The 129397-nt window shown below is 50.1% G+C and overlaps 5 protein-coding genes, 3 non-coding genes and 1 pseudogene across 10 annotated transcripts; 6 read left to right on the plus strand and 3 right to left on the minus strand.

Annotated features, from left to right (window-relative positions):
• Nucleotides 1-1166: 1166 nt before the first annotated feature.
• LPXN (leupaxin) lies at nt 1167-27170 on the plus strand. Of its 3 annotated transcripts, XM_029058934.2 has the most exons (9): nt 1167-1358; nt 5733-5890; nt 7871-7920; nt 14799-14898; nt 19678-19845; nt 21816-21989; nt 22145-22226; nt 24716-24864; nt 26276-27170. In XM_029058934.2, exons 1-9 carry the CDS (start codon nt 1346-1348, stop codon nt 26543-26545), a joined length of 1164 nt encoding a protein of 387 aa, XP_028914767.1. In that variant the 5' UTR covers nt 1167-1345; the 3' UTR covers nt 26546-27170. The 3 variants fall into 3 exon arrangements, with proteins under 3 accessions (XP_028914767.1, XP_028914770.1, XP_028914768.1); XM_029058935.1 differs by lacking the exons at nt 1167-1358; nt 5733-5890 and adding an exon at nt 9493-9590 and having other exon boundaries at nt 7555-7920; XM_029058937.1 differs by lacking the exons at nt 1167-1358; nt 7871-7920 and having other exon boundaries at nt 5790-5890.
• A 13408-nt stretch (nt 27171-40578) lies between these two features.
• LOC114809975 (olfactory receptor 10Q1) lies at nt 40579-41541 on the plus strand. Its single transcript, XM_029059004.1, has one exon. The coding sequence runs from the start codon at nt 40579-40581 to the stop codon at nt 41539-41541; it is 963 nt and encodes a 320-aa protein (XP_028914837.1).
• Nucleotides 41542-42343: 802 nt separating this feature from the next.
• LOC100081279 (olfactory receptor 9I1-like) lies at nt 42344-43318 on the minus strand. Its single transcript, XM_029059008.1, has one exon. It carries the CDS (start codon nt 43316-43318, stop codon nt 42344-42346), a length of 975 nt encoding a protein of 324 aa, XP_028914841.1.
• Nucleotides 43319-69513: 26195 nt separating this feature from the next.
• Nucleotides 69514-70455, minus strand: LOC100091794 (olfactory receptor 9I1). The gene has a single exon (XM_001520526.3). It carries the CDS (start codon nt 70453-70455, stop codon nt 69514-69516), a length of 942 nt encoding a protein of 313 aa, XP_001520576.2.
• A 3876-nt stretch (nt 70456-74331) lies between these two features.
• Nucleotides 74332-74469, plus strand: LOC114810952. Its single transcript, XR_003758641.1, has one exon. It is a non-coding gene; the product is annotated as a small nucleolar RNA SNORA7 (small nucleolar RNA).
• Nucleotides 74470-91747: 17278 nt separating this feature from the next.
• Nucleotides 91748-92686, plus strand: LOC100091786 (olfactory receptor 1020-like). The gene has a single exon (XM_039911295.1). The coding sequence runs from the start codon at nt 91748-91750 to the stop codon at nt 92684-92686; it is 939 nt and encodes a 312-aa protein (XP_039767229.1).
• Nucleotides 92687-99447: 6761 nt separating this feature from the next.
• Nucleotides 99448-99584, minus strand: LOC114810452. The gene has a single exon (XR_003758151.1). It is a non-coding gene; the product is annotated as a small nucleolar RNA SNORA7 (small nucleolar RNA).
• A 4792-nt stretch (nt 99585-104376) lies between these two features.
• On the plus strand, nt 104377-106011 carry LOC100075052 (annotated as a pseudogene).
• A 43-nt stretch (nt 106012-106054) lies between these two features.
• On the plus strand, nt 106055-106186 carry LOC114810479. The gene has a single exon (XR_003758178.1). It is a non-coding gene; the product is annotated as a small nucleolar RNA SNORA7 (small nucleolar RNA).
• The last annotated feature ends 23211 nt before the right edge of the window (nt 106187-129397 follow it).

Raw genomic sequence — 129397 nt, forward strand, 5'->3', positions numbered from 1 at the left:
GAGCACATACTGTATACCAAACACTGTGCTAAATGCTCGGGCAGATACAGTGCGAGTTCAGATAAAATTTCCAACCCACAGGGGTCTCGTAGCCAGAAGCAGCATGGTGTAGTAGAGAGGGCATAGGCCTGGGAGTCAGAAGGTCATGGGTTCTAATTCTGCCTCCACCACTTGTCTGCTGTGTGACCTGGGGCAAGTCACCTTCTCTGTGCTTCAGTTTCCTCATCTGTGAAATGGGGATCCAGACGGTGAGCCCCGTGTGGGACAGGGACTGCGTCCAAACCCGATTTGCTCGTATCCACCCCAGCGTGTAGAACGGTGCCCGATACATAGTAATCGCTTAACAGATACTATAATTGTTATTATTAGAGAAGCGGCGTGGCTCAGTGGAAAGAGCACGGGCTTTGGAGTCAGAGGTCGTGGGTTCGAATCCCGGCTCCACCACTTATTCATTCAATAGTATTTATTGAGCGCTTACTATGTGCAGAGCACTGTACTAAGAGCTTGGAATGAACAAGTCGGTGACAGAGAGAGACGGTCCCTGCCGTTTGACGGGCTTACTCAGCTGTGTGACTGTGGGCAAGTCACTTAACTTCTCTGTGCCTCAATTACCTCGTCTGTAAAATGGGGATTAAGACTGTGAGCCCCACGTGGGGCAACCTGACTCCCTTGTGTCTACCCCAGCGCTCAGAACAGTGCTCTGCACGGAGTAAGTGCTTAGCAAATACCAACATTATTATTATTAAGGGGAAGAGAGAACAGGTATTGAAGCCCCATTTTACCAGTGAGGAAACCGAGGCCCCCAAAAGCCAAGTGACCTGCCCAAGGTCGCACAGCTGGCGAGTGCCAGAGCCGGGATTAGAACCTTGGAGGCTCTGCGGCGAGCAACCGGCCTTCCCCAGACCGCCTGCTCAACTGAACAGTTCTCCTCCATCGGTCACTTTTCACGAATCCCAGCTCTGCCACTTGTCGGCTGTGTGACCGTGGGCAAGTCACTTAACTTCTCTGTGCCTCAGTTCCCTCATCTGTAAAATGGGGATTAAGACTGTGAGCCCCACGTGGGACAACCTGATTCCCCTATGTCTACCCCAGCGCTTAGAACAGTGCTCGGCACATAGTAAGCGCTTAACAAATACCAACATTATTATTTTGAAAAACAAGACCAACAAAGATTGAAAAAAAACAAACCCCTCCAAGATTCAAAAGAGAGGAAGTGCCGAGCAAACACAGGAACCGAAAGAGACTGGCTTTTTTATATTCAATCTCACTCTTCCTTGTGGTTCTCACGAAGACACAGCTCCACTCTACAGAGCCGACAGGAGGCCGGGCTTCTCCGACTGGGACGATGGAGGACTTGGGTGAGTGAGGGATTTTCCTTCTCCAAATGGGTTTCGGTGTCTAGCTGGTTGGTGAAGGCAGCGTTCGGCGGGTTTTCCTGAAGGAGAAGCTGTCGCTGCAAAAGTTCTGGGGACTTGAACATCACCGTGAGGTCACCTGGCGTGGAGACCGAGTCGGGGAACGCGGCGGGTGATCCCGAAGGAGGAGGGCGACGAGATGGCGGAGAAGCCAATGAGTTGCCGAGATTCTCCCGGGCAGGGACCAGGCGATGGGAGGTCTGCCGGGGAAATGGACGGATATGTGACGGGTGGCTTCGTCTGGACCTTTTGCCATCGGACCCTTTACCCTTTTCCTGCTCCTCGGGAGAGTTTGGAGAAGAACCAAACGTGGGGGTACCGGCTGAGAGAGGCAGTGTGGCCTAGGAGGCAGAGCGAGGATGGGGAATCAGGAGACCTAATCCCAGCTCTGCCACTCTCCCTCTGCGTGATTTGGGCAAGTCGTGGAAGGCGCTTCTCCTCCAAAAGGCCTTCCCCGACTAAGCCTTCCTTTCCTCTTCTCCCATTCCCTTCTGCGTCACCCTGACTTGTTCCCTTTATTCATCCCCGCCCCTCCGCAACCCCGCAGCACTTGCGCGCATATCTGTAATCTATTTATTTAATGTCTGACCCCCTCTAGACTGTAAGCTCATTGTGGGCAGGGAACGTGTCTGTTGATTGTTAAAGTGTACTCTCCCAAATACTTAGTACGGCGCTCTGCACACAGTAAGTACTCAATAGAGACCCCTGACATAATAATAACTGGTGGTATTTGTTACGCATTTACTATGTTCCAGGCGCTGTACTAAGCGCCGGGGTGGATACGAGCAAATAGGGTTGGACACAATCCCCGTCCCACTGGGGGCTCACAGTCTCAATCCCCATTTTACAGATGAGGTAACTTGAGACCCAGAGAAGCGAAATGGCTTGCCCGAGGTCATACAGCAAACGGTGAAGCCGGGATTAGAATCCATGACCTTCTGCCTCCCAGGCCCGAACTCTATCCCCTACACTATGACTTAACCTCTCGGCACTGTAGGTCCTTCATTTATAAAATAGGGGACAAGCTCTTCCGACCTCGTATCATCCCTAGCGCCGAGCACTGTGGTTTTGTACATAATAATAATTGTGGTATTTGTCGAGCGTTTACTACGAACCAAGCCCCGTACTAAAAGTGCGAGAGTAGATACAAGATAACTGTGGGGCTCTCAGTTGGAGTAGGAGGGAGAACAGGATAGAGTAAGCATCTAGTTCATAACATTTTTTTTTAAAAAAAGGTAAATGGTGAAGTTTGAAGGCAAGGCTTAATTGGGCACTGCTGTCATTTGGGGCTGTTTGAGCGGGATTCCTTATTGGATTCCGTGGCGTTGAAAGGGTTTATCAGCGATCGGCGGTGCCTACTCTTCACCACTGTGGGGAGGGAGAAAAGGGGAAAGATATTTGTCAAATTTGGAGAATGGAAAGTACCCTAGACTTTCATTTTTGATCAGCAGTTCCATCCCCCAGCCCCTTTCAGCCCGAGCCGGAGAGGTTCACGTTAGCCCTGGTGATCCACGTTCTTTTCCAGGAACATGGGAAAAGATCGGATTCCTAAACTGAGTTCACCAGGTTGCTCAATAAGAGGAATGGTACTTGTTTCTCTCTTCCCCTCTTCAAAGCCGTCTTGAGAGGTCACCTCCTCCAGGAGGCCTTCCCAGACTGAGCCCTCCCTTTCCCTCTGCCCCTCCTCCCTCCCTCTACCCTCTTCCCCTCCCCACAGCACTTGTGTATATTTGTATATATTATTTATTACTCTATTTTATTAATAGTGTGTCTATATCTGTGATCCTACGTATCTATTTTGATGGTATTGGTGCCCGACTACTTGTTTTGTTTTGCTGTCTGTCTCCCCCTTTTAGACTGTGAGCCTGCTGTTGGGCAGGGATTGTCTCTATCTGTTGCCGAATTGTATATTCCAAGCGCTTAATACAGTGCTCTGCACACAGTAAGCACTCAATAAATACGACTGAATGAATATTAAACACTTTCCACGTGCAGAACACTGTATGAAGCGCTGGGAGAGAATGCACAGGTGGGAATCGGACAAGGTCCCTGTCCCTCGGGGAGCTCAGCTGTGGTCGGGTGAGGCCGACTAGGGGATTTTGCTCACAAGTGGGAAATATTTTTCGACTCATTTTGCGCAGGTGGCCTGCACTTCCCTTTCGGGAGGGCCTCAGAGCTACCGTTCGAGGGCTGAAGAACGCCTCTCCTCCACCGCCATCACCCCTTCTCGCTCACCCTCCCTCCAAACTCAGTGTAACAGTATTTACTGAGTCACAGACGAGCCCCTCTCCCCAGTTAATTATTGTTATTGTGTTTGTTGAGCGCTTACTACGGGCAAGGCACTGTACAAAGCACTGGGGTGGATACAAGCAAATCGGGTTGTCCCACATGGGGCTCACAGTCTCAATCCCCATTTTATAGCTGAAGTAACTGAGGTCCAGAGAAGCGACCAGCCCAAGGCCAAGCAGCAGACAAGTGGCAGGGCCCGGTTTAGACTGTGAGCTCGTCACTGGGCAGGGATCGTCTCTATCTGTTGCCGAATTGTACGTTCCAAGCGCTTAGTCCAGTGCTCTGCACATAGTAAGCGCTCAATAAATACTATTGAATGAATGAATGATTAGAACCCACGACCCTCTGCCTCCCAGGCTCGGGCTCTATCCACTGCGCCATCTTTTCCCTCCTGCCGGGAAACAGTGACTGGGGCAGCTGGAAGGAGAAGTACCTGCCTCGGGAAAGCGAGATCCCTTTTCTGAAGAGCTTCCTCTCCGAGCAACTGCCTTCATGGAGAAAGCCCTCCCGGGGTGGGGAGGAGAGCGCTGCACGGGCCCAGGAAGATGGGGGAGTGAAAAGGAAGCCACGGCCAGATACGCGGCCTTCAGTGAAGCCTGGGCCGCTTCCACCTGAGGATCCCCGGGGCTTCCCGACGGCCCAGTCTGCCCTTCTCCTTTCTGCGTGTTTCTGCCCCGCGAGTGAAATCGAGCAGAAGAAAGGCTCCGGTGTAGACATAGACTTTCTCTCCCCCCTCCCCTTTTAGTCATACTGCAATTAGTCACCCTCAAATGACGGAATCTGATAGAGGGCAGAAGTGGGGGGTAGGGCGGGAGGGAAGCAGCGAGGCCTAGTGGAAAGACCAAAGGCCCCGGGGCCAGAGGATCTGCATTCTAATCCCAGCTCCTCCACTGGCCTGCTGTGTGACCCTGGGCAAGTCATTTCCCTCTTTTCCGCCTCAGTTTCTTCATCTGTAAAATAGGGATTCACTATCTGTTCTCGCTCCCCCGAGACTGTGAGCTCCAGGTGGGACGGGGGACTCTATCCAGCCTGAATATCGTGCATCTACCTCACTGCTTAGTTCAGTGCTTGGCACGTATTAAGAGCTTAACAAATTCCACAAGTAATCCCAGCTCTGCCACTCGTCTGCCGCGTAATCTTGGGTAAATCACTTTACTTCTCTGTGCCTCGGTTACCTCATCTGTAAAAGTGGGGATTGAGACGGAGCCGCATGCGAGACGGGGACTGTGTCCAACCCGATTTGCTTGGATCCACCTCAGAGCTTAGCACGGTACCTGACACATAGTAAGAGCTTAACAAATACCCCAATTACTATTATTAATTATTATCATTATTATGAACATCATCCCTATCCTCCCCCCTCCACCTCTAACTTTCCTCCTGACAAGTCATTAAGGGCCCACCATCAATTTAATTTATCCACATCCCTAGAACCTGTTGATATTAATAATAATAATAATAAGGTTGGTATTTGTTAAGCACTTACTACGTGCGGAGCACTGTTCTAAGCGTTGAGGTAGATACAGGGTAATCAGGTTGTCCCACATGAGGCTCACAGTCTTCATCCCCATTTTATAGATGAAGTCACTGAGGCACAGAGAAGTTAAGTGACTCGCCCAGAGAAGCAGCGTAGCTTAATAAAAAGAGCCCGGGGTTGGGAGTCAAAGGACGGGGGTTCTAACCCCAGCTCTGCCACTTGTCTGCTGTGTGACCTCGGGCAAGTCGCTTCACTTCTCTGGGCCTCAGTTACCTCATCTGTAAAATGGGGATTCAAAGTGTCAGCCCCACATGGGACAACCTGATTACCCTGTATTAGAACAGTGAACAGTTAATAAGCGCTTAACAAATACCATAATTATTATTATTATTATTACATTACAGTCTGCACAATATCTCATGGAGCTAATTCTCAATTTTCCCCTCCGGCTGCATGAAGTGGCCAATTCTCTGGAGCAATTTTGCCACATATGGCCCGGGGGATTTGCCAGGGCCAATTTTGAAGTGTTTTTCTTGGTTGTTCTGGGACAGATGCTTTACTGGAAGAGCTGGAACGATCCTCCCTAGGTGGAGCCTCTGAGGATTCCCAAACTGACTCCTTTGTCCCGGATCGGCATTCCAACAAGGACAACAAAGTTGCACGGGCAGCAGAGGCCGGTCTTGTTCAGGATGCTGAATTTCCTATTCCGGTAAATTCTCACTTCGCTGAAGGCGAGGGGCGGGGAGGGAGGGGAAGGGAAGGAGGAAAGAAGGGCGAAGGACAGATCTTGGACCGTCAACGTGGCCTAGCGGGAAGAGCACGAGCCTGGCAGTCAGAGGACCTGCTGCTTCTCTGCCGTGTGACCTTGGGCAAGTCACATCACTTCTCTGGGCCTCAGCTTCCCCGCTCGTAAAATAGGGAGTAAATCCTACTGCCTTCTACAGAGACTCCGAGTCTCCATGTGAGACGGGGCCCGTGTCCAACCTGATTATCTTGTATCTACCAAAGTGCTTGGCACATTGTGAGAGCTTAACAAGTACCATAATTATGATATCATTATCCTCCACCAGCAGTGTCCAGGAAAACAGGGTGGTCTAGTGGAAAGTCAAGAGTCGGGTGATCTAAATTCTGGCCAGCTGGCTGACTTTTCTGGACCTCAGTTCCTTATTTATAAAATGGGTCTAAGATAGAAGGTGGAGATCTGGGTTTGATCTGTCAACCAATCGTATTATTTCAATCAATCGATCGTGTTTATTGAGCACCTACTGTGTGCAGAGCACTGTAATAAGCACTCGGGAGAGCACAGTATTACCAAGTGGATAATCTTCCCTGCTCACAACAAGCTTACAGTCTAGATAACTCTGTATCTACCCTCCAGTACTTTGCACAAAGTGAGCACTTAATATATGCCCTAATTTCAGAAGAAAAGGTCCCGTCCGTTCAAAAGTCATTAGAGGGGGTTCCAGGGAGGTTTCTCTCTCAAGAGACAAATTGAGACTGTGTGAAACTCATTACAGGAAAATTTGCCTTGGCCCGTCAGTCGATCAGTGCCATTGATAGAGTGCTTCCTGTGTGCAGAGCACCCTACTGAGAATTTGGGAAAGTAAAATGTATTAGAATTGTTAGGTGCAATTCCTGGCCACGAGGACTCTTCAGTCTAAAGGGGGAGATGGACATTAAAAGAAATGACAGAGAAGGGAAGTAGTAAATTATAACGAGGTTTATTTTAGAGCTGTGGGGCTGGGGTGAGTATTAAATCAATCAATGGTTTTATTGAATGCTTACTGTGTGCAGAGCACCATACAAAGTCCTTGGAAGAATCCACTATAACAGAGTCGGTAAATGCGTTCCCTGCCCTCAAGGAGCTTACTGGGGGAGATGGACTTTAAAAGAAATGACAGAGAAGGAAAGTAGTAAATTATAACGAGGTTTATTTTAGTGCTGTGGGGCTGGGGTGAGTATCAAATCAATCAGTTGTATTTATTGAATGCTTACTGTGTGCAGAGCATCATACAAAGTCCTTGGAAGAATCCACTATAACAGAGTTGATAACTCTGCGCCTCAGTTCCCTCATCTGTAAAATGGGAATTAAGACTGTGAGCCCCACGTGGGACAACCTGATTCCCCTGTGTCTACCCCAGCGCTTAGAACAGTGCTCGGCACATAGAAAGCGCTTAACAAATACCAACATTATTATTATTATTATTCCCTGTCCTCAAGGAGCTCACAGGGGAGATGGACTTTAAAAGAAATGACAGAGAGAGGAAATAGGTATAAGGACTTGTAAGTTAGTATAAGGCTATTGACATAAGTGCTGTGGGGCTGGGGTGAGTATTGAATCAATCAGTCATATTTACTGAATGCTGTGTGCAGAGCACTGTGTTAAGTGCTTGGGAGAGTACGCTATAACAGAATTAGTAGATACGTTCCCTGCCCACAAGGAGCTTACGAAGGTGCTTAATGTTGGTGATAGGGAGGTGGACGATACATACTCCTTTCCTAGCCCCAGATGAAAGATCCCATGCCGTTCATGGATACGGTTCCCGGCATTTTGTGGCTTGGGACATGGAGGGACTGTCCAAGGGAAGACTTGCTTCTGCTCGCCGTTGAATGCTCTAGCCCTCTGTGACAAGTCGTTAAGGAATGGAAGTTCATTCTTTTCCCTCTTCCCCTTGTGTGAGTGATTTAGGCGGAGCTGGTGTACACCACCCAGGTCGGGAAGAATGACTCGGTCTACAGGTATTTCATTTTTATCCGAATTACCTAAACTACTATTAACCATGTCTACTTCCTATATGGGCCGCTTTTTTGTAACTACTTAATTGCATCTCCCTCTCGCTGCCAACCGAAACTGGAAAGTCAGGCGGGACCAAACCAATGAATCAGTGGAATTTATTGAGCGCTTACTTTGGACACCACACTGTACTAAGGGTTGGGGGGTGGGAGGGGGAACAATAGCGTGAGTGGAAGCGATCCCTCCCCTCAAGAAACTTACAATCCAGCGGAGTGTTGGCTCTACCCATTTCAGAGATAAACTCAGGCCCAAAGGAGGTAAGAAATTCGGAGTGGAGCTTAGCTGGAGCAAAAATAAAAACTCACGATGGGCAGATGTCACTATCGTCCTCTCACTGTCAGCTACTTTCTTTTGTATGTTTTTCACTTTGCCTCTAGGTAGGCCAAAGGGTATAATAAGTATCGACAAGGAAGTTCCTTCCCCCACTTCAAGAGGCCCAGAGGGAAGAACACAACTAAATTTAGGACCTGATCCCCTGTTAAGAGGAGAGTAAATTCCTCTATGTGGGGAGCAATACTTCTTTCAGAACAGAAGGACAGAACCCCTTGTGGGTTTGGAGGACTCACGGATCCTAGGCCAAAGACAGGCCAAAAAAAAAAATTCAGTGAGTCAATCAATTAATCGATCTGGGTTTCGATGGTATCCCAAATTCCCCAACTGAAAATTTCACAATCCCCAGGAATTGGACTGGGAAAGCTCAAATGGAATTTAAAGACTTCAAGGTGGCAGCTGCTCCACAATACATCATGGATGCTAGAAGCCCTTTCCGAGATAATAATAATAATATTGGTATTTGTTAAGCGCTCACTATGTGCAGAGCACTGTTCTAAGCGCTGGGGTAGATACAGGGTCATCAGGTTGCCCCACGTGAGGCTCACAGTTAATCCCCATTTTACAGATGAGGTAACTGAGGCACAGAGAAGTTAAGTGACTTGCCCACAGTCACACAGCTGACAAGTGGCAGAGTCGGGATGGCCAGGCCTCAGGAGCCAGTAGCGAGAAGGTGGAGGAGAGGTGCAGGTCCTTTAACTGGGTCGCCGCCAATGGTCATGGAAGTAAAAGGTTAAACATTTTTCCCCTTCCTTCCAACTTCTTCTACTGCTGAATTGAGCTGAGCTTGTAGTCCCATGTCTCGGTGTGTTTCCGAGGGAAGTGAAGAGATTCAGAAGAGTTTTAAAGTGGGCAAGGCCCCTTTAAATCTTTGAATTCTTGCGTCTGTTTTAATTGAGGAACAAAGAGCGCTTGGACTCAGGTTGAACCATACAGTTTCGGTCCTTGCAGAGTTCTACTCTAGTATTTTTTTAATTCCACTTGAGTTCCGGTACACTAAACGTGGTCTTAAAGAATGAATGCCCCCAATTAAAGGATGCTTTAATAACCTTTTTCTCTAGACATGAAGATAGGCACACAAGTCACCTACAATAGCGAGGAAATAAAACTGACACTGGAGAAGGGCAGAGAGATCTGAGAGAAAGGGAGGGCAGTTTTAACATTTTCAATCACTGTACTTGCGATAGATCATCGGGATTGAAAGTGAGCAAATGGCATCATCACTGCAGAACCGGGAGCGTGGTCAGATGATAGAAATGTTGCCACTGAAAACCTACACGGACCGGTAGGTTTTAGGAAAGTAGAGGCAAGACTTTCTTGCTGCCCACTAAGATCAAGACCTTAATCAAAATCGGGATGGAAACGTGCACACATAAATCAACTCAACAGGCAGCTACTTCCCTGCATCACTAACACCAGCAGCAACAGGCTATTTTGTTTGTTACCTGAGTAGTTCAGGAGAGAGAAACGGAGAGAAGAGAAGGATATGGGTGGGTTAATTTTAAGTAGGCCGGTACTAATTTTCAAGGTTAATAGATTGGGTCCAATTTAAATGGATTCAGGGGTTAATTTTATCTAATGAAACTATAATAATAATAATGTTGGTATTTGTTAAGCTCTTACTATGTGCAGAGCACTGTTCTAAGCGCTGGGGGGAGGTACAGGGGAATCAGGTTGTCCCACGTGGGGCTCACAGTCTTAATCCCCATTTTACAGATGAGGGAACTGAGGCCCAGAGAAGTGAAGTGACTCGCCCACAGTCACCCAGCTGACAAGTGGCAGAGCCGGGATTCAAACCCATGAACTCTGACTCTCAAGCCCGGGCTCTTTCCACTGAGCCACGCTGCTTCTCTAACTTCTCTGTGCCTCAGTTCCCTCATCTGTAAAATGGGGATTAAGCCCGTGAGCCCCGTGTGGGACAGCCCGCTTACTTTGTATCTACCTCAGCTCTTAGAACAGTGCTTGACACATAGTAAGCGCTTAGCAAATACCATAATTATGATTATTATTAGACTAAGTGCTTGGGAGAATACAGTACAACACATACCCTGCCCACAGGGAGCTTACGGTCTAAAGTGGGGTTGCTTGAGCTGGAGCGGAGAGTGTTTAGACTTCAACCTTGCTGCTCTAATAAGTTCTGAGTCAAGCTGTCCCTCTCCCGTCTAGCTCAGAGTCAATTAGAGGGGTGCGACGGAAGTAAAGGAACTTCCCGGAGCCACTTGTCCCTTCGGTCAGCCCGACGCGGCCGACGGGGACGTACTCGAGCCGGGGCCTGGGAAATCGTCAAGGGGGGCACTGTTACTTCATCATACCCACATTACCCGGCCCTGGCCATAATAACCGTGGTGTCCGTGAAGCACTTACCAGGGGCCGAGCATCATCCTAAGCGCTGGGGTAGATGTGAGAGATCAGGTGAGACTACACTGCTCCCTCTTCCCCACCCTGCCTTTTGTCTCTCCCCAGCACCACACAGTCCCTAACTTGGTCAGGACCAGGAAGTGATTCTCTGAGGTGGACATACCTCCCCACGCCATCACTTCCAGCCTACTACTCACCTCGTTCGCTTCCTCCCTCTCCAAACATCTGTTTCTGAGCTGACTTTCTGAGGCCAGACTTGTCAGCCAATCAGCCTGGAAGCAGTTTTTACCTCTCCTCGCCGCAAACCGCTGCTTCCTGCTTCCTCGGGACTGCAGCATCCCACAGACACTGCAGCTGAAGCTTTTAAAACACGGTAGAGCTGGGCTTTTTTTTTTTTCCGATCAGTATCTACCCCAGGGTTCAGGACGGTGCCTGGCACATACTAAGCACTCAAAGAATGCCGTTAAAAAATTGATAAAAATAAGTCTCACGGGCTGAAAACAAACCCGATGTGAATCTAGCCCATTGGCCTGGCTGATAATGGCCTTGCAAACTAATGGAAAATTGGCTGGGTAGTTGGATCTCCAGTTTTATCTGTCGATCTTGGGTGGATCGTTAATTTATATTAATGTCCGTCTCCCCCTCTACACTAAACTTCTGGTGGGCAGGGAGTCTACCAACTCTGTTGACTTATACTTTCCCAAGTACTTAGCACAGTGCCCCGCGCACAGCGGTCGAGAAACATCATTGATCGATTGACCGAATTACCCCTTTGTGCCTTAATTTCCAAGGATTTAACCAAGGCAGAGCAATCGTTCCACCTTAATAGGATGCGTAGTATTTGCGGAACATCGACTGTGTGTAAAGCGCTGTATGAAGCACTGGGGAAAAATACATGGGAGAGAGCTAGACCGGTCTTAGTACAGTGCTTAAGGGCTCAGTACGGTGCTTTGCACACGGTAAGCGCTCAGTAAAATTGATTGAATGAATGATTATTTCCTGGCCCCCAAGGAGACCGTGTCTAGTTCGGAGACAATCCCAATACATTGAGACATATAATCAATCAGTGGTATTGAGCATTTATGTGCAGAGAACAGTACTAAGCGCTTGGGAGAGTACAATACAATAGAATTCGCAGATGCGTTCCCTGCCCATAAGGAGTTCGCAGGCCAAAGGGATATATTGACGAGATTCTAGACTTCGTTAATGAAGAGAAGAATTGATATTTTAAAAGTCTATTTTTTTTTTAGGTGGGGAAAGAAAAAGTGAGCAGGAAAGACAACGAGGGTGGGAGTGGGAAAGCACAAGGCAGGAAATCCAACTCTGTGAAGAAGGGTAGAAGAGTCCACAGAGGTTCCACAGGCTGGAGACTGACCGAAGGAAGGCCGGTTCCCTGTGACTGTATCTCTAGAGATCTGTGTTCCTTAAATCTCGTCAGAGCAGTGTCACGGCCCAGAGGGATAGGTGGAATCCAAACCTGCAGGGATAGGTCAGGTTGGTGCAAGGCTGAACCCTTATGTCCATATCCGTAATTTATTTATTTAGATGAATGTCCGTTCCCCCCACCCCCTAGACCGTAAGCTCGTTGTGGGGAGGGAATGTGTCCGCTTATTGTTATATCGTACCCTCCCAGATGCTTAGTACAGTGCTCTGCACCCAGTAAGGGCTCGTTAAATACACTTGAATGAATGCATTTCCCCAGGGGCCTCCCTTTTGGATCTCTACTGGACAAGGATGAGGAGGAAAGGGGCTGTATCGGGTCAGCGGAGAAATTGCTGGACCCGGTGCGAATCCGGGCCCGAACCTGGGGAGCGGTGTGACCTCGTGGCTAGAGCACAGGCCTGGAAATCCGAAGGACCTGGGTTCTGATTCCGGCTCTGCCACTAGTCTGCTGTGATCTTGGGCAAGTCACTCCACTTCTCTGGGCTTCCGCGACCTCATCTGAGTAACGCAGATTAAGACGGTGAGCCCCATGTGGGACATGGGCTGTGTCCAATCCGATTAGCTTGGATCTAGCCCAGCGCTTAGTAGAGTGCTTGGCACATAGGAAGCGTTTAACAAATACCATTAAAAAAAGAGAAGAAACAGAGTCTTGGGCCTCACACGTGCTGAGCCTCTGAAGTGGTTGGCATTATATCCCGGGTCTTCTCAACTTCCCATCCGCCCAAGGCGGCAACTAAAAGACAGTGCCACCCAGAAGTTAAACTACGGTACTTGTTAAGCGCTTACTATGTGCCAAGCAATATGCTAAGTGCTGGGGTAGTTACAAGTTAATCAGGTTGGACTCAGTCCCTGTCCCACATGGGGCTCACACTCTTATCCCCACTTCACAGATGATAATAATAATGTTGGTATTTGTTAAGCGCTCACTATGTGCAGAGCACTGTTCTAAGCGCTGGGGTAGACACAGGGGAATCAGGTTGTCCCACGTGGGGCTCACGGTCTTAATCCCCATTTTACAGATGAGGTAACTGAGGTACAGACAAGTGAAGATCACAAGCGGACACGTGGCAGAGCCGGAATCAGAACCCAGGTCTTTCTGACTCCCAGGCCCGTGTTCTATCCACTGAGCCATGCTGTTTCTCACTGAGGCACGCTGCTGAATGAGAAGTGGGGTTGGGCTTCTCGTAGTTCGACCCAGGCTTACTTCTCGTCCAACTTGACTCCGAGCCAAATAGAGACGACGGGATCTGGGGTACTGCCTGGTCCAGCCAGGCGGGCTGGGGCCAGGGTGGGCCGGATCAGGTCGGGACCACCCTTTCCTGCCCAGGAAAGATGCTAACAAACCCCACTATCCTGCACAGATGGGGTAAGTGCAGCCCAAATTTTGAAGCAAAATGAAACTGATATAGAAGGTATAGCATTCATTCAGTCAGTCAGTCGGTCAGTCGTATTTATTGAGCACTTACTGGGTGCAGAGCACTGTCCTAAGCGCTTGGGAAGTACAATTCGACGACAGAGACAACCTCTACCCATCAACGGGCTCCCAGTCTAGAACTCCCTCATGAATCTGTCCTGTGTCATTTCCACTGAGGTTTGATCTGGCTCCTGGTTCTCCTTCTGCCTACAGGTTCGAATAAAATGATGATAACAATAATAATAACAGTAATGGTATTTGGTAAGCACTTACTATATATCGAGCACCGTTCTAAGCACTGGGGTAGATCCAAGGTAATCAGGTTGTCCCACATGGGACTCACAGTCTTAATCCCCATTTTCCAGATGAGGTAACTGAGGCGCAGAGAAGTTAGGTGATTTGCCCAAGGTCACACAGCTGACGGGGGGGGGAGCTGGGATGAGAACCCACGTCCTCTGACTCCCAAGCCCGGGTTCTTAAGCAGTAACTAGGCTGTCCTACAGTTAGAGTTGGGTGCCCCACTGTAATTTTGAATTAATGCTCCTGAGAGATGGGAAGACAGGCCGGAAAGAGGGCAGACCGTGTTTCCTTTGTTTCTCTCCTTTTCTATTGTTGAGATCCATCCACTCTGGCTCAACTAGACTGTAAGCTCATTGTGGGCAGGGACTGCATCTCTCAACTCTGTTATATTGGGCTCGCCAAGTGCTTAATGCAGTGTTCCACACACAGTAAGTGCTAAATTAATTAAACTATGGTACCTGTTAAGCACTTACTATGTGCCGAGCAATGTGCTAAGTAGTGGGGTAGTTACAAGTTAATCAGGTTAGACTCGGTCCCCGTCCCACACGGGGCTCACACTCTTATCCCCACTTCCCAGAGCGTGGCTCAGTGGAAAGAGCACGGGCTTTGGAGTCAGAGGTCATGGGTTCAAATCCCCGCTCGGCCACTTGTCAGCTGTGTGACTTCGGGCAAGTCACTTAACTTCTCGGTGCCTCAGTTACCCCATCTGTAAAATGGGGATGAAGACCGTGAGCCCCACGTGGGACAACCTGATTCCCCTGTGTCTCCCCCAGCGCTTAGAACAGTGCTCGGCCCATAGTAAGCGCTTAACAAATACCGACGTTATTACTATTATTATTACTAAATAAATACACGCGACTGAGGGAGTTCTAGACTGGGAGCCCGTTGATTTCCCTGACGGAAAATTCAAGGAAGGGAAGAGATGAAAATCCCTGCCTCCGGGGGTTGACGTGCATTTCTTCATTTCTTCCTTCACAGTGAGATCCATGACCCGAGCCCTTTGCTTTCCCCTCCTGCAACTTCAGCGTCTGCTCAGCTGGATGAACTCATGGCTAACCTGTGTCAGATGCAGTCAATGGTGAGTCCTGCCTCTGATACCCAGGTCTCTGGGAGAAGACTGTAAGCCCGGTGTGGGCAGGGATTGTTTCTCTTTATTGCTCAATCGTATTTTCTAAGAGCTCAGTACAGTGCTCGGCATGAACTCAGTAAGAGCTCGATAAATACAATCGAATGAATGAACGAAGCGATGACCTGGTTCTGCCAACCTTTCCCTACTGGCCCTAGGGCTTCCTCACCCTAGTCCATCCCTCCCCACCCCTCACTCTTAGACACTTCTCGTGGTAAACTTTTTGCCCCAAGCCCATAAAATTCTAATCCTGGCTCTACCGCTTGTCTGCTGTGTGACCTTGGGCAAATTACTTCACTTCTCTGTGCCTCAGTGACCTCATCTATAAAATGGGGATTGAGACTGTGAGCCCCCAAGTGGGACGTGGACTGTATCCAACCTGCTTAGCTTGTATCTACCCCAACACTTAGTAATAATAATAACTGTGGTATTTGTTAAGCTCTCACTCTGTGCCAAGCGCCGTTCTAAGCACTGAGGTAGATACAAGGTAATCGGGTTGGACGGAGTCCCTGTCCCAAATTGGGCTCCCAGTCATCCCCATTTTGCAGATGAGGAAACTGAGGCCCAGAGAAAGGAAGTGACTTGCCCGAGGTCGCACAGCGGACAAGTGGCAGAGCCGGGGTCAGAAGCCACGTCCTGTGACTCCCAGGCCCGTGGTCTTTAGCGAGAGCTAAGCAAATGCCATTTAAAGAAAAAAATTAGTTATTCTTGTTGCTTATAATGAGTTATGAATGTCAACTCTGCAGAAAAGCCTTTATCTCAGAAACAGTCACCCTCATCTTACGTGTGGTGGTGTCATGAGTGTTTTTGTTTGAGATCATCATGACGGCCCAGGATCCTGGGTTTCCTCTCTCGTCGAGGTGAACAAGTCTGTCCATCTCCCCCGATCAGACCGTAAGCCCGTCAAACGGCAGGGACCGTCTCTATCTGTTGCCGACTTGTTCATCCCAAGCGCTCAGTACAGTGCTCTGCACATAGCAACCGCTCAATAAATACTATTGAATGAATGAATGAATGAATGAACCTAGTGGTTCTAACCCCGGCACCGACTTCGAACGTTGCGGTCCGGGACAAAGTCGGGATGGGGGCTGGTGGGAGGGGACCGAGAAGAAAAGAGGGGGAAGGGGGCTGAAGAGGAGGAGAAGGAATAGAAGCAGGAGACAGAAGCTAGAAAGGAGAGGCTTGGGGAGAAAATTAGAAGAGAGGGGAAAGATGGATTGGGAGAAGGGAAAGGAGAGAAGGGGAAAGGAGAAAATAATAATAATAACAATGTTGGTATTTGTTAAGCGCTTACTATGTGCAGAGCACTGTTCTAAGCGCTGGGGTAGACACAGGGGAATCAGGTTGTCCCACGTGGGGCTCCCGGTCTTCATCCCCATTTTACAGATGAGGGAACTGAGGCCCAGAGAAGTGAAGTGACTCGCCCAAAGTCACACAGTTGACAAGTGGCCGAGGGGGGATTCGAACCTATGACCTCTGACTCCCAAGTCCGGGCGCTTTCCACCGAGCCACGTTGGGAGAGGGGGGAGATGAAGAAGGAGAGGGGGAAGATGGAGGAGGGGGGAAGAGGGAAAGGGAGAAGAGGGAGAGAAAAGTCAAGGTACACCCAGTTGGTTGTGTGGTATTTCCCAAACTCCTCGGGCTCTGCAGTCCGCTACCGGTTAGCCGCCTGCCCATCTCTCACCTGCCCGGCTGACGCGAACAGCCTGGGCACCTCCCGTGAGGGTGAGCTCTCTGCTCAACTGACCCCCTACCCAGTCCACCCAGTCACCTGGGTGGTTGGAGGACAGATGGAGGGGTCTTCTCTGGGACATGACTACGGACCTAGATCCAGAGCTTCGACGCCAGTTTAAAATCCGTGCGACTCCAGCTCTCCTCCCTCCCTGCTGGACGCCTGCCTCTGCCAGCTGGGGAAAAGCCGGCATCTTTTTTGTTTTAAAATGGTATTTGTTACGCGCTTACTATGTGCCGGGCACTTGGGGTGTATACAGGTTAATCAGGTTGGACACAGTCCCTGTCCCTCATAGGGTTCACAGTCTTAATCGCCATTTTAGATGCGGTAACTGAGGCCCAGAGAAGGGAAGTGACTTGCCCACAGCAAACAAGTGGGGGCGGCCGGGATTAGAATCCAGATCCTCTGACTCCCGGGCCCGTGCTCCGCCCAACAGGCCATGCATCTCGGCTCCGGCTCCAAGGGGCAACTCAAGCCATTCGTGGCTGCCCGCTCTGGCCCACGAGCTGGGTGGGATTCATTCATTCATTCATTCGATAGTATTTATTGAGCGCTTACTATGTGCAGAGCACTGGACTGAGCGCTTGGAATGAACAAGTCGGCAACAGATAGGGACGGTCCCTGCCGTCTGACGGGCTTACGGTCTGATCGGGGGAGACGGACGGACGGGGACGATGGCGATAAATAGAGTCAAGGGGTGGGGGGAGGAGGGACTAATGGCAACACCCTTTGACCCCCCTCCCCACCACATATGGATTCTGTTCGTCCTCATCTCCACACGAGGCCCCTCCAACTGGCCCCGAGCCCAAATCCGCCTCTTAGGTGTTGACTGCAGTCTGAGCTGACGACCTTAATCCAAGGACCAAATCCTGTTCAGTGGCAAAATGATAATAATCGTCATTATTAATATCATTATGGCATCGGTTAAGCGCTTCCTATGTGACAAGTACTGTTCTAAGCACTGAGGTAGATACCAAGTGAGCAGGTTGGACCCTGTCCCCGTCTCATCTGGAGTCAGGGGTCATGGGTTCCACTCCCGGCTCCGCCACTTGTCAGCTGTGTGACTGTGGGCAAGTCACTTCGCTTCTCTGGGCCTCAGTTACCTCATCTGTAAAATGGGGATGAAGACTGTGAGCCCCACGTGGGACAACCTGATTTCCCCTGTGTCTCCCCCAGCGCTTAGAACGGTGCTCTGCACATAGTAAGCGCTTAACAAATGCCAACATTATTATTATTATTATTAATCCTCATTTTACAGATGAGATAACTGAGGTACAGAGAAGCGAAGTAACTTGCCCAAGGTCACACAGCAGACAGGTGGCGGGGCCGGGATTAGAACCCGTGATCTTCTGATTCCCGGGCCCGTGCTCTACCCACTAGGCCATGCTGCTTGAGTAAACGCTTTCCGCCGTGTTCGGGGAAGTGGTCTGGGGAGAAACCGAGACACCCGCAGAGGTAAACGAGTTGGAGGAGAGGATGAAGGTGAAGCAGGCCGAGGGTTTTCACGAGCTCGCTGTGGGCAGGGAACACGTCTACCGGTTCGGCTGTACTGGACTCCCCCCGGGTGCAGCACTCCACCCACGGTAAGCGTCCGAGAGATACCACTGATGAAGAAGCAGCGTGGCCTAGTGGATAAGCACACGAGCCTGGGAGTCAGAAGGACCTGGATTCTAATCCTGGCTCTGCCACATATCTGCCGTGTGACCTCGGGCGAGTCACTTCATTCGTTCATTCAATAGTATTTACTGAGTGCTTACTATATGTCCAGCACTGTACTAAGCGCTTGAATAATAACAATAGTGATGGCATTTGTTAAGCGCTTACTCTGTGCAAAGCACTGTTCTAATAATAATGATGTTGGTATTTGTTCAGCGCTTACTATGTGCAGAGCACCGTTCTAAGCGCCGGGGGAGATACAGGGGAATCCGGTCGTCCCACGTGAGGCTCACAGTTAATCCCCATTGTACAGATGAGGTAACCGAGACACAGAGAAGTGAAGTGACCCGCCCACAGTCACGCAGCTGACAAGTGGCAGGGCCGGGATTCGAACCCTTGACCTCTGACTCCGAAGCCCGGGCTCTTTCCACTGAGCCGCGCTGCTTCTCTGAGCGCCGGGGAGGATACAAGGTGATCAGGTTGTCCCGCGTGGGGCTCCCGGTCTTAATCCCCATTTTCCAGATGGGGTAACTGAGGCATAGAGAAGTTCAGTGACGTGCCCGAAGTCACACAGCTGACAGGTGGCGGAGCCGGGATTTGAACCCATGACCTCTGACTCCCAAGCCGGGGCTCTTTCCTGTGCCTCAGTTATCCCATCTGGATAATGGGGATTAAGACTGTGAGACAGGGACTGCGTCCAACCAGCAGCGCGGCTCAGTGGAAAGAGCCCGGGCTTCGGAGTCAGAGGTCATGGGCTCGACTCCCGGCCCTGCCACTTGTCAGCCGTGTGACTGTGGGCGGGTCACTTCACTTCTCTGTGCCTCGGTTCCCTCGTCTGTAAAGTGGGGATTAACTGTGAGCCTCACGTGGGACGACCCGATTACCCTGTATCTCCCCCGGCGCTTAGAACGGTGCTCTGCGCAGAGTAAGCGCTTAACACATGCCAACGTCGTCATTATTATTAACCCGATTTGCTTGTACCCACCCCGGGGCTTAGTACAGTGCCTGGCACCTAGTGAGAACTTAATAAACGCCTCAGTTAGGCTGAAGCAGCGTGGCACAGTGGAAAGAGCACGGGCTTTGGAGTCAGGGCTCGTGAGTTCGAATCCCAGCTCTGCCACTTGTCGGCTGTGTGACTGTGGGCAAGTCACTTCACTTCTCCGGGCCTCAGTTCCCTCATCTGTAAAATGGGGATGAAGACTGTGAGCCCCACGTGGGACAACCTGATTCCCCTATGTCTACCCCAGCGCTTAGCACGGTGCTCGGCACATAGTAAGCGCTTAACAGATACCAACATCATCATTATTGTTATTATGTGGACTTCACCTTTCTCTCGGTGGCAGATCGCGATCAAGGTGGGCAACCCTGAAGAGCCACTGTCCGAGAAGCCGGAGCCGGAGAGCTCCCTGGACACCATGCTGGGAGGCCTGGAGCAGGGCTTGCGGGACCTCGGGATCACCACGGTGCCCAAGGGCCACTGCGCTTCCTGCCAGAAGCCCATCGCTGGAAAGGTGGGACGGGCCACCCTCTGAAACCTGCCGTCGGCTCCGTCTCTGTGTCCGTCTGGCTTCGGCCCGCTACGGACCGTCCCCCCGACCGAGAGGTCATCGTTTCCGCTTTCCTCCGCCTCCGTTTTCAGGTCACTCTTAGGGAACTCTGATAATCCGTCAGTCGCCTTTTTTTAACGACGTCTGTTGAGTGCCAGACGCTCTTCTAAGTGCTGGGGTAAGGGCAAGGCAATTAGGTTGGTGAGTCCCCCGGGGGGCTCACCGTCCTGGTCCCCATTGTACAGATGCGGGAACTGGGGCACAGAGAAGTCAAGTGACTCGCCCAAGATCAGACGGTAGAAAAGTGGGTATTTATGTGGCATTTATACAGCACTTCTGTAGCGCTCACTGCGTAAAATTCACTGAACTAAGCGCTCGGGAAAGGACGGTAGGGTAGGTTTACACGATCCCGGCCCTCAAGGAGAGTAGGGGACCGCTGCTCCTCTAATATAATAATGATGGAAATTGTTAAGCGCTTACTATGTGCCAAGCACTGTTACCCTCTCCCCATCTGATCAAGGAGCTTCCCATGGGAAGGGAGCCCTGACACCTCGCCCCGTACTTCAGAGAGCTGGGGCCTGAGCAACAACAGAGAATTCTTTCGTACGTTCAATCGTACTTACGGAGCACTTGCTGTATGAGAAGCACCGTATTCCCCTGTGCCTCAGTTGCCTCATCCGTAAAATGCGAATTAACTACCTGTGCTCCCTCCTCCTTCCACTCCGAGCCCGGAGTGGGACAGGGACTGTGTCCAACCTGCTTAACTTGCATCTACCCCAGAGTTCAGAACGATGTTCGACACACAGAAAGCGCTTGACAAACGCCATGATCATTAGAAAGCGTAGACAGTGCGTATTCATGGAAGCTCGACAGAATTTGGCTCTCGGCACCTCAACTGCCTTTTCCGAGCGCTTTCCGTGCGCCCCTCTAGGCTGTAAGCTCGTGGTGGGCGGGAAATGTGTTCTATTGTTCTATTGTGCTCTCCCAAGCTCTTAGTACAGTGCTCTGCACAGAGTAAGCGCTCAATAATCACGACTGACCGACCGACCACTGACTGCACTGTATTGGACGCTCCCAAGCACTTAGTACCAGGCTCTGTTACCTGGTAAGCGCTCAGTAAGTACCACCGAGTGATTGATTGGAAACTCGTTGTGGGCAGCGAACGTCTACCAACTTTACCGTACTGTGCTCTTCCAAGCGCTTAGTACAGTGCTCTTCCCACAGTAAGCGTTCAGTAAATCCCACGGAGTGACTGATGGCGCAGTCCCATCTGGGAATATGTGGCAGGACGCTCCCTGGAATTTCTGTAGGTTGGCATCCCGCCCTGCCATCAGCTTCCCGCCCCGTTGGATCCGGGGGAGGTTGGGCGGATTCCCCAAACGGTCTCCTTTCGGAGTGTCTGTTGAGCTTCGTCCTTAAGGCTGGGCAAAAACCTATCCTTCTCCAAATCCGGTATGGATTGTCACCGGTGAGGTCCTCCTCTGTGACAGTTTATAATATCACTGGTGGTTTCGGTGTTGCTGGCGGATGGCGTTGGCTCTCTCTAGACCGCGGGCCCGTCGTGGGCAGGGAATCTATTTTTATTTTGTACCTTCCCAAGTGCTGAGTGCCAGTGCTCTGCCCACCGTAGCGGATAGAGCACGAGCTTAAGAGTCAGAAGATCCTGGGTTCTGATCCCGGCCCCGCCACCCGTTCGCTGTACGACCTTGGGGAAGTCACTTCACTTCTCTGGGCCTCAGTTTCCTCATCTGTAAAATGGGGGTTGAGACCGCGAGCCTCACATGGAACAGGGACGGTGTCCAACCCGATTTGCTTGTACCCACCCCAGCGCTCCGTTTACTGGGACACATAACAAATACCACCGTTATTATTTTCATTATTAATAAACGACCCAACGATCGAAAGAACAAGTTCCACCTTGTTTCCATCCCCAGATGATCACTGCCCTGGGCCAGACCTGGCATCCCGAACACTTTGTCTGCACCCACTGCAAGAAGGAGATGGGCAGCTGTCCCTTCTTCGAACGGAACGGATCGGCCTACTGCTCGAAGGATTACCATCGGCTCTTCTCCCCACGCTGCGCTTACTGCGCCGCACCCATTCTGGATGTGAGTCGGACTGGCCGCCCGCCCCCTCCTAGCCTCCGAAAGGTCCAGGGGGCTTCCACGTTGCGTGGGACCGTCCTCCCCCGGCCCCCTTGTCCACCCGCAGGCCTCTTCTCCTGTCCAATTGTGACCTCTCCATATTTCACCCCCTTTTTCAGAAAGTGCTGACCGCCATGGATCAGAACTGGCACCCCGAACACTTTTTCTGCACTCACTGTGGGGAGTTATTCGGCAAGGAAGGTACGTCCCGGGCAGCGGGCGGGGGGCTTGAGGCTCTCGTCGGCTCAAGAGCCGCGATCCCCTCGGTGGGCTTTTGGGCACCGGGGGCCTCAAGAGCGGCAGGACCAGGCTGCGGGGACATCCGGGATGGTCACCCCTTGCCTGCCGGATTCCCCGAGACGGGGAACGGCCGCGTCTCCTGAAGCTCTCCCGCAACCCGATGGATCGATCGGTCCGTGGGATCGATCGAGAGCTTTCTGGGTGGACTGAGCCCTCGGGAGAGCGCAATAGAGTAAGTAGACGCGACCCCTGCTCTCAAGGAGTTTACAGTCCTTCGGGAAGAAGGATAGTTACATAAGCACCGTGAACCTCTAGAAGATGCTTCTTTTACCAATTCCTTAGTCAGAGGGCAGGGAAGAGGAACATAATCGTGCCTACCCCCCTCCGCCCACTCTCCCCACTCTCAGCCTTAGCAGATGGGGCACTCAGGGACTGGCTCCTCTTTCCGATCCTTCCTAGGAGCCCCCAGCAGCCCCGGGAGACGTCCCCCTCGGTCTCCACCCTCTCCTCTGCCCTCCGAACGGAACCTTTCTGCCAGTTTCGATCAAGCCCTGCGGACCCACTTCCTTCCGCCGCTGCCCCCCCCCCCCCGGCCCTTTCACCCGCTCTTCACATACCTCTTCCTGTTCTACTTTTAGGTCTTCTTTGCAGAGCTGACCACATTTTGCAAAGGGGATTTTGCTAGACCTGCAAGTGTGGGGCCTGGAGAGGAGCCGTTTCAGGCCCTAGGCCTGTGGAGACCAAAAGCCATTTCACTCCTTCGAAGTCTCTCTGGGGTTCGGCACGTTGGCATTCGGACCTGTCCGCTGTGACCTTTGTGACTGCTGCTTAGGATCTCTGGCATCCATTTGCTCACTAGATTGGGCTTTGGTTTGACCACAAGAAGGACAGCCAAACCCACATGTCTAATTCCTCAGTGACCTCAGTGAGAAAATCACCACAGTCGATGTCAACACAAGGAGTTCCCCTTGCACTTTCCTCTCACTTCACCCCCCCCCCCCCCCCCCCCCCCGGGGGACGAGGCCCCCGGGACTGTCGATCTTTCTTTTTAATTGTTCGTTATCCAAACTATGAATCGCAGGTGGCCGTTACTTTCCCCAGGTGTCTTCAAGCCCTCTGAGCGTAGGCCTCCTCCCACCCCCAACCACTCACCCGATGAAGCACTGGTTTCCTGGCTGCACTTTTAATTGTCAGTGTTTCTCATCAGCCCTCCGGAGGTAAATAACCCACGGAGAGAGAGAGAAAGAGCACTCGCGGGAAGTAAGGGCCATCGCGTCACTTCAATTGACTGAATTCCCAGACGTAAGGCCATCACAGAAAGTTTGGCTTGATTAGTTTTGAGGCAGACTCTCCTGAGATGCTTCCCAGTTGACGCGGCCGCGGTTATTATTTATCGGGCCTCTGTGCTCTGCTGAGGCTCCCAAGGCAGCGGCCAGGACGGAGCTGCTAACGTGCAGTTAGGCAGGCAGCGCGGCCTTATAGGCGGGACGTGGGACTGGGAGCCAGGAGACTCAGGTTCTAGTCTGCCACTTGTCTGCTTTGTGACCCTGGGCAAGTCGCTTATCTTCTCTGGGTCTCGGTTACCTCATCTGCAAAACGGGGATTAGGACTGTAAATCCCATCACGTGGGATACGGTCTGTGTCCAACTTGATAATAATAATCATAACGATGGTATTTGTTAAGCGCTTACTATGTTCTAAGCGCTGGAGTAGATACAAGGTAATCAGACGGTCCCATGTGGGGCTCACAGTCTTAATCCTCATTTTACAGATGAGGTAATTAAGGAACAGAGAAGTTAAGTGGTTTGCCCAAAGTCACACAGCTGACAAGTGGCGGAGCTGGGATTCGAACCTAAGACCTCTGTCTCCCAAGTCCGTGATCCTTCCATTAAGCCACAGCCTGCATCTACCCAAGCACTTAGTACAGTACCTGGCACATAGTAAGCGCTTAACAGATCCTCCCCCGGCCGGAAAAAAGAAAAAAAAAAAAAGAGGCAAGCTAGCGGAGAGCCCTGAAGAACCAATTTTAAGGGCAAAATTGACTTCTTAGGGTCCAAGATGCTTTCCTTGTTAATTAAAGACAGATTAATTGTATAAATATTTGAGAGTTCCACAATGAGCCACTCTGAGCTACACCTTGCAGCCCACGGCTTTTAGGGACGACCGAAGAGGAGTTCATTTAGGGAACGCGGGAGAGCAGAAACAAATGAATCCCCAGGTAGAGAACGGCACATCTCCAAGGCCTCCTTTCTGTCGGACTACGGTGATAACGTTACGTGCTGAGGTCGAAAGGTCAAGAGTCGCGAGACTAAGGGTCAAAATCCCAACCGTGAGGAAAAGTAGCATCCGGAAGATAGCAGAATATGGAACAGAGCTGATCTGGGTCCTCCGAAAGCCCGCTTTGAAGGAATTTCATTTCACGCAGTCTCTCCCTGACTCTGTCTCTCTAGGCTTTCTGGAGAAGGACGGGAAGCCCTACTGCCGCAAGGATTTCCTCGCTATGTTTTCTCCCAAGTGCACGGGCTGTAACCAGCCCGTGTTGGAAAACTACCTCTCCGCCATGGACTCCATCTGGCACACCGAGTGCTTCGTCTGTGGGGTCAGTGTGCCTGCCTCTCTCCCGGGTCGGGGAGGGAGAGGCGCGACGCCGCCGGGCCCCTTCGCGCGGACGAGGGCGCCGAGCCCCGTGGACGGGAGAGGGGCAAGTCAGAGAGATGATATGGGCGGGAGCCACATTCCCAGAGAAGCCCAGCGGCGAGCGGCAACCTGGGGATGGGGAGTGGGGGACGCAAGAGACCGCTGGGGTTGAGGGAGGGGCCCCGCATTTCTCCCCAGCCCTGGGGTGCCCCGGGGTTCCGCTGACACCAGGGAAGCCGGAGCCGCAGTGCGCCGCAGCCCGCCCCCTCGGTGAAAAGCCAGCCACAGAGCACCCCGGCCTAGTGGGAGGAGCAGGCCCCGGAAGGCAGGGCACCCGCATCCCGACTCGTCACTTGCCTGCTCTGGGATCTTGAGCGAGTCGTAGCGTGGCTGAGCGGAGAGAGCCCGGGCTTGGAAATCAGAGGTCGTGGCTTCTCACCCCCACTCTGCCACTCATCAGCTGTGTGACTCTGGGCAAGGCAATTAATTAATTATGGCATTCGTTAAGCGCTTACTGTGTGCAAAGCACTGTTCTAAGCACTGGGGGGGATACGAGGTGATCAGGTTGTCCCACGTGGGGCTCACAGTCTTCATCCCCATTTTACAGATGAGGTAACTGAGGTCCAGAGAAGGGAAGTGACTCGCCCAAAGTCACACAGCTGGCAAGCTGCTGAACCGGGATTCGAACCCATGACTTCTGACTCCCGAGCCCGGGCTCTTTCCGCTGAGCCACGCCGCTTCTCTGACTTCTCTAACTTAACTTCTCTGTGCCTCGGTTAACTCATCTGTAAAATGGGGATTCGGGCCGTGAGCCCCACAGGGGCAACCCGATTACTTTGTTTCTACCCCAGAGCTTAGAACGGTGCTTGGCACAAAGTAAGGGCTTAACAGATACCGTCATTATTCTTCTCTGTGCCTCAGTTTCCTCAGCTGTAAAATGGGGATGAAACACCTGTTCTCCCTTCCTTGCATACTGGGAGCCTCGTGGGGGACGGAAACTATGTCCAATCTGACTACCTTGGCACAGGCCGAGCGCTTCGTACCAGTTATTATGATTACTTTTCACCGTGAGCCGCTCAGTGAGTGAGAAGGAGCAGGATGAGACCCGTGAGCCGCAGTTTAGTCCACCCCCGCCCTCCGACCAGGGAAAGGACAGAGAGGGCCTCTTCCTTACAGCTCGGTGTCGTGTTGTCCACCCTCCTGCGGTCCCCCCTGGCTGGAGGGTTCACCTTTTACCAGCCCGTGGTGCCAAAATGACCGCCGGTGCAGCTCCGATCCCACCCCCGAGGGCTCGGTCAGCCGGGGGCGGCTGATGGCCCCCCCCCCGCCCCCAACTCCCCTCTAACACTCTCCTCCCCTCCTTCCTCCCCCAGGACTGCTTCAGCAGCTTCTCCACAGGCTCCTTCTTCGAGCTGGAAGGCCGGCCGTTCTGCGAGCTCCACTATCACCAGCGTCAGGGCACCCTGTGCCAGGGGTGCGGGCAACCCATCACCGGCCGTTGCATCAGCGCCATGGGGCACAAGTTTCACCCTGAGCATTTCGTGTGCGCCTTCTGCCTGACCCAGTTGTGCAAGGGGGTCTTTCGGGAGCAGAAAGATAAGGCCTACTGCCATCCCTGCTTTAACAAGCTCTTCCTCCGGTAACCTCGGGACGCCTCCGCGGGGCTCGGGAGCCTCCCCGGACCGCCCTCCGCGTACACGCACATCTTCGGCTGACGGGGACGAGGGAGCCGGGGGAGGAGAGAGCCGCCCGAAAAGCATCTCTAGAAACTGCAAGCTGGAACGATGCAGAAGAAACTTGCCCTGTCCCGCTTCTCACCGTCCTTACAGAAAATAATCAGGGGGTGTTTTTCCTTGGGATTCTGGACGTTTTCCCTTTTTCCCTGTCCGGAATCCGAATGTGGATTTCAATCGCCCTCCCCAGAGACACGTTTGGGAAGCGGATACGCGGACAGCCATCTCTCCCCTGCCCCCGACCCGCGCCCCACTGGTCTTTGCTCATAAAAAGCGCAATCTCTGCTGGCTCAGCAGGTGCCTTCCCTCTCCGATCCATCGCCCTCTCCCTGCAGCTCAGTTCCCTGGGACTCTTCCCCCAGCGATTCCCTTCTCCATCGCTTTTGCCCTCACTGACGACCCTCCTGACCCAGTCCCCGACTTCCCGCCTCTCTTCGGCTTACGCTCTTTTCTTCTCCGAGGAAGAATTATTAATCACGTTCGCTGGGGCACCGACATCCCAGAGCAATAAAATGGTTTACGGTGTTTATCGACATTGGACTGATTTGGTCTGTGGATGTCGGGCACTCATTCGGTCAGTCGATCATACTGATGGAGCTCCTACTGTGTGCGAAGCGTGCACTAAGCGCTTGGGAGAGTATACTATAACAATAAACACACACGTTCCCTGCCCACCACGAGCTCACCCACCCATCTCCCATTCCACCCTGTAAATATCACGGGAGATTATATCGGCAACGCACCGTCGACCCCGGCACGCCGAAAATACGCCACGGCACTTGGAGGATTAGAAGGAAGAAGAAAGAAGCCCCTTGAGAAGAAGGCTGGCCTAGTGGAAAGAGCACAGGCCCGGGAGTTAAAAGACAGGGCAGGGAGGGGGGTTCTGATCCCGGCTCCACCGCTTGCGGGCTGTGTGACCTCGGGCAAGCCACTTCACCTCTCTGGGCCTCAGTTCCCTCCTCTGTCAGAAGGAGGATTAATCAGTTAATCAACAGTGGTATTTACTGAGGGCTTACTAATGCTCTCTGGGCCTCAGTTCCCTCCTCCGTCGAAAGGAGGATTAATCAGTTAATCAATCAGTGGTATTTACCGAGGGCTTACTACGTGCAGAGCACTGTACTAAGCACTTGGGAGAGTACAATGCAACAGAGTCAGTAGACACATTCCCTGCCCACAATAAGCTCACGGTCTAGAGGGGGGATTGGGAGCCCCATGTGGAACATGGACTGTGTCCCATTTGTTTATCTTTTATCTACCTCAGCGCTCAGTACACTGCCTGGCACACAGTAAGCACTTAAATAGCATTAAAAAAATAAAGGAGAGACCGACCCACTTTAATCCCATTTTGAATTTGCCGCCTGCGTTTCAGGCCCGGTATTGAAATTTGGAGTTACTGCAAGGGTTTTCGGTGCCAGAATCCCTTATCTAACCATATCGACCCATCGGTGGTATTTATAATAATAATAATAATGGTATTGGTTAAGCGCTTACTATGTGCCAAGCTCTGTTCCAAGCTTGAGCTCTTACACAAGAGACTATTTCACTTCTGCAAACTCAACCTTATAATACTTTAGAACACATAAGCAGCGTGGCTCAGTGGAAAGGGCCCGGGCTTGAGAGTCAGAGGTCACGGGTTCTAATCCCCCCCCCCCGCCGCTTGACAGCTGTGTGACTTTGAGCAAGTCACTTAACTTCTCTGTGCCTCAGTTACCTCATCAGTAAAATGGGGATTAAGATTGTCAGCCCCATGTGAGACAACCTGATTACCTTCTATCTACCCCAGCACTTGGAACACATAGCAAGCGCTTGGCACATAGCGAGCGCTTAATAAATACCATTGTTATTATTATATAATCAATAAATCATATTTATTCAGTACTGACTGGGTGCAGAGCACTATACTAAGCGCTTGGAAGAGTACAATATAACAGAGTTGAAAGACATGTTTCCTGCCCACAACAAGCTTACGGTCTAGTAATAACCCTAAGAGCGAAGACAAGAGAATCAGAGCAAATAACATAAAGTCCTGGGAGTGGGACCCAGAAATTGGGGGAGAGTAATAATAATAATAATAATGTTGGTATGTGTTAAGCACTTACTATGTGCCAAGCACTGTTCTAAGCACTGGGGTAGATCCAAGGTAATCAGGTTGTCCCACATGGGGCTCACAGTCTTCATCCCCATTTTAATAATAATAATGTTGGTATTTGTTAAGCGCTTACTATGTGCAGAGCACTGTTCTAAGCGCTGGGGTAGATACAGAGTAATCGGGTTGTCCCACGTGAGGCTCACAGTCTTAATCCCCATTTTACAGATGAGGTAACCGAGACCCAGAGAAGTGAAGTGACTTGCCCAAGGTCACACAGCTGACAAGCGGCGGAGCCGGGATTAGAACCCATGACCTCTGACTCCCAAGCCTGGGCTCTTTCCACTAAGCCACGCTGCTTCTGAGTAGATAATAATAATGGTGGTATTTGTTAAGCGCTTGCTATGTGCAAAGCACTGTTCTAAGCTCTGGGGTAGACACAGGGGAATCAGATAGATTGTCCCATGTGGGGCTCCCAGTCTTCATCCCCATTTTACAGATAAGGGAACTGAGGCACAGAGAAGTTAAGCGACTTGCCCAACGTCACACAGATGACAAGCGGCAGAGCTGGGATGTGAGCCAGACCTGTAATAACAATAATAATGGCATTTATTAAGCACTTACTATATGTCAAGCATTATTCTAAGCACCGAATACTACTGGTACTAATAAGAAGAAGAATAACATTTGTCAAGTGCTTACTGTGTATCAAGCACTGGGGAAGATACAAGATAATCAGGTCAGACACAATCCCTGTCCCACCGTCTAATTAGGAAGGAGAACGGGCATTGAATCCCCATTTTACAGATGAGGTAACTGAGGCACAGAGGAGTGAAGCGGCTTGCCCAAGGTCACACAGCAGGTGTGTAGCAGAGCCCGCTTTAGAATCCAGGTTCTCTGGCTCCCAGAGCTCTTTCCAGTAGGCCAAGATGCTACGCCTCATGGGTTCGAATCCCGGCTCCGCCACTCGTCAGCTGTGTGACTGTGGGCAAGTCACTTCACTTCTCTGGGCCTCAGTTACCTCATCTGGAAAATGGGGATTAAGACTGTGAGCCTCACGTGGGACAACCTGATTACCCTGTATGCCCCAGCGTTTAGAACGGTGCTCTGCACATAGTAAGCGCTTAACAAATACCAGCATTATTATTATACTTTCTCCCATTCGGCGGCAGCTCTGCAGACCTAAAAGCGACCAACTTGTTAACTTTGCAACCATCCCACCTTACAGACAGGAAGCTCCTTGCACGCATTCAATAGCATTTATAGAGCGCTTACTATGTGCAGAGCACTGTACTAAGCACTTGGAATGGACAAATCGGCAACAGATAGAGACGGTCCCTGCCCTTTGACGGGCTTACGGTCTGATCGGGGGAGAAGGGCGGACGAGAACGATGGCAATCAATAGAGTCGAGGGGAAGAACAGCTCATTAAAACAATAGCGGATAAATAGAATCAGGGTGACGTACATCTCATGAAACAAAATAAATAGAGTGACGAAGATATATACAGTCGAGCGGACGAGTACGGTGCCGAGGGGGTGGGACGGGAGAGGGGGAGGAGCGGAGGGAAAGGGGGGAGAAGAGGGTTTAGCTGCGGAGAGGTGAAGGGGGGGTAGAGCACGGGCTTGGGAGTCAGGGGTCATGGGTTCGAATCCCTGCTCCGCCACTTGTCAGCTGTGTGACTGTGGGCAAGTCACTTCACTTCTCGGGGCCTCAGTTCCCTCATCTGTATAATGGGGTGAAGACTGTGAGCCTCACGTGGGACAACCTGATTACCCCGTATCCACCCCAGCGCTTAGATCAGTGCTCTGCACATCGTAAGCACTTAACAAAACATTTTAGAAGGAGCAGAGGGAAAATAGGGGAGCTCAGTCCGGGAAGGCAGACAAGAGGCTGGAATTAGAACCCACGTCCTCCAACTCCCAAGCTCACGCTCTTGCCACCAGGCCATGCTGCTTCCTTTTTGTCTGCTTAGTTTATCCTTATCGCTCACGGAGGTCACATGGACGACCTCACAAGATCATCAGGTCGTCCCACGTAGGGCTCAGGTCTCAATCCCCATTTTACAGATGAGGGAACTGCGGCCTTCCCACGGGGGCAAAGATTTCTCAGGGGAAAGGCCAGATCCTCGCTGCTTTTTGGCTTTCTTCTTGTTAGTGGAATCCCACCTCACATGGGGTCGTCCCAGAATCCTTCAGTTGCTCAGCCATCCTGATAAAGTTGAGTTTGCGAATGTGAAATATTCTCCAGGTTGTAAGTTCCTTTAATCAATCAATCAGTGAGCACTGACTGTGTGCAGAGCGCTGTACTAAACGCTTCTTTGTGAACAAGGAATGGGTCTAACAACTCTGTTGTATTGTACTCTCCCAAGTGCTCGGTACAGTGCTCTGCAGACAGTAAGAGCTCGGAACAGAGCTTGGCACATAATAAGCGCTTAACAAATACCATTATTATTATTATTATAAATACCACCGATGGGTTGATATGGTTAGATAAGGGATTCTGGAGGAATTCATCCAAAGACCGCTCTAAAGTCAAAGTCTGACTTTACGACTTGCATCCCAAGCACGTTCGGAGGGCGACGGGGCTGGGGGAGAGCTGGGAGTGGAGGTCAGGAGTCTCGTGACATCCGTACGGAAACGGCTTGGTCCTAGGCAGAGAGGCAGAAAGAAACCGTTGCTGGTTGGGCCACCCTGGCACCGGGCAGGGCCGATGCCAATGGGGAGTGAGTTTCCGAGCGATAAATTGGAAAGATTTCTGGGGCTCACCCTGCCCAATATACAGGCCAAATCCCAGTTTGCTCGGACTCAGGTGCTTGAGACAAAACCCACGCGAGGCAGCGTGGCCTAATGGAAAGAGCACAGACCCGGAAGTCAGAAAGACCTGGGCTCTAATCTAATAAATAAAAAAAAAGAGGTAACATAAACTTCCTTGGCAGAGGAATCCCATTCATTTGAAAGGCCAAACTCGGTTACTCCTTTCCCATTATTTCTACCTCTCCGCCCTGCCCCAGCCTCGACCCAGAGTTGGAGACTGAAGAAGATGGCAGGAAAGAGGGCTAAATAATGATAACTGTGATATCTGTTAAGTGTTTACTATGTGCCAGGCGGTGTTCTAAGTGCTGGGGTAGGTGCAAGATAATTGGGTTGGACACAGTCCCTGTCTCACAAAGAACTCACAGTCTTAATCTCCATTTTACAGATGAGGGCACTGAGGCTCAGAGAAGTGGAATGACTTACCCCAGGTCATACGGCAGAAAATGGTAGAGCTGGGATTAGAACCCAGGGCCTTCTGACTCCCAGGCCTGGACTCTGCCCACTAGGCCACGCGGAGCGGGTGAGCTCTGCGAGAGAGTGGATGTAGACTCAGAACACGGACACGCAGCACTTATGTAGACACGTGAATATCCTTGTCTCGTCTTATGCCTTCGAGTTGTTTCCACTGAGACGCCATGGACGCATCTCTCCCAGAACCCGCCCGCTCTCCATCTGCAACCCTTCTGGTAGTGTGTCCATAGATTTTTCTTGGTCAAAATACTGACGTGATTTACCATCGCCTCCTTCCGCGCAGTAAATGAGTCTCCTCCCTCGACTCTCTCCCGTGCCGCCGCTGCCCGGCACGGGTGAGTTTCGACTCCTAGCCGATGGTCTTCCACTCGCTAGCCACTGGCCAAGCTAGGAATGGAATGGACAGGCCTCTGCTTGACTCTCCCTCCCATAGTCGAGACTGGTAGAGAACTGGGAACTCTCCAGCTATGATCCTGAAAGGGGTGAATATCCTTATATACTAGTATTTCCCCCATCTGTAGATTATTTTAATATCTGTCTCCTCCTGTAGACTGTAAGCTCCTTGCGGTCAGGGATCATACCTACCCTGTCTGATGTAGTGGATAGAGCACAGGTCTGGGAGTCAGAAGGTCCTGGGTTCTAATCCCAGCTCCTCCCCTTGCCCGCTGCGTGACCTTGGGCAAGTCACTTCACCTCTCTGGGCTTCAGTTACCTCATCTGTAAAATGGGGATTAAGTCTGAGCACCATGTAGGAAAGGGACTGTGTCCAACCTGATCAGAACAAGTGCTTGACACATAGTAAACGCTTCACAAACACCATCGTCACTATCATTATTATTGTGTCGGCTTGAGCTTCAGTCTGCAGCATCTCCCCCTGGGATCCAAGGGGCCTGGGTCCCCGATGGGGAGAGGGCAGGAGAGAGCAGTCCCTCGGTGCCCAAGTGGCTGATTCCTAGAGCTTAAGGGCGGCCCGTTAACCTCTGGGCGTTCACCTGGACACCGACAGCCAGCTTTCCTCATTTGCACCATTCAGATCTAGTTTGGAACGATCCCGAGGAACTGATCTTTGCAGGGAACCTCCCCCTCCAGAAGAGACCTCAAAAAAGGCCCTTGATCATCTGTCTAAAGGAAGTACGATTTTTCAGTCAACGAAGGAGGTGCAATCTGCTTTTGCTCCGCTCCCTGATGCTGGATCTTGAGAAAGAGAGTTTCAGGATAACACCCGCTTTCTCGGGGGCTTCTCCGTTTCCGGCTCCTGGCCGAGGTGAGGGGGAGCTGTGAAGAAGAGCAGATCCTTTCCCGCCTTCATCTGGGTTCTCTCTCATTCTCTTCCCCTGCAGACCCTTCACCCTCTGAAGCTCCCTGAGCCCAGTTCCATTTTAAGCCTCCAAACCGCGACAGCTCTTCTGGTTGATCCCCTCTGGTAGCTCACAGAGAGACAGAGCCCTGAAAGCTCGTCGTGGACAGGGGATGTGCCTGTTTATTGTCATACTGTACTCTCCCAAGCCCTTAATACAGTGCTCTCCACCCAGACAGCGTTCAGTAAATATGACTGACTGACAAGAACAGGACCTTCGTGCAAGTGGAATCGCTCGTCGAGGAAGGCGAATCAGAAGAGGGTAAGAGAGCGTCTTCGAACCTTTCGGTTTATTTCGTTTCGGTCCAGCCGTCTGGCCTCTGGCCACCAGCTCCTCTTCAGCTTTCAGGGGGAAGTTGAAATGACCCTCCAGGCAGAGACTGGGAGATCTCCTTCAGCCATGAGCCCCAGGTCCTGGAGAAGAAGAGGAAGTTATAATGACTCCTTCCACTTTTGCTTGTGGGCTCACTGATCTCTCCGGCCTGAGAACCGGGGAATCCCCCTTGACCAGTGGCTGATCATCTGCTTCCGATCTCATAAACCTAACCGTCCACAGCCCTCGAAAACAGGATTGACTCCAGTCCCCGGGATTCAATAGGATGCTCTGGGGAAAGAAGAATGGATTGGGGGTTGTTTTAAACATGGAAAAGAGTAGGGTCAAGGCCAGCATAAATATACCAAAGAGCTCACCGTCCGTTTGTTGGCATAACTGAGAAGATCCGTGAATAAATGGTTGAAAGGACGATAAGGGAGGTCAGTTAGATCCAAGGAAGAACTTCTCGACCGTAAGGAGATCGATACTGGGTAAGTCAACCGACCCGCGTTACTGAATCTCTGTAAAAGAATAAGAAGTGGTCTCCCCTGGGTAAGGGATGATGGTAGCCAATGACCTCTTTTGGTTCCCTCCAGCAATATAGTTCTTTAATTAATTCAGAGAGCTGAACCCTAAATTAGATAATAACAGCAACTGTGGGTTTTGTTAAATGCTATGTGCCAAGCATTTTACTAAGCACTGACGAAGGTACAGGATATTCAAGTCCCACAGGGGGCTCAAAGTCTAAGTAGGAGGGAGAAAAAGGATTGAGTCCCCATTTTACAGATGAGGGAGGAACTGAGGCACAGAGAAGTTAAGCGACTTGCCCAAGGTCACACAGCAGGCAGGTGAAGGAGCCAAGATTAGAACCTGCGTCTTCTGACTCCCAAGCTCATGCTCTTTCCATCAGGCCACACTGCTTCACAGCAACCTTTACAGGGAGGAAAGTCTTCCTCTCCATAGCTGTTTCCAAATCCTTCATTTAAGGGGAAGAGTTGTATCCTCGCAGGAGGGATTCATTCATTCACTCAATACGTTTATTGAGCACTTATTGTGTGCAGAACACTGTCCAGCGCTTAGAACAGTGCTTCGCACAGAGTAAGCACTTAACAAATGCCATTATTATTATAAGTGCGTGGAAAGTACAATTCAGCAACAAAGAAAGACAATCCCTGCCCACAGTGGGCTCACAGTCTAGAAGGGGACTGACTCTTGATGCTCCAGTTCTTCCCCTGAAGCGTTAATCTTTCCCAGACTCGTAACTGTCTTTTTTGAAGAAGACCCAGTTGGCGGTGGCGGTAAAAACAATAATAGTAATAGCAATAACATCTGACATCTGTCTCGTGCTTTGACTTGACCTCCTCTAGATTGTAAGTTCCTTGTGGGCAGGGAACATGTCTATCAACTCCGTTCTACTGAACTCTATCAGGCACTTAGGTCAGTGCTCTACACACAGCAGACGCTCAATAAAAACTGATTAATCTAAGTTCTTCTACCTCAGTGATCTCATTTTCTCTTCAAAACCAACCCCATCGGAGTTGCTTGTTGCTTACTTATTGTATCTGTTTATTGGTGTATTGTACTCTTCCAAGCGCTTAGTACATGCTCTGCACACAGTAAGGGCTCAATAAATATGACTCATTCATTGAATTGTATTTATTGAGCACTTAATGTGTGCAAAGTACTGTACCAAGCACTGGGGAGAGTACAATGTAACAGCAAACGGACACATTCCTGTCTATGACGAGCTCAGGGTCTAGAAGGGGAGACAGACATTCGTATAAATAAATAGATAAATGAATAAATGAATCACAGATATAGCTCTGCCACTTGTCAGCTGTGTGACTGTGGGCAAGTCACTTCACTTCTCTGGGCCTCAGTGACCTCATCTGTAAAATGGGGATTAAGACTGTGAGCCTCCTGTGGGACAACCTGATTACCCTGTATACCCCAGCGTTTAGAACAGTGCCCTGCACATAGTAAGCGCTTAACAAATACCAACATTATTACATATGTATGTATATGGGAGGGAGGATGAATGAAGGAGCAAGTCAGGGCGGCACAGAAGGGAGTGGGAGAAAAGGAGAGGAGGGCTTAGTCAGGGAAGGCTTCTTGGAGGAGATGTGCCTTCAATAAGGTTTTGAAGAGGGGGAGAGCAATTACCTGTCTTTTGATCGAACGAATGAGAGGCAGGGATTGTTATCCTCATTTTCCAGAGGAGGCTATTGAGACCCAAAGAAAGCTAAGTGATTTTCCCAATGTCACCCGGTCAGACAGGGACGGAGCTGAGCCTCAGGCGCTAGCCTGGCTCCAAAGATGATGGACGGAGAGCCAATCCCGGATACCAGTCCGCCTATGGGTCCTCTGGATAACGAGCCCATGGGCCAATTTTGACTGGGCCAAGAGGTCAATCAATCATAATTATTAAGCACTTACTGTTTGCAGAGCACCGTACTGAGCACCTGGGAGAGTTTAATAGAACAATATGACAGAGTTGGTACCAATCAGATCCCCTCTCAGATGGCACATGAGTTTCCGATACTCCACCAGTCTCCACTACGGGAGGGAGGGTCAAACAGAGGCCTGTCCATTCCACTCCTAGCTTGGGCAGTGGCTGGCGAGTGGCAGGCCGTCGGCTACAAGTCAAAACTCACCTCTGCTGGGCAGCAGCGGCACGGGAGAGAGTCGAGGGTGGAGACTCGCGTTTACTGCACGGAAGGAGCGGTAAACCACTTCTGTATTTTTACCGTGAAAACTCTCTGGATCCACTACCGGAACGATTGCAGATGGAGGTGGGGTGTTCTAGGAGAGACGTGTTTATGGAGCCGCTATGTATCGGAGGCGACTCGCCCGCATAAGACAAGACCAATCAGAGTGATACTGACCTTGGACTCTGCATCAAGAATAATAATAATAATAATGTTGGTATTTGTTAAGCGCTTACTATGTGGCGAGCACTGTTCTAAGCGCTGGGCTAGACACAGGGGAATCAGGATGTCCCACGTGGGGCTCACAGTCTTAATCCCCATTTTACAGATGAGGTCACTGAGGCACAGAGAAGTTGAGTGACTTGCCCACAGTCACACAGCTGACAAGTGGCAGAGCCGGGATTCTAACTCATGACCTCTGACTCCAAAACCCGTGCTCTTTCCACTGAGCCACGCTGCTTCTCTAGAAGCAAGATGGCGTAGTGGTTAGAGCACAGGCCTGGGAGTCAGAAGGTCCTAATCCCGGCTCCGCCACTTGTCTGCTGGATGACCCTGGGCAAGTCGCTTCACTGATCCTCAGTTCCCTCACCTGTGAAATGGGGATTGAGACTTGGGACGGGGACTGTGTCCAACCCGATTTGCTTGGATCTACCTCGGCGCTTAGTACAGTGCCTGATACATAGTAAATGCTGAAAGAATACCATAATTAAAGCGGGACAACAGGGTAGTTGGTGCGGTAGAGTGGGCGAGGTACTAGTGGGTTGCGCCTATGAATTACCGAGACCCGTCCTGACATTCATTCTAGCCCAAAGAGGTGAGCGGCAGGTATTCACCTCTCCCTCTCCCCCTTCTGATTCACTCAGATTCAAAACCAAATCTGGTCATCCTTGTCACTGGGGCTCACCTAGGACGGGCCAAAGATCCCTGACAGTGCTCTCTCCTTTAAAGACCCCAACCACTAAGCAGAGAGGAGGAAGAAGCAGTGTGGCCCAGTGGAAAGAGTGTGGGCCTGGTCTGCTGTGTGACCTTGGGCAAGTCGCTTAATTTTTCTGCGCCTCGGTTACTTCATCTGCAAAACGGGGATTAAAACTGTGAGCTGCATGTGACACCTGGATTGGGTCCAACCTGATTAGCTTGCAGCTTGTATCTACCCCAGTGCTTAGTACAGTGCCTGACACGTAGTAAGCATTTAACACATGCCTTTTTTTTAAAAAAAAAAAGGAGAGTGGCTGAAGCCCGAAGAGGGAAAAATGATATTCAGGATTACTGTGAAATTTATGTTCTCCAGAGAGGATCCATTCTTGATTTGAAATGGAGTTATTAGATGCCTTTCATAACCTGAGGGATGATGATGAAGTTGATGGTATTAACAAATGCCAAGCAAAGCGCTTAGCAAAGCGTTTACAATGTGCACTCTACTGAGCGCTGGGTTGGATACAAGCAAATCAGGTTGGAAGCAGTCCCTGTCCCACATGGGGCTCAGAGTCTCAATCCCCATTTTACAGATGAGGTAACTGAGGCACAGAGAAGTGACCGGGGGCAAGTGAAGTGAGTCGGTCCCCTAGGGCCATCAGTCGAGAATCTGACTCAAGTGGGACCCTTAGGCTTGGTCCAGCGGGGGGCATTCCTGCACTAACAAACGCCCCCTCTCAAGTGGCTTAGCGGAAAGAGCTCTGGCTTGGGAGTCAGAGGTCGTGGAAACTGATCCTGGCTCCCCCACTTATCGGCGGTGTGACTTTGAGCAAGTCACTTAACTTCTCTGTGCCCCAGTTACCTCATCTGTAACTGGGACCCATGTTTACCTTATATCTATCCCAGTGCTTAGAACTGTGCTTGGCACATAGTAAGCACTTAACAAATACCATCATCATCATCATCTTCTCCCTGTCAGAAGAGATGCTGCCAACCCAAGCCCAAATCTCCGTCAGGAAGGCCAAATCCAGCAATCAATAGTACTTTTTGAATGTCTACTATGTGCAGAGCACAACGTTCAACAGAAATGGAATACGCAATCCCTGCTCTCAAGCACCTTCCAACGTAGTCGGGGAGCCAGGCTCCGAAATAATTACAGATGAGTCCGTCTTGGGTGCGGGGTGAGCACTGGCACGCTTAGGTAGAGCAAAAGGACTGAAATGATAGTTGGGAGAGAAGTATAAAGTGAGAAAACTGATCATGAAAGGTCTCCTGGAGACAGGATTTCATAAGGCCTTCATGGGGAAGAGAGAACTGGGCAGTCTGTTGGTTTCCAGGTGCTTAGTACAGTGCTCTGCACAAAGTAAATGCTCAGTAAATACTACTGATGATGATATGAAGAGGAAGGGAGTTCCAGGTTAGGGTTGGAGAGGGTAAGAGGTTGGTTGCCAGGGCGATGATCATAATAATAATGGAATTTGTTAAGGATTTACTATGTGCCAAGCACTATTCTAAGCACTGGGGTAGTTACAAGGTAATCAGGTTGTCACACGTGGGGCTTACAGTCTTAATCCCCATTTTACAGATGAGGTAACTGAGGCACAGAGAAGTGAAGTGGCTTGCCCAAGGTCCCACAGCAGACAAGTGGCGGAGCTGGGATGACAGGGAGACACAGGGATAGGTCAGCCTGAGAGGAATGAAGAGTCCAAGCTGGGGCATAATGGGAAAGAGTTTACTGGCCAGAAACCACTAGCCGCCCGGGTTCTCCGATCTCAGAGCGTACTGTGAAGATTCATGCGTGTCGTCAGATACCTTGAAACAATCGATAGTCCATGGTAACTAATGAGCACTTACTGTGTGCAAAGCCCTGTAATAAGCACTTGGGAGAATACAATACAACGGAGTTGGTAGACATGCTCTCTGCTGATAAGGAACTTACAGAATAGAGAAGACAGACATTAAAATAATTTACAGAGAGGTACCTAAATGCTGTGGGCTGCGGTGGGGGTGTCTATCGAGTGCTTCAACTGTACAGATCCAAGTGCCTAAGCGATGCAGAAGAGGGGGGAGTAGGGGAAATAATAATAATAATGCACAGTCTTGCCCTACTAGGTGCTTCCGGTCTAACGGAGGAAGACAGATAGACATAAATGAATAAATACAATAGGAACAAGATTGAAACAAACAAGTTAACCAGCGACAAAAACTAAAGGAAATTAAGAAGCCTGTAGGGACAGGCCTGCTAAGGGCAGCTGATTGGAGGACACAGTCAGGGAGGTGGTGATTCTTCAGAGAGCATCTCTTGGAGGAGGAGATGTGATTTTAGGAAGGTTTTGAAGGTGGGGAGGGTGGTGGTCTGCAGCTTTCAGCAGGCTGCATGAGGCCCTGACTCTGACCTATGATCATCAAGGCAGATGGGTGCATCTCCCTTTTGTAAGAATTCAAGCATGGAGACTACTCACCCTGTCCTGAGCCCCTGTTTTAGGGCTTAATCTTCCTCACGGTTGAGAAACCGGGTCTAGCTCTGTTCCTTTGGCGGCCCAGTCCCATCCTTAGTATTGACAAGAACTTCGCTTTCTCTAGCCTATTAAGCAGGTGTTCAGCACTGAGAAAACCCCGCCGTCGGGGAGAATGCCCCCTCTCATCCCCATCCCTCCCCCACCTCGATGAGCTGGGACCACACAGGGCTCTCTCATCCTCGAAGATCAAGGAAGGTAGCACAGACGGGGACGTCATTTCCCGAAGGTCTGGATTGGAATTCTAGGGACTTTCAGAGTTTAGCTTAGTCCACTCGTCGCCTCCTGGAAGACTGAGCCCCAACAGTTGGGCTAGATGTCCATCACCTGCAAGAGGATTCCACCAACTCTGTGAATAACTGTTCCACCATCTCTCACGACATTCCAGTCGGTTCTTCCCCCACCGGGAGTTAAATTACAACTACCTGGACGTAACCGGTAACTCCCACCGTTGGCCGGTGATGCATCTTGCTCTCCTCTTTTTGTTTTTTAATGGTATTTGTTAAGTGCTTACTGTGTGCAGGCACCGTACTAAGCACTGAGGTCCACTCAAGTTACTCGGGATGGACACGGTCCCCGTCCCGCCTGGGGCTCACTGTCTTGATTCCCCTATTACAGATGAGGCCCGGAGAAGTGAAGTGACTTGCCCAAGATTGCACAGCAGGCAAGTGGCGGAGGCAGAGTTAGCAGCCAGGTCCTTCGGTCTCCCGGGCCCGGGCTCTATCCGCTAGACCGCGCCGCCGCTCCTCTTCTCCGGAAGGTGAGATGTTGCCTAGGCCCTCGCTGTACCTCAACCAGTCCGGCCCGACTGAGTTGGTCTTCCGAGCGTTCGCCGCCTCCCCGGAGATGCAGGCCCTCCTCTTCTCCGTCTTCCTCCTCCTCTACCTGATGATCGTCTGTGTCAACGCTGCCATCATTTCCTTGGTTTGGACCCACGGAGCCCTCCACACTCCCATGTACTTCTTCCTGTCCAACCTGTCCTTCCTGGAAATCTGCTACAGCACCGTGGTGGTCCCCCTGACTCTGGCCAACGTCTTCGGGGCCCAGAAGCCCATCTCCCTGGCCGGCTGCGGGACCCAGATGTTCTTCTTCGTGGCCTTGGGCAGCACCGACTGCTTCCTGTTGGCCGTCATGTCGTACGACCGCTACGTGGCCATCTGCCGTCCGCTCCACTACTCGCTCCTCATGACCCGGCGGCTCTGCGCCCGCCTGGTGGTCGGCTCCCTGGCCCTGGCCCTCTCGCTGTCCCTGCAGCTGACGGCCTTGATCTTCTCCCTGCCCTTCTGCGGCGGCCGCCGGGAGGTCAACCACTTCCTGTGCGACGTGCCGCCCGTCCTGCGCCTGGTCTGCGCCGACATCCGGGCGCTCCAGGCCCTTCTCTACGTGGTGGGCCTCGCCGTGCTGACCGTCCCTCTCCTGCTCATCTGCGCCTCGTACGTCCGCATCGCCGCCGCCATCTTGCGCGTCCGCTCGGCCGCCGGCCGCCGGCGAGCCTTCTCCACCTGTTCCTCCCACCTCACGGTCGTCCTGCTGCAGTACGGCTGCTGCAGCCTGGTCTACTTGCGGCCCCGCTCCAGCGCCTCCGAGGAGGAGGACAGGAGGATCGCTCTGGTCTACACCTTTGCGACGCCCCTCCTCAACCCCCTCATCTACACCCTGAGGAACAACGATGTCAAGGGGGAGCTACGAGAAGCCCTGAGGCCAAAGCGGGGAGTCACGATGATGTGAAGGCCCGGGGAGGGAGTCACCGTTTACTACTACTGATAATAACACCGATGATGGTATCTGTGAAGCGCTTACTATGTATCAAGTACCGCTCCAAGTAGAAATAAAGAATGGAGTAAGGTCATCCGTCAGTCAATCGATCGGTGTATTTATAGAGTGCTTACTGTGTGCAGACCACTGTTCTAACCACTTGGGAGAGGATGATATAACAATAAAAGGACACATTCTCTGTCCACGGCCTAGAGGAGGAGACAGACACTAATATAAATAAATAAAATTAAAGCTCTAATTTATAATTACAATTATTATGATAATAATTATATAATATAATAATAAGTGCGATTGGGCTGGGGGGATGAACAAAGGGAGCAAGTCAAGACCGCGCAGAAGGGAGTGGAAGAAGAGGAAGGGAGGACTCAGTCAGGGAAGGACTCTTGGAGGAGACGTGCCTTCGATAAGGCTTTGAAGGCACAGTGTGGTCTAGTGGAAAGAGCACGGGCCTGGGAGTCAAAGGACCTGAGTTCTAATCTCCGCTCTGCCACTTGTCTGCTGTGTCACCTTGGACAAGCCACTTCACTTCTCTGTGCCTCAGTTAAAGGAGAATTAAGATTGTGCGCCCCGGGTGAGACACGGACTGAGTCTCCATGGTATTTATCCCAATGCTTAGGTCGGCGACTGGCACGTAGCAAGTATTTAACAAAGACCTTTTTAAAAAAATGGAGTTCAGGGCTTCGGAGGGATCGAGAGATGAACCGGAAGAAGAAGCGAGGAACGCGGAGTGCTGCTGAGAAAAGAGGGAGGGAGGTTAAGACGAGAAGCCACCCACCCTGGTGTAAAGCCCTAGAGCGAGTCTGAGCCTGAGGAAGGCCCTGCGGAGAGCGGCTTTGACCTGGTCATTCCTCAGGCTGTAGATAAATGGGTTCGGCGCGGGAATCACCACAGAGTACAGCACCGACACCACCTTGTCCCCCTCCAGCGATTTCCCCGAGCCCCCGCGGAGGTACGTGAGGGCGAGGGTGCCGAAGAAGAGGCCCACGGCCGTGAGGTGGGAGGCGCGGGTGGAGAAGGTCTTGGCCCTCCCGCCTGCGGTCCGCCTGCGCAGGATGGTCCTGGCGACGAAGAGGTAGGAGACCAGGATCACCAGGCCACTGGCCAGGATCACGAAGTTGCCCAAAAAGATGATCGCCGTCTCCCCGGTGGAGGGGTCACCGCACGTGAGCCTCAGCAGGGGAGGGAGGTCGCAGAAGAAGTCAATCCGGTTGGCATCGCAGAAGGAGAGGGTGAAGGTCAAGGCCGTCCGCAGGGTGGCTCCTGCTAAGCCTCCCGCGTAAGCCCCGGCCACCAGGGCCACGCGCGTCCCCCGGGTCATGGCGGAGACGTAGAGCAGGGGCTTGCCCACGGCCACGTAGCGGTCGTAGGCCATCGCCGCCAGGAGGTAGCACTCAGTCCCGGCACAGACGGTGAACAGGAAGAACTGGGCCGCGCAGCCCCCGTAGGACACGGCCAGCCCGTCGTCGCTCATTAGGGTGGCTAGGATCTGAGGCACGATGACCGAGGAGTAGCAGGTGTCCAGGAGGGAGAGGTGGCTCAGGAAGAAATACATGGGCGTGTGGAGCCGGGGATCCAGCTGGATCAGGCTCATCATCCCCACGTTCCCCAGCAGGGTGAGGAGGTCCAGACTCAGGAACACCAGGAACAGGCCGACGACGCCCGGGACCGGCCGGTGGGCGAAACCCGCCAGGACGAACTCCGTCACCCGAGTGAGATTCCTCTCAGCCATCCGGTCAGGGGTCCCTGTGGGGGTGCTGGGGAGAGGTGGGCGACTGGGAGAGAGAGGAGGAGGGAGAAAAGGCGAAGGGAAAAGGGAGAGGGGGAGGAAAATGAGAACGAGAGAGGATTAGAGCCGGGATTAGAACCCAAATCGATGAACACAATGATGAGACGTAGATAAGGTCCCCGGCTCTTTTTTTTTTCCTTTTTTATTGATATTTATTAAGTGCTTAGTGTAGTCCAGGCACTCTACTAAGCCCTGGGGTAAATACAAGCCAATCAGGTTGGACACAGTCCATCTCCACAGAGAAGCAACTTGGCCTAGCAGATAGAGCATGGGCCTAGGCGTCAGAAGGCCCTGGGTTCTAACCCTGGCTCCGCCACTTGCCGGCTGTGTGTTCTTGGGCAAGTCAGTTAACTCTTCTGTGCCTCAGTGACCTCATCTGTAAAATGGGGATTAATGCTGTGGCCCCCACGTGAGACATGGATGGGGTCCAACCTGATTAGCTTGTATCTCCCCCAGAGTTTAGAACGGTACTTGGCACATAGTATGCAGTTAGCAAATACCATCATAATTCTTCTTATTATGTCCCACATGGGGCCTCACGGCTTTAATCCCCATTTTCCAGATGAGGAGACTGAGGCACAGAGAAGTTATGTGACTTGCCCAAGGTCACGCAGCTGACAAATGGTGGAGCCAGAATTAGAACCCAGGTCTTCCGACTTCCAGGCCCATGCTTTATCCACTGGGCCATGCTTCTTCTCAAGGGCTTCATAATCTAAGGGAACTCCCAAGGGAGTTCATCATCTAAGTTTTCATAATCATAATTTATAATTTAGTTCATAATTTAGTTTTCATAATCTAAGAAAAATGGGAAAAGAGGGTTGAGACTCAGGATCGCCTAGTGGGTAGAGCACAGGAATGGGAATCAGGATACCTGGGTTCTAATCCTGCTTCCTCCACTTCCCTGCTGTGTGACTTCAGGCAAGTCACATAACTTCTCTGTGCCTCAGTTACCTCATCTATAAAATGGGGATTAAATATCTGTTTTCTCTCTCTCCCTCCTATGAGCCCCAGGTGGAAGGGCGCTGTGCGTAATCCGATGATCCTGTATCTCAATCATTCAATTCATTCGGTCCTATTTATTGAGCGCTTACTGTGTGCAGAGCACTGTATTAAGTGCTTGGAAAGTACAGTTCGACCATTTAGCAGACAATGTATCAATTGTTGACATTCTGATGGGAAAAATCTCAAGGTGTACATCTCTTCCCTGTTAATAAAGCCATTCGGAACGAATACATCAGCTACGTGCGATCTTAACCGGGGGCTGTCAGCCCGCCGCTGCACTTCACCCCACCAGATCGGGACTGACAAATGAGCTCTGCAACGAAGCCTCCTGCCTGAAACACGGACACGTCTGGGGGAAAAGGCTGCATTCGCCAGAGGAGGTGGAGACAGCGTGGCCTAGTGGAAATCATAATAATAATAATTATGGTATTTGTTAAGCACTTAACTACGTGCCAGGAACTGTACTAAGAGCCCGGGCGGATACAAGCAGTTAGAAGCGTAGGGCTCACGGTCTCGATCCCCATTTTACAGATGAGGTCACTGAGGCCCACAGAAGTGAAGTGATTTGCCCAGGGTGGCGGAGCCGGGATTAAAACCCATGACCTTCTGACTCCCAGGCCCGTGCTCTATCCACTACACCATGCTAGAGTCAGAAGACCGGGCCTCTAATCCCACTCCACAGTTGATCTGCTATGTGACCTTGGGCAAGTCACACAAGGCGTAGTAGAGAAGCAGCATAGCATAGCATAGAGCGCGGACCTGGGAATCACAAGGTCACGGGGTCTAATCCCGGCTCTGCTGCTTTTCTGCTGTATGACCTTGGGCAAGTCATTTCACTTCTCTGGGCCTCAGTTCCCTCTTCTGTAAAATGGAAAGACTGTGAGACCCATGTAGGACAGAGACCGTCCAACCCGATTTGCTTGTATCCATCCCGGCACTTACTATAGGGCCTGGCACATAGTAAGTACTTAACAAATACCATAATTATTCATTATTATTCTTAACTTCTCTGCGCCTCAGTTCCTTCTTCTGCGCAATGGGGATTCGATACCTGTTCTCCCTCTCGCTTAGACTGTGAGGCACCTCGTGGGACCTGATTATCTTGCATTCAGCCCACTGAGCACTTAACAAATACCACGATTAAGACAGCTACCAAGGACTTGTGACTCGAGGTAGATGGACAAACTTCTCCGTGGTTATTTCACCAAAATACCACACAAGAGAAGCCTGGGTGGGGAAGGGAGGACCCCACCTAACAGGTTCATCGACATGGCCGTAGGTAATAAAAGAAAATGTAAGGGACAGTCGTGCCTGGATATCTGAAAACGCACTTCTAGAAGCCACTCCTTCGACCCCTCCCATGAAAGGAGTCGAGTCCCCGGCCGTGACCCAGATAGTCGGAGGCACCCAGGTGTTTCTGGAGGGTCATCTTCCTTCACACACCCTCAGGCCTGGTTCTCTTCCTCAGGTCTCTGATGCTCATTCATCCATTCAATAGTATTTACTGACCGCTTACTATGTGCACAACACTGTACTAAGCGCTTGGAATGGACAAATCGGCAACAGATAGAGACAGTACCTGCCCTTTGACGGGCTTACGGTCTAATCGGGGGAGACGGGCAGACGAGAACAGTGGCAATAAATAGAGTCAAGGGGATGAACATCTCATAAAAACAATGGCAAATAAATAGAATCAAGGTGACGTACATCTCATTAAACAAAATAAATAGGGTGATGAAGATATATACAGTCGAACGGACGAGTACGGTGCCGAGGGGGTGGGACGGGAGAGGGGGAGGAGGAGAGGGAAGGGGGGAGAAGAGGGTTTAGCTGCGGAGAGGTGAAGGGGGCGTAGAGGGAGCAGAGGGAAAAAGGGGGGAGCTCAGTCTGGGAAGGCCTCTCGGAGGAGGTGAGCTTTAAGTAGGGATTTGAAGAGGGGAAGAGAATTAGATTGTCGGAGGTGAGGAGGGAGGGCGTTCTAGGACCGTGGGAGGACGTGGCCCGGGGGTCGACGGGATAGGCGAGACCGAGGGACGCTGAGGAGGTGGGCGGCGGAGGAGCGGAGCGTGCGGGGTGGCCGGTGGAAAGAGAGAAGGGAGGAGAGATGGTAAGGGGCAAGGTGATGGAGAGACTCGAAGCCTAGAGTGAGGAGTTTTTGTTCGGAGCGGAAGTCGATAGGCAACCACTGGAGGTGTTTAAGAAGGGGAGTGACATCATTGTCAGATCATTTCTGCAGGAAGATGAGCCGGGCAGCGGAGTGAAGAATAGACTGGAGCGGGGCGAGAGAGGAGGAAGGGAGGTCAGAGAGAAACCATGAGACTTCACTCCATTATATTTTAGTGGCCAGAAGCAGGATTACAGTCAGAAGCAGAATTCACCAAGGCAGAGATACCCGTTAGGCATAATCCAAAACGGACAGGACACGGAAACAATTTTAATATGTATTAAGCACTTACTAAGTACCAGGAGCTGTACTCAGTGCTGGGGTAGAGTCAAGGTAATCAGGTTGGATATAGTCCAAGGCCCACGTGAGGTATTCACTATGTTCAACCTGGGGTGGATACAAGCAGATTAAGTTGGACACCGTCTCAATACCCATTTTACAGATGAGGCAACTGAGGCTCAGAGAAGTGACTGAGTAATCTACCCCAGTGCCCAGTACAGTGCCTGACATAGTAAGAATAAGAGAAGCAGCTTGGCGTAGTGGATAGAGCACGGGCCTGGGAGTCAGAAGTCATGAGTTCTAATCCCTGCTGTGCCACTTAGCAGCTGTGTGACTTTGGGCAAGTCACTTCACTTCCCTGGGCCTCAGTTACCTCATCTGTAGAAAGGGGGATTAAGACTTTGAGCCCCACATGGGACAACCCGATTACCTTGTATCTAACTCAGCGCTTAGAACAGTGCTTGACACATAGTAAGCGCTTAACAGATACAATCATCATCATCGTCAGAAGGTCATGGATTCTAATTCCAGCTCCGACACTAGTCTGCCGTGTGACCTTGGCCAAGTAACTTCACTTCCCTGGTCCTCAATTACCTCATCTGTAAAATGGGGATTAAGACTGTGATCCCCAGGTGGGACAGAGACTGTGTCCAACCTGATCACCTTGTATCTACTCCAGTGCTTAGACCAGTGCCTGGCACATAGTAAGCACATAAGAAATACCATTATTATTATTATTATTGAAAAAATTGCATCAACAACAACTGCTTGGCCTACAGGGGTCTCACAGCCTTAATTCCCATTTTACAAATGAGGTGAGTGAAGCACAGTAAGTGTTTAAAAAATGCCATTGGATGGGGGGGGGGAGAAAATCTCCAGCTGAGGGTAATAACTTCACCAACTGCTGTTCAATGTTAATGAGCCCATGACCTGGGATAACAATTCCCTGGCAGCTTCACCTCCGTGTTACCTTATTCCATCTTCCCATTGGATAGGAAGCACCTCACTTTCCTTCTCCCCAGAGATGACAGGAAAACACTAGACATAATTCCTATTCCAAGGAGGGGCTACAATCCATCAATCATATTTATCGAGGGTTTACTAGGTGCCAAGCAAGCTTACAAGCTTACAAGTCTAGAGGGGGAGACAAACGGTAATATGAATATTGAGACAGAGAGCTGAGCCACAGCCAACAGAACTAATTACAACAGGAGTAATGGAATGATAACCATAGCCTTATTAAAAACCTATCTCTAAGAGGCCTTCCCCAACTAAGCCCTCATTTCTTCTTCTTTCACTCCCTTCTGCTTCACACTTGCACCTATGATTCACCCTTCCCTCAGCCCCACAGCACTTATGTACACATCCACAATTTATTTATAATGTTGGTATTTGTTAAGCGCTTACTATGTGCAGAGCACTGTTCCAAGCCCTGGGGGAGATACAGGGTCATCAGGTTGTCCCACGTGAGGCTCGCAGTTAATCCCCATTTTACAGATGAGGTAACTGAGGCACAGAGAAGTTAAGTGACTTGCCCACAGTCACACAGCTGACAAGTGGCAGAGCCGGGAGTCGAACCCATGACCTCTGACTCCGAAGCCCAAGCTCTTTCCACTGAGCCATGCTGCTTCCCCATCTAGACTGTAAGCTCCTTGTGGGCAGAGAATGTGCCCTCCAATTCTGTTATGTTGTACTCTCCCAAGTCCTTAATACATTGCTCTGCACAGGCGCTCAATATATACGATTGGCTGATTGATTGATTGATTGATTAAGAGTTCTTTCCCAGCTGGTGACTACGAGACCATTTAACAGAATTTCAGACTTAGTTTACTGCCTTCTTCTCTGCTGAACTTTATTTTCTACCCTCCCTTTCGGTACATTTTTTCGTTGCGCTTCTTTTCCAAGGAAATTCATTCTCAGATAATGATTTCTTCTACTGTTCCATTTTCAATCGATCGACGGTATTTCTTGAGAGGAGCACCGTAGTGTGGTGGATAAAGCCCGGGCCTGGGAGTCAGAAGGTTATGGGTTTTAATCCCGGCTCTGCCGCTTATCTGCTGGGTGACCTTGGGCAAGTTAGTACACTTCCCTGGGCCTCAGTTACCTTATCTGTAAAAAGGGGATTGAGAATGTGAGCCCTATGTGGGACAGTGATTGTGTCCAACCCAATTTACTTGTGTCCACCCCGGGGCTTAGTACAGTACCCGGCACGTAGTAAGCCTTAAAAAATACTACAATTATTATTATTATTGAAATCTTCCTGTGAGTGGAGTCCTAAGCACTTGGGAAAGTACAATATAACAGAGTTGGTAGACATGTTCCCTCCCCAGAGGGAGCTTCCAGTCTAGAGGGGGAGACAGACCCCTTGCCCTCTGCCCCTCTACCTTAAGGCTCTCTCCCTCGGGATGTTACCTAATGCTGTGTCCTCGTAGCGGATCCAGATTTTTTGCTGCATTTCAACTCATTGGTAGGATTGGCTCAGTGGCTCCGGAGGCCTTGTCTTGTCTTATGCTGTCGAATCAGCTCCGACCCATAGCGACTCCACGGACACATCTCTCCCATAACCCCCACTTCCATCTGCGATCATTCCGGTAGTGGATCCAGAGAGTTTTCTTGGTAAAAATACAGAAGTGGTTGACCATCGCCTCCTTCTGTGCAGTAAACTTGAGTCTCCGCCCTCAACTCTCTCCCATGCCGCTGCTGCCCGGTGTGGATGAGTTTTGACTTGTAGCAGGTTGCCTTCCACTCGCTAGCCCAAGCTAGGAATAGAAATGCCTCTGCTTAACTCTCCCTCCGGTAGTCGAGACTGGTAGAGTACCGGACGCTCTCCAGGTGTGATCCTGAGGGGGGTGGCTCTGGAAGTACAGCCCTGAAATGAGAGTCGTTCCTGCCTTTGCAATGGCTGTGGGGCACTGGATGGGTTCCTTCGTCTCTTTTTGCCTCAGTTTACCCATCAGTAAAATGGGGCTAATGGCTGCCTTCTTGGCAGGGCCCAGATTCATTTCTAATCTCCGCAATGATCCCTTTTGAATTATTTAAACACTGCAGTACTCACCACCTCCTGTAGTGCTTATGGTACACTCCAAGCATCTTGAGGGCACGGATTGCATCTGCCTACTCTACTGTATTCTCCCAAGTGCTTAGTACAGTGCTCTGCACACAGTAAGTACTCAATAAATACGAATGAATGAATGAATGCACACAGTGTGCTCAAAAAATACCGTTGATTGGTGGTTTATGCACATGTGTAAAATACTCAACTGCTTCCTCCTGCCTGTGATTTACTTCGATGTCTGTCTCCCCAGCTAGATTGTAAGCTTCTTGAAGGCAAGCTCATTGAGGACAGTGAATGTGTCTGTTTATTGTTGTATTTTACTCTCCAAGCACTTATAGTACTCTGCACTCGGTAAGCGTTCAGTAAATACGATCGAATAAGCATGACTGAATGAAGTCTACTGACTCTAGTGTACTCTCCCAAGTGCTAATATACTGCTCTGCACAAAGTAGGTACACAATAAATGCTATGGATTGAGAGATTTAACAGCCAAAATGCGTTGATGGATTAATGGATGGGGTTAAAGAGAGTTCTTGGTTTGAACAGGACCTGGGCCCATAACATCTCCTTCCTGTTCTCTCCCTGCATCCCTGCAAATGTGAAAATCAATCAGTAACATTTACTGAGCACCTACCGTATGGCAAACACTGTCCTAGGCACTTGTAAGAGTACAATAGAAATTGGTACACATTCTTCCTGCCCTCAGGGAGATTACAAAATGGGAAGACCATTTGGTAACCTCAACGGTTCTCGGAATACACGGGGAACTAAGGATGAGCTCCCAAGAAGAGAAAAATCATCGGGGCCGTTTGGGAGAGCTGTCTCCGACCTATCAGTCCATGGTATTACTTGAGCACCTACCGTGTGCAGAGCACCGTACTAAACGCTTGGGAGACTATGAAAAAACAGTTGGTAGACATGTCTCCAGCATTTCCTATATCTCAGTTATGCCACTTTCCCCTGCATCCTGTGGCATCCCATGCGCTTATCCCATTAGATGTCTCTGCCCTTTTCCTCCTTCCCCGATGCCCACCCCCATAGGTAGGCTAAAGAGTACCTGTGCAAGGAAACAGCCTGTAATTATGTTCCTAGCAGAGGCCTTCTATGAAGCGCTATTTATATTTGCTCTGCTGTTCTGGGTGACGCAATATTCTGAGCAGATCCCTGCTGTGGGCTTTGGGGCTCTGGAAATCCCAGCAGAGAAAATCGCTGGATCTGTGGATCAATTTCTCTAGGCTCCCATCTGGAGAACACAAATTCCTCGTTCTCCGATTCCTGGAACTGCTCGCGGTCCAGTTCTGAAAAGCCTAACGTCAGGGGCAGAGTGAGCTGGGAAACCAACATCCAGGAAGGCTGATGCTTGTTCCTAGACCTGCATTACTGGCTCACTTGAATTTGCTTCTCTATGACTCAGTTTCCCCACAAATCATTTATGGGAAAATTAGCCCCTTCACTCTGTAACACTGATTCATTTAATGAAATGTTTTAATTTCCACTGGAGAGCCTTAGGAGAGTGAAGGGATAAACACAGAGGTCGACTGTAAATCACCCAAACATCAGTGACAAACTATGAAAACAGTGGGGAAAACCACCTGCTTGGCCTCCCAGGGGGTCCATTTCTCTCTCCCTTTGTTGCGGAAACCAAAACTATTCCCGGAGGAAAATGTGGCTCAGGGGAGCTGGAGTGGATCCCTGAAAGCGGTTTCTGCCTCTCTCGGTTCTGAAGTCTCTGCATTTACTGAGCACCTACCGTATGGCAAACACTGTCCGAGACACTTGCAAGAGTACAATAGAAATTGGTACTCGTTCTTCCTGCCCTCAGGGAGATTACAAAATGGGAAGACCATTTTGTAACCTCAACGGTTCTAGGAATGCACAGGGAACTAAGGAAGAGCTCCCAAGAAGAGAGAAATAATGGCGGCCGTTTGGGAGAGCTATCTCCGACCTATCAGTCCATGGTATTACCTTTTTTATTCTTCCTGTGCTCCATTCTCCTTGACTAAATCAACCGATAGGCAGCGCAGGACTGAGAGGCAGGAGACCTGGGTTCTAATCCGAGTTCTGCCATCCACCGGCTGGGAGACTTGGACAAAGTCTCACTTCTCTGGGCCTCAGTTTCCTCACCTGTAAAATGGGGATTCAATACCTATTCATTTATTCATTCTATCAATCATATTTATGGAGCACCTACTATGTGTAGAGCATTGTATTAAGCACTTGGGAGAGTACAATATAACAATAAACAGACACATTCCCTGCCCACAATGAGCTGACAGTCTAGAGGGGAAGGCAGACATTAGTATTAGTAAATAAATGATGGATATGGACATAAGTGGTGTTGGGCTGGAAGGGGGTATGAATAAAGTCAATTATTCCTTCCTCTTAGTCTCTGAACCTCACATGGTCAGGGACACAGTGTCCGATGTGATTATCAAGTATCTGTCCCTGTGCTTAGTACCGTTCCTGGCATGCAGTAAGTGTTCAATAAATGTAAATGATAATAATAACAGCCAGGATCTATTGGTCTCCTTGCAAGGAGAAGAACTTTCCTGGGTTGATCAGGAGCCCACTGAGAGAGAAAATGTTGGTGATGGGATCAGGCCAAGCTGCCTTCTAGACTATAAGCTCATTTCAGACAGGGATCGGGTCAGCTAATTCTGTTGTATTGTACTCTCCCAAGCACTTAGTACAGTGCTCTGCACCTGGTAAGTGCTTGATCAATTCCACTGATTGATCTGGTCAACTCTGATTCTAGTTCTTGTCAAACCTCAGAATGGCTATTCTGGCTCTGTTCCTCGGCACTTGGTTTGTGGAGACCAGCAGAGAATGTTCTGGAAGAAAACAGAAGGATATGGGTTCTAATCCTGGCTCTGCCACTTGTCTGCTGGGTCACCTTGGGCGAGTCACTTGTGTTCTCTGTACCTCAGCTACCTCATCGGTAAAATAGGGATTGAGATTGTGAGCCTCATGTGGGACATGGACTGTGTCCAACCTGATTAGCTTGTCTCCATCCCAGTGCTTAGTACAGTGTCAGGCACATAGTAAGCACATAACAAATACCATTAAAAAACAACAACCCTGCAGCACGGCCTGAAGGTAGTGTTTCACCAGTGAGCAAGGTTACCTGTCAGAGGATCAGTTTCCCTGTCTCCCCCTCTAGCCTGGAAGCTCCTTGAGGGCAGGGATTGTGTCTACCAACTCAAATTATACTCTCCCAAGCGCTTAGCCCTGTGACCCGCACGCAGTATAAGTGCTCATTAAATACCACTGATTGGTTGATTAATCGAAGAGAGAAAGAATAGAAGCTGTGGGGACCCTGGGCTCCAATATTACAGGTCACTCATCAGTATTCATGTCAGACTTGGGAGCATGGTCAACAGCAACGACAAGAAATACAGGAAAAATCAAAGAAAGTGGAAATACGCTCTTCAAAGTGTTTCATTCCTTGCATCATTACCACTCACAGCAGCAGCAGCAGCAGCAGCAGCATTTACCAAACACCTACAGTGTGCTGAGCACTATTCTAGGCACATAGAGAGCATACAATAGAAGAGACCCAGCCCCTGCTCTCTGGAGGCTTACAATCTCTCCTCACCGAGGTCGGAAGCCTCGCTTCTATGGATTTTCACATCTATTTTGTTGTTATTTAAGTGTTTTACTTTGTGACAAGCACTGCATTAAGTGCAAAGGAAAGAAAGGCCCAAGGATCTTAAATCAGACACCATCCTTAATCAAAAAATCTCATTTATTGAGTGCTCACTATATGCGGAGCACTGTACTAAGTGCTTGGGAGAGCAGAATAGCCCGTGGGGGCACCTAATCTAAAAGGTGATCAAGGAGGCAGTCTGTGGAACCAAAGAAAGGAAAAAAAAAGAACTGGGCAACCTGTAGGAGAGGGAGACATTCATTCGTTTTCATTTATTGAGCACTTATTGTGTGCAAAGCACTGTATTAAATGCTTGGGAGAGTAAAATACAACAATAAACACATTCCCTGCCCACAGAGAGCTCACAGTCTAGAGCCGACAGGACCGGCCACCAGCATCTCATCATCTGTGGGACAGGGAGTAACCTACGTCTGTGACCCAGAGATGACCGGGAAGAAGTACTTGGGCGTCTGGAGTCAGAGTCCATCTGGATTAGAAGCATCATCCCGACATTCCCTATTAGTGTGAAGAAAGAGAGATTCAGAAACACCAGGAAGAGGGAAATCCCTAATCCTGGATGTTCTGCAAAAGCAGTGAGAACAAACTCTGACTCTGGGGTGAGATTCCTCCCTGCCATTCGCCCACTCTTTCGGGGTAGCGTCAGAAGGAGAAGCAAGTTAGAGGCATTAGAAGATGGCGGTGCTCACCATTTGGGAGGAGCTGGGGGAGACCAAGAGTCTGTGGAGCTCCAGTTCTCCAACCACTAAGCCTGCTTCGAAATGACGAGCCTCAAACATCACAGATTTCTATACCCTTTCGAAGAGTGGGTCCATCTTTATATTAGAAACTCAGGCAAAAGTAGCTCTTGTCATTATGACCCCAGCCTTCTAACTTTTCAGAATCTAAAATCCACTTCAAAGAGTGTCGTTCACATTCTTAACACCCCCAAAAAAATGTCAAACCTCAAACTTCCTTCTTTACATTGAGATTCCAAAAGCAGCATTTTGAGCAAAAACACATTCCAACTCCTAATCAATCAATTAAATTTAGTGAGTGCTTACTGTGAGCAGAGCACTGTATTAAGCACCTGGGAGCGTACTTTACAACCGAGTTGGTAGACACAATACCTGCCGACAACAAGCTTTCAGTCTAGAGGGAGTAACATGCCACGTTCTGGATATCCAAATGTTCTCAAGTCAAGACCGGCAAATGTCCTGCTGGTCCTTCTCTAGACCTTGACTGGTTTCCATGTATCTTTCCAAGCTCCTCATAGCTATCTCTGAGTGTGCACAATCAGTCAGCAATCAACAAAAATCAGTTTAGGGAGCTCACACCTTTAAAAGTTATCCCAATTTAGTTTCCAGTTCAAATTGGCAATATGCGAACACGTTTTGATTATGCCCGAAAGAAGGGCAATCATTTGCCATGATTTGCCATGGGCCTGATGTGTGTCCTTGGACAAATCACTTAACTGCTCTGTGCCTCAGTTTCCTCCTTTCTACAGTGAGGATAAAATAGCTAATCTATCTACTTCAGAAGGTGACGCCAAGTGGGACAGGGATATGTGTGGTATTATTATCTTGTATCTATACCGGCTCTTGGCACACAGTCAGCATGTAATAAATAGTACTATTATTGTTATTATTAGCACTAGATGTATCTAAGAATGTGTCGTCAATGTGATGCTACTAAAGGGTAAGTTTCTGTCTGTCTGAGAATTACAGAACGATAACCCTGGGGAAACATGAACCACCTTGTCAAATTCCTTTCCTGCTCTCTTAAATGCGGTCATAGCTGTTGACTGACTCCCGGAAAATGTTTCTGCTTATTCCACTTGTTAATATCTCTAAGGCCGGGTCTAACCAAGATGGGCTTAATGGTATTCAAGAAAGTCACCTAATTCTGCAATATCCATTTGCTATACTATAAAAAAGAACAAACTGGCTTGAGAAAAGGGAAGGCTGCCGTTGTCATTCAGAATATAATTCCTCGGTTGACCAGAAAATAACACTTAGCCTGAAGTTACTGGAGTTCTTCCTGCTATTTTCAGCTATAGTTTAGACCTCTGGGGAATGGATTATATGGCTAGTAAATCAATTTCCCCACAGTAACGGAAAATGCTTTCTAAGACCTGGGTTGGAGTAGCTATGCCCAGAGCTTGTTTCTGTGGAGGGGCAGAGGTGAATCATAAATTCATACTATTTAAATTGAAATATTTCCATAATCTATTGACTTGGAGTCTCTAAACCGAAGAACAGGACACTACTATTTGATCTCGAAATGAGATATTTGATTATGTGTGGGGCATACAGGCTGCAGGCAATCATGGCTTCTATTCTGATTCTGGTAAATAAAAGAAATGCGTCGGGGAGCTGATCTGGGGGTACCTAGAAAACTTCACTATGCTGGCTGCGTTAGGTCTGCCTCCTCACTTGAATTCTGCTTTGAGGTTCAATTCGTTTTGCTCTTGCCCTCTGTTCGACATTCTTTCCTCTGTTCACCTTAGTGTCTTGCAGTGTTCTCCTTCTATTCATTCATTCATTCAATCGTATTTTTTTGAGCGCTTACTGTGTGCAGAGCACCATAATAAGTGCTTGGAAAGTACAATTCAGCAACAAATAGAGACAATCCCTGTCTGAAATGGGCTCACAGTCTAGTGGGGGGAGAAAGGCATCAAAACAAGTAAAGAGGCCTTGATAGCATCAATATAAATAAATGAAATTATATATACATATATACACATCATTAATATAAATAAATAGAATTATAAATATGTACATGTATACACAGGTGATGTGGGTGAAAAGGGAGTAGAGCAAAGGGAATGAGTCGGGGCAATGGGGAGAGGAGGGGATCAGAGGAAAGGGGGGTTTAGTCTGGGAAATCTTCCTGGAGGAGGTGAGCCTTCGTAGGAATTTTGGAAGGGGGAAAGTGTGACGGCAGGACAGTTGAGAATGAGGCAAAGGGAGAAGGTTAGCACCAGAAGAGCAGAGTGTGTGGGCTGGGCTGTAGAAGGAGAGAAGGGAGGTGAGGTAGGAGGAGGCAAGGAGATGGAGAGCTTTGAAGCCAAGAGTGAGGAGTTTCTGCTTGATACGGAGGTTGATAGGCAACCACTGGAGGTTTTTGAGGAGGGGGTGACCTACCCAGAATGTTTCTGTAGAAAGATAATCCAGGCAGCAGAGTAAAGTATAGACTGAAATGGGGAGAGACAGGAGGATGGGAGATCAGAAAGGAGGCTGACGCAGTAATCCAGTCGGCATACGATGAGTGATTGTACCAACAAGCTAGCTATTTGGATGGAGAGGAAAGGGCGGATCTTGGCGATGTTGTGAAGGTGAGACCGGCAGATTTTGGTGACGGATTAGATAGGTGGGGTGAATAAGAGAGCGGAGTCAAGGATGACACTAAGTCTGTGGGCTTGCGAGACGGGAAGGATGATCGTGCCATCCACAGAGACTGAAAAGTCAGGGAGAGGACAGAGTTTGGGAGGGAAGTTAAGGAGCTCAGTCTATTTCAACTACTGTTCTCTCTTTCTTTCACTTTCTATAAAGTCCTTGGTAACATTATAAAAGAAGCCCTCAGAAGTAATTCGTTTATATTCACGTATATTTTCTCCAAACCCATAGTAGAAGTAACTACATTACCCGTGTTGGAATCCAGCTTCTCACTATGCCCTCTTGTCTTTTGTGACTGCGACCTCTTTGGCAATACAATTTAGTCACCCTGACTCCCTCCTGTGGGTCTCTGGAGCCTCTGGTAGAATCTGCTGTTCTCAAAGCAGATGCTTCTAAAGATAATCATAACTGGGTAACTGAAATACAGATATTGGAAAGTGGTATTATAATAATGATGGGATTTGTTAAGCTCTCACTGTGTGCCAAGCGCTGCTCTAAGCGCTAGAGTAGTTACAAAGTAATCAGGTTGTCCCACGTAGGGCTCACAGTCTTAATCCCGTTTTAGAGATGAGGTAACTGATGCTCAGAGAAGTTAAGTGGCTTGCCCAAACCCGGTCCTCTCCCAGACTTCCCTATAACCGTGGATGGCACGACCATCCTTCCCGTCTCTCGGGCCCGCAATCTCGGTGTCATCCTCGACTCGTCTCTCTCGTTCACCCCACACATCCTATCCGTCACCGAGACCTGCGGGTTTCACCTTTACGATATCGCCAAGATCCGCCCTTTCCTCTCCACCCGAACGGCTACCTTACCGCTACGGATTCTCGTTATATCCCGGCTAGACTACCTTGTCAGCCTGCTCTCCGATCTCCCTTTCTCCTCTCTCGCCCCGCTCCGGTCTATTCTTCCCTCCGCTGCCCGGATCATCTTCCCGCAGAAACGATCTGGGCACGTCACTCCCCTTCTTAAACACCTCCAGTGGTTGCCTATCAACCTCCGCTCCAAACAGAAACTCCTCACTCTAGGCTTCGAGGCTCTACATCACCTCGCCCCTTCCTATCTCTCCTCCCTTCTCTCTTTCTACCGGCCACCCCGCACGCTCCGCTCCTGTGCCGCCCACCTCCTCGCCGTCCCTCGATCTCGCCCGTCCCACCGTCGACCCCCAGGCCACGTCCTCCCGCGGTCCCGGAACGCCCTCCCTCCTCACCTCCGCCAAACTGATTCTCTTCCCCTCTTCAAAACCCTACTTAAAACTCACCTCCTCCGAGAGGCCTTCCCAGACTGAGCTCCCCTTCTCCCTCTACTCCCTCTACCACCCACCCTTCACCTCTCCGCAGCTTAACCCTCTTTTCCCCGCATCACCCTCTGCTCCTCCCCCTCTCCCTTCCCATCCCCTCAGCACTGTATTCGTCTGCTCAACTGTATATATTTTCATCACCCTATTTATTTTGTTAATGAAATGTACATCGCCTCGATTCTATTTAGGTGCCATCGTTTTTACGAGATGTTCTTCCCCTCGACTCTATTTATCGCCATCGTTCTCGTCTGTCCGTCTCCCCCGATCAGACCGTAAGCCCGTCAAAGGGCCGGGACCGTCTCTATCTGTTGCTGACTTGTTCATTCCAAGTGCTTAGTACAGTGCTCTGCACATAGTAAGCGCTCAATAAATACTATTGAACGAATGAATGAACAAGTGGCAGAGCCGGGATTAGAACCCACGTCCTCTGACTCCCAAGCCCATGCTCTTTCCACTAAGCCACGCTGCTTCTCATTATTATTTGTATCATCATAATAATTCACATCATTATGTGTATTATTGCACATACCATTAACAAATACCAGAATTTTTATTATTATAATTACCCATCCCTCTAGACCGTAAACTCGTTGTGGGCAGAGAAAGTGTCTACTATGTTGCATTGTCTTCTTCCAGGTGCTTAGTGCAGTGCTTTGCACCTAGCAAGCACTCAATAAATAGCATTTTTATGGTGTTTGTTAAGCACTTACTATGTGCCAGGCACTATTAGCTTGTATCTAATAAGATTGGACACAGTCCCTGTCCCGCTTGAGGCTAAGTCTTAATCCCCTTAATACAGATGAGATCACTGAGGCACAGAGAAGCTGCGTGACTCGCCCGAGATCCCACAGCAGACACATAGAGGAGCCGGGACTAGAACCCAGCTCCTCTGACTCCCGGGCCTGGGCTCTATCCACTAGGTCACGCTGCTTCTCGATCGATCGTGATTTGTATCTCATCTCCGGGCTCCCTAAAGATGTTCTGTGTCCAGGGACTGGGTAGCAATAACGAAGTGATTAGCTGGCTGAGATTCTAGTTCTCCCACCGAGTCATCTGTGCCATGGAGTTCCAGATTCTCTCTATCAATAGCAGCCTAATGATAATAATTATTATTATGGCAGTTAAGCACACTATTCTAAGAGCTGGAGTAGATACAAATCAATCAGGATGGACACAGTCCGTCCCACATGGGGCTCACAGTCTTAATCCCCATTTTACAGATGAGGTAACTGAAGCCCAGAGAAGTTAAGTGACTTGCCCAAGGTCACAGAGCAGGCAGGTGGGAGAGCTGGGATTAGAATTAGTTGCTTCTGACTCCAACACCTAGGCTCTATCCACTAAGCCACACTGCTTCTCTATCGTTTAGACTGTGAGCCCGTTCTTGGGCAGGGGGTGTCTCTGTTGCCGAACTGTACTTTCCAAGCGCTTAGTACAGTGCTCTACACACAGCAAGCGCTCAATAAATACGATCGAATGAATTCCTAGGATCGGAGATTGTGTCTGTTGTCTTCTTCCTAGCTTCAACCCAAAAGTTATCAAATCCCACAAGAAAGACTGCTGTAACCCAGAGATTCAAACTGGAAGAGCCCCGACGATCAGTGTGTATTTCATTCATTCATTCAATAGCATTTATTGAGCGCTTACTATGTGCAGAGCACTGTTCTAAGCGCTTGGAATGAACAAGTCGGCAATAGATTTCTGAATGGGGCCTGCTCTTTTTCTTGCTCTTTTCCCTTGTCCCAAGGAACATTTGAGCAAAAAATAGCAGGGTGGACTTTGGATGGTTCAGAAGAGTCACAGGCAGGGCCTGAATAATAATGATGGTATTTGTTAGTCGCTTACTATGTTCATTCATTCATTCATTCAATAGTATTTATTGAGCGCTTACTATGTGCACAGCACTGTACTAAGCGCTTGGGATGAACAAGTCGGCAACAGATAGAGACAGTCCTTGCCGTTTGACGGGCTTACAGTCTAATCGGGGGAGACGGACAGACGAGAACAATGGCACTAAACAGCGTCAAGGGGAAGAACATCTCATAAAAACCGATGGCAACTAAATAGAATCGAGGCGATGTACAATTCATTAACAAAATAAATAGGGTAACGAAAATATATACAGTTGAGCGAACAAGTACGGTGCTGTGGGGATGGGAAGGGAGAGGTGGAGGAGCAGAGGGAAAAGGGGAAAATGAGGCTTAAGCTGCGGAGAGGTAAAGGGGGGATGGCAGAGGGAGTAGAGGGGGAAGAGGAGCTCAGTCTGGGAAGGCCTCTTGGAGGAGGTGATTTTTAAGTAAGGTTTTGAAGAGGGAAAGAGAATCAGTTTGGCGGAGGTGAGGAGGGAGGGCGTTCCGGGACCGCGGGAGGACGTGACCCAGGGGTCGACGGCGGGATGGGCGAGACCGAGGGACGGTGAGGAGGTGGGCGGCAGAGGAGCGGAGCGTGCGGGGTGGGCGGTAGAAAGAGAGAAGGGAGGAGAGGTAGGAAGGGGCAAGGTGATGGAGAGCCTCGAAGCCTAGAGTGAGGAGTTTTTGTTTGGAGCGGAGGTCGATAGGCAACCACTGGAGTTGTTTAAGAAGGGGAGTGACGTGCCCAGATCGTTTCTGCGGGAAGATGAGCCGGGCGGCGGAGTGAAGAATAGACCAGAGCGGGGGGAGAGAGGAGGAAGGGAGGTCAGAGAGAAGGCTGACACAGTAGTCTAGCCGGGATATAACGAGAGCCCGTCATAGTAAGGTAGCCGTTGGGTGGAGAGGAAAGGGCGGATCTTGGCGATATCGTAGAGGTGAAACCGGCAGGTCTCGGTAACGGATAGGATGTGTGGGGCGAACGAGAGGGACGAGTCAAGGATGACACCGAGATCGCGGGCCTGCGGGACGGGAAGGATGGTCGTGCCATCCACGGTGATGGAGAAGTCTGGGAGCGGACCGGGTTTGGGAGGGAAGATGAGGAGCTCAGTCTTGCTCATGTTGAGTTTTAGGTGGCGGGCCGACATCCAGGTGGAGACGTCCCGGAGGCAGGAGGAGATGCGAGCCTGAAGGGAGGGGGAGAGGACAGGGGCGGAGATGTAGATCTGCGTGTCATCTGCGTAGAGATGGTAGTCAAAGCCGTGAGAGCGGATGAGTTCACCGAGGGAGTGAGTGTAAATGGAGAACAGAAGAGGGCCAAGAACTGACCCTTGAGGAACTCCAACGGTTAAAGGATGGGAGGGGGAGGAGGCTCCGGCGTAGGAGACCGAGAATGATCGGCCAGAGAGGTAAGAGGAGAACCGGGAGAGGACAGAGTCCGTGAAGCCAAGGTGAGATAAGGTATGGAGGAGGAGGGGATGGTCGACGGTGTCAAAGGCAGCAGAGAGGTCAAGGAGGATCAGAATGGAGTAGGAGCCATTGGATTTGGCAAGAAGGAGGTCACGGGTGACCTTAGAGAGAGCAGTCTCGGTAGAGTGGAGGGGACGGAAGCCAGATCGGAGGGGGTCTAGGAGACAATGGGAGTTAAGGAATTCTAGGCATCGATTGTAGACGACTCGTTCTAGGATTTTGGAAAGGAAGGGTAGTAGGGAGATAGGACGATAACTGGAGGGGGAAGTGGGGTCGAGAGCGGGTTTTTTTAGGATGGGGGAGACGTGGGCATGTTTGAAGGCAGAGGGGAAGGAGCCCTTGGAGATTGAGTGGTTAAAAATAGAAGTTAAGGAAGGGAGGAGGGCAGGGGCGATGGTTTTAAGAAGGTGAGAGGGAATGGGGTCCGAGGCGCAGGTGGAGGGGGTGGCACTTGCGAGGAGGGAGGAGATCTCCTCTGAGGATACTGCAGGGAAGGATGGGAAAGTAGGGGAGGGGGTCAGTGGGGGGGAGGGGAGAGGCGGAGGGGTGATTTTGGGGAGCTCAGACCTGATCGTGTTGATTTTCGTGAGAAAATAGGTGGCCAGATCATTGGGGGTGAGAGATGGGGGAGGGGGAGGAACAGGGGGCCTAAGGAGAGAGTTAAAGGTCCGGAACAGTCGGCGGGGGTGACGGGCATGAGTGTCGATGAGGGAGGAGAAGAAGCTTTGCCTGGCGGAGGAAAGGGCAGAGTTAAGGCAGGAAAGGATAAATTTGAAGTGTGTGAGGTCGGCTCGGTGTTTGGACTTTCGCCAGCAGCGCTCAGCAGCTCGAGCATAGGAGCGTAGGAGGCGGACGGAGGAGGCGATCCAGGGCCGTGGGTTAGTGGAGCGAGAGCGGCGGAGGGAAAGGGGGGCGAGAGAGTCGAGATGAGTAGAGAGGGTGGAGTTGAGAGCGGAGACCCGCTCGTCGAGAGTGGGAAGAGAGGACAGGGCGGCGAGGTGAGGAGAGATGCTATTGGAAAGACGGATGGGATCGAGAGAGTGGAGGTCTCTGTGGGGCAGTAGCGAAGATTTGCAGGGGGAGGGAGTGTGAGAGATGAGGCAGGTGAGAAGGTTATGGTCAGAGAGAGGGATTTCAGTGTCGGCGAGGGAGGAGATAGTGCAGCGGTAGGAGATGACGAGATCGAGGGTGCGACCGAGTCGGTGAGCGGGCGCGGTACGGCGGAGGAGGAGGTCGGCAGAGTCGAGGAGGGATAGCAGGCGGGCGGCGGAGGAGTCGTCGGGTACGTCCACATGGATGTCGAAGTCTCCGAGGATCAGAGTGGGCAGAGAGAAGGAGAGAAGGAAGGTGAGAAAGGGGTCAAGGTGGTCGAAGAAGTCGGAGGCGGGACCGGGAGGGCGGTAGATGACGGCGACAAGTAACTGGAGTGGGTGGTAGAGGCGAACGATATGGGCTTCGAAGGAGGGGAAGGAGAGGGAGGGGGGAGGAGGGATAGTGCGGAAGCGGCATCGGGGCGAGAGGAGGAAGCCGACGCCTCCTCCCTTACCGGTGAGTCTGGGGGAGTGGGAGAAGGAGAGGCCTCCGCCGGAGAGAGCGGCGGCGGAGACCGTGTCTTCGGGAGCAGAGCCACGTTTCCGAAAGGGCGAGGAGGAGGAGAGAGCGGGAGAGGAAAAGGTCATGGATGAAAGGTAGCTTGCCTGTAATAGAGCAGGGGTTCCAGAGGCCACACTTGAAAGTAGCTGTGGGTGCAAGGGGAGGAGGGGGGGAAGGGCGGGGGGAGGGGAGGGTTTGGATGGGAAGGAGGTGGCGGGGCCCTGGACGGGGAGAGGGGGATGAGGGGTGGCGGTGGGACAAGAGGACTGAGATGGGGCGTGGGTGGGGAAGAGAGAAGGGGGGAGGGGGTGAAGAGGGGGTTTGGTGGGGGGAAGAGTAGGGGGAGGGGGAAGAGGGGTAGCGCTGGTAAAGTGGGGTTCTAGGGCGGGAGAGGGGAGGGGGGGAGGAGACAGAGGAGAGAGCGGGAAAGAGCTGAGCGAGAGAGGGGAAGGGGAGGATAGGAAGGGGCGGGAGGGGGGAGGGGGGGAGGAGGGACATGGCGAGGCCAGAGAGGTGGGTGGCAGCACTGACAACAATAAACAGTAATAAACGAAATCAGTAATATAGCAACATGATACAATATGATACAATACGGTAGTGCTAATATAGCAACATGATACAGTATGATACAATATAGTCGTGTTAATAAAAGGGGCGATGATCAGGGTCGGGGGTAGGCTCGATTAAGGGGCGACCTGATCAGATTCGAAGTCTGACGACAATAAACAATAACAAGCAAGATCGCTAATATAGCAACATGCTACAGTAAGGCACACTACAATAGTGTTAATAAGCAGGCGATGACCAGGGTCGGGGGACGAGCCGACCCTACCCGATCAGACTCAAAGTCGAGCGGCCAGCGGCCGAGAGAGTCCCAGAGCTCATGACCAAATAACCCTGTGGCGGCGGGGGGGCCCTGAGGTTGTCCGGGGTGGGTGGCGGCCGTGGGCGGTGGCTAAGGTAAGGTAACATGGTGAGAACAAGGACGTCGTCGCCCGGGGCGGGGGCGGGAGAGATGAATCACCTCAAGAGGGAAGAGGGAGTGAGGCCTTGCTCTGTTCTTAGCACTGGGCAATCACTGCCTCGGTCAATCAACCAGCCAACCAGAGGTGTTTAATGAGCACTAGACAATGTGGGGAGACCGTGAGCCCCTTGTTGGGTAGGGATTGGCTCTATCTGTTACCGAATTGTACCTTCCAAGCGCTCAGTACAGTTTCTGCACACAGTAAGCGCTCAATAAATCAGAGAAGCAGCATGGCTCAGTGGAAAGAGCACGGGCTTTGGAGTCAGGGCTCATGAGTTCGAATCCCAGCTCTGCCACTTGTCGGCTGTGTGACTGCGGGCAAGTCACTTCACTTCTCTGTGCCTCAGTTCCCTCATCTGTAAAATGGGGGTTAAGACTGTGAGCCCCACGTGGGACAACCTGATTCCCCTATGTCTACCCCAGCGCTTAGAACAGTGCTCGGCACATAGTAAGCGCTTAACAAATACCAACATTATTATTAATAAATGCGATTGAATGAATGAATGAATGAATGAATGAACATCGTGCTGAGCACTTGGGAGAGTACAATAGAGTTAGTCGACTCGATCCTTGCCCTTAAAGACTTTACAGTCTAGCAGGGGAGATGGATGGAGAAGAAACTGAGTTTAAAGATATGAGGGATGGGAAGGAGAGAGTGGGAGGAGTATCTAAGTGCTTAGAGGATAGGGCCCCCCAAGTGCCTAGGTGATAGAGTAGGGAGGGAAATAGAATAGGGAGGTGAGGGATTAGCTACGGGAGGGAGTCAAGCAGAGGCCCGTCCAATCCATTCCCAGCTTGGCCAGTGTCTAGCTAGTGGCAGTGACCTGCGTTGGGCAGCAGAGTCCCGGGAGAGAGTCGAGGGCGGAGACTCGGGTATACTGCGCGGAAGGAGGCAGTGGTAAACCACGTCCGTATTTTTACCAAGAAAACGCTATGGATACACGACCGGAACGACCGCGGACGGAGAGCTGGGCGTACTGGGGGAGACGTTTCCGTGGTGTCGCCATGGGTCGGAAACGACTCGATGGCATAAGGCGAGGCGAGAGATTTTGAGGGAGGGGAGTGACGTGCTTTAGGTGAAGAGTTCATAGGGACACCAGAAAGAAGCTTGCTTCACTAAACCAATCAGATGATGAGGGTTTGAGCAGAGATGGTGGCAGGAAGGGCAGACCCTTGAAATAGAGAGAAAGAAACCAACTCTATTTGGGAAGTGAATGGCAGAAAGGGGTCAAAGATGACTAAGGCTAAAAACTTGGGCAGCAGGGAGGATGGTGGTGATGTCAACCTAGCTGGCGAGCTTCGCTCCTCCCAAGCCGGCCTACTCCTGAGATGCGGAATAGTCAGGGAAGGCTTCCTGGAGGAGATGCTATTTTAGAAGAGTTTGGAAAGTGGGAAGAGGAATAGTATGCCAGATGTGAAGGGGGAAGAAGTTCCAGACAGGAGGGAGGGCGGGAACAAAAGGTCGAGATCTATTAATTTTATATGTTCTAAATTATGTTATTATTTATTAATGTAAATGTAATGTGGGTATTTGTTAAGCGCCTACTATGTGCAGAGCACTGTTCTAAGCGCTGGGGTAGATACAGGGTAATCGGGTTGTCCCACGTGAGGCTCACAGTCTTCATCCCCATTCTACAGATGAGGGAACTGAGGCCCAGAGAAGCGAAGTGACATGCCCACAGCCGCACAGCTGACAAGCGGCAGAGCCGGCATTCGAACCCATGACCTCTGACTCCCGAGCCCCGGCTCTTTCCACTGAGCCACGCTGCTTCTCTACGTCTGTCTCCCCCTCTAGACTGTAAGCTCACTGTAGGCAGGGGATGTGCTCGCCAACTCTGTTGAAGTGAACTCTCCCAAGCACTTAGAACACTGAGCTGCCCACGGTAAGCGCTCAGTAAATACCTTTAATGATGATGATGATGGTGGTGAGAGGGGTGAGATTGAGGCGTAGCGAGTAAATTGGTGCTGGAGATGTGAAATATGCCGGCTGGGTTTTAGTGGCAAAGTCGCGATGTTGAGTAGTGTGGAGAGAGCTGAATGAGGGCCTTAAAGCCAATGATCAGGAGTTTCTATTTTATGTGGAGCGTTAGCAACCAAGGGCAGTGTTTGTGGAGTGGCCAACTGTGGATTCAAAGGTGTTTCAGAAAGATGATCCCGACGGCAGAGTGAAGTATCGACTGGAAAGGGGAGAGACAGGAGGCAGGGAGGTCAGCGAGGTCGGCGAGGAGGCCGATGCGGTAGCTAAGATGGGATACGATGAGTGCTCGGACCAGCCCGGCAGCGGTTTGGATGGAGAGGAAGGGGTGGATTCTGGAAATGTTGTGAAGTATCGGGGAGCGGCCTGGACTAGTGAAAAGACCACAGGCTTGGGAGTCGGAGGAACTGAGTTCTAATCCTGATCTGACACTTGCCTGCTGTGTGACTCTGGGCAAGTCACTTGGCTTCTTGATGCCTCCGAGTCCTCATCTGTAAAATGGGGATTCAAAGTCTGTTCTTCCTCCTACTTAGACTATGAGCCTCAGGTGGGACAGGCTCTGTCCAACCTGATTATCTTGTATCTACTCCAGCGCTTAGAACAATGCTTGGCCCAGGTGGTTAACAAATACCATAATGATTATTATTATCGTTGTTATTATTGAGGTAGAACTGACAGGAGTTGGTGACTGACTGAATACGAAGATTGAAGGAGCGAGATGAGTCAAGGCTGTGAGACAGGGAGGATGGTGGTGTCATCAGAGGAGCGGCATGAAGTAGTGGATAATGCGCAGGCCTGGGAGTCAGAAGGCCATGGGTTCTAATCCCGGCTCTGCCACTTGTCTGCTGTGTGACGCTGGGCAAGTCACTTCATTCATTCATTCATTCAATAGTATTTATTGAGCGCTTACTATGTGCAGAGCACTGTACTAAGCGCTTGGGATGAACAAGTCGGCAACAGATAGAGACAGTCCCTGCCGTTTGACGGGCTTACAGTCTAATCGGGGGAGACGGACAGACAAAAACAATGGCACTAAACAGCGTCAAGGGGAAGAACATCTCGTAAAAACCGATGGCAACTAAATAGAATCGAGGCGATGTACAATTCATTAACAAAATAAATAGGGTAACGAAAATATATACAGTTGAGCGGACGGGTACAGTGCTGTGGGGATGGGAAGGGAGAGGTGGAGGAGCAGAGGGAAAAGGGGAAAATGAGGCTTTAGCTGCGGAGAGGTAAAGGGGGGATGGCAGAGGGAGTAGAGGGGGAAGAGGAGCTCAGTCTGGGAACGCCTCTTGGAGGAGGTGATTTTTAAGTAAGGTTTTGAAGAGGGAAAGAGAATCAGTTTGGCGGAGGTGAGGAGGGAGGGCGTTCCAGGACCGCGGGAGGACGTGACCCGGGGGTCGACGGCGGGATAGGCGAGACCGAGGGACGGCGAGGAGGTGGGCGGCGGAGGAGCGGAGCGTGCGGGGTGGGCGGTAGAAAGAGAGAAGGGAGGAGAGGTAGGAAGGGGCAAGGTGATGGAGAGCCTTGAAGCCTAGAGTGAGGAGTTTTTGTTTGGAGCGGAGGTCGATAGGCAACCACTGGAGTTGTTTAAGAAGGGGAGTGACATGCCCAGATCGTTTCTGCAGAAAGATGAGCCGGGCAGCGGAGTGAAGAATAGACCGGAGCGGGGCGAGAGAGGAGGAAGGGAGGTCAGAGAGAAGGCTGACACAGTAGTCTAGCCGGGATATAACGAGAGCCCGTAATAGTAAGGTAGCCGTTTGGGTGGAGAGGAAAGGGCGGATCTTGGCGATATTGTAGAGGTGAAACCGGCAGGTCTTGGTAACGGATAGGATGTGTGGGGTGAACGAGAGGGACGAGTCAAGGATGACACCGAGATCGCGGGCCTGCGGGACGGGAAGGATGGTCGTGCCATCCACGGTGATGGAGAAGTCTGGGAGCGGACCGGGCTTGGGAGGGAAGATGAGGAGCTCAGTCTTGCTCATGTTGAGTTTTAGGTGGCGGGCAGACATCCAGGTGGAGACGTCCCGGAGGCAGGAGGAGATGCGAGCCTGAAGGGAGGGGGAGAGGACAGGGGCGGAGATGTAGATCTGCGTGTCATCTGCGTAGAGATGGTAGTCAAAGCCGTGAGAGCTTCTCTGTGCCTCAGTTCCCTCATATGTAAAATGGGGATTAAGACTGTGAGCCCCACGTGGGACAACTTGATTCCCCTGTGTCTACCCCAGCGCTTAGAACAGTGCTCTGCACATAGTAAGCGCTTAACAAATACCAACGTTATTATTCTCTGTGCCTCAGTTACCTCATCTGTAAAATGGGGATTGAGACTGCGAGCCCCACTTGGGACAGGGACCGTGTCCAACCAGATTTGCTTGGACCCACGTCAGCACCTACTACAGAGCCTAGCGCCTAGTAAGCTCTTAACCAATAACACAATTGTTATTATTATTAACAGTATCTGGTCTGTGAAGTTATCCCTTTTTAGGTCCCGAAGGTGACCTCTAGGCTGTAAACTCACTGTGGGTAGGGAATATGTCCATTATATTTGTTATTGTACTCTCCCAAGCGCTTAGTACGGTGCTCTGCACACAATAAGCGCTCAATAAATATGACTGGCTGACTGACAGGACAGTCAGGTTGGGAGAAGGGCTGACATCTTGTTCCCGGATGTCAAATCCGAGAGCTCTGTGGTGCTCATTCTTTCCTGTTCTTTGCCCTCGTGAGGTAACCAGAGCTTAGAAGCAAGGTGGCCTAGTGGAAAGGGCCCCGGGGCCTGGGAGTCAGAGGGCCTGGGTTCTAATCCTGGCTCCTCCAATTGCACACTGTGTGAACTTGGGTAAATCACCTCTCTTCTCAGTTTCCTCATCTGCAAAATGGGGATTCTATCCTACGCCCTCCTCTTTAGACCATCAGCCCAATGTGGAACAGGGGCTCTGTCCAATCTGATTGTCTGATATCTAACCCAGAGCTCAGTCCAGGGCTTGGCACAGAGTAAGCGTTTAACAAGGATCATAATTAGTCTTATTCAGTAATGCCTCCTGCCCTGGTAGGGTTTGGCAGAAAGTCCCTCTCTTCCAGGCCCATTTGACACCACAGAGCCCCGCCAATTTAGGCCCGCTTCCAGCCACGGGTCGAGCCCCGGATTCTTTTGTAATCATCACCCAGGGAAGAAAAATGAAATACATTTGAAAGATGAATACAGGTCGCTAGAGTCCGGGCAAGCCAACCGCAACGAGGTGAAGCGTGTGACCTGTGAAAGCGTGACTCGGACCCGGGACGGTCCGGCTCCGGGATCCGTTCGAGGAAGACCTTCCGTGAGCCCCGTGGAGGTGACGGACGGGACCCGTTAGCCGCCGGAGCCAGAGAAACGTTTTCAATCGACGCACTTGACCTTTTACGGCCCTTGCGCGATCTTGGTCCTTTGGAGAATTTTCCTCAGGGCCTCCTTCACCTCTTTGTTCCTCAGACTGTAGATCACGGGGTTGAGTACGGGGATGACCACGGTGTAGAACACGGATACCACCTTGTCCACCTCCAGGGCCTGGCCCATATTGCCTTTCAGGTACATGAAGGCGAGAGTCCCAAAGAACAGAGCCACGGCGGTCACGTGAGAGCCACAGGTAGAGAAGGTCTTGGCCCTCCCGCCGGCCGAACGGATGCACAGGATGGCCTTGACGATGAACAGGTAGGAGACCAGGATCACCGTCACGCTGGTCGTGATGACGGAGAAAGCTAGGAGGTAGATGACCAGCTCCCGGGCCCCGGTCTCGGTGCACGACAGTTTCAGCAAGGGAGGGAGGTCACAGAAGAAGAAGTCCACGCGGTGAGACTTACAGAAGGAGAGAGAGAAGGTGCAGCCCGTGCGGATGGCGGTGTTGACCATCGCCCCCCCGTAAGCCCCGGACACCAGCGCCCAGCGGGCCCGGGGGGTCACGATGGCGACGTAGAGGAGGGGGTGGCACACGGCCACGTAGCGGTCGTAGGCCATGACCGCGAGGAGGAAGCATTCGGTGCTGGCGCACAGCGTGAAGAGGAAGAACTGGGCCGCACATCGCCCGGACGTGACGGACACGCCGCCGGACCTCAGGGCCGCCAGCATCTGAGGGACGACGACCGAAGTGTAGCAGGCGTCCAGGAGGGAGAGGTGGCTGAGGAAGAAGTACATGGGTGTCTGGAGATGGGCGTCCGCCTGGATGAGCCCCACTATGCCCAGGTTGCCCCCCAGGGTGAGGAGGTAAAGGACCAGGAATACCCAGAAGAGGACCCTCTGCAGTTCCGGCCGCCCGGGGAAACCCGTTAGGAGAAACTCGGTCCCTTCGGTGCCGTTCTCGGCCATCGGGCCGGGGTTATCTACCGAGATGAAAAAGAAAGAGAAAAGCGTCGACCTAGTGGAAGAGGAGGATGGTTTCTCTGCAGAGGAGCGAGTCCCACCTACTTCACCTTTTTGAGAGTCAGAGGACATGACTTGTCTGTTGTATGACTGTGGGCAAGTCAGTTCACTTTTCGATTTCTCAGCTTCCTCATCTGTGTGGTGGGGATTTAATCCTCCTCCCTCTGACTTAAATGTGGGACAGGGACTATGTCCAACCTGATAAACTTCCCTCTTCCCCTGCACTTAGAACAGTGCTGCGCACATAGTAAGAGTTTAACAAATACAATTTTAAAAAATCTCATCTCTATCCCGATACTTAGAACAGTGCTTGGCATAGAATAAGCATTATACAAATATAATAATAACAGTGATTATTATCATTTTTTTAAAAAGAGCTATCATCTATATTCTTTTTAGGAAATGGTGCCACTCAGCGCAGAGTTCTGGCAGAAATCTAAAACCAGTTGGTGACTTCATGCCAACATTTTTTCTCACTTGCAAATGTGAAAATATCCCAAAATTTCTGAGATACAACTAAAATCATCAGCTGCCAGAAGGAAGATTAGAGCTGACTGAGAAAACTCCGGTTACATCTCACTCCTCTCCATTGCCAGGAAGATCCCAGCCAGGAGTCAAAGTAGTAGTGAAGCAGCACGGGAAGCAGTGTGGCCGAATGGATTGAGCACGAACTTGGGAGTCAGAAGGTCATGGGTTCTAATCCCGACTCTACCGCCTGTCTGCTGTGTGGCCTTGGGTAAGTCACTTCACTTTTCTGTGCCTCAGTTACCTCCTCTGTAAAATGGGGGTTGAGACAGTGACCCCCACATGGGACAGCAGTGCTCTGCACATAGTAAGCGCGCAATAAATACGACGAAATGAGTGAAATGACAGGGGCTGTGTCTAACTGGATTTGCTTGTATCTATCCAAGTGCTCAGTTCAGTGCCTGGCACAAAGTAAGCGCTTAGCAAATACCATTACTGTTATTATTATTAGTGGTGAATATTTATTAAACACCTGAATGCAACGCTCTGTACTAAGCACAAGTGATTTTTAAACACTTACTATGCGCCAGGCACTCTACTAAGCACTGGGGTAATAATAAATAATGTTGGTATTTGTTAAGCGCTTACTATGTGCAGAGCACTGTTCTAAGCGCTGGGGTAAACACAGGGGAATCAGGTTGTCCCACGTGGGGCTCACAGTCTTAATCCCCATTTTACAGATGAGGGAACTGAGGCACAGAGAAGTTAAGTGACTTGCCCAGAGTCACACAGCTGACAAGTGGCAGAGCTGGGATTTGAACTCATGAGCCCTGACTCCAAAGCCCGTGCTCTTTCCACTGCGCCACGCTGCTCCTCTATTAGCTTGTATCTAGGGTAGATACAAGCTAATCAGGTTGGACCCAATCCCTGCCCCATAGAGGACTCATAGTCTTAATCCCCATTTTACAGATAAGGTAAGTGAGGAACAGAGAACTTAAGTGACTCTCCCAAGGTCACACAGCAGACAAGTGACAGAGCTGGGATTAGAACCCAGGTCATTTAATTTCTCTGTGCTTCAGTTTCCCTCATCTGCAAAATGGGGATTCAACCCTGTTCCCCCTCCTACTTAGTCCATGTCGGGCAGGGACTGCATCCGACATGATCATCTTGTTTCTACCCCTGGACTTAGATCAGTGCTTGACACACAGTAAGCACTTAACAAATACCACAATTATTATTATTATCATTGTAGTCGATCCTTTACCATTAGAGACCGCTGTGCTTAAGGATAGACTAAGGGCTGGGGAAGCTGGTGACAGAATATCAATCACTCGTAGTTACTGAGTGCTTACTGTGTGCAGATCACTGTACTAAGCGCTCGGGAGAGTACAGTACAACAAAAAACGGACACATTCCCGCCCCACAATGAGCTTACAGTCTAGAAGAGGGGAGACAGACATTAATATAAATAAATAAATTACAGATGGGTACAATAAGTGCTGTGGGGCTGGGAGGGAGGATGAATAAAGGGAGTCAGGGTGATGCAGAAAGGAGTGGGACAAGAGGAAAGGGGGAGCTTAGATCAGATTTCTTACACACACAAGAGCACTTCCAAGGGGCAGAGTGGCACAAGGACTAAGAATATTCCCTAGAATCTAAATCGTCTATCAGGCTGCACCCGTGGATCCCTGCCCACAACACAGAAGAAGTACACATTTGTTGGAGTTGACAGAGATGAACTTTGCCAGGGGGAGTAGGGGCATGGGGGAATGCGACCCTTCTGAACCTGATCGGTCAAAATGCAGAGGGGCTTTCAGGGTAGCAGAATTCCCACCATGAGGAAGTCAGTGGCCGCTTTCTGCCATCAGTCAACTGGGAAGCGAAGAAAATGGAAATTCACAGCACTAAGACCCTGCGCCCCATGCGGGACAGGGACTGGGTCCAACCCCATTTGCTTGTATCCATCCCAGCGCTTAGGGCAGTGCCTGGAACATAGAAAGTGCTTAACAAATACCACAGTTCTGATTGGGGCTGATTCGGAAGATTACTAAATTCCAACAGACCAGAATTGGGGCAGTGGAAGTTGCAACTGATAAGTTGATTTCACTGTGTTTGCACTGTGCTCAGTACTAGATACTCTGCATTATTTTACAAAGCGAGTGTCTTTCTCTGAGCCAATTTCACCGCCTTCCACAGTTCCGTCCTTCTCTTTCAAACGCATAATCATCGGTGGCATTTAGCGAGCGCTTACTGTGTACAGAGCAATGCATTCAGCGCTTGAGAGAGCAATAATAATAATTGCGGTGGTATTCGTTAAGCATCTACTAGGTGCCAGGCACTGTACTAAGCACTGAGGTAGCTGCGAGATCCCGTCCCACGTGGGGCTCCCAGTCTTAAGCCCTATTTTATAGATGAGGACATTGAAACCCAGAGAAGTGACTAGACTTGCCCAAGGTCACACAGCAGCAGACGACTGGAGGAGCTGCTATTAGAACCCAGGTCCGCCTGGGAGTCAGGAGGACCTGGGTTCTAATAGCAGCTCCTCCAGTCGTCTGCTGCTGTGTGACCTTAGGCAAGTCTCTTCACTTCTCAGGTCCTCCTGACTCCCAGGCCCGTGGTCTATCCACTCTGCTTCTCAAGTACAAAAGAGTCAGAAGACACGGTCCCCGGCCTCGAGAAATTTACAGTGTAGATCCTCCCCATAGAACCGTGATTCCTTCTAAACTTGGTCTTCTTCAAGGAATCAATCATTGGTATTTACTGAGTGCTTACTCTGTGCAGAGCACTGAACTAAGCTCTTGGGCAAGTACAACATAGACTTGGTAGACACGTTCCGTGCCCACAGCAAGCTTAAATTCTAGAGGGGAAGACGAACATCAGCAGAGCCCATTGCTCCAGTCCCCGAGGGATGAACAGAGGTAAAGTTAAGAACTACGCTAAAAAAAAATCCATCAAACCCTAGTTCCCTTTTCTGTCAACTCAATATATGACCAGGGACTAATAATAATAATGTCGGTATTTGTTAAGAGCTTACTATGTGCAGAGCACTGTTCTAAGTGCTGGGGGAGATTCAGGGTCATCAGGTTGTCCCACGTGAGACTCACGGTTAATTCCCATTTTACAGATGAGGTAACTGAGGCCCAGATAAGTGAAGTGACTTGCCCCCAGTCACACAGCTGACAAGTGGCCTAGGCGGGATTCGAACCCATGACCTTCGGCTCCCAAGCCTGGGCTCTTTCCACGGAGCCACGCTGCTTCTCTAGACACTGTGCCTCAGTGTTCCCATTTATAAAATGGGCATTCCCCTCTGGATTCCTATTTTACCTAGAAGAATTATGTCACAGCTATTAAAAAGAATCCCTCTCAGGGTCGCACCTGGAGAGTTTCCAGTGCTCTACCAGTCTGAACTATGGGAGGGAGAGTCAAGCAGAGGCCTCCTCATTCCATTCTTAGCTTGGGCAGTGGCTAGCGAGTGGAAGGCCATCTGCTACAAGTCAAAACTCTCCTGTGCTGGGCAACAGCGGCACGGGAGAGAGTCTCACGTTTACTGCGTGGAAGAAGGCGATGGTAAACCACTTCTGGATTTTGACCAAGAAAACTCTCTGGATCCACCGCCAGAACGACTGCAGATGGAGGTGGGGCGTTCTGGGAGAGATGTGTCTATGGCGTCGCTATGGGTCAGACACGACTCGACAGCATAAGACAACAGTGAGTAAAAGGAAACAAAGAGGTGATCAACAGTAGTCCACCTGGATGTTACAGAGAAGCAGCGTGGCTCAGTGGAAAGAGCACGGGCTTTGGAGTCAGAGATCATGGATTCGAATCCCGGCTCTGCCACTTGTCAGCCGTGTGACTGTGGGCAAGTCACTTCACTTCTCTGTGCCTCAGTTACCTCATCTGTAAAATGGGGATTGAGACTGTGAGCCCCACGTGGGACAACCTGATTCCCTTGTGTCTACCCCAGCGCTTAGAACAGTGCTTGGCACATAGTAAGCGCTTAACAAATGCCAACATTATTACAGAGATTCATTCAATCGTATTTATTGAGCGCTTACTGTGTGCAGAGCATTGTACTAAGCGCTTGGAAAGTACAATTCGACAACCAATAGAGACAATCCCTGCCCAACAACGGGCTCACATATACTTGAAAAACAGACCAGCATTGAAACACAGGTGGAAAATAATAATAACTGTGGAATTTGTCAAGTGCTTACCTTGTGCCACGCACTGTTACTAAGCCCTTGCCTAGATATAAGATAACCAGATGAAATTCTGCAAATGATTTTATCTCACTATTGGAAGAGGCTTCCTTAGGCCACAAGCTGCTAGTCCAGCGGATAGAACGCGGACCTGGAAGTCAGAAGGACCTGGGCTCTAACCCCGGCTTGTCCACTTGTCTGCTGAGTGACCTTGGACAAGTCACTTCACTTACAGTTACCTCGCCTGTAAAATGGGGATCAAGACTGTGAGCCCCATGTGGGACGGGGACTCTGTCCAACGTGATTGGCTTGTATCCACTCCAGCGCTTAGTACAGTGCCTGGCGCATAGTAAGAGCTTAAAGCATATCATAAAAAATAGAGAGAGTAGAGAAGGGAGACCCCGTTCCATCAATCACCCGCCCCTTCCGCACCAGGGGCATTGGTTGCCGTTGTTCTCGTCTGCCCGTCTCCCCCGATCAGACCGTAAGCCCGTCAAAGGGCAGGGCCTGTCTCTATCTGTTGCCGACTTGTTCATTCCAAGCGCTTAGTACAGTGCTCTGCACATAGTAAGCGCTCAATAAATACTATTGAATGAATGAATGAACCAGGAAAATTGAACGCAGCAATAGAGAAGATCAACAGGAACTAATGTCACCGTGACTCTCCAGGAGGAGATGAGATAATTTGGGCACTCCGAATTTGGCTGATTATCTTCTCTGAACCTAAGAGGATGGGGCTAGTCCTGATTTCTCCCCAAATCAAACCTCCTTGATCAGCCCACACCTCCATGGATACGAGGGTCTCTGGCATCCTTCTTCTAGAACGTTCCACAGGGCAGCGAGCCGCCTCCGCCCCTCCCACCGAAGCAGAGGCCTGAGCCGCCTTGCGAGTCAGGAGGAGTGAAGGATAGTCCAGAGGTGCAATTCAGGAGCTGTTTCTGCAGGACTCCCCGGAGCGGCCGAGTTCCAAGACTGGAATCCTCAAAGCTGAGGAGTTAGCGGGGCCATCTAGGACAAGGGTTGGTGTTGGAAATAGGAGACAAGCCCACGAGGCAGCCAGTAAATGGAGAAAAAACACCTCCAGATCCCATTAGCAGTGTTGTGAAGAAAAAATCAGTCCATCAGTGGTACATACTGAGTGCTTACTGTGAGCAGAGCACTGTTTGAAGTGCTTGGGAGAGCACAATAAGATAAAAAATACCACTCACCTGTGTGAATGAAATCAAATTTAGGACCTTGAGTTTTCTTGAATGCTCTAATTTTTGGCTCTGTCTCTTCCTCCTCTTGCATTCAGTCAATGAAAGGATGGTATTTATTGAGCACTTACTATGTACAACACCACAGATTTAGTGGATACGTTCTCTGTTCACAACGAGGAAAAGGCACTTGGGGATAAACATAATAATAATAAATAATGGCATTTGTTAAGCGCTTGTCTACGCTTATGTTTACGGCTGTTTCCCATTTTGATCACTGACTTTTTTTATGGTATCTGTTAGGCACTTACTACGCATCGAGCACCGTTCTAAGCACTGGGGTATATACCCTCTCCAACCTTCAAATGAACAGAACTTACCTGGGTTGGGACCGAGTTTTTTATCTCCACGTAGGCTGACCGGGTCACCGTGGAAAGCACGTTTATGTTGATTTCATAATCCCAGGAAGAGAGATTCTAACTTGGGATCTCCCGTAGGACACCTAATTAATAGGTCTCTAGATTCCACACTCCTAACCAGATCTTAGAAAACTTCAGGAGAGAGCACTGGGAGAAGAGGATCTCCTGTTAGCGTAATTGTTCGGATTCGGGTTCTCTAATCGGGCCCAAAGCTGCCAATTAACAAGCTCTCAGACTTCCTAACTGGGGCAACTTGATCAATCGATCGTTCAATGGCATTTATTGAGTACTTACATAATGGTATCTGTTAAGTGCTTACTATGTGCCAAGCACTGTTCCAAACCCTGGGGTAGATACAAAGTAATCAGGTTGTCCCACGTGGAGCTCGCAGACTTAATCCTTATTTTCCAGATGAGGCAGCTGAGGCACAGAGAACTTAAGTGACTCCCCCAAGGTTGCCCAGCAGACGGGTGGCGGAGCTGGGATTAGAACCCACATCCCCTGACTCCCAAGCCCGTGCTCGTTCCACTAAGCCACGGTGCTTCTCGCGTACTGAGCACTTGGGAGAGTACAATATGACAGTTGGTAGGCACGTTCTCTGCACATAACGAGCTTTTAAAGGGGGTGACAGACATTAATATGAATTGGGAATGATGGAAACAGGGAAATGAAAAGATGGGAAAAAGATTTCTATCTTATAGATTTCTATCTTCCTCTTGAGCAAGCCACCAGGTCAAAATTCGCCCGCTCCTTCACTGCAAGTTCAGGGAGTCAGGGCTCTATTTCTTTAGACTGAATGTGTCTGATGATTCTGTTGCTTTGGACTCTCCCAAGTGCTTAGTAATAATAATAATGTTGGTATTTGTTAAGCGCTTACTATGTGCAGAGCACTGTTCTAAGTGTTGGGGTAGATGCAGGGTCAGGTTGTCCCACGTGAGGCTCACGGTTAATCCCCACTTTACAGATGAGGTAACTGAGGCCCAGAGAAATGAAGTGACCTGCCCACAGTCACACAGCTGACAAGTGGCAGAGCCGGAATTTGAACCCATGACCTCTGCCTCCCAAGCCCGGGCACTTTCCACCAAGCCAAGCTGCTTCTCATGGTACAGTGCTCTGCACATAGTAAGGCTCACTAACTACAACTTGATTGACCGATCGATTGAGTCGAGTCACTGCTGCCTGCATCGAGTGCCGGGAGGACTAGTGACCCACTGATCAGCGGGCCCGGTGCTGACGTGCTCGGCGAAGATGAGCCTTTGGGGCCGGCTTTGGCAACCGGCAGTTTGCCCTTCTCCCTCTTCACTCGGTCCTCCCTCGGGGTCTTCATCCGGCACCGGCAGGTTCCCGTAGTCAAAGCCCACCAGTCCAGGTTCGGCTCTCTCCTTCTCTCCTCCCTGGCGCTCTGTCTTCTCTGCCCACTGCCGTTCACTGGCTGCCCCACGCCCCAACCTGGGCCCTACCCCAGGCACTCTTTGGGGCGGACTGCACCATCCGTGTTTCCAATCAATCGATCAGTGGTATTTATCGAACGCTTACTCTGCGCAGAGCACTGTACCAATCGCTTGGGAGAGTTCGTTAGAACGGAATTAGCAGACGTGTCCTCTGCCCATAACGAGCTTATAGTCTAGAGGGAGGTTAATCAGCCAGTGAGCATCTGGCACCTCCATGATCGGGTAGAGGTAAAGAAGCTGATGCTTCTATGGGCGGGATTTCCATTTTCAGCGCTCGGCTTCCCCCATCACAGCTCCTGCCGCCAAGTTCCGCAGCCCAGACCCGGCGCCCGTGTTCTCACGGATCTGGGAATAAAATGCACGGGCTCCGGGGGAAGTGGGGTGAACGGGGAGGCGATCGGACGTCACTCCTCTGCCCCAAACCGTTAGAGCCGTGGCAGTCTTCAGGGCCGCCCGGGCGGGTGCCAGACTCGGTAAGTGGACCGGACCCCGCTTCCCAAACACCAGAGAAGCAGCGTGGCCTAGTGGATAGAGCACGGGCGTGGGATGCCTGGAAGGACCTGGGTTCTAATCCTGGCAAGTGGCGGAGCCTCATTCTAATCCTGGGTGACCTGTACAGTGTGCAGAGCATTGTGTGAAGCTCTTGGGAGAGTACAATACAACAGAAATAGCAGACACGTTCCCTGACCATAAAGTACAGTGCTCTGCACACGGTATGCACGAGGTAAATACCACGGATTGATCGATCAGTTGATTGAATCGAACCTTCGAGTCACTTGGTGAAAGGTCAGGAGGGCAACACCTTGGTCGACTCCAAAGGCTCACTGGTTCCAAACTGGTGCCAGGCCTTCAAGAAGCTGAAATAAGAAAACGGAGGGAATACTATCACAAGTTGGGTATGGATGTCCCAGGGGACATCGAAAGGGAGACTGTTTCTTCAAAACAGTTCTTAGATTCAAATCCAAATGATGAAATTAAAACAGATGACAATTTCCACAGAGGTACATTGCATTAGAAGAGAAACAAGAAGAAACAAAAACCACAGACGGAATGAGTAGCCCGGCCCGTACGCTCTGCTCCTCTGGTGTTAACTTTCTCACTGTGCCTCGTTCTTGCCCGTCCCACCGTAGACCTCTGGCCTGGAGCACCCTTCCTCCTCAAATCCTCCAAACAAACATATTTTCCCCCTTCAAAGCCCTACTGATGGCTCGCCTCCTCCAGGAGGTCTTCCCAGACTTAGCCCTCCTTGTCCTCAGCCCCCCTCCCCTCCCCATCGCCCCGACTCGCTCCCTTCGCTCTACCCACCTCCCCGCCCCACAGCACTTGTATGTATATGAACATATCTATAATTGTATTGATATTAATATCTGTTTACTTGTTTTGATGCCTGTGTCCTCCCTTCCATACTGTAAACCCGGCGTGGGCAGGAATTGTCTCTCTTTATTGTTGAATTGTACTTTCCAAGCATTTAGTACAGTGCTCTGCTCACAGTAAGCACTCAATAAATATCACTGAATGACTGAATGAATGTAGGTAGAATGTCAGCATAGAAAGAGTGGAAAGGTAATTTTTCCAGAAGTGACCTCTCTTTCTCCTGAATTTTTGCCCTCTTAAAAGCTGTCACCCAAACACTGTACATCACCCAGAGCAGATTCCCATGGTCTCTTCCCGCTGGCAAATCTCAACTTGCCTCTGCCACAGGCCTTGTCTCATATCTTAAAGGCAACAACGCCATTGGCGAGCAGTGCCAGGTTCACGCCAAAAAGACCCAAGATAGTTTATTCCGTGATCTTTCCCATTAGACTGGAGGCTCCTTGTGGTCAGGGAACACGTCTACCAACTCCGTTAGATTTTGCTCTCCCAAGCTCTCAGTACAGTGCTCTGCACTCGGTAAGCACTCAATAAATACGATTGATTGGCTGTCGATGGATCGTAACCCAAAATTCAAGGGCTAGCTAATGCTTAGAAGGATGTGTGCTGCACCCGATGCTCTGGGGGATTTAATTAAATCGCTTTCAATCAGTGGTATTTATTGAGCGCTTACTATGGGCAGAGTACTGTTCTAAGCAGTTGGGAGAGTACCATATAACAGACATACTCCCTCCCCACAGCAAGCGCAGTAAAACAGAGGTAGCAGGCAGGTTCCCTGTCCATAATGAATTTACAGTCTAGAGGAACCTTATTGAAACCTAACCTGAACCGAATAAATAAATGTTGGCATTTGTTAAGCGCTAACTATGTGCAGAGCACTGTTCTAAGCGATGGGGTAGATTCAGGGTAACCAGGTTGTCCCATGTGAGGCTCACAGTTAACCCCCAATTTACAGATGAGGTAACTGAGGCCCAGAGAAGGGAGGTGACTTGCCCACAGTCACCCAGCTGACAAGTGGCAGAGCAGGGATTCGAACCCATGACCTCTGACTCCCAAGCCCGGGCTCTTTCCACTGCTGCCCCCAACATCTGACAGACATTTCATGACTGATTTGGGACGTGCCTCTAGTTAGGAAGAGCGACCGGATGAAACATTATATGGTTGCTGTTCGATTCTAAATTGCTCTGTTAAGGTCCTAAGGGGAAAAAATGTATTTTACTCAGTAGAAGAGTGACCCCATGTGGTTACTTAGAAGAGTCCCGAGTGAACTTGTAAAATTATTCCTACTAGTAGCAGTAATAATAATGATAATAATAATATTTTAAGGGCTTACTATGTGCCAAACATTGTACTAAGTACCAGGGTGGATATAGCAGAAACAGTCTGGACACAATCCCTGACCCAGGCCCTGTTAGTCTAAGATGGAGAGAGATCAGGTATTTAATCCCCCTTTTGCAGAAGAGGAAACTGAGGCACAGAGAAATTAAACGACTTGCCCAAGGTCTTACCACAGGAAGAGGCGGAGCCGGGATTAGAACCCAGGGCCGCCTGTTTAAAATATTTAGAAACAAAATGGAGCCCGAGCCAGTCTGTACCTCTCGGGGTGATTAAACTGAAGGAAAGTGTAGCTATTTGTCAGTAGAGAAATCGCCATTCCCCGATAACTGGGAAAGCAGGGGAAAGACTTCAAAAACAACAGGCAATTCAGCTTCCTCCAAGTGGCCCCTGTTCTCCCCTCCCCACATCCCATCACCACCACCAGCACTGTGACCTTGCCCTATTTCTCGATTTTATGAGCCTTCAAGGCAGCAATTAAATAGAACAATTTACCATCCGATGCCCTTCACTGTAGCCTTACAGAGGAAATACATCCCAGCCCCCTAGGAGAGGTTCGTTTGGCTCTGTCTGGGAGCCGGGAGCGGAATCGGTCAAGAGGCCTCAGCGCCCCATTGCCCCAAGGTGGGATCCCCCAAAGGATCAAGGCAGCAGTGAGGAAATGTGTCCCAGCCCTCCAGGAGAGGGTCATTCAGCTCTGGCTGGGAGCGGGAATCAGTCGGCAGTCATCAGCTCCCCATTGTCCCAGGCAGGATCCCCCAGAGGATGTTGAAAGCAGTGAGGGGAGACGGTCCTGGAATGGCCAGCCCCTGATATCTGTCTGGCTCTCTCAGGGACAAGACCTTCTGAAACAATCGGTGGAAAGGGATCATCAGAAAGAGAATAAATAAGAGTTTTTCCCAGGGCACTTTGCAGCCTAAAATCCCATCTCCTCCAAGACACCTTCCCAGACTAAGCCCTCTATTTCCCCTTATCTTCTCTCCCCTGTGCGACAACTCTGCACTTGGCCGTGTACCCTTCAAGCACTCTGATACTCACCCCAGCTCCACAGCACTTCTGCCCATCTCCTTTTACTTTATTATTCCCCTTATCCCTAATGCATTTTCATAGAGAAGCAGCGTGGCTCAGTGGAAAGAGCCCGGGCTTGGGAGTCAGAGGACATGGGTTTGAATCCCGGCTCTGCCACTTGTCAGCTGTGTGACTGTGGGCAAGTCACTTAACTTCTCTGTGCCTCAGTTACCTCATCTGGAAAATGGGGATTAACTGTGAGCCTCATGTGGGACAACCTGATTACCCTGTAGCTACCCCAGCGCTTAGAACAGTGCTCGGCCCATAGTAAGCGCTTAACAAATACCAACATTATTATTATTGTGTCCCTCTCCCCTTTTAGACTGTAAGCGCCTCGTGGGCAGGGATCATGTCTACCAGCCTTGCTGTACTGTACTCTCCTAAGCATTTAGTAGAGTGTTCCGCACAAAATGCTCAATAAATACCATGGATCAATTGACCGTTGGACTGATCTACCCGTTAAAGTTGGTGGGCCAGCTTGGCCTCGTAGACTTGATCCTCTAGACTGTAAGCTCTCTACGGTCAGGGAACTTGAGGGACCAGGAGTTGAAGGCCACCTTCAGGAAGCGATTCCCCTGGATACGGAGGGGCAGCGTGGCCCAGTGGAAAGAGGACGGGGCTGGGAGTCAGACGATCTGGGTTCTAATTCTGGCTCTGCTAGGTGCCTGCTGTGTGATCTTGGGCAAGTCTCTTCATTTCTCTGTGCCTCAGCTACCTCAACTTTAAATCGGGGATTCAAGAACTGTTCTCCTTCCTATTTAGATTGGGAGCCCTATGTTGGACAGGAACAGTGCCTGACCTGATAATCTTGTATCTTCCCCAGTGCTTAGAAGAGTGCTTGACACATAGTAAGTGCTTAACAAATACTATGGGTATTATAATAGGAATGTGTCTATGAACTCTGTTATATTGTATTCTCCCGAATACTTAGTACAGTGCTCTGCACACAGTAAGCGCTCGATAAATATGACTCACGGATTGAAGATGATTCCTGCCTGATTCAATGCAGGGATAATGATTCATCCATCTGGAGCAGCAGCAGGTCTTACGTACAGAGAAGAGAACTTTCCTGTTTATTAGTTAGATGGTTCACACATTTTTAAAAAAAATATCCTGCCAACCTCATGGGCCATTTCACACGCTCCAAAAAGTCCCGAGCAGCTGACACAGTGTCACTCGGAGATGGGGGCAAGTCAGGTTGGAAGGAGAGAATTTAAGGTGCCCCATCCAAGCAGCAACAACAGCTGTGGTTGGAATAGTTTCCATGACTTTTGCAATTCCCGGGCTCTGAGTCCTGAGTCTAATTTCTAGAGCAACAATCCTCTCTTCCCCCAACCCCAGGAACCGTATGCAGCTTTGAAAGTGAATTTATATATTAATATGCATAGAATATTTGTATGCATATGTTGTTTTGGTCAGCATATATCAACACTGCATCTATTCTCAATTTTCCAATTATTTCTGCTATCCCAAAGTTGGTTATTTCTTAACTTCTATGTGATCTTCTTATCTGCCAATTCTCATCGATCAATCCATCTCTACCAGATAATTTGGTCGAAGTGGGAAGACTTGGCAATCAAGGGTAAGGTAATCAGCCAATCAATCGATAATATTTACTGATTGCTTACTGTGTGCAGAGAACTGTAATAAGCCTTGGGACAGTACAATAAAGCAGAGTTGGCAGACACATTTCCTGCCCAAAGTGAGCTTAGAGTCTAGAGGGGGAGATAGACATTAATATAAATAAATTACAGATCTGTACATGTGCTGTAGGGCATAAAGGAGCAAAATGGTAAGGGATCATAATGTTGCTTCATAAATGTGCTAATTAATCTTACCTTCCTTCTTTGTTTAGGAGGGACAGTGGGGATCCCAGAATCCTTTGCCGGATCCCAAAAAGCTGCTGGATTTTGGAGAACAGTCCAATGGAAAATTACCAGATTTCCCAGGTTTCTCTTGAATTTGTCCTCAAGCCCTCCTAGTCTTTCCTGCTCAACTGCTGTGACCTATTCAGCACCCACGCTTACGGATCGGAAGTGTGTTTAGGAGAGATCGAAGCAACATGTAATATAAAACGTGACAGAGGGCCAAGACCGAGCTGGCCAGTAAAGGGACAGGATTTATCGTTTATAGCACATCTACCCTCTTCAAACTAAAGTTTGTCATTTATGTCAACTTGTCTCCCTCATCAGACCGTAAGATCCTCAAGGGCAGAGTTCTTACCCTGAGAAATACGTTTGAAAGGTGCCTAGAACGGTGCTTTGCCAACAGTTGGTGTGAGGATATTGGATGATGGATGAAGATGGAGGAGAAAGGAAGAAAAAGAAGAGGGAGGTGAAGGAGAGGAGAGGAGAAAGATGGAGGAGGAGGAGAAGGAGGGAGGAGGAGAATGGAGGAAGAAGAATATGGCAGATGATGCTATGAGTCCTAGGACCTATCTAGGTGATGCAGAGAGGCTAAATTGCCAGTGGGTCATGTTTGACTCCATCCCAGTGCTTGGCACATAGTAAGTGCTTAATAAATGCTATAACTAACTTATGGGCTTGGAGAAAGGTACTTCTGTAAACTACAGTATTGCAGCTCATCAGAAAGGCTGAAAGAGAGGTAAGGGAAGTTTAGACAACTCCTAAAATCTCTTTAAGTTATCATTCAGCTTCTAAGCCCAAATGCAAGCCCTCCAACACTACACACTGTGCCTTCACGAAACGGGATGTGGCATCAATTGATACTTATTGAGTGCTCACTGTGTGCAGAATGCTCTACTAAGCCTTTGGGAAGGTATAGTACAAGAGAATCGATAGACACAATCCCTACCCACAGGGAGCTGACAGTCTACGGATGGAGGGGTCTTACACCTACATTGTCAATAAAACAGTGTGGGAGGTAGACACCTCTTCGGGGTTCATTCATTCGATCCTATTTATTGAGCACTTAGTTTGGGCAGAGCACTGTACTAAACTCCTGGGAGAGAACAGTACAATAATAAACAGACACATTCCCTGATTTTCCTACTGCCTCCTCTCTCTTGGTTTTTGTCTCCAAACTTTTCCATTCCCCATCCCCACACTGGGACCCTTGGGAGTTTGGCAGCTTCCCGTGTTCATATGCCCTTGGAATTAATGTTTCCACGTCCTAGGGAAGGCTCGGACCACTTCACGTGCCAGGAAAAATCACCACCCTGGAGCTGCTGTGAACAAGCCCCGGATTTTCTCATCATATTCACGAGGGCATCGGGGGCCCAAGAGTCGGTGGGTTGGGGGACCGGAGCAGATGAAGTCGTCACTATTTGGGCTGCCGTGCTCCCTGGAGGGTCCCGAGGGCCGGGGCTGGGGCATCGGGGAGCCGGGGAAAGTCGTCATCACTTGGGCTGCTGGATCCCCCGGAGGGTGGAAGGCGCTGAAGAAAACTCAGGGCGTCAACAGAGGAATTGAGCATCAAAGCTTTCCCAGCTGGACCTCAGGATCTCTGCGGGCACGGCTCCTTCCTGTGATCCCTCTAGGTTCCCCGGGGTCTCTCCGGACTGAGTTTCCGCCAGTTATCCAGAACTCCGACCCTGCTTAGATAGATCTGGAGAGTCCGTGCCAAAGCATCCCCGCAGCCTCACAAGGTCGGTATGATGACGGCGGAGAGGGGGCTTTACTTACATTTCCAGGGGAAGTAGCATGGCGTAGTGGAAAGAGCACGGGCCTGGGAGTCGGAAGGATCTGGAGTTCTAATTCCAGCTCCACCACTTGTCTGCTGCGTGGCCTTGGGCAAGTCACTTCACTCCTCTGGGCCTCAGTCACCTCATCTGTAAAGTGGGGATTGAGACCACGAACCCCACGTGGGACAGGGACTGTGTACAATCCAATTTGCTTGAATCCACCCCAGCGCTTAGCACAGTGCCCGGCACATAGTAGGTAGGCACTTAACAAATACCACAGGTATTATCACTCAGTGTGTTTTTGATTTAGCAGTTAGCGTTACCTATGTCTTCTCGTCAGCCTCTGCTCCAGAATGAGCCAAGTCAAGGGAGGATCATAAAAGTTCTCAGACACAGCATCTGTAGGTTAACAAAGTGCAAGGAGAAGGAAGTGGGAAAGGAAGAAGAGAGAGCCAAGGTCTTTAAACTTGTCTTTGTCTACACTGGTCCCTGTGAGAAGCAGCGTGGCTTAGAGGAGAGTCCTGGGAGTCAGAAGAACCTGGGTTCTAATTCTGGCTCTGCCATCTGTCTGTTGTGTGGCCTTGGGAAAGGCACTTCACTTCTCTGGGCTTCAGTTACCTCGTCTGTAAAATGAGACTGAGATTAAGACTTTGGGACAGTGATTGGGTCTAACCTGATTAACTTGTATCTACCCCAGAGCGTAGAATGGTGCCTGGCGCCTGGTAAGCGCTTAACAAATACCATTGTTATTATTATTTATGTCAGGGAGATTTGGACTGTTTGGCCTGAAAGGGTGAAGTGTCCCCAAATTCTCTCCCCTTCATCTGACCCTTTGGCTAATGTAGGAAAGCTCCAGGGCAACCATTTCCAGAGAAGGGAGCTCTGTGATCTGGGGAGCCAGGTTGGCAGTCAGAGGTGTGAATAATAATAGTGGCATAAAAGCTGGGTTATATACAAGGCAAATATGGTTGGACAAAGTCCCTGTCGCACACGGGGCTCACAGCCTAAGTAGGAGGGAGAACAGGTATTGAATCCCCATTTTGCAGATGAGGGAACTGAGGCTCAGAGAAGTTAAGTGACTTGAACAAGGTCACACAGCGGGCATGTGGTAGAGCCAGGATTAGAATTCAGGTTCTCTGATTCTCAGGCCCATCCTCTCCACTGGGCCACGCTGCTTCTCTGGGTATTGTTCCAGGCAAAGGGAACAGGTATGGAATTTGAAGTGACATACAGAGCGAAGTCAAGGTCGAGGGAAGATCACGTTCCGAGCGACTAGAGCAGGCAGGAAGGCCCGGCAGGCCAGAGAGATAGGACAGTGGAAAGGAGGACATTTGGAAGCCCTGAGACAGAAGAGAGCGGAAAAAGGCAATCAACCAATCGATCATATTTATTGAGACCTTACCCTGTGCAGAGCACTCTACTGAGAGTTTTGTTGCTGTCTTATGTTGTCAAGTCGTGTCCGACCCTCAGCGACGCCATGGACATATCTCTCCCAGCACGCCCCACCTCCATCTGCATTCGTTAAGGTAGCGGATCCAGAGAGTTTTCTTGGTAAAAAGAGAAGCAGCGTGGCTTAGTGGTAAGTGCATGGGCTTGGGAGTCAGAGGTCACGAGTTCTGATGGTGGCTCCCTCCATGTCAGCTGTGTGACTTTGGGCAAGTCACTTAACTTCTCTGGGCCTCAGTTTCCTCCTCTATAAAATGGTGATTAAGACCGTGAGCCCCACGTGGGACAACCTGACTACCTTGTATCTACCTCAGTGCTTAGAACGGTGCTTGGCACATAGTGAGCGCTTAACAAATATGGACATCATTATTATTATTATTATTAAAAAGTGCTTGGGAGAGTTCAATTCAAAAGAGTTGGTAGTCATGTTCCCCGCCTTCAAGGAGCTCACAGTCTAGAGTTCGGAGATAGACAACAAATAAATAAATCACAGACATGGGCATAAGTTTTGTGGGGCTGAGAGTACAATAGAGCAGAGTTGGTAGACACATTCCCTGCCACCAAAGATCCTTCATTCAATCGTTCATTCAATTGGATTTATTAAGCACTTACTGAGGGCAGAGCACTGTACTAAGCACTTGGAAAGTACAATTCAGCAACAAATAGAGAAAATCCCTGCCCACAACAGGCTCACAGTCTAGAAGAGGGGGAGAAGGGCATCAAAACAAGTAAACAGGCCTCGATAGCATCAGTATAAATAAATAAAATTATAAATAAATATATGCATTATTATTATAAATAATTAGAATTGTAAATATGTACATATATACACAAGTACTGTTGCGGGGAAGGGAGTAGAGCAAAAGGAGTGAGTCGGGGCGATGGGGAGAGGAGGGGGAGCAGAGGAAAAGGGGGGCTTAGTCTGGGAAGGCCTTCTGGAGGAGGTGAGCCTTCAGTAGGACTTTGAAGGGGGGAAGTGTGATTGTTTGGAGATCCTGCAGACTAGAGGGGGTCCCTGGTGTCATCGTTCCTTTTGGCTAAGAAGAGACTGTCCATTTGGAATCATTCTTTGTTTTGAGCCCCGCAGAAGACAGCCAGATCTGTGGGTCTGACTTTAGCCAGTGTCTGGCTAACAAACCCTCCTCTCTCTTCAATTGCACATTCATTCATTCATTCATTCAATAGTATTTATTGAGCGCTTACTCTGTGCAGAGCACTGTACTGAGCGCTTGGGATGAACAAGTCGGCAACAGATAGAGACAGTCCCTGCCGTTTGACGGGCTTACGGTCTAATCGGGGGAGACGGACGGACGAGAACGATGGCGATAAACAGAGTCAAGGGGAAGAACATCTCGTAAAAACAATGGCAACTAAATAGAATCGAGGCGATGTACAATTCATTAACAAAATAAATAGGGTAACGAAAATATATACAGTTGAGCGGACGAGTACAGTGCTGTGGGGATGGGAAGGGAGAGGTGGAGGAGCAGAGGGAAAAGGGGAAAATGAGGGTTTAGCTGCGGAGAGGTAAAGGGGGGATGGCAGAGGGAGTAGAGGGAGAAGAGGAGCTCAGTCTGGGAACGCCTCTTGGAGGAGGTGAGTTGGAGGAGATCAGCTCCGGCCCATCCTGGAGCTTCTGGAAAACAACTGGTGTGGAGAAAATCACCACAGGGAAAAGCAGCAGGGCCAAGTGGACAGAGCACAGACCTGGGAGTCAGGAGGACCTGGGTTCTAATTCCAGCACTGCTACTGGTCTGCTGTGTGACCTTGGGCAAGTCACTTCACTTCTCTGGGCCGCAGGTACCTCATCTATAAAATGGGGATGAAGACTGTGAGCCCCACGTGGGACAGGGATTGTGTTCAAGCCGATTCGCTTGTATCCATTTAGGGTTCAGTACAGTGCCAGTCACATAGTAAGCACTTAACAAATACCACAATTATTATTAATAGTAGGGGAGAAAGAGAGATTGCCACACAAGTGGACTGTGTGGAGATGGACCGTACATTTTTTAACATGGGATTGGAGAGCCAATGGGAGAGAAGGAATTTAATGGGCATCTCCAGTCAACTCCACTTGGAAGCATCAAACTGTAGAGGAAAGATTTCTTTCATTCTGAATGGCAGATGCTGCCCAGAGGTGCAAAGAGATGCCATAAAATGGGTTCTTTTGAATCGGAAATAATAATAATAATAATAATAATAATGATATTTGTTAAACACTTACTATGTGCCAGGCACCGAATGAAGCGCCGGGACGGATATAAGAAAATAAGATTGGACACAGTCCCTGTCCCACGTGGGGCTCATAGTCTCGATCCCCATTTTACAGCTGAGATCACTGAGGCCCAGCAATGTGAAATGAGCTGCCCAAGGTCACAGAGCAGACAAGTGGCACAGCCAGCACTAGAACCCATGACCGTCTGACTCCCAGGTCTGTGCTCAAATTACGCCATGCCGCTTCTCAAATGTGGGCTGAAGGGACTTTTGGTCTGTTAATCTCCTAAAGATTTTGTAATCTAAAGATAGCAAAGCCTAACGGTTAAGGAGTTCTTTCAAGGGAGGTAAAGCCAAGCTCATTGCGGGCGGGGAACCTGTCTACCAACTCTGTATGTTCCCAAGTGTTTAGTGCTGTGCTCCGCACAGAGTAAGTGCTCGATTAATTCCATTGATGAGGATGATAAATTTCATTGATGAGGCATAGAGGAAGAGAGGGCTAAGTGGGAAAGGAAGTGCTGGGAATGCTGACTTCACTCAAGCAGATGAACAGAAGCCAGGGTCCCCCGCGTAAGCTCTAGGAAGGCACGAATGGAATATGGCAACAGAACCGTTTCCTTTTTCGGCACAGAGATGTCCTCCCAAACATCGTGTTGGTCTTGAAGGTGAGATTTGTCCTGTTCAGATTAGGATCAAAAATAGATTTTCCTGAGGTAAAAATATGCTTCCAAAATTGCTTCCCTTGAACAGATTCTGCCTCCTCTCTGTGCTCCCCCTCCCAATCCCAGGTCTAAGTGGAAGAGAACATCCACTACGGGACCAATCAATCAATCAGTGGTACTTAGTAAGCCTTTACTGTGTGCAGAGCACTGTACTAAGCTCTTGGGAGAGTGCAATTGAGTTAGAATTAGAGAGTTGAGAAGCAACATGGCCTAGTGGATAGAGAACAGGCCTGGGAGGCAAAAAGACCTGGGTTCTAATCCCAGCTCCTACACGTATCTGCTGCGTGACCTTGGGCAAATCACTTGCCTTCTCTGGACCTCAGCTACTTCATCTGTAAAATGGGGGCTAGGAGAATATGAGCCCCATGTGGGACAGGGACTGTGTCCAACCTGATTAACTTGTATCTACCCCAGCACTTAGAATGGTGCTTGGCACATAGTAAGCACTTAACAATTATCATTATTATACTGTATTATCATTATATTTATTGATAATTATAACATTTATTTATAATTATCATTATTATTACTAGTAGACGTACTCTCTGCCCTCACTGCTCCAGGTGTGGATGACAAAGCAGCAAGTGAAGGCTCGGCCAGGCGTTGGGCTGGGGGGGGGGGGTGAATGGATTTGCAATGAGTGGGAGAGAGCACTGAGGATCCAGCATGGAAAGATCTGAGTTTTGACTGGATCAGATGAAAGAGGCCCTGGGAAAGTACCCTGGGAAAGAAACTGTCAGCCAGCAGGAAAGGCCCTGATTTTCATGGCACACCCTGAAAGAAATGTTCTTAAATCTCTCAGGGACTGTCAAACTCTCTTCCTTCCTTTGTCCTCATGGCTCTCTCCACCCGTTCTCTTCATAAACCGTCTAATGATGCTCGATGAAATGCTGCTTTCAGTTCAGTCTCAATATTCTGTCTCTTTTATTTCTACCGAACACCCCCCTACACACATAACCACCAAACCCATTAAAAATGAACTAGCAGAGTGGGAATAGTGAGCTTCACAAGCCCCTTCACCGCACCACAGTTACCGGCCTAGTGGAGTATTAGACCAGGCCTTTGGGGGGAAACTGGGGAGCCATAGCCCTAAAAAATCCCCACCAGCCACTTCCTACCTCTATCGAGGCCACCATGTGCTGAAGCGCATTACTCAGGAACTCTCATATGCCACATTTTGCTTAAAAGTCTTACTCCCCTGCGGTCCGATTTCTTTAAACCTGATCCGATTCTCCCTGGGCTCCAAATCTAGCTGATATCCTGGGGAAACTGACTATATTGACCTATGAGGTGGAGAATGTGAAGATGTTCCCTCCAGAGACTCTCTATCCTAGATCTTTCTCGCAAATCAGGGGACCCTACACTAGAGAACTCATAATAATAATACGATTCTGGACCAAGTACTGTGAACTGGGGGAGATTACAGATAACGAAGTCAGACACCATCTCTGTCTCACACAAGGCTCGCAGTCAAAGTCAGAGGGAGACCAGTTATCGAATCCCCATTTGACGGGTGAGGAAACTGAGGCACGGAGAAGTGAAGTGACTTGCCCGAGATCACCCAGTTGGCGAGTGATAGAGCTGGGCTGAGGACCCAGGTGCTCTGATTCCCAGGCCCAGGCTCTCTCCACTAGACCTCGCCGCTTCCCGATTAACTGAACTCATGTCACACATTTCCCCCTTCGTCTCCACAGGGGCGATTCTCTCCAATGTCCGCTGGAAAGAACCAAACCTCAGTGGCCTGGTTCATCCTGTTGGGCCTCACTGATCGGGAAGAACTGAAGGGGACTCTATTTGGGGTCTTCCTGCTGATCTACACCGTCACTTTGGTGGGCAATTTAGGCATAGCAGCCCTTGTCTACGCCGACCCGCGGCTCCACACCCCCATGTACTTCTTCCTCGGGGTCCTCTCCTTCCTCGACTTCTCCTACTCGACCGTGGACACCCCCAAGCTGCTCATCAGCTTCCTCACCACCGACGGGTCCATCTCCTTTGGGGCCTGCGTCACCCAGATGGCCCTGATGACCCTGCACGCGACGGGCGAGTGCCTCCTCCTGTCCGTCATGGGCTACGACCGATTCGTGGCCATCTGCCACCCTCTCCTCTACCACGCCGTCATGTCCAGACGCTGGTGCGGCCAGCTGGTGGCCGCCACCTTCGCCGCCAGCGTAGCCAATGCGGCCGTCCAGACTGGGAACGTCTTCAGGCTGCCTTACTGCGGCCCAAACGTGATCGACCACTACTTCTGCGACCTCCCCACCGTGCTCCACCTGGCCTGTGCCGACACCGCGGAGGCCGAGGCGCTCCTCTCTTTCTTCTCCTCGCTGGTCATCTTCATCACCGTCTCCGTCATCCTGGTCTCCTACTCCTGCGTCCTAGCGTCCGTCTACAAGACACGCTCCCCGGAGGCTCGGTGCAAGGCCCTTTCCACCTGCACCTCCCACCTCGCCGCCATCTCCCTCTTCTACGGCACCGTCATCTTCATGTACGTTCAGCCGAGCTCCGACGGTTCCGGGGACCGAAACAAGGTCATTTCGGTGTTCTACACCATCGCCATCCCCTTGCTGAACCCCTTGATCTACAGCCTGAGGAACAAAGAAGTGAAGGCAGCCCTGAGGAGAAGACTCTTCGGTAAACTCAATCTCTGACGGATTTGGGACGCTTCTACCAATCGATCAATCGATCAAGTGCTTACTGTATGCAGAGTGCTGTGTTAAGCACTTGGGAGAGCATAATACAACTGAGTTGGTGGACACGTTCCCTGCCCAGCTTGAAGGTTTGCTCATAGCCTCCCGAAGGCAAAGAGCTCCATTCACACTCATCCTCGACTCCCAAAACAGAAAAGCCACTTCTGAGACCGGTTTCACAGACTCCTTGTAAAATGACTCCTAGCCATCACTGTTTCCTGAGTTTCTCCCAGGCTGTTTTTTTTTTGTTTTATTACTACTAATAATAATAATAATAATTGAGGTATCCGTGAAGAGCTTACTATGTGCTGGGTACTGTTCTAAGCGCTGGAGCGGATACAAGCAAATAGGTTGGACCCAGCCCCTGTCTCATATGGGGCTCACAGTCTCAATCCCCATTTTACAGATGAAGTAACTGAGGCCCAGAGAAGTGAAGTGACTTGCCAAGGTCACACAGCGGACAAGCGGCAGAACCGGCATTAGAACCCACGGCCTCCGACTCCCAAGCCCGTGCTGCTAATAACATAGAATATTAATAATAGTATTAGTATCGGGATTACTAAACCTTTATACCCCTACGCAAAGACATCCAGGCGTAACCGTTATTCTGAAACGCATCCGGAGCGTACAAATCTAAGAAACACGAAGGCGACACAGTTTACCTGAACCCGAGGTGAAAATTTGTATCTGAGGAGAAAAACGGGAGTCACCTTGCAATGAGTAACTGGTCTGACCCATTCTCTGAAACAGGAAGCGCCAAACCTTCTCACTGAAGCGTCAGAGTAAGCAAACGCCTGTCAATATCGGTCCACAAGGACGTCTTCTGTTCGCAGTCCACTGCAGGGGAGTGGGCGGAGGCGGGAGGGTGTGGAGGAAAAGAGAAAGGATGGTATTTACAGAGCAGAATGGCTCATTATTATTACTGTTAACCACTTGCTAGGCACACAGCACTGTTCTACCTCTCGGGTAGATACAAGATAATCAGGTTGGGCGCAGTCCTCGTTCCCGGTAGGCCTCATAATTTGAGGGGGAGGGAGGCCAGGTATTGAATCCCCATTTTGCAGGCGAAGAAACTGAGGCCCAGAGAAGGTAAGTGGCTTGCCCAAGGTCACATAGCAATAATAATGTTGGTATTTGTTAAGCGCTTACTATGTGCCAAGCACTGTTCTAAGCGCTGGGTAGATACAAGGTCATTAGGTTGTCCCTCGTGGGGCTCACAGCCTTCATCCCCATTTTACAGATGGAGTAACTGAGGCACAGAGAAGTTAAGTGACTTGCCCACAGTCACACAGCTGCTCAGTGGCAGAGCCGGGATTAGAACCCACTACCTCTGACTCCCAAGCCCAGGCTCTTTCCACTGAGCCACGCTGCTTCTCCAAGCGAATAGCAGAATGAGAATTAGACTCCAGGTGGCCCGAGGCCCAAGCCGTGACTTGTAGCGGATAGAGCATGGACCTGGGTGTCAGAGGGACCTGCTTTCTAATCCCGGCTCCGCCACGTGTCTGCTGTGTGACCTTGGACAAGTCACTTGATTTCTTTGGGCCTTAGTTACCTCACCTGTAAAACGGGGATGAAGAGTGTGAGGCCCAGGTGGGACAAGGACTGTGTCCAACCTGATTAACTCTTATCTACCCCAACATTTAGAACAGTGCTTGGCCCGTAGTAAGCGCTTAACGAGTACCATTATTATTATTATTTCCACCAGATTATGCTGCAGTAGCTCCAAACGAAAAATTTCTTCACCCCTCACCACCCCCGAACAAGTTGTTACAGGGGCTGATTTGATGGCTTGTCGACGGCCTTTGCTAGTCACCAAGAGGAGCCGACCGTGACGAGTCTGGACGCCACTGCTCTAAACCAGCAGCGAGGTGAAGAAAGAGTTCCAAGGTCTGGCCTTCTGGACTCCCAGTCCCTTGCTCTATTCATTAGGCCACACTGCCTCCCACTGCTATTTCCCTCAAGTCCCTTCAGGTTTCAGTGGCTGCTGCTCGTTTCCGGTTGTCTGAGGCGTGGGGAATACAACTGATAATTAGAGAAGCAGCTTGGCCTAGTGGAAAAAACACAAGACTGGGAATCAGGAGATTCTGGGTTCCAATCTCAGGCCTGCCCCACGCCTGCTGTGTGACCTTGGCTTAGGTGCTCAACTTCTCTGTATCTCAGGTTCCTCATCTGTAAGATGGAGATTCAATATCTGTTCTCCCTCATTCTTAGATTCTGAGCTTTATGTGGGGACAGAGACTGGGTTGGATCTGATTAACTTGTATCTTCTCCGGTGCTTAGAATAGTGCTTGAAACATAGTAAGTAATAATAATAATAATGTTGGTATTTGCTAAGCGCTTACTATGTGCAGAGCACTGTTCTAAGCGCTGGGATAGATACAGGGTAATCAGGTTGTCCCACGTGAGGCTCACAGTTAATCCCCATTTTACAGATGAGGTAATTGAGGCACAGAGAAGCGAAGTGACTTGCCCACAGTCACACAGCTGACAAGTGGCAGAGCCAGGAATCGAACCCATTACCTCTGACTCCGAAGCCCGGGCTCTTTCCACTGAGCCACGCTGCTTCCCGTACTTAACATATACAATAATGATAGATTATCCTGCATCTCCCTCGGGGTTTAACCCAGTGCTTGGCACATAGTAAGCATTTAAAAAGAATTATTACTGTTGACTTGAACTTGTCCCCATCCTTTGTAAACTTCAATGGCATCCCTTCCAGCCTTTGTCTTTCCTTTTTCAGTCTCTCCTTGATCAGAGCTGCTTCATCCTCCTAAACTAGCTTCCCTTCTCTGTTACCTTTCTTAGCTGTGCTCCGTAAGCTCTTCTATAGCCTTGCGTAAAACAGGGCCACCAGAGTACTCAGATTTCCCGGTGGACAGGGAACGTCTACTCACTCTGTTTTACCGTGATCTCCCAAACGCTTAGTACAGTGCTCTGCACACAGTAGAAGCTAAGTAAATCTGATTAAAGAACTCGAACTTTGATGATGAGCATTCTTTGGAAGACTGACTCCTCTTATGATTATCACTGTTAACCCCCCTCAAGCTTAACGTGAATGACTTGGTTTCAGTTTTTTTGTTTTGGGGGAGTTTTTCCTCGCTAGTGTCAAAGAAAATTTCACGGACTCTGTATTGTGTTTATGCAGATAAATCAGAGACAAGCTTATTTCTATTAGAGAAGCAGCGTGGCTTAGTGGAAAGACCACGGGCTTGGGAGTCAGAAGACTTGGGTTCTAATCCTGGCTCCAGCACTCATCTGCTTGGGCAAGTCACTTAACTTCTCTGTGTCTCAGTTACCTCATCTGTAAAAAGGGGATTGAAAAAGTGAGCCCCACGTGGGACAACCTGATTAACTTGTATCTACCCCAGCGTTTAGAACGGTGCGTGTTACATAGTAAGCGCTTATCAAATACCATAATTATTATTTTTATTAGTAGTAGCATTAGTGATGCTAATAGAGAGGAGTGGTTGACAGAGTTTCCTCTGCTTGCCAAAACCAACTCAGCTCCATGCAATATAGAGTTTCTTTATATACAGTTGGTACAAGAATCAAGCTTCACTCGTGATTGAAGAGCACAGTTCATTCATTCATTCAAAAGTATTTATTGAGCGCTTACTATGTGCAGAGCATTATACTAAGCGCTTGGAATGTACAATTTGGCAACAGATAGAGACAATGCCTGCCCAATGATGGGCTTACAGTCTAATCGGGGGAGACAGAGGACAAAAACAAGATAACATAATCACAATAAATAGAATCAAGGGGTCGTACACCTCATTAACAAAATAAATAGCACAATACAAGGGAGTAATACAATACAAGCAGTAAATTTTTTCTCAATATAGCTAACCAGGGGTCCTGACCTTGCTGAGGGAGGAACAGCCCCATCCTATCTCAAGAACTTGACATGCCAGTCTCCCTGATAAGAGAGATTATCTAGTCATGAGGCACACTGCCTCCTAATATTGCTATTTCCATCAAGCTCCTTCAGGTTTCAGTGGCTGCCGTTTATTTCCAGAAAGGATGAAACAGAGGAGGAGAGGATACGTGATATCCCCACTTTGAGTAAATGGCTGCTTGGCTAGACAAAATGGAGTCCAGGCCTAAAGATCCATCCCATTCCATCCTTTGGTATTCTACTACTCCTAGGGACTCTAGTCAGCCGAGTTACTCTTCTTCACTTTAAATAGTTATGAGGCAGTCAAGCTGGCCTAGAGGCAAAACAGCTCAGAGGGGACGGTCCAGAGAGAGAAGGGGCAACTGCAAGGCCCAGACTTCTGTGGTTCCACACTAGATCCTCCCTGCTGTCCACTGTTCCCTCTTGAAAATTTACTATCTATCCGTTGGCGTCCAAGGGGAGAGAAGGAGAAGGATAAATTGGGCCAAGATGGAAAGTCATTCATTCATTCATTCATTCAATAGTATTTATTGAGCGCTTACTATGTGCAGAGCACTGTACTAAGCGCTCGGGATGAACAAGTCGGCAACAGATAGAGACAGTCCCTGCCGTTTGATGGGCTTACAGTCTAATCGGGGGAGACGGACGGACGAGAACGATGGCAATAAACAGAGTCAAGGGGAAGAACATCTCGTAAAAACAATGGCAACTAAATAGAATCGAGGCGATGTACAACTCATTAACAAAATAAATAGGGTAACGAAAATATATACAGTCGAGCGGACGAGTACGGTGCTGTGGGGATGGGAAGGGAGAGGTGGAGGAGCAGAGGGAAAAGGGGAAAATGAGGGTTTAGCTGCGGAGAGGTAAAGGGGGGATGGCAGGGGGAGTAGAGGGAGAAGAGAAGCTCAGTCTGGGAAGGCCTCTTGGAGGAGGTGAGTTTTAAGTAGGGTTTTGAAGAGGGAAAGAGAAACAGTTTGGCGGAGGTGAGGAGGGAGGGCGTTCCGGGACCGCGGGAGGACGTGACCCAGGGGTCGACGGCGGGATAGGCGAGACCGAGGGATGGTGAGGAGGTGGGCGGTGGAGGAGCGGAGCGTGCGGGGTGGGTGGTAGAAAGAGAGAAGGGAGGAGAGGTAGGAAGGGGCGAGGTGATGGAGAGCCTCGAAGCCTAGAGTGAGGAGTTTCTGTTTGGAGCGGAGGTCGATAGGCAACCACTGGAGTTGTTTAAGAAGGGGAGTGGCATGCCCAGATCGTTTCTGTGGGAAGATGAGCCGGGCGGCGGAGTGAAGAATAGACTGGAGCGGGGGGAGAGAGGAGGAAGGGAGGTCAGAGAGAAGGCTGACACAGTAGTCTAGCTGGGATATAACGAGAGCCCGTAACAGGAAAGTCGCCTTGGGCGGGGTTCTTTTGGGTTTGCAACCCATTCCTCATGGCACGTTAACAAATCCCCCGCTCCTCCGTATGCCCAGTGGCATTCCTGAAGCCTAGGGAAACTCGAATGTCACAGAGGAAAGCAGAGAAGGTACCCGTGCTCCAATAACGAAGAAACCTAAACCAGTCGAAGAAGGCCCCGAGTGTCTTCTAATCAGATTCCCTGGGATCCCTAGGGCCCTGAGTGTTTCCTGGAGAGGGATGTGCCCGCTTGGCTCTCCCCCACAAACAAGGTGAGATCAAGCTGAGGAGGGGGAGGAGCTAATGGGCTGAGCCACCTGAGCCCACCAGGGACCAGGTTTCTGAGAACACGCTTCAGCCTAGTCAACCCTCAACCCTGCCCCTGAGGAACCCAGAGGAGATGATTCTGAGCCCCTGCTCCATTTGAACCACGTGATAGAGGAACAACACTAAGGACTATGGGGAAATCAAGCTCTCTCTCTTCACCTCCACCTCCCCTCCTCTCTGAGGAGACCCAAAGTAATGATGCTGCCTCCCCCACATGCCCCGGGACTTTCTTGGCCCATGGGGAAGCCCACGCCCTGGGCCTCTGCCTCAGAAACTCATTAGATCCCTAGGGGATAATAAGGTTGGCATTTGTTAAGCGCTTACTATGTGCAGAGCACTGTTCTAAGCGCTGGGGTAGATACAGGCTAATCAGGTTGTCCCTCGTGAGGCTCACAGTCTTAATCCCCATTTTACAGATGAGTTACTGAGGCACAGAGAAGTTAAGTGACTCGCCCACAGTCACACAGCTGACAAGTGGCAGAGCAGGGATTCGAACCCATGACCTCTGACTCCCAAGCCCGTGCTCTTTCCACCGATGGAGCAAGTCTTATAGCGCCGGGGCCTGGGGTGAAGCACAGCGCTCTGGTGCCGCCCTCCCTGGGCCCCCAGCTCCCCTCCTCAATTGGAGAGGTTGCCTCAACACCCCCAGGCTGATTCCCCCCAGGCTGAAGGGTCTCCACCAAAGCCCATGGCCCCGCTCCAAGAAGCCCCCCTGCCGGACTCAGTCCAGAGCTGGGAGCAATGATGGGTTGATGGGAAGGGTCAAAGACATATTGTTCCTAAGCAACAGGCTGAGACGCTCCTGCTAACCAGGAGGCTTTCGTTCCACAGGTGTTGGGGGCGACTGAGACCGACTGAGGAAAGGGAGACGGAAAAGGAAATCTAATCTTATGCTCTCGAGTCGTCTACGACCCACAGCGACATCGTGGACACATCTCTCCCCAAATGCCTCGCCTCATCTGCAATCATCCTGGAAGTGTATCTGTAAAGTTTTCTTCATAAAAATATGGAAGTGATTGACCATCGCCTTCTTCCACGCACTAAACTTGAATCTCCGCCCTTGACTCTCTCCCATGCCGCTGCTGCCCAGCAAAGGTGAGTTTTGACTTGTAGCAGATTGCCTTCCACTCGCTAGTCACCACCCAGGCTAGGAACGGAATGGGATGCCTCTGCTTGACTCTCCCTCCTGTAGTCGAGACTGGTAGAGTACTGGAAATTCTGCAGGTGAGACCCTGAGAGGGGTCAGAAAAGGAAAACATACCAGAAAAAGAAATTCAAAGGGAAAAACTAAATTAACCACATGAATGAATCAGTCGACAGCTTGTATCGAGCACTTACTCTGTGCTGAGCCTGTACTGAGGGCTGTGAAATGCTTGCAGCTTCTCTCCCCAATTTGGGGGTCCACCATTATCACCGAAGAGTGTTTCCTGGACATCTCCAGGGCACGGCCCCAAACGAGTGCCGAAGTGGTCCTTTGACTGTGTCAGTTGGCTACCCCTAGCCTAGAGCAGCATCTTATGGGTTTCAGCTCCCCTTCCTCGGAGGGCTTTAAAAATATGGTGGGAAGCTCTCAGACTGTGCAGAAGAGTTTAGGAGCCGGGGTCTTGCCAGAGCCTGGATGCCAAGGGCGGTCAGTGAGGCAGAGACAGGCACTGTGACTCCTTCACGGCCAGGCTGGGGAGTTTCATCTCTTTCTCCAGACTGCCGCTGGGCTCTTGGATCACAGATGACGGGACCTTCCGACCCAAAAGAGGTCGAAGGAAACGGAGAAGGTGATTGGGGGGGACTGATGAGAGGCAAAGTCTAGAGCAGCTGTTCTAAAGGGACAATGACAGGGACAGGTCAAAATTCCTCCCCCTGGCCTGGAACTCCCTCCCCACTCACTGCCAACAGACTGCCAATCTCCTTATCTTCCAAGCCTTATGAAAATTCCATCTCCTCCAAGAGGCCTTCCCCGACTAAGCCCTCATTTCCTCTGATAATAATAACAGTAATGATAATATTTGTTAGTGCTTACTATGGGCCAAGCACTGTTCTAAACGCTCGGATAGATACAAGGATGTCCCACGAGGGGCTGGCAGTCTTAATCCCCATGTGACAGATGAGGGAACTGAGGCACAGAGAAGTTAAGTGACTTGTCCAAAGTCACACAGCTGACAAATGGCAGAGCAGAGATTAGAACCCATGACCTCTGACTCCCAAGCCCAGGCTCTTTCCACTAAACCACGCTACTTCCTCTACTCCCTCTCCTCTCCCTCCACTGTCACCCTTGCACTTAGATTTGTACCCTTAGTATTCATCCCACCTTCAGCCCCCCAGGACTTAGGAACACATCTGTATTTATTCACTTCTTTATATTAATGTCCGTCTCACCACTCTAGCCTGCAAGCTCCTAGTGTCTGCCAACTCTGATGTACTCTCCCAACCGCTGAGTACAGTGCTCTACACACAGTAAATGCCCAAAAAATACAATTGATTCATAGAGTGATCACCAGGGACCACTAGGGATCTTGTGAGGAAGGAGAAAGGAAATGAGCAGGGAGTTAAGACAGTAATAAAGGGTTGGCTGGAAAGCCCAAGAGCAAGGAAAACTTGGGAAAAATTAGCATTCAATCAGTACCAGGTGTAGAGCATACAATAGGTATGCAGAGCACTGGACTAGATGCTTAGGAGAGTAAAATAGAGTTAGTAGATATAATCCCTGCCCTAAAAGATCAGGGAAGAGGGCATCCAAGAACTACAGATATACTCCACTAGATGATAAAATCTTTGAGGACAGGGATCTCCCAGGTGCTTAGTATGGGGTACTGGATGTGGAAAACACTCAATAAATACCACTGACTGATTGATAGGAGGAGGTAATTGAGTACAAAGATGGGAGAAGGGGACCAGAAAACCAAAGGGGAGGAGTTGGGGTGTGGTGGATAGGAACTGTAACTCTGAGTGTTGTCTCCTGATATTTCAGAAAGGTTATTCCTATTGCTGCCCGCAGGCTAGATTGGAGAAGGAAGGCACTGGAGACAGGAAGACTAACCAAGAGGCTGAGTCAGTAATCCAGGTAGTAGGTGATTAGGAAGTGGCTCTAAACTCTAAACTCTGTGGGCAGGGAATGTGTCTACCTGCTCTGTTGTACTCTGTTCACTGTATTCTCCCGAGATCTTAGTACAGGGCTCTGCACACAGTCAGCCCTCAATAAATACCACTGATTGACTGATTGATTGTGAAAAAGGAGTGGAATGAGTAAGAGCTGAGGAATACTACCGAGGAAAGAACATCTGGTGAGAGATTGGAGTTGGAGAGGGAATCAGACAGAGTAGTCAAAGGTGACATCAAAGTTACTAGCATGTGGAATCGAAGAGCAGTGGAGAGTAGGGACTCTGATTATCTTTGGACACACACACACACACACAACCTCTATAGCAAGGTCACACAGTCCCTTGCACAAATTCTTGTCTCTCGTACTGGCTGAATCCGAGGACTGCACTGGAGCATATTCATTCATTCATTCAATCATAATTATTGAGCACTTACTGTGTGCAGAGCACTGTACTAAGCGCTTGGAAAGTACAATTCGGCAACAGAGACAATCCCTACCAACAACGGGCTCACAGTCCAGAAGGGAGGTGACAGACAACAAAACAAAGCAAACCAAGTAGACAGGCATCAATAGCATCAATATAAATAGAATTACAGATATTCGCACATCATTAATAAAATAAATAGAATAATAAATATGTACATATGTACACAAGGGCTGTGGGGCAGCGAGGGGGGTAGAGCAGAGGTAGGGAGTTGGGTCAATGGGGAGGGGAGGAGGAGCAGAGGAAAAGGGAGGCTCAGTCTTGGAAGGCTTCCTGGAGGCGATGAGCTTTCAGTAGGACTTTGAAGGGGGGAAGTGTGCTAGTTTGGCAGATGTGAGGAGGGAGGGCATTGCCAGGCCAGGATGTGGGCCAGCGGTCGACGGCGGGACGGGCGAGAACAAGGCCCATTGAGGGGGTTAGCAGCGGCAGAGGAGCGGAGTGTGCGGGCTGGGCTGGAGGAGGAGAGGAGGGAGGAGAGGTAGGAAGGGGCCGGGTGATGGACAGCCTTGAAGCCAAGAGTGAGAAGTTTTTGCTTCATGCAAAAGTTGATAGGCAACGACTGGAGAATTTTGAGATGGGGTGGGGTGACATGCCCAGAGCGTTTCTGTAGAAAGATAATCTCGACAGCAGAGTGAAGTACAGACTGAAGTGGGAGTCAGTCTAGACTGTAAACTCTTTGTGGGCAGGGAATGGATCAGTTATACTGTTATACTGTTCTTTCCCAAGCACTTAGTACAGTACTGACTGAATGAGGGATATAGTGGGGTGTGGTGAAGGGGCAGAACCAGAGATACCAAGGACACTGAAACAGATAAACTGGGCCCCCTAGACTGTAAACTCGTTGTGGGCAGGGAACATATCTACCAACTCTGTTATACTGAACTCTCCCAAACACTTAGTACAGTGCTCTGCACACAGTAAATCCTTAATAAGTACCATTGTTTGTTCGATTTGGGGCACAGAGGGAGGCAGGACTTGCCTCCGGTCATCCAACAAGTCAAAGAGAGGCACCGTGACCTAGAGGAAAGAGCACAGTTCCAGAGTCAGAGGAACAGGGTTCTAGTCCCAGCTCTGTGAGGTTGGACAAGCCACTTAATTTCTCTGAGCCTCAGTTTCCTCATCCGTAAAATGAGGGTTCATTATCCGGTCTCCTTCCCTGATTAGCCTAGGAGCCCCAGATGGGACTGGAGCTCTGTCTGACCTGATTATCATATCTATCTCAGGGCTAATACAATGCTTGGCACATGATACGTGTTTAATGATTATCATTATTATTTTCTCAATTTCCTCAGCTGTAAAATGGAGGTTACACCATTAATAATGATAATGGCAAGGCTGGGATTATCTTGGGGTGAGAACAAAGAAGCTCATTTTCCCAAATCCAGAGGCGTTTCCACCTCGGCGGCTTCCCGGGACAGCCACAGTCTCTCTCCTCTGACCACCGGCGGCAGGGCCGGATCAGGCCCCAGAGACCCGGGATGTCGGAGCTTCCCAGGCGGTGACTGGATCTCGGCTTCCCTTGGGCTGCGTGGGGTGGGGAGGTTACTTGCCCCCGGTCTTGGCCTTGGGGTGATCAAAATGCAACCCAAAGGAGCAGTTAGTGATGGAAGCAGACTAAAAGGCAAATGACAAACAAAAGAGAAACAAGAGCCAGTGAACCAAAAACTCATCGGCCCACCCAACCAAAAGATAGCCACACCCTTCCCTAACCCCCCTATATCCGTGCTTGGAACAACAAGGAATCGCTAATCTCTGGAACCGTACCCGGAAGCCGTGATGTGGTCTGAGCGGACCGGCTGAAACAGGATCGGTTGGTCGGGTCTTGCTACCTCCACACCTCTCCACCAGTCACTTGGCAGCCTGCTAGGGGAGAGGAGGAAACCGAGACGCCGGGGGAATGGGACTCGAGGCGAAAGATTCCTGTTTCTCCCAGGCAACCCAGAGAGACCCCGCAGGGGTTAAGGGGAGCAGAACGGAGGCAAGCCGAACCTTCTCCTCTGGATGACGGGTCAGTGTTGGTCAAGAGCACCACTGCTGACTTCCTCCTAGTCTTTCTCCTCCTCCTGCCTTAGTCGTGCCAAGATCCGAGTCAGCTCGTTTCCCTCCAGCTGCGGCCGAGGGAGTTCGCCCGAATCCACCGTACGCGGAGTGGGGGTGCCACCATCTTCAGCTCAGGACTTGCTCGAGAAGCAGCGTGGCGCAGTGGAAAGAGTACGGGCTTTGGAGTCAGGGCTCATGAGTTCGAATCCCAGCTCTGCCACTTGTCAGCTGTGTGACTGTGGGCGAGTCACTTCACTTCTCTGTGCCTCAGTTCCCTCATCTGTAAAATGGGGATTAAGCCTGTGAGCCCCACGTGGGACAACCTGATTCCCCTGTGTCTACCCCAGCGCTTAGAACAGTGCTCGCCACATAGTAAGCGCTTAACAAATACCAACATTATTATTAGGCCTCGATTTGACAGTTTGGGGCTGGAGGGAGAAGAGAGGGCAAGATTGAAACTGAATCTTCCCCACAGCAAATTTACCGGCCTTCTTCTCCCTGGCCATTCTGACCCTCACAGCCTAAAGGGATTCCCCGCAGCGTCCAGGACTAGCCAGGCCTCAGCCAAGGCACCTGACAAGCTTTCGTCTCCTCGGGGCTCTCGAGCCGTCTCTCCACTCTCCCCTCCCCAGGTGACCCTCGGACCTTCGGCCCCGGCCGTGGGCAACAACATCCCGGTGACTCGGTCCATCTCGGAGGGCTTCTCCCACCTGGAAGACCCGCAGGGGCCGTTCTCTGCCACCATCCTGCTGATCTACGTTCTGACGGTGATGGGCAATGCTGCCCTGATGGCGCCGGTCCCGGCCGACAGCCGCTTCCACAGCCCCTCTACTTCTTCTTGAGCGTCCTCTCCTTCCTGGACATCTGCTACTCCTCCGTAGTGACCCCCCAAGCTGCTGGCCGACATCCTGGCCTGGGATAAGTCCATCTCCCTGGGTGGCTGCGTGGCCCAGCTGGCCTTCTTCGTGACGCACGTGATGGCTGACAGCTTCCTGCTGGCGGCCATGGCTTACAACCGGACAAAAGCGAAGCAGCGTGGCTCAGTGGAAAGAGCAGGGGCTTGGGAGTCGGAGGTCATGGGTTCGAATCCCTGCTCTGCCGCTTGTCAGCTGTGTGACTGTGGGCAAGTCACTTAACTTCTCTGTGCCTCAGTGACCTCATCTGAAAATGGGGATTAAGACGGTGAGCCTCACGTGGGACAACCTGATGACCCTGTATCTACCCCAGTGCTTAGAACAGTGCTCTGCACATAGTAAGCGCTTAACAAATACCACCATTATTATCCATAAAATGGGGATTAAGATTGTGAGCCTCACGTGGGACAATCTGATGACCCTGTATCTACCCCAGCGCTTAGAACAGTGCTCTGCACATAGTAAGCGCTTAACAAATACCAACATTGTTATTATTACAACCGCCACACGGCCATCTGCCGGCCCCTCCACTAAAGCGGTACCATGACCAGAGGGACCTGCCTCGGGCTGGTGGCTGCCTCTTACGCTCTCGGCGGGTTCAACTAGGCCAACCAGAAAGGCAACGTCTCTGCCCTGCCCTTCTGAGGCCCCAACCGGGTCGGCCACTTCTTCTGTGACACCCCACCCCTGCTCCGGCTGGCCTGTGCCAAAACGGCCACCACACAGAGGGTTCTCTACCTCATCTCCTGCCTGGTCACCCTCGTGCCCGCCGGGGTCATCCTGATCTCCTACGGTCTAGTCCCGGTCGCTGTCGGATGGATGTGCTCCCTGGCCGGGCAGGAGAAAGCCCTCTCCACTTGGGCCTCCCACATCTTGGCCATCGCCATCTTCTACGGCACCATGGCCTTCACTTTCGTCCAGCCTCATAGCGTAGGTGAATTGACTCACGCACGGATGGTTTCCGTCGTTTTCATCATCGTCACGTCCATGCTCAACCCCTTCATCTATAGCCTCCGCAACAAGGAGGTGAAGAATGCCCGGGCCGTCACCCTCTCCTACTGAAGCCATCCTGACCCTTCCTCTCTGCACTGCAATGAGGGAAGGGAGAGGCGGGATATCCTTCTCAAGATGAGAGAAGCATACATAATAATAATAATAATAACGGTATTTGTTAAGCCCCCTCTCAGGGTCGCACCTGGAGAGTTTCCAGTACTCTACCAGTCTCGGCTAGGGGAGGGAGAGTCAAGCAGAAGCCTACCCATTCCATTCCTAGCTTGGCCAGTGGCTAGCGAGTGGAAGGCAAAAGTCACCCACGCTGGGCAGCAGCGGCACGGGAGAGAGTCGAGGACGGAGACTCTAGTTTACTGCACGGAAGGAGGCGGTGGTCAACCACTTCTGTATTTTTACCAAGAAAACTCTCTGGATCCACTACCAGAACGATTGCAGATAGAGAGTGGGGCGTTCTGGGAGAGATGTGTCCATGGTGTCACTCTGGGTCGGAAACGACTCGACGGCATAAGACAAGATTTGTCAAGCACTTACTGTGTGCCAAGCACGGGGGTGGATACAAGCAAATCGGGTGGGACACAGTCCCCGTCCCACACATAGTGGATAGAGCGTGGACTCAGAGAAGGTCTGCTATGTGACCTTGGGCGAGTTACTTCACTTTTCTGTGCCTCAGTTACCTCATCTGTATGAGGATTGAAACCGTGAGCCTCACGTGGGACAGGGACTGCTTGTATCCACTCCAGCGCTTAGCACAGAGCCAGGCACATAGAAGCATTTAACAAGAACCGCAATTATTACTATTATTATCAGAGCTTGAGCTGCTTGGGACTAGGGAGGGGAGCAATCCGTGAACATACGTTTGTAATCGGAAGACGATGCCACGGACAGGGAAGCTGACACATACGGCAGTGACAAATCTATTTTATTTGTTTATGCTCATGTGGGCAGGGAGCATGTCTACCAACTCTATTGTATTGTACTCTCCCAAGTGCTTAGCACGGTGCTCTGAAGACAGTGAGAGCTCAGCATTTATGTACATATTTGGAATGTATATATTTTTTATTAATATTAATGGCCACCTCCCCCTCTAGACTGTGAACTCCTTGTGGGCAGGGAATGTGTCTGTATATTGCTATATTGTACTCTCCCAAGTGCTTAGTACAGTGCTTTGCACACAGTAAGCACTCAATAAATATGACTGAATGAATGAATATCACCGGTGGATTGATTTTGTTTATGACCCTCTCCTCCTCTAGACTGTAAGTTCTTTGTGGGCAGGGCATGTATCTACCAAGTTTATTGTACTATACTCTTGGACTATTGTACTATACTATTTTACTATACTATATAACATTGGAGAAGCAGCGTGGCTCAGTGGAAAGAGCCTGGGCTTCGGAGTCAGAGTCATGAGTTCGACTCCCGGCTCTGCCACTGGTCAGCTGTGTGACTGTGGGCAAGTCACTTCACTTCTCTGTGCCTCAGTTCCCTAATCTGTAAAATGGGGATTAAAAGTGTGTGAGCCCCACGTGGTACAACCTGATTACCCTGTATCTCCCCCAGCACTTAGAACAGTGCTCGGCACCTAGTAAGCGCTTAACAAATACCAGCATTATTATTACTCTCCCAAGCGCTTAATAAGGTACTCTGCACCCAGTGAGCGCTCAATAAATCCCAATGATTGATCGATTCTGTTAATGGCTATCTCCCCATCTAGACTGTAAGCTCACTGTGGGCTGGAAACATTTCCAACAACTCTTGTTGTATTGCACTCTCCCGAGTGCTTAACAGAGTGCTCTGCACACAGTAAGCGCTCAGTAAATACCAGTGAGTGAGGCCAGAAAGGCCGATACGGGGACTGCCCATGACGGGGCCGTGGGGTGGGACTGTTTTTGCTTACACCTCTGGTTCACCACCATCACCGTTGATTTTCCTACCAGGGGTATTTCCATGGGAGGGCAGGCTAATAAAAGCGAGGAAATGGATTGTCAATATCTTCAAGACTATCTTGTGTCTGATCTAATTGTACCTATCCCAGTGCTTGGCACACAATAAACACTCAACAAACACTATTATTTTTTTTCTGTAAAACTGTTCCAATCGTCCTTCTTCCCTGAACTCAAGCCTCTCCACAGCTAGATGACCTCAGAGCATAAACTCTCCCATAAAGGGGCCCGTTTCTGCTGGATGTGGACTTTTCTGGGCCAGACCAGGAAAGAGACGAGGAAAATGAAGAAATACAGGCCATAAAGAGAGAGAGAGAGAGATAAAGCTTATCTCACTGTCCTCCTGGTGCCTGGGTCTGGGTCACAAAGCAGAAGCAAAGGGAAGCAATATGGCCTGGTGGATAGAGCACGGACCTGGGAATCAGAAAGACCTCGGTTCTGATCCCGGCTCCATCACTATCCTGCTGTGTGACCTTGGGCAAGTCACTTAACTTCTCTGGGCCTCAGTTATCTCATCTGTAAAATGGGGGTTGAAATTGCGAGTTTTATGTGGGACAGGGACTGTGTCCCACCTAATTAGCTCGTATCTACTCCAGCGTCTAGTACAGTAGAACAGTAGTAAATGGTCAACAAATACTAAAAAACAAAAACAAAAAAACTAAGCACCTAATCTTTTGGGAATCCAGATCCATCAAAACCACAGTGCCCACCCTGGAATAAGACAAAGACAAAACCCCTACCTTTTTTTATGCCAAACCCCCTTCCCTCCTCTCCCAGTTGCTCAACTTTCCAGGTCTTATCATAAAAAGAGAGTTTCTATAACATTTTCTCACATCAAAACGCTGCTCACCTGAACTCAGCTATGCTAGGTGGGGCAAGTGAGAAGAATGAGTGACAGCAACAGCTGCCATAAGGGCAGTAGAAATCAGGAAACCAAAACCTCGGTGGGCAGAGGGAGCCTTTCTGAGGTCACGTAAAACCAAGCCGTAGACAGGGCCACATCCCAGCTCAACGCTGGGATAACAATAACAATAATAATGTTGGTATTTGTTAAGCGCTTACTATGTGCAGAGCACTGTTCTAAGCGCTGGGGGAGATACAGGGTAATCAGGTTGTCCCACGTGAGGCTCACAGTTAATCCCCATTTTACAGATGATGTAACTGAGGCACAGAGAAGTTAAGTGACTTACCCACGGTCAAACAGCTGACAAGTGGCAGAGCCGGGAGTCGAACCCATGACCTCTGACTCCGAAGCCCAGACTCTTTCCACTGAGCCACCCAGATCATTGATGGCAGCATGTCTAACCTATAGACGGGTAGTTCTGTGGCTTCTTCAGACTCCTTTCTGGCCCTTTTACCCCAGCTAACAACTCTGGGGTATCTCAGAAGCAGGATGGTCTAGTAGTTAGAGCACGGGCCTGGGAGTCAGAAGGACCTGGGTTCTAATCCCAGCTCCATCATTTATCTGCTGTGTGAACTAGGGAAAGTCATTTCACTTCTCTGGGCCGCAGTGACTTCATCTGTAAAATGGGGATTAACTGTGAACCCCACGTGGGGAATGGACTGTGTCCATGCTGATTTGCTGTTATCTACCCCAGCGCTTAGTACGGTGCCTGGCACATAGTAAGCACTTAATGAATACCACTGCTATTATTATTATTACCCAGGACGTTCTCAGCAGACAGATGGCAACCCAGAACCAACCATCCTGATCAGCAATGGGGCCAGCTCCTGGCTAACTTGGGAACACCTGGTCCCACAGCCAAAAATTCATGTTTTTCACAAGCTGATTATCATTATTTCAGCCCAATTCAAAACATTAGTGTCAATCCCTGTTTTGTTTTTTCAGGGGGAGAGTTTATGGCATTTGTTAAACATTTATGAGGAGAAGGAAGGGCTCAGTCTCAAGTAGTGGGGTAGATACAAGTTAATTAGGAGGGACCCAGTCCCTGTCCCCCATGGGGCTCACAGTTTTAATCCCCATTTTACAGATGAGGCAACTGGGGCACAGAGAAGTGAAGTGACTTATCCAAGGTCACGTAGTAGACAAGTGACAGAGCTAGTCCTCTGACTCCCAGACCCATTGTCTATCCGTTAGGCCACACTGTTTCCCCATTCTTCTTCCTATTTAGACTGTAAGCCCCATGTGGGACAGGGTCTGTGTCCCACTTGATTACCTTGGGCAGGGAACCTCTCTACCATCTCTGTTGAATTGTACTCTCCCAAGTGCTTAGTTCAGTGCTCTGCACCCAGTAAGCACTCAATAATTGATAGATTGATTGATCTACCCCAGTGTTTCAGAATGGTGCTTGAAACATAGCAAAATTAGCTGTCACCGTTTGCTAATCCCCTTGAAAGACAATAAAGCCCAAAATGCTGAGTTATTAAGCAGCAGAGCTCACCTCCTCCAGGAGGCCTTCCCAGTCTGAGCCCTCTCTTCCCCTCTGCTCCTCCTCTCCTCCCCACTGCCCCTACTCCCTCCCTCTGCTCTACTCCCTTCCCCTCCCCACAGCACTTGCATATATTGTGTATATATAGGGGAAGCAGCGTGGCTCAGTGGAAAGAGCCTGGGCTTCGGAGTCAGAGGTCACGGGTTCGACTCCCGGCTCTGCCACTTGTCATCTGTGTGACTGTGGGCAAGTCGCTTGACTTCTCTGTGCCTCAGTTACCTCATCTGTAAAATGGGGATTAACTGAGAGCCTCACGTGGGACAACCTGATGACCCTGTATCTACCCCAGCGCTTAGAACAGTGCTCTGCACATAGTAAGCGCTTAACAAATACCAATATTATATTTGTACATATTTCTTGCTCTATTTATTTTATTAATAATGTGCATTTATCTATGGTTCTATTTATTTTGATGGTCGTGATGCCTGTCTACTTGTTTTATTTTGCTTCTGTCTCCCCCTTCTAGACTGAGCCCGTCGTTGGGTAGGGATTGTCTCTGTTGCCGAATTGTACTTTCCAAGCGTTTAGTACAGTGCTCTGCACACAGTAAGCTCCCAATAAATATGAATGAATGAATGAATGAATGAATGAATGAATGATGGATAGAGCATGGGCCTGGGATTCAGAAGGACCGAATAAGTGCTCTGCCACTTGTCTGCTGTGCAACTTTGGGTAAGACTGCAACTTTGGGTAAGACACGTCACTTCTCTGTGCCACCAGTGGCCTCATCTGTAAAATGGGGATTAAGACTGTGAACCCCCCGCAGGACATGAACTGTGCCCAACCTGATTATCTTGTATTCATCCCAGCACTTAATACAGTGCCTGGCTGTCCCAAGGTGACCCTGGGGTACTCACCATCTCAAGGTCAAATGCTATCTCGTGACCTGAGCCAGCAGGCGGAACTCATTCGTTCAATAGTATTTATTGAGCGCTTCTTATGTGCAGAGCACTGTACTAAGCGCTTGGAATGTACAAATCGGTAACAGATAGAGCCAGTCCCTGCCCTTTGACGGGCTTACGGTCTAATCGGGACTCGGAAGTGAGGGTGGGACACCGCTCTCACACCTGAAACTGCCAGATTGACAGCCCAAGCTGGGAATACAGAGGGTGCCCCTCGCCCTCCTGCCAATCAAATTAGGAATGGAAGAGGGGAGAGGGCAGAGATTAGATAAACTGAGGCCGGAAGCTGGAATGGCCTGAGGCACAGGTGATAAATACCTGCCGCCTCTAACCTTCTGCGCAGAGGAACGGGCCTCGCAGCAGCCGGCTGCGGGTCGCCTCTGTCCTGAGCGTGAGAAGGCCGCTCTGCCTGCGCCGAGTGAGGAACCGTGGGATGGGTGAGTGTCCCGTCCTGCTGAGCGCTCGTGGGGTTGGAAGCCAGATGCTTCACCATGGGTATGTAACGTTTAAATGGATTTGATGTCTAAGTGGGTGCCTCCCCAAAGAGACGTGAACAGGATGGGAGCTAGCGCCGCCTCACCGAGTGCCAGTAACCAAAAGTGGGTAACGCATAACTGGGTTTAACGCATAAATGTATGTAACTCACAAGTGTATGTAACTCATGAGTGTACGTAACTCATTAGTGTTTAACGCATAAGTGTATTTAACGCAAAGGTGGATTCCTCTTGGGTGGGGCGCGCACATGGCGGGAGCCAACCACCTCACCACGTTGTGAGTAAATCATAAGTGGACTTGGGTGTCCGGCCTCGCGCAAGTAACTTACCAGTGTATTCCTCCTGTTAGGGAAGTTTTAACACCATATTTCTCCCAAAAGGGAAGGCCGATTTGTCGCGTCTAAATAATTAATTCAATTTGCCCCGCGGAATAAATTCTATACAAAACTCAGGTTTTCCATCCCCAGCCTCTCTCTCTCTCTCGCCGCGCCGATTCTGAAAGAACCTGTCCCTGGCGACGGGTGACACTGGCACATAGTAAGTACATAAATACCATAAAAACATTTGTTTTTAAATCAGGATTTGGGGAAAACAGAACTTGAATTTTGGCCTGTGCAGACCCAGTCAGTATTTGCAATGGACTCAGAAAGGCAGAAGCAACATGGCTCAGTGGCAAGAGCACGGTCTTGGGACTCAGAGGACGTGGGCTCTAACCCCAGGTCCGCTCCTTATCTGCTGTGTGACCTTAGGCGAGCCTCTTAAATTCTCTGTGCCTCGGTTATCTCATCTGTAAAATGGGAACTAAGACTGGGACCCCCAGGTGGGACAACCTGATTACCTTGTACCTAACCCGGCGCTTAGAACAGTGGTCGGCACATAGTAAGCACTTAACAAATACCGTAATTATCATTAATTATCACTGTTACCCTGACTCACTGACCTCCTGGCTAGACAGCTGTTGGATCCTCCTTTCAAAGTCAACACTTCAAACAGTCTGATCCCTGGAACAAAGAAATGAAAGGTCCTTGAGCTGGAACCACACCCTTAAAGACTCCCAAGCTAAGGTAGGAACACACGGAAAAAGTCTCTTCTTGAAATCAAACTCCCTGGCGGAAATCCAGCAGCTATTGAGTTATGAATTATAGAGGACAATATTCACCCACCTTTCTGAGTGGCTCTTTTACTCAGTGCTATGCCCAGGAAGCATTTGATATTCAGCCCATCCCCAGCCCACAGCACTTATGACCGTATCCTAAAACTTTACCATTTCCTCTACTTGGCATTTATTTTAATGACTGTCCCCGGCTCTAGTCTGTAAACCTTTTGTGGGCAGGGATCCTATAAACCTATTGCATTGCTCTAAACTCACAAGAGTTTAGTACAGTGCTCTACACAAGGTAAGCCCTCGATAGCTACCATGGATTGATTGATTGAAAGGTGGAAAGGAGCCCCTCGGTTTTGTTCGTCGGTTAATCACTCCATGGTATTTATTGAATGCTCGCCGTATGCAGAGCACTGTGCTCAGAGCTTAGGAAAGGGTAATATAACAGATTTGGTAGACCCGTTCCTAGTCCCCAGTACTAAGTGCTGGGGAGAGTATAATATAACAATATAACAGACACATTCCCTGCCCACAATGAGCTCACAGTCCAGCAGGGGAGACAGACGTTAATATAAATACATAAAATTACAGATAGGTACATAAATGCAGTGGGGCGGGGAGGGAGGATGAATAAAGGGAATAAATCCAAGTGGCGCATGAGGGAGAGGGAGAAGAGGAAAGGAGGGTTTAGTCAGGGAAGGTCTCTCGAAAGAGATGTGCCTTCAATAAGACTTTGAAGGTGGGGAGAGTAATCCTCTCTCGGATACGAAGAGGGAGGGAGATCAAGCCCAGGGGCAGGATGTGCGCGAGATGCTGGCGGTGAGCTAGACGAGATTGAGAAGCTTGGCATTAGAGGGGGAGCCAGACGTTAAAATAAATCAATTATTTGTGCTCAGGAAGCAAACGTCTTGGCTTTCAGAGTTGTCTCCTGTCTCCCCCAGGAATAGTCGGCCAGTCTAGACCATCCTCCCACCCAAAATAGCCAGTTTCCTCTCTGCTTCCTCCCCCCGTACTACACACCCCCCCAAGAAATCAATGACAGTCGGAACACAGATCAGCTGAAAGCAGCACTAGATTTTCACTTTCAGTTTTCTCTTCTGAAAGGACAGAAAAGTCCAGAAGCCCCTCCCTGATTCCCCGTGCCTGGCTCATAGAAGCCTGCCGGGCCTGGCTGCTGATTTGTTTTTTTCTCCAGCTAAAGAGAGCGAAGACTGAATGGTACCCAATGGCTAAACAGAACCCTCCAGGAACCCCAGAAGTGAATCCAAGGGAAGACACCTCGTGGTAGGTACATCCGCCCTTCCACCAGTGGCCGGGCTGAGCTGAGCACTGAGGGCACGGGCCGACCCGCTTTAGCCTCAAGAACCAAGATATCCATTCGTTCGATCGTATTTATTGAGCGCTTACTGTGTGCAAAGTACTGCACTAAACGCTTGGGGGAGTACAATATAACCACAGACACATTCCCCGCCGACAACGAGATGTACTAAGTGCTTGGGAGAGTACAATGTAACCGTCGCTAAACACATCCCTTGCCCTACTGTGTTCTTTTAAAACGCTCAGAAGCCATTACTTAGATCAGAGAGGAGGGGGACAAAGCTGGGAGAGGTTTAGGGAGGAGGCTGTTCATTCATTCATTTATTCAATCGTATTTATTGAGCGCTTACTATGTGCAGAGCACTGTACCAAGTGCTTAGAATGTACAGTTCAGCAACAGATAGAGACCAACCCTGCCCAACAACAGGCTCACAGTCTAAATGGGGGAGACAGGCAACAAAACAAAACACTGGGGAACGGGTTCTAGGTTCTGAATAATATTAATAATAATGGCTTTTGTTAAGCTCTTACTGGGTGCCAGGCACTGTACTAAGCATAACTGTGGTATCTGTTAAGCGCTTACTGCATCCCAGGCTCTGTACTGTGCACCGGGTTGGAAGCATGTGAATCGGGTCAGACACAGTCCATGTCCCCACACGACGCTCACTATCTCAATCTCCATTTTACAGGTGAGGTAACTGAGGGCCAGAGAAGTTAAGTGGCTGGCCCAAGGTCACACAGCAGGGGGAGAGTGAGTGGGGACGGTCAGGAGAGGAGGGGGGAGAGGAAGCGGTGAGGCTGAAATGGGAGTGAGAGCAACAGACTGTCCTCGGCCGACAGTGAATTCTGCTACTTTCATATGGGAGGCAAGAAAAGAAACTCAGTGACCAAGACAGATGGAGGAAATGGTCTTAGAAAAACAGGATGAGTTGCAATAGGGACAAATATGTCAGTTGACTCAGGAATCAGCTCGCTGTGGGCAGGGAATGTGTCTGTTACATTGTCCAAAACTGAACTCATCTTCCCTCCCAAGCCCTGTCCTCTTCCTGACCTCCCTATCACCGTGGATGGTACAACCATCCTTCCCGTCTCTCAGGCCCGCAACCTCGGTGTCATCTCTGACTCGGGTCTCTCGTTCACCCCACACATCCGATCCGTCACCGAGACCTGCCGGTCTCAACTTTATAATATCGCCAAGATCCGCCCTTTCTTCTCCACCCAAATGGCTATCTTACTGCTACAAGCTCTCATAATATCCCGGCTGGATTATTGTGTCAGCCTTCTCTCTGATCTCCCTTCCTCCTCTCTCTCCCCACTCCAATCTATTCTTCACTCCACTGCCCGGCTCATCTTCTTGTAGAAACGCTCTGGGCATGTCACTCCCCTTCTTAAAAATCTCCAGTGTTTGCCTATCAACCTCCGCACGAAACAAAAAATTCTCGCTCTAGGCTTCGAGGCTCTCCATCCCCTTGTCCCCCCACCTCTCCTCCCTTCTCTCTTTCTACTGCCCACCCCGCACGCTCCGCTCCTCTGCCGCTCACCTCTTCACCATCCCCCGTTCTCACCTATCCCGCCGTCGACCCCTGGGCCACGTCCTCCCGTGGTCCCGGAATGCCCTCCCTCCTCACCTCCGCCAAACTAATTCTCTTCCCCTCTTCAGAACCCTACTTAGAGCTCACCTCCTCCAAGAGGCCTTCCCAGACTGAGCTTTCCCTTTTCCCTCTGCTCCCTCTGCTCTCCCTCTACCCCCCCTTCACCTCCCCTCAGCTAAGCCCTCTTTTCCCCCCTTTCCCTCTGCTCCTCCCCCTCTCCCATCCCCTCCCCTCAGCACTGCACTCGTCCACTCAACTGTATATATTTTCATTACCCTATTTATTTTAATGAGATGTACATCACCTTGATTCTATTTATTTGCTATTGTTTTAATGAGATGTTCATCCCCTAGATTCTATTTATTGCTATTGTTCTTGTCTGTCCGTCTCCCCCGATTAGACCGTAAGCCCGTCAATTGGCAGGGACTGTCTCTATCTGTTACCGATTTGTACATTCCAAGCGCTTAGTACAGTGCTCTGCACATAGTAAGCGCTCAAAAATACTATTGAATGGTCATATTGTAGTCTCCCAGGCGATTAGTACAGTGCCCCGCACAGAGTGAGCACTTGATAAATATGATCGATTGGATCAAAAATAACAAATATACTTGATGGGTAAAGACTGGCAAGGCCCTAGCACAGAGGGGGGAAAAAATTCTGGGGCCGGAGAAGGGTTTTAGCTGACACCAAGCTGGAACACTACTTCTCTAGCCACTATATCCCATCTCTCTGTTTTCGTTTTTGATATCTATCGTTGCCTTTCATGTGTCTTTTTGATTTTATTGTTTCATCGGCCCACCCGTGATATTTACTGAGCACTCACTCGGTACTCAGTGTTTGGGAGAGTACGATAGAGTTAGCAGACAGGATCCCGCTCCTCAAGAAGCTGCAGTAAATCAATCGATAGTATTTATTGGGAGCTCACGCTGTGCAGAGCACTGTATTAAATGCTTGGGGGAGTAATAAGATAATAATGGTATTTGTTGAATGCTTACTGTGTGTCGATTACTGTTCTAAGCACTGGGGTAGACATGTTCATCAGGTCCTCAGGACTGTACGCTCGTTGTAGGAAGGAAATATGTCTGTTTATTGCCATATTGTATCTCCCAAGCAGTTAGTACAGTGCTCTACGGACAGTAAATGCTCAATAAATATGACTGAATGAAATACGATTGAATGAAAGGTAGGACACAGTCCCTATCCCACATGGGGCTCACAATCTAAGTAGAAGGGATGAGAGGTATTGAATCCCCATTTCCCAGTTGATGAATCTGAGGTACAGGGAAGTTAAATGAGTTGCCCAAGGTCCCACAGCAAGTAAGTGGCAGAGCCAGAATTAGGACCCAGGTCCTCTGACTCCCAGGCCTGGGTTCGACCCACTAGGCCACGCTGCTTCTTTTCTTTTTTAGTATTTATTGACCGCCTACTGTGTGCAGAGCACTGTTCTAAGAGGTGGGGTAGATACAAGGTAATCAGGTTGTCCCACGTGGGCCTCAAAGTCTCAATCCCCATTTTACAGATGAGGTCACTGAGGCCCAGAGAAGTGAAGTGACTTGCCCAAGGTCACACAGCAGACAAGTGGTGGAGCCGCAATTAGAACCCACAACCTCTGACTCCCAAACCCGTGCTCTCGACACTAGGCCATGCTGCTTCACAGTACGATACAATAGAATAGGTAGACGTGATCCCTGCCCAGAGGAGCTTACAGATTGAAGGCAGACATTAAAATAAATTATAGACGGATATGTACGTAAGTCCTGTGGGGGTAGAGTGAAAATCAAAGCGTAGAAGGGTCACAGATCCAAACAGACCAATGAGAGAGGAGGGGAAGTGATTCAGAAAGAAAGTCAAATAGGGGGAATGGGGGCTTAATCAGGGTAGACTTCTTGGAGGATATGTGATTTTAGGAAAGTTTTGAAAGTGGGGAGAGTGGTGGACTGTCGGATATGAAGGAGGAGGCAGTTCCGTGCCAGAAGGAGGATGTGCGAGAGTGGTCAGCGGTGAGATAGACGAGATCGAGGTACGGTGAGGACATTGGCATCAGAGGAGCAAAGTGTACTCAATGGATGGTAGAAGGAGATCAGTCAGATAAGTTAGGAGGAGGCGAGTTGACAGTCTAGAGGGACTCATCATTTTTTTTAACTGTGGTATTCGTTAAACGCTTACTCTATACCAGGCACTGTACAAAAGCACTGGGGTAGATATAAGCTAATCAGGTTAGACGCACTCCATGGCCCATATGGGGATCAGAATATTAAATCCCCATTCAAAAGATGAGGGAACTGAGGCACGGAGAAATAAAGTGACTTGCCCAAAGTTATAAGGCAGACAAGTGGACGAGCTGGGAATAGAACCCGGCTCCTTCTGCCACCCGGTCCCCGCTCTGTCCGTTAGGCCAGGTCGCTTCTGTGTCCTGTCCCTTCTCTGGGTCATTATTTTTAAACCGCGAGCCCCTCAGGATTGGGGGGGAGGGAGAGAGGTGGCCAAAGATTGGATTTACTTTTCACCCATGTGATTTTCCCAGAGCTTTGCCCATCATAGACCCTTAACGAACCTGGATCGTCCTACTTCTGGCCTTGGAGGAGCTGGGTCTGAAAGCAGCAGATCCTGGAGTAAGCAGAGAAATTTCCAGAGCTTTAATCCCAAACTGGGATAGCAAACTGAGATCAGTAACAGGCGGTTAAGGGCACTAGGATGGCTGGCTGTTCTAGGGGGATGAGGAGGCCATCTTGAAAGTAAGCTCGTTGTGGACAAGGGACTGTGTCTGTTTCTTGTTGTTTTGTACTCTCCCAAGTGCTTAGTACAGTGTTCTGTACACAGTAAGGATGCTCAAAAAATATGATTGACTGAATAAATGAATGAAATCTAAGACTCTTGTTTTCTGAGTTTGAGAGTTATGAGGTCCAGCTTGGCCCAGGGCCCGGGGCTAGCGCCCACTCCCATTACTTGTAAGGGGAGGTGTATTCCTGCCCCCTGCCCCTCTGCCCCCTCGGCTGCCAACCATGGGGCAGGAATGGTGGCTGAGAGGGAGCTGTCCTAGCTGACGCAGAAAGGGGCAGCCCTGGCCCCCGTTTGCACCCTCTGCCTCTGCAGCAGCAGCACTAGTAATAATAATAATGTTAATTGTGGTATTTGTTAAGTGCTTACTATGTGCCAGGCACTGTACTAAAGCCCTGGGGGGAATACAAGCAAATCGGGTTGGACACAGTCCCTGTCACATGTGGGACCCACAGTCTCAATCCCCATTTTATAGATGAGGTAACCGAGGCCCAGAGAAGTGAAATGACTTGCCCAAGGTCACACAGCATACACGTGGAGGAGCGGGGAACAGAACCCATGACCCTCTGACTCCCAGGCCCGGACTCTATCTCGTTGTGAGCAGGGAATGTGTCAATCAACTTGTGTTGTAGTCTCCCAAGCACTTAGTAAGTGCTCTGCACAGTGTAAGCTCTCAATAAATAATAATAATAATAATGTTGGTATTTGTTAAGCACTTACTACATGCAGAGCACTGTTCTAAGCTCTGGGGTAGATACAGGGTAATCAGGTTGTCCCACGTGAGACTCACAGTCTTAATCCCCATTTGACAGATGAGGTAACTGAGGCACAGAGAAGTGAAGTGACTTGCTCACAGTCCCACAGCTGACAAGTGGCAGAACCGGGGTTCGAACCCACGACCTCTGACTCCCAAGCCCGGGCTCTTTCAACTGAGCCACACTGGTTCTCTAAAATAGGGAGAAGTACCAGGCTGGTTCTCTAAAGTAAATACACTGATTGATCAGTAGGGAGGCAGAGAGATGGTGATGGCAAGGGGACAAAGCCAACTTCCTCCTGAGGAGAGCGGGGCTGCCGACTGCGACTCCATCCTTATTTAGCCCCACGTGGCGGCTCCCGGCTCCTCTCAGACTGTCGTGGTCCAAAGTGGGACTAGTTCCACCACGTCTCCTTGGGCAACTTCTCTGGGCCTCAGTTACCTCATCTGGAAAATGGAGTTGAGTGTGAGCTCCGTGTGGGACAGAGACCCTGTCCAACCCGATTAACTTGATTCTGCCCAGGGCTTAGAACGGTGCTCGGCACATAGTAAGGGCTTAACAAGCACCATCAGCAGCAGCAGCAGCATCAAAGGAGCTCATTCAAGGAAGAAGAGTCTGGACAGAGAAAGTTCTTGCTCCGGGCTGGAACGGGGGGGAGGGGGGGGCGGGGGGGGAGCTTGCAAGGAGAAAGGTGAAGGGAAAAAATAGACTGGGCCGACAGGCAGGTTGGGTCCCGACCCCCGGTTCACGATCAAGAAGGCAGTGTGGCCTAGTAGAAAGAACTCAGCCCTGGGAGTCAGAAGACCTGTGTTCTACTCCCTGCTCCGCCACGTCCCTGCTGGGTGACCTTGGGCAAGTCACTTGAGAAGCAGCAAGACCTAGCAGAAAGAACATTCATTCATTCAATAGTATTTATCGAGCGCTTACTATGTGCAGAGCACAGGACTAAGCGCTTGGAATGTACAAATCGGTAACAGATGGAGACAGTCCCTGCCCTCTGACGGGCTTACAGTCTAATCGGGGGAAATGGACTTGGGAGTCAGAGGGCTTGGTTCTAATCCCAGCTGCACCAATTACTTGCTGTGTGACCTTGGGCAAGTCACTTAACTTCTTTATGCTTTAGGTATCTCAACTGTAAAATGGGTATTAAGACTGTGAGTCCGATGTGAGACAGGGACTGATTACTTTGTATCTACCCCAGCGCTTAGAACGTAACGAGTGCTTAACGGATACCATAAAAAATCCACAATTTTTTAAAACTACTATTATAACTTCACTCTGTCTAGACTGTAGAGTCATCCTTCTAGACTGGAAGCTCACTGTGGGCAAGGTATGTGTCTGCTGTGTTGTACTCGCCCAAGCGCTTAGTACAGTGCCCTGCACGCAGTAAGGGCTCAATAAATACGGTAGATTAATTGATTCTCCGGGCCTCAGTTTCCTCATCTATAAAATGGGTATTCAATTCCTGTTCTCCTACTGAAACTGTGAACCCCACGCAGGAGAGTCTTGCATAATAATAATAATAATCATGGTATTTGCTAAGCCTTATGTGTCAACACTGTACTAGGCTCTGGGGTGGTTACAAGCAAATCAGGTTGGACACAGTCGCTGTCCTACGTGGGGCTCGCAGTCTCAAATCCCCATTTTACAGATGAGGTAATAATAATAATAATGTTGGTATTTGTTAAGCACTTACTATGTGCAGAGCACTGTTCTAAGCGCTGGGGTAGATACAGGGTAATCAGGTTGTCCCAACTGAGGCTCACAGTTAATCCCCATTTTACAGATGAGGAAACTGAGGCACGGAGAAGTTAAGTGACTCGCCCACAGTCACACAGTTGACAAGTGGCAGAGCCGGGATTCGAACCCAGGTCCTCTGACTCCCAAGCCCGGGCTCTTTCCACTGAGCCACGCTGCTTCTCAACTTGAGGCCCAGAAAGGTGAAGTGACTTGCCCAAGGTCACACAGCAGACAAGTGGCAGAGCCGGAATTAGAACCCATGACCTTCCGACTCCCAGTCCCGGGCTCTCTCCACTAAGGCCACGCTGCCTCGGCTCCACCGCTTATTACCACGTTCGGCACACAGTAAACGCTTAACGAGTAATAATAATGTTGGTATTTGTTAAGCGCTTACTATGTGCCGAGCACTGTTCTAAGCGCTGGGGTAGACATAGGGGAATCAGGTTGTCCCACGTGGGGCTCACAGTCTTAATCCCCATTTTACAGATGAGGGAACTGAGGCACAGAGAAGTTAAGTGACTTGCCCACAGTCACACACCATCGTCATCATCAGTAACCGCTCAGGAAATACGAATGACTTGAATCGAGTTGAATCATCGTGAACGAGGAGTGTGGGCCCCTTGGTTTTCAGGTGCACATGCCACAAATGTCCAGCGCGGGATGACGAGTGGGATCGCGTCTGCTGTCAACAACTCGATCAAACTAGAAGTAAACCAGGGCTCTGCATCACGGACGACGTGAACTTAGATGATCAGTGCCTCAGCCAGTGGGCCCTCGACGAAGCCCGTCGTTTTGTCCACGACCGCAGGATGGAAACCAGTAAGCGTCACTTGGCCGGAGCCGAGAAATCAAGACCCGCCATGACCTTAGCGCATTCGATTCCTGGCTGGAACAAGCCTACCAACTGTTATACTGTAATTAATAATTATTATTAATACTTACAGTATTCAAAAAGCACAGGTCTGGGAGTCCGAGGACTTGTGTTCTAATCCCTGCTCTGCCATGCGTTGGCTGTGCGACCTTGGACAAGTCGCTTAACTTCTCTGGGCTTCAGTTACCTAATCTGTAAAATGGGGAAGAGTGTGAGCACCTTGTGGCACAGGGACCGTGTCCAACCTCATTAACTTGGATCATCCCCAGCATTTAGAACAGTGCTTGGCCCATAGTAAGCGCTTAATAAGTATCATTATTACTATGGGTCAAGCACTGTTCTAAGTGCTGAGGTAGATATAAAGTTTCCAGGTCCCAGTCCCTCATGGGGCTCACTATTTAGGTAGGAGGGTGTCGGATTTAATCCCCATTTTACAGATGAGGAAACCGAGGCACAGAGAAGCTGAGTAACTTGCCCAGGGTCACACAGCCGACACAGGATAGAGAAGGGATTAGAACACAGGTCCTCTGACTCCTAGTCCTGGGATCTTTCCAGTAGGTCAGGCTGCTTCTCCAGTGTACTCTCCCGAGCATTTAGTTCAATGCTCTGCACAAAGTAAGCGCTCGATAAATACGACTGACCGACTGATTAGCTCCACTTCCAGAAAGCAACCTAGGTGCTCTCTGCCACGGGGGAGAGTCCAAATCCATGCACCAAAACGAACATCAGGGGCAACCGGACGTGCCAGCAGACTCAAGTGTGAGTCCCAAAGGCCTAAACCCAGCGGGGTTTTTTGGAGCCTGGTCCCAGGGAAAACTGGAAGAGAAGAACAAGAATCCGGGGGATTTCATGGCTTTATCACTGGGAGCGTATCTTTTGCCAAATACGGTAACAGGCAAACGTCCATTTTGTGATACTGGATCAACCTCTCAGGCATAATTTTCAGGAAGGATGAAAGTAAAAAGCAGGATGGAGCAGGCAAAACCTGGAATACGATCTCCTTCCGCTTCCCTCCCTCAAACACATAAACGAGCACAGTAGAGAAATGCACATAAAGAGCCTTTGACTTTCCTCCCCTGCCCTGGACCTCAAGGAGCACAGTGGAGTCCAGACCCTCCACCCTTGAGATCTGAGGGGGAAAATTTGGCACTGCTGCTTTGACTTCAGCTTCTCTTCCCGCCGCCCAAGAGGCCCCGGTGCCAACCGCACTGGGCCTGCACTTCCTTCCCTCTCGGATGGCTGTCCTTCACCCCCTCGCTCCACCACAGCTGCCCACCCCAACTAGTGTGCCCGCTGGGCAAGTGCCGACCTGGCCCCCTCCAGCCTCTGGTCTGCCAACAGAACCAGGGCCGGCCGCCCCCGCCCACCGTCCGAATCCACCAAATTCTGAAATCTGAAAGCCTGGTATTCCACCAACCCCAGGAACCAAGTCCCGAATCCTCTTTGATGCCTCCCTGAGCCATCTGGGGCTGGATCCGGTGCCGATGTGTAGGTGATGAGGCGACGGGGAGATCTCAGCTTCCTCGGTGCCACTGTGGGTTGGGTTCTGGGACCGTGGGGGCCCCGTCTCTCACCCCTTCTGATACAGACCAGTTGGAAGTCGACGGATGACCTGTTCTTTGTCCCAGGCAAGGTTGGAGAACCAGCCCAGCTGGCTACCATGCAGCCCACTCAATGACCAGCTGCTCCCCTGAAGCCAAGCCTCCAGGTCCAAGCCCGAGTCTCCCTGAGAGACCGGACGAACGGAGCTCAACCCCAGGCCTCCCGCCATCCCCCCGGGGAGGCCGAATCAGTCTGGGGGGTCCCCGTGAGGGGTCAGACTGGACCTACCCCAATTCAACAAACAGCAGGAGTTTCCAGGACTAGCCAGTCTCCACTGATTTCTTAGGGGGCATTCCAGCCTCTCCAGGCCACTTCTGAAGGGGATTGACACAGCCTAGGGACCCCTGGGGCTCCACTCACCTGGCCTGACGGCCTGCATCCAGTCGAAACCAGGCCCCAAGAGAAACTGGGGCACATTCCACCCAAACCAATCTCCCAGGGAGGCCATATACACTGCACTGCTAGGGGCAGGGAATCTGGTGGAATCTAGTCCCATTGAGGCATTTGTGCATTTTTCCCCTGCAACCCCCCCCCCCCCCCCCCCCCCCCCGCAGCACCCACATTCCTGGGACCCGGTCAGGGCCCATGCAAGACACTCCCTAACTTAACCGAACCCAAAGCACCATGATCCGGGAGAAAGAGCGGGAGTTGGAAGATGTGGCTTTTTTCATCCCACTCCTGTCCTTGGCCTTCTGGGGCACATTGGGCGTCACAACTTCTCTGGGTCAGTTTTACCCCCATTCAAAGATGGAATGGCACCCGCTCTCTCTGCTTGCGAGCCCCGAGGGGGACAAGATAGCCAACGAGTGTGTCTTCTCCAGCACTTTACCCAAAGTATGCCCTCGATCGAAGCCCCGAGATGAGAGGGGAGGGGCTGGCCCGGCTCAGGAAGGTAGGGAGCTGGACTGTCAGTCCACTCTCCACTTTGGCCTCCAGGTCAGGCAGCAAAAGGCCAAAGCCAAGGGCAGTCAGTGGCAGAAGCGAGCCGGAGGCTGGGCCCCAAATGCCTGCCAGGAAGTCGTGACACTTCCCTTCTCCTTTGTCTCTCTCCCCTTTCTCTCTCCACAGGCACAAGCGCTACTTGGGATACAGTCGTTTCGTCTTCTGGCGCTGGGGGATCTTGGGAAAAGACAACAGGGTGGTGATTCCATCCTGCGCCCGAGATAAAATTGAAAGAAACTGGCCCGCGATGGAAGACTAGGAAGACTCTAAGAATGGAAGCTCCTTGTGGGCAGGAAAAGGGGCCTACCAAGTCTGTAGGATTTAGATTGTACTCTCCCCAGCACTTAGTACAGTGCTCTGCACACAGTAAGCACTCAAAAAATACCATTGATTGATTGATCTATTGATTTCATGGACTGGAACCCAAGCCCAAGAGGGTGGCTTCTAACTGCAAAGAGGAATGAAAAAAAAAAAAAAAAGCCAACCCAACTATTGCTAACCCCATCATCTCTCATCTGTATTTCCTCTCCCCCGATCTATTTTAATTCCTGTTTCTCCCTGTGGACTGTAAGCTCCTTGTGGGCAGAGATCATGTCTACCAATTCCATTGGATTGTACCTTCCCAAGCACTTAGAACAGTGTTCTGCACACAATAGGCATTCGATAAATACCACTGATTGATTGATGAATTTGTTTTTAGAGCAACGAGGCTTTGATTTGAAACCTCAGAAAACTGCAAATACATTTTGGGTTCTTTCCACTTCCTTTCCCTCCCACACCCCAGTCATCCTGGGCTCCAAGAGGACTCTTTTTGGCTCTCTGTGGTTCCCTATGGCCACGGAAGCTTCCCTGCCTCCCTCCCTGATCCTCATTGGCCTTCACGGTGCAGAGACCAAACATCCACTTGGATAAAGAGTACACAGGATGGTGATAATTACTGTAGCTGGAGACACAGACACCTCATGGGCCTCTCTGGGGCCTAGTGTGCGCACACACATATTCATTCAGTCTCGTATTTATTGAGCGCTTACTCTGTGCAGAGCACTATACTAAGGGCTTAATAATAATTATAAGAAGCATCCACACCGGGGTCAGGCCGTGCTCCCTAAGACAACCTGCCCCCTCAGTTTCCCCTCGTCCACTCCACCATTTTCCCCCATTTGGAGTAGCTGCTCCTGGCTCTGGTCCCTCCATTCTCTCCTTCCTCTGCCTGAGCAGTGGGAGAAGCATTGGGGGGGCTTCAGGGCTAAGTAGCCCCTGTTTCTTTCCCAGCAACTTGGCCCCCCACCTCAGGAAAAGATCACCACACCCATACATAGACTAGTCAATATCCTCAAACTAGAAACCATAATATACCTGTCTAATCAAAGATTGGTCCCTAATCTCTATGCATTAAAAAAAAAAAAAGTACCATGAATTCTCCAAACGACGGCCTAAACAAGGGCTTGCATGGCCCTCGGAATTCCCCCTCTAACGGTCTTCCCCCTACCTTTCTTTGGACCCTTCTGGGTCCAAGATAGTGAGTGGGCGGAAGGAATGAAACAAAAATTGAAAAAAAAACTTAAAAAAGGATTACCTGGAAAGCAGTCTTAAATTGTGAAAACTTGCCAAGGTCACGGATCCAAATGCACCGTTGAAGCAGAGGGGAGAGGGAGCAGGGGAAAAGGAGGCTTAATTGGAGAAGGCCCTTTGGAGGAGGTGTGACCTCAATAAGACTCTGAAGGTCGGGAGAGCGGTGGACTGAACCTTCCAAATTTAGTCATGGCGGTGTGCTCCACCATAGCTGTCGGGTCCTTGAGATTTTATAAGCTTCAGTCAAGTTCCCTCTCTGCCCGGGTCACCTCCCCTCCGGAGTTAACTCCTTTCCTCATATCACCTCAGCTGCCCTTCCTCGTAACCTTCTGCAGCTGACATCCATCCTAAAACAGAATTCAGTTTTATATAGTGACAAAATTATGCCTTTGCTTTGCTTCCTCTCTTCTTCCCGGCGACGCCCATAACTCAGGCGGCCTCTGACTTCTGCCACAAGTAGGCCTAATGAAGTAAAGGACTCAGATCTTCTTCACATCCTGAGACATTTTCTTATAGGACAGATTGGCATCGTCTTTCTCTGAGAACATTTCCTTGCCTTGCCCGCACTGCACTCTATCTCCTGTTTTTCCGGCCACTCGGTTTTATAAGTTCCTCCTGGACTTTCTCCCCAGCTGCGTGGAATTTCCCCCCTCCCAGTTTTCATTCACCAACTTAGAGATTTCACCACCTGCTCCCTCTTCCATATCCTTTAGACCCCATTCAATGGTATTATTAACTGAGCACTTACTGTGGGCAGAACACTGGACAAAGCAGATTTACACTTCCCCCGCCCTGAAATGAGGCTGTTTCACTCCTAGAGTTGTGGGAAAGGAAGGTGTCGGTTTATTGTTGTATTGTACTCTCCCAGAAGCTTTATACAGTGCTCACCAGTTAGTGCTCAATAAATAGGATCGACTGCTATCTTTAGCCAGTTATCTGTCCGTGACCAAACACTCCCTCCAACATTATTCCAGTTTCAAAAAAGTTTCTGGGGAGGAATTTCCAAAGCCTAATCCTTTTATCGATCCCTTCGGAGAACTTCAGCAGATGAACAAGGCACAGTTTCCCCTCACAGAAGCCACATTTTCTTTGGATCGTGTCTACCAACTCCATCGTACTCTCCCAAGTGTTTTAAGTTCAGTGCCCTGCCAATGAACTACACCACTGATGGATTAATCTCCCCAGACAAGAAAACACACAACTGCTCACCGATCTGACGCTTATCAACCCCACTAATTTCTGAAATAAACATCTATCACCCCCCAGCTCACTGAGGGTAGGAATCAGGTTTCACTGGACCTGCTCAAGCACTTAGAACAGTGTTCTGCACACACGGCAGGAGCTCAATTAACACAGCGTAGTTCTGTCAAGTCCCAAGCTCTAGTGTATTAACTGGGAATCGGTACTCCGTGACTGGAGAGTCAGCACAGCTGGTCTCACTTGAATCTGGGTAAATCCTGCTTTTCCTCTGTGCCTCCTTTCCCCCCCATCACCCTTTCATCGCAACTCTAATTCAGAAGTAATTTAGAGACACTTTAGTGAGGTAGATGGTGTCAATTTACCAATATTTACTGAGCACTAACCGAACTTTAGTATACTGTTGGTCGATACGATCCCTGCCCTGGAGGGGCTTATGGTCTACGCTATCCCTCACTGCCCTCAGACAAGGTGGGGTGAAGCTTCCTCAAACCATTAAATGAGAAGCAGAGCGTCCTAGTGGCACAGGCCCGGGAGTCAGAAGGTCATGGGTTCTAATCCCCACTGCCACTTGTCTGCCGGGCGACCTGGAGCAAATCACTTCCCTTCTCTTTGCCCCAGTTATCTCATCTGTAAAATGGGGATTGAGGTTGTGGGCCCCAGGTGAGACAGGGACTGGGTCCAACCCCATTTGCTTGTATCCATCAAAGCACTCAGTACAGTGTCTGGGACTAAGAGCTTAGCAAATACCACATGCTATTGACTGAAATCTTTTCAGAAGTGATAGTTGAAACAACTGTCTCCCATCCCGACCCCCTCTGCCGACCCCAGCCCTCAAACAAGTCCCACGCCCCCTTTACTTCTTCAGCTGCCGAGGAGCAAGTCCAGAGCTAAATTCCCCGCCTCTCATCCCACCCCACTTCTGCCGCTCCCCCTCCCCCATTGCTCCCAACCCAAGGTTTCCAAGCCTTCCTCCACCAAAGGAGAGGCACAGACTCTCACCCCCATTCTTTTCTCACCAACAAGAAACAAGCTAGAGTGACCCTTCCAGACTGTAATTTCACGGTAGGCAGACGTCTACTAAATGTTATACTGTACTCTCTCAAGTGCTTGGTATTTGGGGAAGCAGCATGGCCTAGTGGATAGAGCCCAAGTCTGGGAGTCAGAAGGACCTAATAATAACAACAATGTTGGCATTTGTTAAGCGCTTACTATGTGCCAAGCACTGTTCTAAGCGCTGGGGTAGACACGAGGGAATCAGGTTGTCCCACGTGGGGCTCACAGTCTTAATCCCCATTTTACAGACGAGGTAACAGAGGTACAGAGAAGTTAAGTGACTTGCCCACAGTCACACAGCTGACAAGTGGCAGAGCTGAGATTCGAACCCATGATCTCTGACTCCAAAGCCCATGCTCTTTCCACTGAGCCACGCTGCTTCTCTAGAAGCAGAACCAGACCTGAGTTCTAACCCCGGCTCCGCCACTTATCTGCTGTGTGATCTTGGGCGAGTCACTTCATTTCTCTGGGCCTCAGTTTCCTCATCTGTAAAACGGGGATTAAGACTGTGGAGCCTACGAGGAAGAGGGACCGTGTCCAACCTGATTAGCTCCCATCTACCCCTGCTCTTAGCGCAATGCTTGACATACAAAGGACCTAATACTGTTATTACTTCACTGCTTTGCACCCAAGAAGTGCTCGATAAATAGAGATCGATCGACTGATAGTTCCTCTAATGACCCTAAGGAGTGTGGATTCATCTCGCTTTCCCACTCCAGTCTTAGGCAGCAGTGAAGGGGGAAAGCCGTGCCCAGGTTTGAGGGCCCACCCAGAGCGCGGCTGAGACGCAGTAGCAGGATTAAGGCTGCAGCAAGGTGAGCTGAAACTGATGCCATAGCCTGCTCCGGTCCTTCATTCATTCAATAGTATTTATTGAGCGCTTACTGTGTGCAGAGCACCGTCCTAAGCACTTGGAAAGTACAACTCGACAACAGAGACAATCCCTGCCCACCGAAGGGCTCCGCCGACCCAAGACAGAACCCAGCCCCGGGGAGCATCCTTCCCCTGGCCCCCGACGGAGAAATGACCTGGGAGGCCGTCCTCGTCGGGGAACACCGGTCTTAAGAAAAAACGAACACGGATTTCCCCTAAATACACACTTTAAAAACTTTATTTATATAAAAAAACTCATTTGTCTTAAAAGCGTTAATGAGAGAGAGAAAGAGAAAAGAGGAGACAAGAGGGCAGGAGACAGAAAA

The sequence above is a fragment of the Ornithorhynchus anatinus genome, chromosome 3, assembly GCF_004115215.2.
Source record: "Ornithorhynchus anatinus isolate Pmale09 chromosome 3, mOrnAna1.pri.v4, whole genome shotgun sequence".
Lineage (NCBI taxonomy): Eukaryota > Metazoa > Chordata > Mammalia > Monotremata > Ornithorhynchidae > Ornithorhynchus > Ornithorhynchus anatinus.

Excerpts from the sequence above, each read along its gene's own strand:
- LOC100091794 (XM_001520526.3), bottom strand. The coding sequence starts at position 70,455 with ATGGCCGAGAACGGCACCGAAGGGACCGAGTTTCTCCTAACGGGTTTC.
- LPXN (XM_029058934.2), top strand. Across the intron at positions 19,846-21,815 it reads AGAAGCCCATCGCTGGAAAG|ATGATCACTGCCCTGGGCCA; the intron begins GTGGGACGGGCC and ends TTCCATCCCCAG. Across the intron at positions 21,990-22,144 it reads GCGCCGCACCCATTCTGGAT|AAAGTGCTGACCGCCATGGA; the intron begins GTGAGTCGGACT and ends CCCCTTTTTCAG.
- LOC100081279 (XM_029059008.1), bottom strand. The coding sequence starts at position 43,318 with ATGGCTGAGAGGAATCTCACTCGGGTGACGGAGTTCGTCCTGGCGGGT.
- LOC114809975 (XM_029059004.1), top strand. The coding sequence starts at position 40,579 with ATGTTGCCTAGGCCCTCGCTGTACCTCAACCAGTCCGGCCCGACTGAG.
- LOC100091786 (XM_039911295.1), top strand. The coding sequence starts at position 91,748 with ATGTCCGCTGGAAAGAACCAAACCTCAGTGGCCTGGTTCATCCTGTTG.